Source organism: Saccopteryx bilineata, chromosome 2 (genome assembly GCF_036850765.1).
Source record: "Saccopteryx bilineata isolate mSacBil1 chromosome 2, mSacBil1_pri_phased_curated, whole genome shotgun sequence".
NCBI classification, from domain to species: Eukaryota; Metazoa; Chordata; class Mammalia; order Chiroptera; family Emballonuridae; genus Saccopteryx; species Saccopteryx bilineata.
In genome coordinates, this window is record NC_089491.1 from 339,657,467 (window position 1) to 339,801,645 (window position 144,179).

At 39.0% G+C, this 144,179-nt stretch overlaps 1 protein-coding gene across 3 annotated transcripts; it reads left to right on the top strand.

Moving 5' to 3' along the window:
- The first annotated feature begins 4,475 nt into the window (after nucleotides 1-4,475).
- Nucleotides 4,476-112,604, top strand: CHRM2 (cholinergic receptor muscarinic 2). 3 transcript variants are annotated; one of them, XM_066262371.1, is made up of 3 exons: nucleotides 4,476-4,707; nucleotides 4,969-5,131; nucleotides 105,504-112,604. In XM_066262371.1, exon 3 carries the CDS (start codon nucleotides 105,551-105,553, stop codon nucleotides 106,949-106,951), a length of 1,401 nt encoding a protein of 466 aa, XP_066118468.1. In that variant the 5' UTR covers nucleotides 4,476-4,707; nucleotides 4,969-5,131; nucleotides 105,504-105,550; the 3' UTR covers nucleotides 106,952-112,604. The 3 variants fall into 3 exon arrangements, with proteins under 3 accessions (XP_066118468.1, XP_066118469.1, XP_066118470.1); XM_066262372.1 differs by lacking the exon at nucleotides 4,476-4,707 and adding an exon at nucleotides 4,815-4,832; XM_066262373.1 differs by lacking the exons at nucleotides 4,476-4,707; nucleotides 4,969-5,131 and adding an exon at nucleotides 96,798-96,900.
- Nucleotides 112,605-144,179: the final 31,575 nt, after the last annotated feature.

A 144,179-nucleotide genomic window follows, 5' to 3' on the forward strand; every position in this document is an offset into this window, starting at 1 on the left:
TGCCACAATCTTATCTCCATCTGAGAGTCCAGCATCTAACTTAAGCTGTAGAAAGGGAAAGTTGAAGTTGTTCATCAGAATATACCCGGAGGTGGATGTGGTTGAAATGTTGTAGTTCTCCTGTCTTAGCGGTTCACCTCTTAAGAGGAACTCAGTGTTACCTTCAGGAGGAGGAATACGCACAGTCACAAAATGCTTGTAAGTAAATGCACATCCCAAGTGGCTTTTTTTTTTTTTTTACCTGCATCCTTAACACTGATTTATCACCATTGCAGTTACTTAACATTCTGCAGGGTGGTGTTTCATTTTATCCCTCTCTTTCATAGTCCCTGTTTTAAAAAAAGAATTCTGTATTTTAAATATTTTCAACTCAGCAGCCGTAAATGTTTTCAGGCTTTGGATTACAAAGGCACAGCTAAGCGAGGAAGACTTTAAAGGCAGCTGCGACGCTAAATTTCAAGAGTAAAGGCAAAGAAAAAAAGAGCAAATCATTGTTTATGAGGCTGTCACCAAACATCACTCAGAATGTGTCCCATTTGTACATGGAAACTCCTATATGCAGGGGCTGAGAAAGAAAGGCTTAAGATTTTCTGGGAGGAAAGAAGAGATAATCTTTTCTAGCTAAAGAATAGGAGCATTTACATGACTTTCTGAGAAGGTTTGTAGGAAAATAAATAACTCTAAGAAGAAGAGTGTGTCTATTATGGAGATGTTGTTAGGATTTCAAAATAGTGGGGGAGACTGAAGAACTCATTTCAGGCAGTGACTGTCATTTAGTGGACGGTCACCTTTAATCCAGTATTGTTATGTTTCAAACTGAGGTCAAGGAGGAGAAAGGCTCCTTTGGCATACTTTGGGGAGGAAATTTTTTCCTAAGCCACACAAAGGTTCTTTGGCTGGTCTATTAATCAAATAGACATGAGACAAATTAACAGGAGAAAATGTAATTTAATTTCATATGTACAAGAAACCCTCTCACACACCACACCACACACACACACACACACACACACGACTCCAACAGGTAAAATAAGGTACATATGCCACCTTGAGCCAAGGAATGGGATGGGACCCAGTGCTTCTGAGGGGAAGAGGACAATTCACAAGATGATCAGAAGAGCAGATGTTCAGTAATTAGGTGTTCGCCCTGCCCTCCAGATAGGACATAAAAATTTATTTCTGGTAATAACTCATCATGGGCAAAGCCCACAATTTAAATTTTTTAAGGGAGAGGTGAAAGCAGTTCTTAAGCCTGGAGAGTCCAGATTGCCTTTAGCTCAAAGTAATCCACATGCCAAAGTGGCACATTCTATGCTGAGCCCTTTCATGCACATCAGATAAATCAGCTTGTCTTTCCTGAACCTCCTGCCGACAAAGGATGCGCTTCCTTACTTCAACTCTGGAACAGTCTGTGTGCATGGGAAATGAAGAACAAGGGAAGATTTCTTGCTTTTGGCTCATTATCCTCAGATAGGCAAAGTACTCACCTTCATTTTCTTGGTTCTTGGAAAGCAGAAAATTAAGAAAACGTTAATGACCACCATACCTGATGGGAAATCAACGGAGTTGAACTTGTCATCTTATTAATCCACTTGTGAGGATAGAATGCTGATTTGTGCATCTCATTACCAAAACCTAATTATTGCTGCGCTGAGATCAAGGTGGCACAATGAAATAGGCACCGCCTTCCCAGGAAGGAGACCCATCCGCCATTCCCCTTCTCCTGACCTTAGTGGTGAGCCTCTTTCTGGTCTTACTCAAAAGTGAGCTTTGTTGAAGGTTCAAAGGCACCCCTTCCAGCCACCTGAGCTTTTCAGCGCGTGCCTGACCTAGCTTTGCGAGGCTGTAGGTAGTAAAGTTTGGCTTCACGAGTAGAAATTACTAATTTATTAGTGTTCTCTGAGGTGGAAAATAGGCATGTAGATAAAGGGAGGTCCCTAGATGCGCTCTACCAAGTCTTTAAAAAGCATTTTTTTAAAAATGTTCCACACTGTGGGTTACTAATAAATGTAAGAGCTGTATTCCTGGGATTGGAGTGGGGGGGGGGGGTCAAGTACTCTTTTATCTCTGAAAATGAACTGGCTTACAAGGTTTAAAACAATCCTCAGAATATATATGATCTTTGTTTGTAAGAAGAAAAAAACTAGAAATGGAAAAGAACTGGGTTTCTTGGGGTTAATATTATGATAGATCTTTTTACCACACTTACTGAACGATTCTGATGGTGTTCATTGCAAAGACCCACTCCTAAATGTTTGGATTCAGTGGGTAAGACACATGACCCAGGAACCTGTGCTTTAAACTCCTGATTGACAGACTTATAATTATGGCTAATTTGCCATATGCCATGTACTCTACTAAAAACTTGACATGAATTAGCCCTTTTATTCCTTATAACAACCCCTGGGGATATTACGAGATCCTTTTTACTTATTAAGAAACTGAGGCAAAGAACAGGAAAATGATTTCTCCAGCATCACATATTTAGTGACACAGCTCAAGTGTTTTTTTAAAAAAATGTCTTCATTGATGACCTAGAAGAAGACAGTGGGCATCACTGTCGATTGTTTGCTAAAAATGCTGCTACCATTTGCAGCATCTCTCCAAAAAGTTGTAAAACATAGTAGTTGGACATAGTAGTTCTATTGGACATAGTAGTTCCCTTCCTCACAGACTCAGTTTTATTCAAGTTTAAGAACGTATTTTTAGCTCTCATTGAGTCTCTGCTTTATTGCTCTTCCGGGAAGAGGAAGTCCTGTTGGTGAGAAGGCATCAATGAGATGAAAGAGCAAAATAACAACAGATTCTTGGGTTTTCCACTTCTCTATTGCCGGTCAGGAGTCCTTTGTCCTTTCTTTTTCTGCTGTGTGTGCACTCAGAAAGAGTCAAGCAATTCCACAGATTTATGGAGGTTTAATAGACAGAATTATTGCTGTAAGGAAGAAAAATGTGGATTCATTTTCAAAAGAGAACCTAAAAGAGAAGAAATGACAAAATCAGATATTTAATGCAATGGACCAAATGCTGGGGGAGGCTGAGATCTAGACGGAACAGAGCTGTCTCGATTTTCTAAAAAGTATCTTAACATCTCCCACTGATGCCAGGATGTGAGGGTGTGGAGGAGGAAGGTAGAGCCACAGCCCTGTAATGCATTATTTCACAATGACTTTAATAAAAAAAATTAAAAAATCAAGTCTGTGCCAAGTCCTGCTTGGTGTTAGCTCCGAGTTAACAGAAAGGACAGAAACTTTGAACTATGGGATTTCCATTAATTAACGAATTTATAGGCTGGATAATAAATGATCTTGATTGTCAACTGCTATATAGCTAGTGTTTCATACAAGAGTCTTTCCTTGGCAGTAAGATTATAAAGAACAATGACAGTGACCTTTGCTGTTCTCTGTGCTCTTTGACACTTAGTAAAGTCTTGGGTCTCGAGAATTGAACCGAATTTAATTAACTATATTAAACCAATGCATTTTTAACCTGCTCGTTGTCTGTGACGGAAAAGGGGGTGCATCTACTTTTGTGTTATTCAATTTCAGGTTGCAACTTCTTTTCTTTCATTGCCAGAGGTGTGAGAGAGAAAATGCAGCCTGTCTAACATGTCATACATGGATGTTATCTTCATAGACGCATACCTGTTCATAAAAGCAAGTCCTGTCCTCTCCTTTAACATTCTCATTGTGCCTTTATCAAATGGGTTAGCACCTAAAGATAATGAGTGCTCTTTGAGGGAATTGCTCATTAAAATGGGAGAAATAAAAACCTGAGGCTGATCTGAGCACAGGAAAAGTTTGCATTATAATTGTTTTACAGAGATCCCAAATTCCATGAAGCACCATAAATACTTTGCAATCGAATGCCTATTAGTTGAAAATATGGGCATTGACCCATGTTTAACACAGGAAAAAAAAAATTACCTCTTCCTCTGACACATTTTTCAATGCCCCAAGAAAATACACAATCCATGAACAGCTTAGCACGATTACGTGTTTACAAAGCATCTTGGATTTATTGTAACGTTTTCCCACCTGGAAAAACTGTGCTCAAGCATCTTCGGCAATCAAAAAGCAACATTGCATTCTTCCCAGTACGGCATGCTACTTTCCTGTACTTGCAGGAATGGGACTGGGTGGTGGTAACTGTAAAGGTTCTGATAGAGAAATTGCAGATGGGGAGCGGGGCTCTGGGGATGGAGGTGGAGAGAAGCGGAAAGGAGCCCGGAGGAGAAGCTGTCATATTTGCTCAGAAGAACCGCCAAATTGGAGAGCAGAGACAATTTCATTGGAGGAGCGCCTTCTACAGCAATTAATCCTGTCATATTGCAAGAAAATTGTAAATGTTCTCTCCAGAAATTGTCCGCGCGTTGCGGCTAATGGAACAGAGACGCACGAACGGAGACCCACTTTCTTGCTAATACCAAAGGCTCAGGGTGCAGAAACCCGTTCCAGCGAGCGCGCGCGCGCACACGCACACACACACAGACGCACACGCACACACAATCCAGCCTGCGGCTTGGCCAGAGTCTTGCAACCGCAGATCCCACTAGGAAACAGCCACAGGCACCGAAGTAGGTGTTGCCGCTACTCTAATCACTACTTTCCCAAGCACTCTGGCGAAGAGATGAATCCCGCCCAGCTCGCCAGTCGATCCCGGGCTCAGTTCTATCTTGTTCTCCAGATTCATCTGTTCCGGGAAAGCCAGGTTTGAAAGTCCCTTTGGCTTCCCCTTGGGTGGTTTGGTGTGGACAGTGAGGGCGCGTCAGTTTCACTTCAGTCTGAACCGCCAAGGGGTTGTTGACTCGCCAAGTGACTGGGGACCCGTGTAAGGTGCGCGACTCTGGTCGCACGCGCCGGCACCCCACCGCTCTCGCCGGAGCCCTTGGGTCGGCTCTCTCCCCGCCTCCCCCGCCCCACCCCTTTGGGTGTCGCGGCACCAACTAATCTTTCCTTTTTCTTTCGCAAGATCAAGGGAGCGAGCGAGCCTGCGGCTGGTTTAGGACTCTGAGCCCTGCGCAGCTCGCGCCCTGGCGGGTCAGCCCCGAACCCGCGAAGGGCTCGTCGCTCCTGCCAGCCTGCACCGGGGAAACCACAGCCCGTGGCGGCAGCTGGAGCCAACCCAGCAGCAGGTAAGAGCTCCGAACTGCCCTGCTCTCGGCTTGCCCGCGCCGGGGGCCCTGGCACAGCGGGCGCAGCGGGGTCCCTCCGGGAGCCGAGGGGTCGGGAAACAAGACGATGGTCCTCTGCAAGCGCAGATTCGCAGACGGAAACTTTGGCTGCCGGGGCGTGGAGGGCTGACGGCAGCGATGGCGGGTCTGGCAGGCAGGAGGAAACGAGGCACCGTGCGGGGCAGGGGTGTGATTCCGCGGGTCCCTGAATCCCGCGCAAGGCGGAGGGCAGCCCGGAGCTGCGCCCGCCTGGTATCGCTCCCTCTTCCAGCCCACCACCTTCCGTTGTCACTCGACCACCTCCCCTCCTGCGACGCCGTCACGGAGAAGGCAAGGAGAGCTTCGCCCTCTCCTGCCCCTACGCTCCTTCCTGCCTGGAGTCTGGCCACGTCTTCCAGACATTGTTGGCGGAGGCCTGGGTCACCCCGGCTCCACACTGCACCCCAGCTCCAGGACCAAGGGGCAGGGTGTAGCGGAATGAGTTCGTGGTCCCAGGACAGAGGAGGGGAAGCCTTCTGCAACCCCATCCCGTTTCAGCTCCGCACACGAGATCAGCTCCCCGCCTAGGCTTGGGGACCAGGTCTCAGCCGGGAGCCCGCGAGGTCCCAGACCAGACCTGGACTTCGCCAACGACCCCTCTGGGTGGGCCTTGGGCCACCCAGGTGGGGCTCAGGTCGTAGGCAGGGGTCCCTGCACTCCCAGCGTCTCTGGCAGTCCGCACCTGCGGACCTGGACAATCGCAAATAACTTAGAGCTCGTGGAAGCCGTGAGGTGCGTCTGAGCCCGCACACCGGTGGACCCCGTGCCGGTGGACCCCGCAGAAATTCCCGCTGTGAACCCTGCCGGGGCCCCTGGGGCGCCCCCAGTGGGATGGGAGGAGGCTCGCCCCGGGAGCTCTCAGAGGTGAAGACACCCCTCCACCCGCCCTGGAATTACTGACACGGAGAGCCGCACACAGCCCTGCCTCCGTCCCCCCTCCAGTGTCCCCAGCTCTTTCTCTGCCCTTCTGACATTGCTGTCCTCGAGGCTACCTTGAGCCACCAAATCGCTGTCGGGAGTACGAGCCCAGGGCCGCTGTCTGTATGCGAACACCACCTGGGTGCGGAGACCCGGGAGGAGAGCAGGGCACGGAGACAGGCGCCTAGGACAAGCAGAGCTGCCCGCAGACGCTCACCTGAGCCGCCCTCGGGTGTCCTTATGTCAGTGCAGGGCCCCCGGCGGGTCTGTGACTGAGGCCACCAAGTGTTACAGGTCTGCCTGCTCAGGCGTGACCAGCCCCGCCAAAGCACAAGCCTGCAAGTCCTCAAGCTCCGAGTCCCCCACGTTGACTTTCCAGTGCATGTACATGTTCTCTTTATTCGGTTTGTGTTGCTTTCCTTGCTCTTTTTCTCAGCGCTGGGTGGCAGTGGGTACCTGGCAGCCAGCCGTGTGTCCCCCAGGACACGCAGCCAGCAAGACAGGCACATGTCCCTGCGCTCCGCCACGCAGCCCTGGCTGGACAGCGTCGAGGCTGCGGCAGGGCCACAGTCAGGGTTATGGCTATGGTCTGGGCACCACAGAGGCCCGGGCTGAAGAGAACCAAGTCTACCCAGACTCCAGAGAAACCCTGGGGCGACAGGAAGGCTTGAGAAAAACTAGAATTTGGATTGGGGGTGGGATGGGGGAAGCTTTGGAGGAGGTGGGGAGATGCTATCAGTTCCACCAGGCCTAGGCTAGAGCCCACCCTCAGGGGGCAGCCTGTCGTCTCCAGCCACTCAGGGATGTCCAGATGGCTGGCTCCTGGGGTGGATGTCACCCACTTCTCTCCCAGCCGTTCTGCTTTACCAGAATGGAGAGGGCTCTGGAAGTGAGGTAGCTCTTCATCTCCTGATCCTCAACCCTGCAGAGGCCCTGCGCTGTTATTCTGTTGGCCATCTGTATGAATGTATACATTGTATTGATTGTATTGAAAAGCATGTGGCAGGAGATGTGTACATACCTAGTGCATTTTCATTGCTAAGCAAATAAGGACGATGTTTCACTTTAAACACTACAAACAGGTGTGTGTGTAAGAGAGAGAGAGAGAGAGAGAAAGAGAGAGAGAGAGAGATATCTTTGGGGCTATAACCACAAGGGCACTGATAATCATAGAAGTAAGTAAACTGGCTATTTTGGCCAAGAGGCAGTTTCACACTGGGAGCTGTTATTAGGCTGCATTTCGGAAAGTGGACTTTGGAGACTTTTGTCAAATGAACGGAAGAATTTTGTGCTGACAGTGTTGCAGTTTTGCAGGACTTGGCAGCTAAGATCTCAAGAAGCACAAGTTAATGCCAGATGAACTTTTACTGTCATCACTATTATTAGTAACGTGCTCCGGTGCCGGCTGAGATAAGGACATTCTTTTGACTCTGTATGCTTGACTGGGTTAAACAGTTAAGCCAGAGAAAACTGGAAAATAAAACTTGAGCCCAAAAAGGTGTAGAAATCCCAGCCAAGTCTGCTTACTCTTTTAAAATCAGAATGAAGGTGGGAGGGAGGAGAGTCCCAGGAACCAAAATTCAGGGTGGGCTTCCTGACAGATGTTTGGTTTTCTTTACAAAGATATAGGTGTGTTTATGTAAGTGTGACTGCTGGTGTCTGGAGTTGGATTTGAACATCTTTATCGTGGTTCAAGTTCAAGAGAACCCAAAGAGTGTGTTTGCAGTTCTCAACTGATTGCAGGGATAGAGGTGGCAGGGACTAGTCGTCAAACAATAGGTAAAAATCCCTTTCGAATGGTCCCCACAGTCTCTCAACTTTGGGCATTTAATGTGCTGTCTTCACATTAAAAAAACTACGTTGCTCCAAATGGGAAGCTATGCCTGCCTTTCTTTGCCCAGATAACCCCAAACTGCAGGCAGGTGGCTGTACATTCAGTGGGAATTTTCCAAGTCCAGTTCCAGGGCAGCCAGCCCCCAGGTTCCAGGGCACAGAAGGGAGAGGGGCAGGTGTCAGAGGTGGGAAAAAACCCAGCAGTTTGCACCCACTTCAGGGGACGAAGATAGGTGAGCAGATTAGAAGGCATGTGCCTCTCTGATCCTCAGCAGCCAACAAAGTTGAAGCAAGTGCAATAGGTGGAAAGGGGCAGTAGAATAAAGGAAAATGGAGAGGAAATGGGAGAAAGAGAGGAAAAAGGGTGGGAACCTGCGAGTGTACCATTAACAGCCACAAGTGCTGGGATCGGCCTCCATCACTGGCCTCATTCCTGGTCTGGGGTACACCCGGGGGGAAATACCTATCGTAGTTGTCTGCACCTGACCCCTGAAACCCTTCTCTTAGTCTTTCTTCCCTTTACTCAGTAGGATCAAGAGCTTGAGAGAAATATTTTGTTAGCGGGTTCCTCTGAAGGACTCGCTTTCTTCATTTAAACTTATGTTTGAAGTGATCAGGCATTTGGTGATGTGGATTCTGTGTGTGAGTTTCCTCAGTGGATGCTTATATAGCAAACATTGTCAATGTTCTTTTTGTGGCTTTCAGTCCCTGTCACCTGCCCGCCCTCTTTGTCTACCTTTGGTTCATGGAGCAGGTGTTGGGACCGCTTTGATTAAAGGGGATCAGAGCAAGGGTGGTGACTGCACACCCACAAGCTCAGCCGGGACACATGGTGGTGATGGTGGTGGTAATTTTAGTCGTGTGTATTTTGTGGGGTGCAAAGGAAACAGGTCATTTCCCCTTAGAAATGCATTTTCAAGGAGTGTGTCCCAAGTCCGCGGCCCTGTCCCAAGCACCTTTCCATGTATTACATTATCTGTTCTGTGGGCACACTGTTCCTACTGCTTAAGACAGGGCCTGGCTCATCCCAGGAGGCTAGGAAGTATTCATCAAATGTGTGAATGGGTGAATCAGTTTCCTCATTTTTTCACTGCAACAATTCTATGAAGTGGATGCCATCTTCCCCAATTTTACAAATGAGAAAACCAGAGTTCAGAAGGCCAAATAGTGACCCCAAGTAACACAGCTAGTCAGTGGCAGCCTCTGGGATTCAGACACAAGCCTGTTGGACTTGGACTTTAGTCCGTCTGCTGTTGTGCTGATTGGTTCTATGAGTTGTTGTAGCCCTGTTTATGTTTGGGAAATCCAAACAGTGGTGTTCAGAGTTCCACAATGTCCTCCCACTCCTTGTAATTCAATTCTGCCTCTCTGGTTGGATCGCAAGGCCTTAAGTAAGGAGCATTCAGAGCCAGCTAGATTCTTAGTTGGCACAACTTGCTTGTCTGGATTAATCAGCGATTGTCTCTGGCGGAGGAAAATGAGGGCACCAAAACTGCCTGATGTTTTGGCAGATGCTATTTGTACCTATAGCTCTACTGAGATTTTCTTTGGTGCAAAAGGATGAAAGAGAATTTTGATGTCTTCTAGTTTAACTCATTATACGTGTTATTGGGGTGGCGGGTGGGGCTTTTCCAACGTGATGCTTAACCAGGAACTGCAAACCTGCCAATTGCCAGTCCAGCCATCTCTTCATTTTGCCATTCTGAATGAGTTCCTCTTCCTTTATTAAGATTACTGGTGCTTAAGGGTCTGAATTTCAAGGGCAGTTTTTAATTTTAGTGAGAATTTATTATCTGCCTTTGCTTTGAAAGGCATAATGTGACTCTAGAAAACTATTATTAGCGAAGAGTAAGGTAAGTTCTGGCTGGTTCGCCTCCTTCCACAGTTTCTATATTCTTGTATTATTTCATTTCATTTCCCTTTTCTCTCCTCCACATGTTCAAGATCCTTCTTTTATACTGTGACCTAAATATATGATCATCTTAACTGGTGCTGTTACCATGGTAATGTTTCATGGTGTATAAGGGTACCCACTAAAGAATCAGTTTCTTTCATTAGCAATGGAATTCCTTCTCTGTCTCCCTCTCTCCCAAATCCAGGCTTCCACTGAATGATGCCCTCTGGTGTTCAGCAACAGGAAGCACATTACTTTGAATAGGGCAAGAACATCATTTTTGAAGCTCTGAATTTGTTATAATGTGAAATGGATAAATGCAAGAAGACTTTTAATTAGTATATTTTTAAGAAAAGAGCCTCGTAGAAGACATTCATTTCCTGAGCATATTAAGTGTTGTTTGTGGTGTAGAATTCTAGAAATTATGAGAAAGTGGGGGTATTTATACCCTTAGTTATTTAACATTTTTGTGAAAATATTTCTATAGCAGACAAAGAGATTCTATTGAGATATTTCTGGAAGAAGACTCTAATGGAAGTTTCTATATGTTCAAATCTTTAAAACTTCAAGTGAAGGTTTTTTGTCTTTAGAATGGAAATGTTCTATCTCCTATATTTTATGTAAAATATAATTTTACGTTATATTACATATGTTGTTGTTTTCTTATGGGAGAAATTTAGATGTTTATATTATGGTGTGAGCAGTAATATCAATCAGCTCATTATTATCAATCACAAATTACATGACAAATTGGAAGTGAAGTTGATATACTTTAAATATGTCTTCTTTCTTCCTCACTACAAATTCTGCTCTCAACATCTAATGATATTATCAAGTCAGACCTGCCTCTGAGGCCTGTCTAGAATTCATCCCCCCCCACACACACATTTTTTTCAGACCTGTAGCATTGCTCACATGAACAAGCACCAGAGCCTTTGGTTTGAGACTGGTCCCCCACCTCCCGTCTCTACCTAGTGCAGTCTCTGCCTCCCCCTGCCAGAATGACCTTTCAGAAATGCAAAGCTGAATGTGCATTCTCTTATTAAAAGTTCTTCACTGTTTCTCAACTAAAATAAACTCTAACATCAGGCCTGTGTCGGATCTTCCATAACTGATCAAAGCCTTTTTGCCATGCTGGATCTCCATCAACCATTTCTTCATTTCCCTTACTGCACAATAATAACAATACATATAAACGGCTTAGGGTAATGACTGGTGCAGAGCACTTACAAAATAAATATTATCCAATACATTTTATTTTCTCTTTATCTTCCTGTTCTTCCTCACTGCCCTCTTCATCTGATTTATTATTAGTATGATACTAATACCCACTGATAAACACCATGCTTATACTAGTCATGACCCTGAGATATTTCTGGGAAGCTGTGTACACAATTCCAAAGTTCTTCTGTATTCTTTCCTATCTAGTGTCCTGTCTAGATTTTCATTAGTCATCTAGCTGGACCAAGCACGTGGCCTGATTCCTCTTCCTCTCTCCCAGCCCTGGTGGAGGGGGTGCATGAGAATGAAGGAATTAGGAATTGTCTGAAATGTGGACAGGGATACATTTTGCTGCTACTGTTGCAAAATATTTATGCACTATGATGATCCCCAGTCACTGATACAACACAATATCTCCTCCAGGAATAGGAAAGTGATAACAATGTTTCCTGACGTTATTGCCCGCCCTTGGTCATGAAGATAATTCTTCCCCTTTAATAAAGCAAAGAAGCTTTTGCTTACCTCCCCAGCTCTGCCAAGCCAATAAACAAGATGGAGTAATATGTGAAGATGAGCCCATTATTTCTTGATTATTTAATTAACTACTAAGGGGCTCTTCAGGAGGAGTGAGATGGGGAGCTTAAAAATTACCTGAAGGCTAATTTTCCCCACTCTGCATAAAAACCAAGCATGAAGTAATTTGATGGGTGGAAGGAAGAACATGTATTTCACACACCATTTCATATTGCTGATCGCGATGATGATTTTCTAATACTTTGTGCCTTCCTTGGCACTGCTCCAGAGAGAAGAGGCTTCTACCATAGAACCAGCTCGAGAATAGAAAACAATAGGTAAATTCTACTCAATTATGTTCTTTGGAGGGTTTCAGGGCATTTGGTTTCATTTTAGGCATATGATCAAGAACTGCCCCAAAGCTAGAGTGTTCCCTGCCTGCTGCTTTCTTGTTTCATCCTCAAAATTGCTTTTCTATCAGATTTTATCAGTGGAGTGGGCATCTATGTCTTCACAAGTAAACCTAATATTACAGATCTTTTTGCACCCTTTGATTTGTGTTCTGGGAGTATTGAAGGCCAGGGAGTGGTGGGTGATGTAGGTTTAATTTCTCTTGTCTCTGGATAAGGGGTGTCACTCAAAGGTAAACAAGGAGTCACGATTTTGCTTTTATTTTAAAGTGAGCATGACTGGATATTTTCCATGACTGCGTATGTTCACATTAGAGAAAACTTCAGAATTTTGGATGACATGCTCTTCTGTGACAATGATGACAAGAAAAACAACAAAGCAGCCACAGCCCTTTTTTGAGGGTCTACCTAAGTTTAGGACCCGTGTCGTTTCTTTATATATATTATTTCTCTACCCCAAGTCAACACTATATGGTAGATATTTGTTATCTTTTCTCATAAGTATAGAAATCGGTGCTCGGTGACACTAAACCGCTTATTCCGAGACCAAGAGTGTGTTATGTTGCTTTGGCCATCAGTCTGAAGTCTAACCGCAAAGTTATGTTTTAAAATGTGTTGGGTTTTGTTAGTTTTGTTTTATTCTTCCATAAGCAGTTTCTGTACAAGAATAGCCCATTGTATTATTAGATATTGAATTCCAAGAAAGCCAAGAAAAAAGAGAGAGGAAAGAGAGAAAAAGAGAAGCATGTCACACTTTGAGTCAGTGCTCAGAAAACAGAACCATGAAACAGTTTATGTTAGCGGATTCAGTTTCAGGTAAGACTGAGAGTCTGTCTTGACTGCTCACCTGGCTTAGTCTAATTACAGCCTTTGCATTGGAAGATGCTTGCTCCTTCGGAGTCCCTGGGAGCTCTTTCTAGGCCCAGCGGGCAGGAGTCTCAGTACAGCTTCCAGCTACGGAAATTCTGAAGCATAGAATAAGGTTTTGTGAATATTTCTAAAACATATCTATGTTGGAACATTTCTGCTGACTATAAAAATACTATGCGTTAGTAAATATATTATCTGATCGCCTCTATTTTATATCATTCTATTTCCTTTCTCTGCAAAAACAGTTGCCATTACTTAACACTAACTCCTGCATTGCAGACAGAAAACAAAAGGCCAAAGGAGCTAATTATTCTGAGGGATGAACCACCAGGAGGTCAATTTCACTCCTGTTTAAATGTCCACTGTCATTTCTATTTGTTTGTGTCCCATGTCACCCAAGAATCATTAGTGTCTATTGATAAGTGCTTATACCAGCTAATTTTTTTTTACATTTAATTGAAATTTCATCCTTTTACATTTCAATATCAGTCAATAGTTTTATATGCTGACACTTTTAATCAAGGACGATCTTTCACAAGGGAGCCACAATGGGGCCCTAATTAATTAAAGTGGTAATGACACCTCACCCTCGCAGTTTGTTAGTTACATAACACGTCCTTCAGGCAGTTCACGTCCTCAGCATTCCTCTTTAAATCTCCCCCCACTTGTAACAAGATTCTTTGGCTTCTCTCTCCATAAGAATTGACCAAAAATTCAAATTATTTTTATTGTCAAGCAGGGGTAGAGAAAAGAGGTCAGATTATTTTCCCAGCAAGTTTCCCTAGTCAGACAAAATAAAATGCCATCATTCTATCATTGAAATGTTCAGATAGAATCCCCGGGGTCGTCTTCATGGAAGAGAGGTTGTCAAATGTCTCCTCTTTGATGTTCACGGGCTTATTTTAGCTTCTTTATCTCAATGAGAGTTCCCATGGTCCATTCCTCTTCTGTTTCTCAATCCTCAGCTCCTTAATTGCTCCTGCCTCTGCAGCTCTTTTTATGTCTAAGGTTTGTTATATTGTCCTTCTGGTTTAGTCCCATTATTTTATAGACATGGAATCTAGAGATTTGGCTATAATTGGCAGCCTCAGCTCTCTTCTCCTTTAATAGATAACGCTCTAATTCCTGTATTTCAGCAACTCTTGGTGTGAGATACATTTTCAGAAGTAATTGATGGTGACTAACCCCGTGAGCTGATTTCCCTAAGACAGAAATGTCAGATCACTGAAATCGCTACACCATACATTGGTCAGATTTTCTAAAGGCCATGCTCCTTGTTTGCTGTGTGTCTTGTTTGTTCCACTGGCAGCAAATAATAAAGTATTTATTTTCATCCAAACTACCCCTGTGCTCTTATTTTTCTTTTCCAATATAATTGAAAATAAAGATATAGCAATAGCTTAGTTATCTAAAACTCAAATTTTTTCTCTCTATAACTATGTTTAATTATTAAATGATAAGTTCTTTGCTGCATTAGTTTTTTTTTTTTAATAGACTATTTTTTGGAGTAGTTTTAGGTTCACAGAAAATGGCACAGAAAGTTCCCAGGTACCCCTTCCCTCCATACACAAACAGCCTCCCCACACTATCAACTTCCTGCACCAGAGCGCTACCTGTGTTGCAATGAATGAACCTACACGTACACATCATGGGCACCTCTAGTTCATAGTTTACGTTAGTGTTCCCTCTTTGTGTTGTATGCCCTATGGGTTTGGATAAATGTGTAGACATGTGTCCACCATTATAGCATCACAAAGAGTAGTTCTATTGCTCTAAAAAAATCTCCTGTGTTACCCTATTTATTCCTCCCACCCTTCCCCCTAACCTTTGGCAACAACTCACCATTTTTCTCTCTTAACAATTTAGCCTTTTCCAGAACGTCAGATAGTTGGAATCATACAGTATGTAGCCTTTTCAAATTGGCTTCTTCCACTTAGTAATATGCATTTAGCTTTCCTCCATGTCTTTTCATAGCTTGGGAGCTCATTTCTTTTTAGTGCTGAATAATATTTCTTTGTGTTAGTTTTTTGTTTTGTTTTTGTCTTTGTTTCTGTTTTTGTTTTTGTTTTGGGGGGGTCTTTTGGTAGTTTTTTGAAGTGAGAAGCAGGGATGCAGAGAGACAGATTGCCACATGTGCCCGATCAGGATCCACCCGGCATGCCCACTAGGGGGCGATGCTCTACCCATCTGGGCTGTTGCTCTATTACAACTGGAACCATTCTAGTGCCTGAGGTGGAGGTCATGGAGCCATCTTCAGCACTCAGGCTGACTTTGGAGCCCTGGCTGTGGGAGGGGAAGAGAGAGACAGAAAGGAAGGAAAGGGGGAAGGGTAGAGAAGCAGATGGGCGCTTCTCCTGTGTTCCCTGACCGGGAATTGAACCCGGGACTTCCACATGCTGGGCTGATGCTCTACCACTGAGCAAACCAACCAGGGCTCATTGCATTAGTTTTTGATGTGGTTTTTTTGTTTTTGGTATTTTCATTACATTGGTAAATGTTTTCCCTTACTTTTTGACAGTAAATTCTAGCTATTTATTAAAGAAATTTTTTTCATTTCATCATATATACTCTATTATTTTATTCTTGTCCAGTATTTAATTTTTTCTAACCCTACATGTCTGTTTTCTTAAAATCTGAAACTTTTCCATCATAGCCACATAATTCGTTATGTTCTGAATATTTGAGTTCTATCTCTCTTTTTCCTTTAAACCACTTTGCTATACATCTGAAACAAAATACAGAATACTATTGAATGTAAAGTGTAATTGAAAAATTTAAAAATAAAGAACATTTCTTTGGAGACAATTGTGCCATTATCAATTTACCTTTAGTTCCTTCAATGTCATAGATTCAAGAATTTAGTGAAGTGTTCAACATCATGTCATTTGACACTTAAATTTGGCAGCAAAGACTATGACCAAGAAATAGTAGTGAGTTGTCCTGTAAGTGACAGTAACTTGAGGTGATAGAGCCAGGATTTGTGGTTAAATATTCTGATGTACAACCTATTGTCAATTTTGTGTTCCATACAATTATTTTTAATCCTGAAGCTTAATACCTTCTCAGAAAGATCTGAGCTAAGCAAAACAAAACAAAGGATATGTTATTATTTCTCATTGGGGTGGGACATCTGTTTCTGTCTCCTTCTCCCCTCTTTCGTGTTCCTGATGTTTTACTGAGGGGTCCTGTGGTTTAGTGGTGAGATTTTGTTGGAAAGGCTGAGATTTGAACAAATCACACAATGTATTTTTCTCTGAAGATGTATGACAATTTTTAAAAAGCTGAGGGAAGTATGATGGGTGGTCTTTTAAAAAATAAAATTAAAGTCCCCTTTCTTCTCCTTCATCATTTCATGAGGTCATTTAGAAATTCTGTTGTACCATCTCCTGCCAAATGGGCAAAAATTGTCCATGCAGCCTCTTTAGATTAAGGAAAAGGGACAAGCCGGGAAGCTGTAATTTGATGTCACCTCTCCCAGTCCTGTAACTGTTTGTTTTTTTTTTTCTCCCAAAGAGCAAATGACTTCATCTTGAAGTCCCGGTCACCATAAGTGTAATCAGCTTGGCCACCAAGATCTTCCAAATGAAATGTTCATTTTTCTTTTAGTTGTCTTTTTGCTTTGTGTTATATCATAAGAAAGTGAAAAGGAGAAGCAATTGGTAGTGAGCTGAGGAATTGGTGTCGTCTGGGACACTGGGCATTTCATGGTCCAGAGAAAGTCACAGGGGGGTGACAGAATGCTCTTTTAGACCACTGTCACTCACACAGGAACTTGATGTGCTCCTGGGGAATGTTGGAAAGGCATTTGCAAAGCTATTTTAAGAGGTGTTGGGAACTGTGGGAGGACAAAGAAATATAGGGGAACTTGCCAGATGCCTTGTTTGTAAATACTGTATTCTCTTTAGGGACTTTTTAGTGACAAACATCAAAGGATGTTTTGCCAGGAAATAAAGCTGCTTATCTTGCCTCACTAGAGGGCAATTTTACACTCAATGAAAACCTAAAATTAAAATGGGAATGTGTCAACCAGAGTAGGCAGGAAGTTGTTTTGTTTGTTTGTTTGTTTTGTTCTTTGTATGTTTTGTGTTTCTCTGATGTGAGCTCCCCAAGCTGACCAATGACCTGGCACCATGAGTTGGTACCCGTAAGCAATTCATCACAAGACAAACGGGACTTGGTTGTTAGATAGAAACTGTATCTAAGGAGACTGAAGGCTAAGTTACCTCCACCTGTTTAGACAATGACTCACTCATCTTCATAGAGGTTCAAATAAAAAGATTTGGGCAAGAATGACAATCCTTCATTGGCAGATTGTATCACATTCATGATGGAGAAAAGGGACAAGGAAATCAGATCCCAGTGTTTCCCACAGTTTTTGTCTATGGAACCCCTATAGATTCCCTGGGGAGATGAGACAGAGCTTGCTTGCACACTGAGCAGGACTGGGGAACACCCTTCAATATCACCCCCATCAAAAAAGAGCTGAAATTCCAGAGGGACCATCTACATGCATATGAAGGGGACAATATTCATATTTAAAACTGAGAAAAAAAGAATCCATCCCTCACATCAGGATCATCCTCACTTCATTCTGTTTCCCTGCAGCATGTGGTCAGTTTTTAGATCGACAGCACACGTAAGTGTTTTACAAGGGACAGACACTGTTACACCGGAAGTATTTGTTTATTCATTTATCCTTCAACAGTTATTGCTGAAAAATTAGGTGCAGCCGGGTCTCTGCTGGACACCTCGGATACAGGGTGATGATGTTCATTAATCATAATGCCAGTCCTTACAGTGTGTCCTGAGAGATAAGGAGAGGGGTAAACAATGACACACGATGTCCAGCGGTGGTGATAGAGGTGTTAGGACTCCTGCAATCACAGAGGAGAAGGGGGACTCACCCAGCTGAAGCTTGGTTTCACAGAACATTTAAAGAGAGAGGCGGGGTTTTGCTGGGTGAATGGAGATGCCTTCATCAGCTTGGGGTCCTGTAGCAAGTATGCCATAGACCAGATGGCTTCATCAACAAACATCATAATTGAATACTTACTATATGCATGTTATTTTGTTGATACAAACATATACAAAACCATTCTAACTATAGGTGTGCATGAGATACGAAGAGAATAACTGTACTATACCTTATCAAGGAATGACTATCACGGCAGAGTAAAAAAAAGTATCAAAATGTGTAAAGTACACATGGAGAGGCACCATAAATAGAATAGCATGGGTCTGAACAAAAAAATGACCTCATATTTGTGTGTGACTTTCGTGTTCTCAAAGCTCATCATTGCATTGTTTTAGAGCAGGGATCGGGGCCAAGGACATACAGCCTTCGACCTGTTTCTACGTGGTCTTTAGCCAAGAATGTTTTTTGCATTATTAAAAGGTTGTTAAAACAAAAACAAAAAAACCCATAGTGATATGCAGGTAGAACATACTAGAAATTTCTATCTGCTAATTGTAATATGTTCCTGCTCTTGTTTTGCATTCCTCTGGTGCCCTCAATTTATGTATTTTTCATCTTTTTTATTACACATCTTAGAAACTATCTCAATCTCTTGAGACCCAGGTGTATAAATACTGGAAATGAAAAAAAAAATTAGAAAAAAGAAAAAGCACACACAGTAGAGACCAAATGTGTCCTTCTGCATCTATCATATTTACTCTTTGGTGCTTTAAAAAGGGTTTCCTGGCCCCTTTTCTTGGAAGGAGCTTCACAGGTGCATGTAGTACTTCTCCAAGGATAACTAGTTCTATGTTATAAAATGGAGGCCAGAGGGGGGGGAGCGCTGTGTTCTGCTTGCGTGGGGTTCGGGTTAAGGAAACCTGACTTGCTGTGTTGGCTCTGACAGGCTCTATATTCCATTGTCCATAAATGTACCTCATAGATCAGGTGTCCTAGTTTGGGTTTCATAACACACATCCGTCTCTTCATCTTGGTGCTCAAGTCCTACTTTGTTGAAGTCATATTCATCAGTTAGTTAATAATGACTTCAAACAAACAATACTTTTTTAAAAAAATTTACAATTTATCAGGTATATCAGAGCCATCACCTCATTTTCTTTTTGCAAACACTCCAAAAGGTTGATAATAACAAATTAAGGAAGTTCGGAATCGGCAGTCTCCGGTGGCTTGTCCAGGGTGATCCAGCTTGGAGGAAGATTCAGAACACCCAACTCCTGCCCGGTGGCATTTTCCATCCTTCCTCATGGAAGATCTACTGTGTCCTTGCCAGGAATGCCTTTGAGGATGTAACAAAAGTCAACTGAAAACTCGTCTCTGATAAATCCTCTAAGTGGGTTATAGAGAGGTTAATTAAGAATGATGGGTCCCCATTTTTTCTCTTGAATCAACTCACCCTCAATGAACAGGGAATTCATTGTAGAACTCAAAACCTCACTGACCCTGCCTCGTAAGAAGGAGTCTGTCTGCCTCCCAAGGAAACCAAGTCTCCACTCTGGGGAGGCAAGGAAGTCTCTGATGTTTGATCTTGATCTCTGTGAAGCAGTTCCCCTCTATGGGGCACTTAGTATATATATTAAATAATATATATATTTAAATATATATATGTATTAAATTTTACTTGGAAATAGATCTGACTGTGGCCCTATTTCACATTAAAGAAAAAAGTATGGGAAGGAAAATTTCCATGTTTGGGAGGTGCTCTGCTGACCATCATTGATTCGCTGATATAACCCCAGCTTGGGAATTTGGGGGGAAGAAGATTTGGAAGACAGCAACCTATAGGATTTGAAAATCTTCTGGTTGGAGCCTAAGGCATCCCTAGGGAACCTTGAGGAGAGTCTCTAGGACTCCCTGATAGATGCAGTCTCTCAGGGCTGAATTAGGCTGAACAATCTCCATTTCCTGTCCCTTCCTTGTCATGGCTCTGCTGGCCATGTTGCTTTGTTCTGTTGCCTTTCAATAATTGACTTACCTCTGTGCTGCCATCTCCCATGGAGGACTAGAACATCCGGTTGTAGCTTTGTCCCTGGGTCCCCAATATGAAACCTAAGAAAGGCTTTACTTAGAATAAATAGGAGTCGGATCTCCCCTTTCCCTGTGATGTACACATCTACACTGTCATGCCCATGCCTGCCCCCAGAACAGGAGCGGTGTGACACCTCTGAGAACCCTCCTGGTTTAATCCTTGCTTCAGCCTTAAGTGAAATGTTAACCTGTGGTGTTGAAAGGTATGGGAATTCAGTGAGAAATATTTTAATAGGTTTTCAGAAAGAAATTACATATAGGAATAAGAATAATGTTTTTCAAGTCACACCAATCATCCATCCTGGGTTTCCAGGGCAAAAGGTCTCTCTGCTAGGGAATAAATTTTGAGATATAAGGAACCAGCCTTTCCTCCTCTGGCTGTTTGTTTATTGATGAGCCCCATGCCTCCCAGTTTCTCTTAATTTAAAATTGGGACTACGATCTGTTTTATTTCCTCCAATGGGAAAATCATAAGTATAGTTATTCTTGTTAATAAAGTGACTTGGGAGCTTCAAAGAAATGTTGATGTGATTATTCCAATTAAATCTGATCACCTATTCAAGAAAAGAGCACTTCTGTCTCATAGCCCAATTTGCGCTGTCCTCATTTCCTTCCTTCAGAACGGTTGCTCTGGAATATCTTTACAATATTCAATACTGACAGGTAGAGGTGTTCTAGGAGAACCATTGGCGGTGTGAGGTTGTGCATTTAGTTGTCACTGAATTCCAGCCCTGGGCAGGCAGCTATGCATGTTCTAGGCAGCACTTTTTTTTTACACAAAGGTGACTTGACCTTGAAGCATGCCTCACTTTTCTCGAACTAAGGAAGGCAATAAGCACTTTATACCTGATGAATATATCCTGTTTTCATGTTTATTTTTGCATCTCTTGCCCCCTGTACAATCCTGAGGTTGGTGTTATTACTGATTTCCAGTTGAGGACTGTGTGTATTGAAGGGTTGGTCCAATCTCAACTTTAGGTATACGACAGAATCAGAAAACAAAGCAATTTTCCCAAATCAACATGCAACACAGCCTTTTCCATAACGGTGGCCCGTAGGATATCATATAACCCTGCAGCCTCTTCATTTCTATGATGGATTATACCAATACATGTGCTTCTGACTTCATACGCTTATTCAAGAGGCAGGAAAAATACATGTGGAAATGTTTTGCAAACGCTTAAAGTGCTATGCAGATGGGTGTATTAAAATGATTATTACCATTTACAATAACTTAGATTGAGATGAAGCCTCCAACATTTTTTTTATTTGGTTTGTTTAGCTATGGAGTACGGCTAGACAGATGTTATTTTTTTTAATAGGGTGACCATATCTTTAAATTATGTTTCTTGTCTTGTTAGACTGACTGAGCTGTAACTGTTGGACCCAGTGATAGTTCACAAACAGAAAGCAGGTATGACCCCTGGGCCACCTTCTCAGCTGACGAGGATTGGCCAGTGAGGAATGAGAAATTCTCCCTGCTCTGCTATACCTTATATCCAGATATTCCTGATTGTTTTCTATCAAAGCCCGCCATGCACTGTAGAATTAGTTGGTAGGTATCTTTTTTTTTTCCTAACCTGGGGTCATAGGTTAAAATTATGGTCAAATTTTCAAGGAAATTCCTTTAAAACTGAGACAATATATTCCCAGTCTTGAGGGGAGTTAAGAAATGTTTTGTTTACACTTAAATATAATTTCTGGATGTTCTGATGTATATCTTGCTGAGATGTATGGGGAAGACGAAGATAACAGAAGTGTAATCTGAGGGCAGATGTGGGCACAGAGAATCAGAACCCTGAGGTCACCACAGGGCCATTTCATGTCACTGCCTCTAACACAAGGCAATGTATCGCTGTATGTGCACAGCTAAGAACAACTGTTGCTGTTGATCAGAAGATTCTGAGAAAATAAAAAGAAGCTTCTGAAGAGTATATTTTGTGACCATTAGCTACCTTTCAAATTAAGTAGTTTTCCTCTGTAGAATCCCCAAAGGAAGTCCAGTCTCAAAAAAGAAAATTATCATGTTCTGCAGTAGTGAGAACTTGTGAGTCAGAAGCAGAAAGAAACACTCTGTCTATCAGGGTGTTCTAGGGGAAAGCCCAGAGGACCTCCTTCATTCTGACAGCCAGAAACCATGGGTTTGGCTCTATTGAGTAATAGAACCTTCCAACCTGGCTCCGCACGCCTGAAAGACTATGACAGATGTTTCTATTCAAAGACACCGTTTATAGTAACTAAGGCTGCCCCTCATTGAGTATATCTTAAGGTCCAATTGCTTCATATATATATATAATATATATAATATACATATTAAGGTAACATATACATATATTATATTATCTATTACCTTAGTCTTCACCAAAACCTGCAGGATAAATTCCACCTCTGTTTTACAGATTAAAAAAATGAAATCACAGAGCCAGTCAGAGCTGGAGCTAGGATTCAAATGCAAGTCAGTGTCTTTGTCTCTACATCACCTTATCATCCTCAGGAGTGGTCACAGACAGGGCCAGGAGCATTTAAGGAAAAGAGATTCTGGGAAGGACACAGAAAATGTCAAGCTGCTGGAAGTCACTACAGGGACACAGTTGCTTGACTTTCCCTCTAGACTTGTTGTCCTCCTCAACCCTCACCGTTCTTTTCAGCACTCCCCACTTTTCTGTGTGGACTTGGCTGTTCTTTGATACTACATTTATAACACTGAAAGGGGTACTAAGAAATTAGTATTTGTGTTCCTGCTACCCAGAGCCATTTACTCTTTCTACTGAAGTGAAAGATACAGAACATAAAACTTACCATTTGAAAACGTACAGTTCAGTGGCATTAAATACATCCACATCACTGTGCGACCATTACCATCATTCATTTCCAAAACTTCCCTCATCTTGAACTGACACTCTGTACCCATTAAACAATGACACCCCCTTTTCTTCTTCCGCAGCTCCTGCAGACACCATTCTGCATTTCTTATTTCTTTTTCCATAGGCTCCTGACACTGTGACAGTTCCCCAAACTTTCCTGGTTTCTGATGACTTGAACATCTTTGAGGAGTCCTGGTCAGATACTTTGTAGAATATCCATTTTGGTTTGTCTGATGTCTCATGATTAGATTAAGGCTATGGTTTTCTGGGAAGAAAGACCACAGAAGCTTAAGGGTCCAGGCTATTGCTGGAGAGAGGGACATTCACCCCTCTACACTTCCTGAGTTCTTACTGTTGGGCTAATAATAAAATTGACACAAGACCAAATTAGTAGGAGAGAAGCCAGTATAAGACATGCACATGGGAGATCATAAATGATGCTGAGAGAAAAGACCAGAGCAGGCATCTATTACAACTTTAGTCAAACGAGAGATTCGTGAAGAACTGACGGAACTGAGAAACTCTCGTTGGGGTGCTGATTAGAAAGGAATCCAAACAAAATGAATTGGGGGTAGGAAGTTAGGAAGAAGTAACAAGGTTTGTTTATATAGCCTTTTGGCTGTGAATTCCTTAACTCTGGTGATAGCCAATGTCTCAGTCAGTGCTCTTGTAGCCAGAAAGGCACCTGTCACAGGGGAAATTTACTTCCTGCTTCAAGGAGACAATGGAAGGACAATGTGCCCTTCCTTCACTGGCTGCTTTTCAAGTAACTTTCATGCAAAATAATCAATATACCAGTTGTGGGATCTGTGGGGGCAGCCTCCCTTGGGTTCCAACACTATCAGCATGACTTCTTGGTGATGTTAATTTAAGAAGGATTTCCTGACTGTGATGATTCATGTTTTATACTCTCCTCCCTTTCCTCTGCCTCCTCCTTATCATGGTCTTCCGTGCCTGATCTAGAATTTTCCATCTCTCCAGTCTTGTCTTGAGCTACCTCAATAAGGTTTTAGACCACACTTCTTTGTTTTTCAGTTGTTATTGGTTTTTTTTAACATGATATACCTTTTCCTGCCTTGAGGTTTCTGCTTAGAGGATATGCTGTATACTATTCTCTGCATATAGAAGCTTCTCAAATTTAGCATGGAAGGCACCTTGGCATTGTTCAGTCTGGTTTGTGCCTTTCCCTGTGAATCCACTCTAAAATAATGGCTTGGCTTCTAAGCCATCTTAGCCTTTGCCTATTGCCTTCCTAGAATTGAATACAGTCATTTATGTAACTTTTACTTTATGTCTTTAATATCCCACTAGGAGGCAGGGACAAGAGCTCCCTGATTTACCACTTAATCACCAGGACCTAGAATGGTACTTGGTACACAGTTGAGTTTATCGCTGGGTGAATGAATGAATGAATCATGTTGTCTTGTATAAATGTCAAGCTTGACTTGGAAAGATGAGGGGAAAGGCCCATGCATTGGATCGTTCTTTTTCTATTGAGAGAATTCCTTTTTTTTTTTTTCTTAAATGATTGATAGTTGGTAAATTGTGCTTCATTTAATTTAGTTAATGTCAGTTCTCTTCCTTGCTTGGATATATAAATCAAGAATATTCTTTAAGAAGATACAATGAACAAGATTTTTTCTAGGATAAATGAAGGAAAACTGTCATCTAACTCTTTAGTGACATGACATTGGTTTTACGAGACCCTAGTGGGGTGATTGTATGTGATGGTCCCTGAATGTCAAGATGGTGCAAACCAATAAGTAAATTTCAAGGGAAACAAACAAACAAACAGAAATGACCCACAGCATGAGCGGAATGAAAAATTCGGGCCAGACTCAAAAGCAAAGCGAGCAAGTCAACGAACAGGTTCAAAGTTAATCTGGGCCCCCAAATGGTAAAGTCTATAGCCCCCAAATGGAGAAAAGTCATAAATATTTGAAGATGTCTAAGGTGATGCCAAGGAAGAGAACATTATAAGGTATTCTTACTGATGTTCTTTTACAGTGAAGTTAAATAAAGGGGTCATGTCTCTTCTGTCCTCTGGCCTATGAGACAAAGACAAGCCCCTTTATCCTGCTCTTCTCTGTGTTTAACGCTGCTACTTCACTGACCTTGAAATTGTCATCAGATAATTGAGAAAAACATAGTCAATTTTTACTTTGCATATCTCAGAGTTCTGTTTTAATTTTTACAATGTGTATGCATTTACTTCTCAATCAGAAAAATAGTCTTCATATTTCAAACTATAAACAACATGCAAGCTCTTATATTTTATAAGCATCCAAAACTTCACTCTGGCAATCCGTTAGTCCCCAGGAATTCTTTAGAAAGGACCATATTTCTTCACCCAGGCCTGATTGTCCTTGTCATCAGGTATAGATAGATGTAAGGAAACGGACAAATTGAAGTCTATTATTGAATGGGGCTTTATGTTTGCACTGGAGCTTGCTTACGTTATTTCTCCTGATTCAGTATCAACTTCCAGTGCTTTGGAATATCTAGGCATCACTTTGCATCTTAGAGTTGGAAACCTTCTCTAGACTCAGCAAAGGAAATTAGAAAAGAATATTTTATCTGCATGGATTCGAGTATTTCTAGAAATAATAGTATATTCTCACCATGTAATATAAACATACAAATTTTTTTTCCACAATATTATTCTTTCTTTGATCTTCAGTTTGGGCCTGTGGGTAGAAACAAAAAACTGTGAGCTTTCAATTGGTCTCATTTCCAGTTTGATATGATGTACATGTCCTACACTGAATAAGAACATTTTGAACACATACAATGAGACTCTACATCCTAACAACATTGTAGAAGCCTCTTAAAATATAATTTGTAATCCTCTAGGTCAGGGGTCCCCAAACTTTTTACACAGGGGGCCAGTTCACTGTCCCTCAGACTGTTGGAGGGCCGGACTATAAAAAAACTATGAACAAATCCCTATGCACACTGCACATATCTTATTTTAAAGTAAAAAAACAAAATGGGAACAAATACAATATTTAAAATAAAAAACTAGTAAATTTAAATCAACAAACTGACCAGTATTTCAATGGGAACTATGCTCCTTTCACTGACCACCAATGAAAGAGGTGCCCCTTCCAGAAGTGCGACGGGGGCCGGATAAATGGCCTCAGGGGGCCGCATGCGGCCCGCAGGCCGTAGTTTGGGGACCCCTGCTCTAGGTGTTAGCAGTTTAATCCTCAAATTTGTCTTCCTGATATGAGCTGGGAACTACCTCTTTCCTTTCCTTCCTTCTAGCCCCATCTCTCCATTCGTGCAGGAGCTATATTGAAAATGCAGACTTGATCAGCAGGTTCTGTGAGCCCTTTCTGAAGTTTCTGTTCTTCTGGCCATGCTGTTTCTGTCTATGACTCAGTTTACTCTTAGGTGGATTCTCTGAAATTAAATTTAAAGATGCCATTAGTAAACTATTGGTAGTTTTGGTTTTAATTTGCCCATTGCCCTCTATCTCTCTTGGTTGCATTAGCAACATTCACCCAGTTGAAACTTCTTTGCTACTACATGGTCCTCCTCCTGCCCCAAACCCTTAAAGTGATATCCCTTTGGTAAATAACTTTCCTTTTTATGGCATAAGGCTCAAATGCCAAATTGTGTTTGATAGATTAATATCATTTTGCTGATGCATACTATTATTGATGAGACTGTTTTGTTGTAGCTTTGCTCTATTTCATGAAACACACATGTAAAAAAATTTTTTCATCTTTAAAAAGTAAAGAATCCAGTGGAATGCTCAAGCACCTATAAACAACATTTTCAATCAGTTTGATGTGCAATTAAAGAATTAAGTAAACAAAGGTATAGCCAACTACTATTTAAAACATAGATTGGATTCCAGTAATTTTAGAAGTATAAAGCTTTCCTTCTGGCCATGCAAATATTAAAGCTGTAGACCATCATTGAGATCAGTTAATTTGATATACCTCTCTGGTGTCTGACGGAATGTGTGGTTTGTGTTGGATTGAGGGAACCTCTTGGGTGGACTGTTTCCTTAATCACAAAATTTCTGTTACCTGTCCGTACTTCATATAGTCCAGGGCTTCAAAAGCTAAGGACTTCTCTATCTCTTCACAGATAATGCATGAGGAAAACGAAAACATTTGAGCTATGAGGAAATTTCATCCAAGAAAATAAAATAAAAACAATAATAGTAGACCTGTTCAGAGGGCGTGTCACATTCATCTGGGCTTCAGTCTTCTCATATTACAGTGAGAGTGTTGCACCAGATGACCTCTAAAGATCTATGAGATGATATTCAGCAGAGGCAATGGCAAAGTCAGTCTCAGTTTTCTATTGCAAAGAAGAGTGCTGTCCCACAGCTCTCTCAGAGATGAAACACGGTTTCTCAATGATTATGAACAGTTAAAGTAAATGCTGCTTTTACGAATTCCCTAGTCTAAACTAGGCATAGGAAAACATTACAATAAAATCTCCTAGTACATCATCTAAAGGCAACATTAATTTTATCACCAGGATGGGTTATTTTTCTAGGTAGAATGTAGTACTCTCCAGGTTAGAAGATTATTCAATAAATTGTAAGCCCATATAACCCAGAGAGATATAAGGCTGAGTGCTTTTAAAGTTAGTAATTCTGTATGTAGGTGGGTGGAGGGGGCAGGTATCTGCATTCATACCTTCATCTTCAAAGTGGTTCTAGCTACAAATAAAAAGTACACAAGAATATCTTTAGGGTAATAGAATCTGGCATGGGGTTGAAGAATCTCCAGAGGGGAGAACACAATGTGTTTGCTCAATGAAAGTAGTTCAGAACAACTCGACTAAATTGATGGGGGTGTGATTGATGGAGATGTAGCTTCGGAAGTCAGCAAAGACTGGTTTTCAAGACTCGTATTGCCTGGACAAGGTTGAGTTAGGGAAGTGAGGCATCATCAAAGGGTTAATCAGGGGTAGAAATGACTGATTTTTGTTTAAGAGAAATGACTGTGATCAAAGAATGCAAAATGATTTAGCAAGAAGACTGAAAAGAGGGAGGTCAGAGGAGTACATGAATAAGAAAGGAAGATGGTCTCTGAGCTATGTCAATGTTGATACCGGTGGCAAGGAGGGGATGGACTGAACAACTATTAAAGAGACAGGGTAACCAAGTCAAACCATATCAATACCAAAATACATCAAACACACACACACACTCACACACACACACACACACACACACACACACACACACACACACATACCAGGATAAGAAATAAAGAACAAGGAATCTATAAAACAACCAGAAAAAATTTAACAAAATGGCAATGGTAACTTATTACCTATCAGTGGTTACTTTTGATGAAAATGGAGTCAACTCTTCAATTAAAAATATAAGACACAGGAAAGACTGGCCCTAGTGATCGGGCATTGAGGTAGGTTAGCCCCCCACCCCACCCTCCAATGAAACCAGAAGAGCAGTTAGTTTCTAGGATAGGCAACTGGGCAATGGAGATGGGGCTAGTCTCCTAAGAAGAGTGATTAGTCGAGTTTTGAACACTTGCATTTGAGAAACACTGCGCATGCTTAGAGGAGCATTAGGATATGCTATTGGATGGGCAAGTCTTAGTAGACAGATCAGGACTGATGAGACACATTGAGCATTTATCAGCATATTCATGGCAGATTGCAATTGCATTTGCATAGTCATATATGAACTATTCATTTTCAACTTACATTTGTCCCCAACTCAATAGTTCTCATGCTGTATCCCTTTAGAAAGTAAAATTGCCAAGAGGTGACCAAAGGAAAAAAAAAGACGATTTGTAATAAATAAGCTCTCGAGCTGGAAAGCCTCGCTAGGTCATTTTTCTTAACTGAAAACAATTTATCTTTTATTCATTTCCTTGCTTTCGTTTTCTGTGTTTGCCTTCTGAATACCTAGGTGTAACTAGGAGTCTAATGAAGGGGTCGGGGTGGCACTGTGGTTGGAGCCGTTTTTTTAGCAACCATTAATAACAGTCATGAAAAGTGAAAACAGGCCTGGTTTCTGTGGTATTTTACAAGGGAGAGCTCTATTTGCATATCTGCCTGTCCTCATTTTTACTTTTGTGTAAACCTTATCACAATTTCTCCCCACTCTCTGATATTCATTTATATCTTCCCTCGGTGTTTTTTGTTTTTGTTTTTTTTAGATAAGAATTCTGATCAGTAGAAAACAAAATTCTAAATGTCATCTCTTATCTAAAATCAACATCCTATCTAATTGAGTGCTCCCTTCTGCAGTGGAAACACAAAGGCCGGATTATGCCGGGATATATGCTCTTTCCTTAAAGAATTTGGGATTGTTACTGATATCAGCAACAGCCACATTGAGATGGAAATAAATGCATTCCAGGGGATCTTATTTCTGGTCATTAGATAATTCACGGGAAGAGTTGAAAACGAATTTACCAGAAGAACCGAATGTTAGAATTAACATTGAAGAATAGGAAATGTTTTTCTCAAGGTTTATGTACTTCTCATAGTCCATACAAATGTGTCTTTTTGTTCTTTCTTTTTGGAATGCTTGTTTGAGAAGCTCCTATTAGCTTCATATGCTTGTAGAGTTAGAAAACAAAAGTTTCTCAGTTGCTAAATGTGCTAAGTGTAGTGTTAAACCTAGAAAATACTGTTAACTTGATGACAAGTTATCTCCCTTGACCAACACTAACTGCTGCTAACAGAAGAGATTGTTTAGTTCTTATCAATTACCAAATTTTTAGCACATTGATTTTATCATTCATGAAGCTAATGTTATCACTCTGTTAAATCTCTAAGACTATATGGTGTGTGTGTGTGTGTGTGTGCATTAATTAATAGATTATATGGAAGCCTTCCTATGATTCTGATAAAGACAGGATCAGTTCCAGTGACTGATTCACTTTCAAGGTTAGAGAACACAGTAACTGACCAGAAAGGACAAGACATATCTTGACACATACTAAATAGAAAGTAAGATAAAGGCTTTATTCAGTATATTTTGAGTACAGTAGATTCTGAAGGTAGACAATTTAATGGTAAGAGATGACTTAATTAATTTGTTTTTATTTGTGGTAAATTGTGGTAAAAAAATTAATTTGTTTTTATTTGTTAAAGAAACCCAACACTGTTTCACTGTAATAACAGATTTCAAAGAGCTTTAAATCTAGTTGCTAACATAAGAACAGACATAAAAGAATTACAGAAGAATAGAACATTATAAAAAGTTACTTTACGTAAAGAGCAAATTTTATGTGATCAAGTTGTATTGGCTGATCTATGGCTTATGGTGAATTTGTCAAACTCTACAAATATTTATATAGCACTGGCTGAAGTAATCATTATTTGAAGGCTGTTTCTAGGGGCTATGCATTCCTGGGGGCATTTCCAGCTTCTTCAAGAAATGGGCAGAGCAGACATCCTACGATCCTGAAATAGCTCTCAGACACAGCGAAGCAGATCTAGGCAAATGAAAGTCATCAGGAGTACACAGACATGAGTAATACGGGTGGGTACTGAGAATGTCAGCTACACACCTCTAATCATAACATTATTTTGAGCCCCGATCAGTAAATGGATATTTATTTATAAATTAGATAGATAGATGGGATATCATTTGATTATGTCTATTATAGTCTATATGCACATTTTCTTAAAGAATGAGATAAAAAATAAATTTTTCCTGCAAGCTAATGGATTATCTTGGAGTGTAGGCACCTCTATGTGGAGACCACTGCACTAGGAAAGTAAAAATGTCCTTCCAAGACCCAAACAATTCTGAATGGCACAAAATTAAGGACATAGAGCAGTGACCTCTGGTTCTTGGAAAAGAAGAAAGATACAGTGGGTTTGCATCTGTATTCAGGTGAAATGGATTGAGGCAAATCAGACACAGGTGCTTGAATGGCAAGTGTCCAATGTTTTTGTGGTTTTGCTGTCTAAGCAGATATGAAAACAGACACACTGAGTACTGACCAACGGGGAAGAATAACATGTATTTCTTCATCCCCAGATATTTATGTAGCATCTATCATGTGCTGTGCTCAAGTGAACCAAGCAGACCAGCAGCTGCTCACATGAGCCCATAGTGCACTGATGCAAATACCAATGATCTTTGGATGTTAATGAACTCACCTTGGCCTTTCCCATCTTTCCTCCTCCTTCTTTCCATTATTATTGTGAGAAATGTTCAGATGCTGTTTGATCCCATAATGTGGTAAGGACACAACCCTTTAGCTTCTTGATCAGTTGCATTTATTAAAACAACAAAATTGACAATTTCTTAAATGTGCAAGCTTTACAACATACAGAGAACTTGCACACATATATTATCTTATTCATAAGACTAAGATTCCTCTTATTATTTTCAAATAATACATGGAGAAGCATGAACTCAGGGGTTAAGTGACTTGCCAAGGTGCTGCTGGTTATAAATCGTTAGAGCCCCAAGATGAGAGTAAAATTCAGGTTTTCTAACACAAGAGTGTGTGCGTGTCTCTGAATATGCTAATCTACTGAATGGCCAGAGAGGAAGACCTGTCAGTAGATTGGATGGCTTGTTCTTTCCTCCTATACATATGGAATGGTATTCTTTTTTTTTTTCTTTTTTTTTTTTTTGGTATTTTTCTGAAGTGAGAAGTGGGGAGGCAGAGAGACAGGCTCTCACATGCACCTGACCATGATCCGCCCAGCATGCCCACTAGGGGGCGATGCTCTGCCCATCTGGGGCATTGCTCCACTGCAACCAGAGCCATTCTAGAGCCTGAGGTGAAGGCCACGGAGCCATCCTCAGCACCGGGGCCAACTTTACTCCCATGGAGCCTTGGCTGTGGGAGGGGAAGAGAAAACAGAGAGAAAGAAGGGGAAGAGTAGAGAAGCGGATAGGCACTTCTCTTGTGTGCCCTAGATGGAAATTGAACCCAGGACTGCCACACGCCATGCCAGTGCTCTATCACTGAACCAGCCGGCCAAGGCTGGAATGGTATTCTTTTTTTTTTTTTTTTTTTCATTTTTCTGAAGCTGGAAACGGGGAGAGACAGTCAGACAGACTCCCGCATGCGCCCGACCGGGATCCACCCGGCACGCCCACCAGGGGCGACGCTCTGTCCACCAGGGGGCGATGCTCTGCCCATCCTGGGCGTCGCCATGTTGCGACCAGAGCCACTCTAGCGCCTGAGGTAGAGGCCACAGAGCCATCCCCAGCGCCCGGGCCATCTTTGCTCCAATGGAGCCTTGGCTGCGGGAGGGGAAGAGAGAGACAGAGAGGAAAGCGCGGCGGAAGGGTGGAGAAGCAAATGGGCGCTTCTCCTGTGTGCCCTGGCCGGGAATCGAACCCGGGTCCTCCGCACGCTAGGCCGACGCTCTACCGCTGAGCCAACCGGCCAGGGCTGGAATGGTATTCTTAAATCAAACTACATTGGATAAATGGAGAACCGTCTTTGACACTTCAACCTCTTCTTATGAGATCATTGTTTTTCCTTCTTGCAACAGTCTCCCAGTTTCTTATTGCACATCAAAGCCTACTCTCAGATCAGAAGATGAAAATAAGCATTTACTACTAACATTCATACTATGATCTTCTTTTTAAACTCAACTCTCTGTCTATTCATCTATTTATTTTTGCAGTCAGCTGCTAGTATTTAAGATAATTAGAATTACATTCAGAATTAATAAGTGGTATAAATTTCAGGAGAGTTTGGATTTAGATAATAACTTCATAAGCAGTGAGAAGTTAACCTATTGTGTCTTACAAGGTTGTGTATAATTTAATTTTTATCCTTCTCTCTCTTTTTTTGTGACAGAGACAGAGAGAGACAGAGAAGACAAAGAGAGGGACAGATAGGGACAGACAGACTGGAAGGGAGAGAGATGAGAAGCATCAATTCTTTGTTGCGGCACCTTAGTTGTTCATTGATTGCTTTCTCATATGTGCCTTGACTAGGGGGCTACAGTAGACTGAGTGACCCCTTGCTTGAGCCAGCAACCTTGGGCTCAAGTTGGTGAGCCTTGCTCAAACCAGATGAGCCTGTGCTCAAGCCTGCGATCTCGGGATTTTGAACCTGGGTCCTCCGCGTCTCAATCCAATGCTCTATCCACTGCGCTACTGCCTGGTCAGGCCTTCTCTTTCTAATTAAAAAAGAAATGATTAGGGCCAGGAGCTTAAGAGTAGGTCATAAATGGAAAATGAATGGAGGAACTTCTGACAGAGAAGACGAAGGACAGAAATTAATTAGGGGCTAGTGCAGACATAGGTTGTGTGTTCTCCAACCAACGATGGTGAAGAGGAGCTCCCCTCACTTTATGGCGACCTTGCTGGTTTGGAAAGTTCATTGTTCGACACCATGGATCTCCAGGTGGGTCACGTTTTGAGATACACCAACCTGGAGGACTCCATGCTGTTGAGCTGTTCATAAGCAGCGGACACTTCTGAACCCATCTTCTCAGGAATTAAACTGGTGTCTTCCATAATATATATGCATATCTTCTTCAAAAAGAAATCTTTCTCTTCTTTCTTTCAAAAATGAGGACAAACTTCCGATTCCTGCATGAAAATGTTATTTTTGTTTATATTTCATGGTGGTGTCACAATGTACTCTATTAGGATGAAAATACTATAAAAATTTATATAAACGCTGACTAAAAATGACAGGAGTGTAAGTAGAATATTTATTTTTGGACTTTAGTTATGAATAACAGGAGTTTTAGTAATAGGTGAACCTATTATATAAAAACAATGCATTTTTTTCTAAAATTTTAGTTTATTTGGCTTAGTTGGTATGATATAAAAGTATATAATTCATAATTAATGAAATAATATTCCTTGATTTGCAAAAAAATATATTCCTTGCTTTTATTTAACATCTTCCTGAATTGGGTAGAAGTTTTATATTGCTATAAAACTGATAATATAGCAAGATTATTGTTATAAGACAATAATAATATTGAAGCAATCATTCTTGTTATATTTTAATAAAAATTCTATTAGGATTTTACCAGTAATATAGAACTAGGGGTTGGTTTCAGGTAGGTGTTATATATGATATTAAGCAATTGACTTTTATCAAATATCTTATTTTTAATGCATTGTGATTTATATATATGTACTTTCATTGGAACTGTTATGTGATGTATCAAATTTCAGTTTCCTAATTAACACATTTCCAAATTCGATGGCTTTAATTGTCATGATATGTTACTCTATTAAATGTGCTGTTGAATTCAATTTGCTAGTGTTTTACTAAAGCTTCATGCATTTACATTGATAACTGGGATTGACTTCAAGTTTAAAAAATATTTTGAGTTATATTTGGCTCATATTTATATCAGTAACACTGGTTATATAAAATTAATTGGTGGTTCTCCCTTTTTCATGTGTTGTTGGAGAGTTTATAAAATATGAGGATTATCAGTTTTTTAAATGTTTAAACGATCTACCACTTTTGGTAAAAAGCTCAAATTTTTTTTTACTAAAGTTTAAAAATAAATCATAATGTTTTTCTAAGCAGTTTGCTTATTCACATTTTATATATCTTCAGTCATTAATTTTGGTAAATTACAAATTCCCTATTATCTATTTAATAAAAGTGCATATAATTTTTATTACATTATGTACATATGATTCTGTTAAATTTGATTATTCTCTAAATCTGTTACTAATTTTCCTTTTGCTAATTTTAGTTGTATTTTTTTGGGGGGGTAAACGTTGCCAGAATTATATGAATTTTAATTTTATTAATTCTATTGTTTTTGATTTTGTAATTCATTACTTTTTTTGTAGTTATGTCTTCCCAATTTCATGAGGATTTTTGTTTCCCTTCTTTTTGGAAATTCCTGAGTTAAATGCTTAGCTCCTTTTTTGAAAGAAGTCCTTCTTGTTCAGTACTGAGAGCATTTGTAACTATAAATTTGTTTTTAACAATTTCTTTGGTCTCATTTAAAGATTTAAAATATAGTCTGGTTAATAAGAACATAGACCTAGAATGAGGCAAGGTTAAGTTTGATTTCTGCACATATTGCGAAAGGAACTTGAACTCATTTTCTACACTTTTAATTTATAGTAAAAATTTTTACATAGGATGCTTTGCAAGATTAAATGAGCTAATGTATTTGTGAGAATATAGTACAATGACAGAGAAATTGAAAGTCTAAGACAAATAGTAGTATTTGTTGAAAATTATAGTTTGGTTTTTCTTTTAACTAGATAATTAATTTTTAATACTTAAAGTGTTGAATATTTATTGCTTTTGTTGTTTAAAGTTTTTTAATAAATTTAAATTTTTATTGCATTTTGGACAGAAATGTTGCCTATATTGTCTATTCTTTGAAATTCTTTTCTATGTTTACAAACTTGACACATGTCTAATATTAGCATTTTACTCATTTATACACTAAGAAAATAAAGTCTGTGAAGACATCAACAATATCTTTAAGAGGTCATTATAACTTATAGCACTTGGCAAATAAGTCTTTTGTTTTTGAATTACTTGGATACTGAGAAGATGGTCCTATTCGTTATGGAAGAGGGCCAATTATACATACATATACGCATATGCACATTTTATTTACATTTTTCTCATATTTATTATTCATTTCCTTTGTTCTTATTTTTTTAAAACTACCTGATCTGTAGTTGTATTTGCATTTCTTTCACTTATTGTGTTTTGGTCAAATTCCAATAGATTTTTTAAATATGTTTTGAATTTTATACATAATTAATTATTACTATATTCTCTGTTCTGTTCAAAATGTTTTGCTTGTAATTCTAATTTATATGAAACTAATGTTGCTCCCTGCTATTTCTTCTCTTTTACTTTGTCTTAGGAACATTTGGTATACTTTTATTTTTAATTTCTTTGTGCCATATATTCAAGTCTGTTTTCTTTTAGTGTATAATTGGACTTTTTTTAATTTAAAGACTATTTGTTATTAGATTGCTAGTATGGCCATAACAAAATACCATGGACTGGGGGCCTTAAACAACAGAAATTTATTTTCTCACAGCCTACAGGACAAAAGTTCAAGATCTATTTATTTTTGATCCTTGAGTATTTGCTTTTATGTTCGTAGCTTGATCCTCTCACATTTTCTTTTCTTCTGTTTATCTACTTTGTGTTTTATTTCTTCTTCATCTTTTCTTTTCTGAATTCTCTCTCTCTCAAATGATGATTTGAAGAATATGTATCAGTTTTCAAATTTTAATTAGCTTTTAGTTTGACTTTAAGAAACTATATTTTATCATTATTTTATAGTAGTGATCAAGGCCAAGAATACAATGCACTACTTTTGTGAATCAGCATTTGCTTATTTCACACTCATTTCAGATCTTTTGTGATGTAACACAAAGATTTAAAGTGAAATTGCTATTAAGATTTGTGTTTTTGTTATATATGCATATACATCTGTACATGTTTCTTTCAATTCGATATTTTCCATCGCCTGGTACTATATAACCATTACTTTACTACCTCTGGTTTTACTGGTTCCTGGTATTTCAAGTCCTTGCATAGTAGGATCTCTCTATTTCTTAATTCTTTGTTCTGATTTATCTCTTGCCAATGGTTTAAATACCTTGTTTTGTTTTAATGAACTCAATGTTTGTTTCTTGAGCCAATACACAGGTATGCTTCTGGTTATTTTTTTACTTTGTTCTAATAATAGAGAAGGTGCCAATGTGTACGGGGGAAGAGGATATCTATCATATGTGCATAGTAGACATGGGCAGGGTTGTTCTCTGAGCGTGTAGCCTTTCTTAGGGTGGAAGTAGTAATAAACAACAATGTTTACTGATTACTGTGTACCAGGACTAAGCCTTTTAGAAGATGTCTTTCTTTACTCTCTATTACAACTCCACAGGGCAGGTAAAATCTTATAACCACTTTATAAATGAGGAAACTAAGGCAAAGAGAGTTCAGATAACTTACTGAAAATCACACCGTTTATAAATGTGGGTCCTAGGATTCGAATACAAAAATATGAGCTGTGGAGTTCAGGTTCAGAATTATACTAAAGTGCATCTTAAGAAGGTCTCTTTATCTGCATCTATGCATGCACACATGCACATACATAGATACACATGCAGAAAGAAACACACTCTTGAAGCCCATGTTCTTCAAGCGTGTCTCTAGCCTCAGACACTAACGTACCCGAGTGTACAGCATTAGGTACACTTTCTTCAGTTTGCATAGACATACACTCGTTTATCACATAGCTATCCTAAATCTACACCACTACGCATAGACAAACCACTAGTTTTGTCAGAGAAGCGCTGACTTTAAAATAGTGAAATCACCTTTTACTAGCTCATTTGTAGAGTATAACCAACAATGGGTGAAATCTGTGTTATTGGTTGAATAAAATTTCCCTCCCAAGATAAAATTATACACACACGCACACATACGTTCACTCACTCCAAGAGCCATTGATATAGTTGGGTGAGCAATCATAAGTGTGATTTTTAGCCAAGTAAGGATTTGGGTTGGGGCTAGGGGAGCAGATAAGTAAGAAAGAGCAAAGGCAACATTGCATTCAGATAATTTATGTGATTCAAGCAGACAGAGATCTGCCTTTCTAATCATTTTGTTCTTACTATTTAAAGTATTGCCCAGCTCTGTATATGGTGTCATAACTTTATAAATACTCGGCAGATATTAGTTAGCTATGATTTGGATTAGCATGGCAAACATATACATACTGATTTCTTTAGTAACATTCTATGTCACCATGACCCCAATGCCGTCTTATTTTCTGGGAGTTTGAATTGAAGCCAAGTAACTATTGTTGCAATAAGAGCCCCCAACAGGATTATGAATTCTCTTTTAGAACTTTAAGTTCCTTATATGAAAGCACCAAGTGTTCTATTAGCTTTGTTCCACCACCTGTCGCCTTTGTGAGATGTGAAGTCTGCGAATCTCTTTTCATCCCTAAGATATCCAGAATAAAGCCTTCCATGTTTACAAACGGAGAACATAAAAGGGACTACGATTGGAGGTGTGCTGATACTTCTGCACAGCTAAACCTGCCTCCTCCCTCTCCTCTCTCACCTTTCAGCTGCAAGTGGCCATTGTTGCAAACTTGTGTCTGTTTTTTTATTATTGTTGCTCTTTTTTCCATGTTACTGATGTTTTGTTAGTGATAAGGAATCCCTAACTCCTGAGCATATCATTCTTGGGTTTTGTTCATTAAGTGGATGATAGAAGGCAAAGAGATTAAACAAATATATATAAACAAACATATTTATGTATATATATTATATATATTACACACACACATGCACACACACACACGCAGATACAAACACCAATGTAGTGAGAGACAGAGGGAAAAGAGGTGGGGGTAGGTGGAGGTGGGCAAAAAGGGGGAAATGGTGACAAAAGAGACTTTGCTTGGGGTGATGGGCACACAATGTAGTGAGCAGATGATGTTTTATTGAGTTGCACAGCTGAACCTGTACCTCAAAAAATGTGATTAAAAATAAATTTAAAAATATAAAATTAAGTGGTGAGTGTGTGAGAGAGAGTGAGAGAGAAAGAGAATGCCCAATTAAATCATTCAAATTACAGTCTCTCAGTTGTCATTCCAAATAATGTGCTTTTCATTTAGTTTTTACTTAATAATTTAATTGTTCCAATAAAAAGATTCTATTCCTCATTAGCAGAACTGACATTTCATAGTTTCTGTAACTTCCAGAGAAAACAAGCTATTTCTGGTCAATCCCATTCAAATAGTCTTAGTTAAGACTATTTTATTCTTATTTCATTAAGAATAAAAGAACCAGCAAATCTTAATGTAAAACGATGCTAAAGTACTCATTCCAGAAGTAAATGGGTTTTATTCAGCAAACAAAATGTTGGGTTCCAGCAATGATATGGATTAAAAATAACATTGTGTCACTCTATATAATTAACACAATAGTTAAACATGCAATACCTAATAATATATCCAATATATAACTTAGGTTGGTCGCTTCCTAAACATAACACCAAGATAAACAACAAACAAGCAAAGGTGGCATTCTTTTTTTTTTTTTTTTTTGTAAATATTTTTCTGAAGCTGGAAATGGGGAGAGACAGACAGACTCCCGCACGCGCCCGGGGGATCCACCCGGCACACCCACCAGGGGGCAACGCTCTGCCCCTCCGGGGCGTCGCTCTGCCGCGACCAGAGCCACTCTAGCGCCTGGGGCAGAGGCCAAGGAGCCATCCCCAGCGCCCGGGCCATCTTTGCTCCAATGGAGCCTTGGCTGCGGGAGGGGAAGAGAGAGACAGAGAGGAAGGAGAGGGGGAGGGGTGGAGAGGCAGATGGGCGCCTCTCCTGTGTGCCCTGGCCAGGAATCGAACCTGGGACCTCTGCACGCCAGGCCGACGCTCTACCACTGAGCCAACCGGCCAGGGCAGTGACATTGATTTAGTGCTTCTGGTACATTCAGTACATCAGTACATGCCTAAGTATTCTACATGTACAACCTCTATGAATTAGATGCCGTTATATTTTCCCAATTTACGTTTGGGGAAGCTAAGGATCAGAATACTTATTGAGTAACTTACCCAGAGACATAGGACTAGTTTCTGGGGGGGCTGGGACCCTAAGCCCATTGTCCTCCCCACCATCCTGTGCAGATACTAATTTATTTGGATCCCCAGGCTATATCTTGATGTAAACACTGGTTTGGAGGAAGGAGGAGGGAGTGGAATAATTGTATTTGGTTGCAAATAACACAGCAAGTAATTACAACGTAGCCATAAAATGTCTCAGTTCAATCAATTTCTCTTTTTCAAAGCAATTTATGTACTGAATTCCTTGTACTTTATATGCAGTATTTATAATTCTGGTGTACCTGATATATATATTTGCATTGTTTTTCTCCTATATACTTATTATAATAGTCTTATAACTGGATTACAATAACTTTTAAGCAGCTTTTTAGTTATTTTGTGGACAAGAGAGGTCCTTTTTTTCAATATAGTCCACTAAGTTCTCAAATGGCCACCTATAAAATTCTCCCATTTCTTTTTTACATATTACAACCATATTAAATATCTATCATTGTAGACAATGCTTTCAAAAAATAAGTGGAAAGTAATAGACTAACAGTGATTTCCCATCTTCTTTGTATTAATTACTTTGTTACAATTTTGTCCTTGCAATAAAAATGTGATTAAAACATAGATCTTCATGTTTATATCTTCTTATGAGAGGCTCTTTATAGGAGAATAGATTCTTTAATATCAAGAAAAAGATAATTAAATGTTTCTGACCCCTCCTCCCTCAATAGCATTATGGTTTCCTTTAGGCTTAAATATTTACTTCTTTAATATTGGATACTGTCAAAGAATAAAATAGTTGTTGTTTGACTTCTTTCCTCTTTTACATATATTCAATTGAATAAATGTTTATTGAGTATATACCCTATGAGTAAGCTTGGTGTGATCCCCCATCAATTTTTTATATGTTTTACAAACAACTTATTGGCAACAATATTTAAGGGGCAAAGTGTGTGTGTGTGTGGTTTCATTTCTTAATATATTAGAGCAAATCATTAGCAATTGAGTGTATTCAATTGGGTGAGAAAGGAAAAAAATAGAATTATATTTATTGCTTGTAAATTTCTGAATGTGCGTAAGGGGGTGTTGCCTCATGAACCCATGTGTATCACAGCAAGGAGAAAAATATTGCACTGAGAGACACAAAGATAATAAATCCTGATGGAAGTCATAACCCATGTTCTCTTCTCAGCCTTCCAATCAATGCACTCTCTTAATCACATCACCCTATGTGGGTGGAAACAACTCTTAAGAACATGTGGGAGGTCTCCTCTTTCTCACTGATGAAAAACAAAGTTGAGTCTTCTTGGCATAGCTTATTAGGTGACAAAGAGTTTACAACTAAAGTATTGGTATCCTATAGAAATACCATATTACTTCTACAAATAAGTATTTGTCTTTGCTACCAAGAAGATGTTGATTGACTTTAGATACACTTAATACCAACATACAAAGCATTAGTTTAACTAGGCCTTAGTTTCACCCTCTTTGAAATGGGATAATAAGGATATTTATCTCATAGGATTGCTATGCAGAGTAAATGAGATAATCCACCAAACAGCTTGCTGGGATGCTCAGCATATGAGAAGCATCGATAAGCACTATAATATTATTGCTATGCCAGTTTTTTTTGTTTGTTTGTTTTTTTGTTTGTTTTTTGTATTTTTCTGAAGCTAGAAACGGGGAGAGACAGACAGACTCCCGCATGTGCCCAACCAGGATCCACCTGACACTCCCACCAGGGGGCGACGCTCTGCCCACCAGGGGGCGATGCTCTGCCCCTCCGGGGCGTCGCTCTGTTGTGACCAGAGCCACTCTAGTGCCTGGGGTAGAGGCCAAGGAGCCATCCCCAGTGCCCAGGCCATCTTTGCTCCAATGGAGCCTCAGTTATGCCAGTTTTATTTAGCTTATTACTATTATGTACAAAAGAAAAAAGGTAGGAATCTAGAATGCAAGTGGAAAATTGACTTAATACATTGATTTATAATAAATATTGTAAATATGCCACTAATACATTTTAATACAGTGAGCTCATGACAAAATACCTAATTTCATGAGGATTCAGTATCCACTATCCAAACACTCCCATAAAATAAAACAGACTATCTGTGAATTTATCATGATGAATGCTTTTGAACACTTTCTTCATGACTGGCAGTTTTCTGATTGAGAGATTGTAAGTAAAAATAAAATAAATCATAGGTTAGTTTCTTTATTATTCAAAATGGAAGAAGATGTTTTCTGTTTCTACCAGCAGTTGTATAAAGGTATTCTTTCTCAGAAGCAAAGGGAATCTTTAGGAAGCTTGCTGAAGTCGTCACTCAGTTTCTGAAGGTCTCTTGAGCACATTCATCTATTTTGGGGAGAGTTATTTCTTCTCTGCTTCTGCCCATAGCAAACAGGGCTGAACTGTCTCTGCCCTCGAAGCCTGGACCTAATAACCAATTATCATTTCTGATGTGTATTAAGTGCCTATCACTTTAGTGACATTAAATTTTCAAGACAACACTATGAAGTGGGTATTATTATTTTTTTAAAGATAAAGAAGCTGAAACCAAGAGAAATGGCAAGACATGCAGAGAGCAGATCTGGGATTTTCATGCTAAAGCCTTTCTTTCCCTATTGTGGTTAACTTCCCACTTCAGACTTATTTGCTAAAACCCATTTTCGAATGCAGGAACTATATCTATCTGGCTGGGTAACACACTGCACCAAGAACAATGCCATTACCATCTGGTCCCTTGTTAAATGCCATGCTAATATGTTGAGTGACAAGGCTGGGTCTCATTGCTGGGTAATGCCAGTCAAACCTGAATGAACTCCTTTTCTCACATGACTAAGTCAATCTACTATCTTGCATCAGGACTCCAAAAATACACACGCAATTACTTACCTCTGCTTCCTTTTATTCCATTTCATTATTGTTCCAATTGTTCATCTCTTTTTCCGGCTCAGGCAATTTTTCTCAATTGATTATGCAATCATTGGGGTAGCAACCTCACACTCACCTAACCCTCCAGTTGATTGCAAAGGATTCGTACCACAGCATCTAAAACAAGGGTATATTTGGAAGAAAAGAAAATTATAGCTTTTGTTTGTTATTGCCTATTACAGTGGTTGGTAATAATCAGGTGCAGCCTGATTATTTTAGAAAGACAGAGCAAGGCTCTTTGGAAGGTGACAGAGGGCTTTCACATTGGGTCCCCACCGCAAATTAATTCATCTCTCTCATTTCCTCAAGTAGGATCATGTAGGAGCTTCAAGACTGGCACTTGGAGCAGCCCATGAGAGAAATAAGAACAAGCCCCTTTAAGACACATAAGCAGAACAAAGCGGAATTATACAGAAGGGACATGCTGTTGGCTGCTTCAAGTGCTACCCTGATGGTACATTGGGTAGCTCTAATCAGCAGTGGGATTTTGAGCCTCCATTTCCTCATCTGTAAAACACAAATATTAATTAAACCTATCTTATCTGTCAGATAGAACTATTGCAGGGGAACAAGTGAGATCATGCAAACAACAACTTTTGGGAAATTGTAAGTTACATCCAAATGTTTGTTAGTATAATGAAGTCGTCTCTGCTGAGTGAAGGGCTAATGAAGACATTGGGTACTCTGAGATCTTTTAGATGATCATTGGTTTTTTTTTGGAACAAAGAATTGAGATCTTATATGATACCCTAGTGGACTAGAGGGTTGGATTAATGCACCCACCAAAGCGTCTACGCTAACTCCAGAGTAAGACTTATAGACCTTTTAAGAGTAAGCATCATTAACTTACAGATGTCTACCACCATGCTCAAATCATCCGTGTGAGAAATGTACACGGGGAGAAAAGAAATATATTTAGGAAGAGAGATGTATATCTACTTCGAGGCTTACTTTGATAGTGTAGAGAAAACAGAGTATAGGGAGAAATGCCTCTTGTAGTTATATTACTTCCCTAAAGTCACAAAGTACATTCATGCATCATCGATCTCAGGTTCAACAGGATTAATTAATTAAGGTTGTGCATGTACACTCTAAGATTAATTTACTGAATAATTCACTAAGAAAAGTCTGTTCAATTTTAAAATCTAGGGACTATAATGAATCATTGAGATGACTAATTTCCCTTCCCCGAATTGACTGATTGGTTTTAAATTGAAGTGATCAGTAATTTGGGCATATTGATTCCACCCCATTGATCCTACCTATATTATTAAGAAATCCCAAGACTTTTGAGGGACAAGAACATGTTTTTCTTTACTGGGAGATTGAGGAATCTCATAACTTCCAACTGGAATTTCTTCTTCAGACCCACATACATTAACGAGTTCCAACTCCTGGTCAAAATTGATAAATTAAGAGAGAGGATTATGTTGGTAGTGATCTGCAAAGTTTTCAGAAACTCAGGGAGGAAGGCTGACAGAGAAATGCCTACTATTATTCTTTGTGACAGAATTCTCGTCCACACTGCCAATGACTAGCTTCAGTGAACTCCATACAGCATGACTCCAAACAGTAGAAAATGTGGCAAGCACAGTTATATTTTCCAACTTGGGAAACATTTGAAAAGAAGAAACTCTCTATTTTATTTATATATTTATTTATGTATTTTTATTTATTTATTTATTTATTTATTTATTTATTTATTTTGGTGTTTAGTTTAAAATGTGTATTGTAAACTCACGCTGTTTTTTTACTTAGAAATAAAAGCCAGGAGGAATTATGTATATCTTAATGACTGTGCCATATTCTTCTTTATATAAGTTCTGTCTTTTTCTAAGCCTGGTCCATTGTTGGTGCTTATATATTATTGTTGAATTAATAGATTAATCTAATCATTTTTAAAAAATAGAGTAGTGATGATCTAACTCATGATCTGACATAGGGAAATACCATGTGAATAGTAAACTTTGGATCTGTTCTCCTCATGTCGGTTCATAATGTGAGAACATATTACTGCCTGCCCTTTTGAAAGGAAAGATGGGTTGCTAGCTGTCCACAGGCTCAGAATCTGAAGAGGTCCTGAGAGATTAGTTGGTTGTGTCTCCATGGTTCCACTCTGCATTCCTAAATCCTCAGAGCTGTTCTACCCACACTTTCTGCCTTTTGCAAGGACAAAATGAGGCAAAAAGGCATGGGTAGTGGACTGCTGATAGCTGTCGCCAGGGCTAATGTACAGTCGTAAGCATAAACCCTGATCTATGAATCAATGTCACAATTTTCCTGGAAGTACAGGACCAGTTTGGGAAATGCTCTCATTACAGCCCATCTTCTCATTTAGAACCTTTCTCCCTTCATCATAACTAAATTAGCCAATAAGATCAGGGTTGTTAGCCTTAGGGAGCAGTAGTAGGTAGATCCAGCCTACTAAAAAGTAGGTGGAGTCATATTTGATATGGCTCTTTTGGGTGGTTTTCCTGGGGCCCTAAGCATGTGCATAATCTACCTAATGGATAATCCATCATGTAGTAGAGGTAATCAACTTCAAAATTCACAAACAGTAGATATGCAACATATCATGTCTTTGTTTTAAAATAACTGATTTCTGCTGAGAAACAAGGAAGCAAGCTTTTTAGAAGTGGGGGAAATGAATGAAGGGTAGAGAACAAAGAATCAACAGGTGCATGGGAAACAAAATGTCTTGTCTTTCCAACCAGGTTATAAACCACTGAAGCTGTTCAGCTGCGAGCTTTATGTCTTCCCACACATTGGAAAGGATTTATTGGGCAAATTAATTAGAAAGTAATTACTAACACCCCAGGAGAGACAGAAGGTTGAAATTTACTACGTTTCTTCATGCATCATGCTCTCTACTTAACATATAGATATTAGATAAAATGCTTACCTACAAATTATTAGCTACTAACAATTAGGCTTTCATTTTATTCCTTTTAGATGTTAAAACAGAAAAAAAAAACTTAGATTATTGAATGTTAAGTTGATACTGAAATTCTAGATCCATACCCCTGTGTTCATCCATCATCACTGCTGTCATTCTCAAACTTTCATGCCCATAAAGTGGGACTCAGAACTACTTGAGGAAAATGTTTCCCTCAAGTGACTCTTTTGACATTGTCAGAAAGGCTATTGATGCTCCAGGCTGGTATCATAGAGAAATTTCCAGCAGCTCAGTGGTATATCTTTCTGTGGGACCTTTGTGACCCTGGGTTTCATTCCTGGTCAGTGGGGAAACTCACAACTTAAAGTAAATACCATGGGAAAGGTATCCTAGGCAACGCTCACAGCCCATGTCATCGCTGCTTGCTCTCAGTGATGGATGGTTTATGTTGGTGGCCCCTCTTGGGGAGAAGCATATGCTGGAGTCCTCTAATGTCATTGCATAATGAGATATGAATATGGGGAAATTATGCTGAATGGCTCCTTAACAAAGTGGAACTCTAGGTGTATCAGGAGAAATAATAGCTATTACTAATGGTCCAAATACTTTTCCCAGACAATGAACATTTATAACTTTTGTGTAGCTCTTTCTAAAGTGCAATGTGGCAGAAAACATTTGGCCATTTCCTCTATATTGTGCTGAATGCTCAACCTATTGAAGACCCCTAGGACACGTCATAACAATTTATAGTGCCTGCTTTCAGTTCATATAGTGCTATGAAACCAATGACTTTTCCAGCATTACGGGGAGAAAAAGATGTTTCTGTAAGTGAATTTTGAACCAACGGTAGTACACTGCTCTCAATTTAAAATTTAAAAATCGGATTATATTAGGATCAAGATGCCATTGGATAGAAGTACTTCTTTAAATGTTACAGATTCCCACATAGTCAAAGACTCTAATGAATATGGTTTATCTTCATTAAAATCATTACTAGGAATATCAAGTAGTATTAAATCATCTCAAGTCTCATATTTATATTTTAAATAAAGTTAGTGTGCTCTTTCAGACTTGCAAATCCATCCAAGTCCTCCTCCTGTGAAGAACCCTTTGGTAATCTCCATTTCCTATAGAATTAGTCCATATTCTAATAAGGTCTTCAAAAACATGTCTCTTCTTACCTCTCCAGTTTGTTCTTTCTCCTCACCCTTAAATCTGTAATCTTATGAAACAAAAATGGTTCCCCCAATGGACCACAGCGTTGCACGGCCCTGTACCAGATGTAACACTGTTACAGAAAGCTCTTTCTAGCAGAACTGAGCGTTTCCTGACCCATTGCCCACCGCCATTCTTACTACTTTGGTCGTTTCAGCCCTCTTGTGTCCTACTTATACTTCAGGCACAGTTGGCATCAAAGTCTGGATTATATAGAGTTAACTCCTGAGTGTTCCTCAATAATTTCTTTTTCCCCTAACACTTCTTAGATTTTTATAGGTTTAGTGAATGGAATGCAGACAAGCATCCAGGGATCCTTTCCTGTAACTAAATGATCTCAGCTATTCTGATAGCTGTGTATTTTGTGACTGATTTTTATCTTTTTTTTCTTTCGCCATCCCACTGAATCAGGCCCTTGTCAGTTGCTTTTAGCTAAGTAACCAGGTACCCTTAGCAAAAATGTGGAAACCTCCTGCACCCCAGTTCCTTCCTATTACCATTATCAGTGAAAGAAATTGGGGGAGCATGACAAAGGGACCAAATGGATGTCCGCCAACGCTGCACGTGATTCAGATTTTGACTGAGACCTCGCATCAGTTTGCAGAGCTGAGGGATGCAGTGCACTCATAATCACAAGGATGAGTGGAGCTAGCAGCTCCACATTGTAAATTCACGCTGACTGCATCGGTGAGGCTCTAGGGCAGGGGTCCCCAAACTACGGCCACGGGCCGCATATGGCCCCCTGAGGCCATTTATCCGGCCCCTGCCACACTTCTGGAAGGGGAACCTCTTTCATTGGTGGTCAGTGAGAGGAGCACATTGACCATCTCATTAGCCAAAAGCAGGCCCATAGTTCCCTGGTCAGTTTGTTGATTTAAATTTACTTGTTTTTTATTTTATTTATTTATTTATTTATTTTTGTTCTTTATTTTAAATATTGTATTTGTTCCCATTTTGTTTTGTTTTTTTTTACTTTAAAATAAGAGATTTGTTCATAGTTTTTTTTATAGTCCGGCCCTCCAATGATCTGAGGGACAGTGAACTGGCCCCCTGTGTAAAAAGTTTGGGGACCCCTGCTCTAGGGCATTCCAAAACAATGCTGCTCCTCTAACTTGTCAGTTTTTTCTCTCTTTGCTTCTTTCTCCAACTGGTTTAAATTCTACAACCCATCACTTTACATACCCTTGTCACTAATTCAGATCAGTCACACTCATGCAGAAAATCCTCATTCCTAAAAGAAACCAAATCTATCTTTTCTGACTCCTTCCATGATGGTTGGGGCCACTACAAAGTAGTGCTTGCCAGCCTCAGCTGGGTCCAAGGAGATGCTAAGAGCCTTGTTTCCATAGTCAGCGTTGTTATCTGTTCTGTAAACATGTTGACATTCAGTTAGCAACTGAAACCTGGCCACTGGGGCTACACATGGGGTTCCAGACAGGATCCAGTCCTTACCAGAACTGCTGGGAATAAGTCCAAGTGTGCCCTGGCCACCTGGCTCAGTAGTAGAGCATCGATCCAGCGTGTGGAAGTCCCAGATTTGATTCCCGGCCAGGGCACAGAGGAGAAGCGTCCATCTGCTTCTCCACTCTTCCCCCTCTCCTTTCTTTCTATCTCTCTTCCCCTCCTGCAGCCAAGGCTCCATTGGAACAAAGTTGGCCTGGGCGCTGAGGATGGCTCCATGGCCTCTGCCTCAGGCGCTAGAATGGCTCTGGTTGCAACAAAGCAATGGCCCAGATGGGCAGAACATCGCCCCCTAGTGGGCATGCTGGATGGATCCTGGTTGGGCACATGCGGAAATCTGTCTGCCTCCCCACTTCTCACTTCAGAAAAATGCAAAGATAAATAAATAAATAAGTCCAAGTGTCTCACTTAGAGCCCTGTAAGTGCCTGCCATGATATCAAAGCTGGATACAATGTGATATTTGAAATTCTCTGCAGTCTCATATTTATCCACACATATCCAGCTAGCAGTTGATTATATCAGGTGTTTGCTTAGATCAGCGAAAAAGCAAACAAACAGTTGATTAGATTAGTCCTGGAGTTGACCAGTTGTTTGATTAGTGTGATTGATGATTTAAGTTAGTGCTGATTATATCACTGACCAATCAAATCATCAGTAGCTAAGATGAGTGGCCATTCAAATCAACATCTGATTATATCACACCAATCATTAAACAATTGATTAGATCAGACCAAATCAAATCAATGACTGATTATATCACACCAATATAATCAATAGAAAGATAATATCAGACCAGCTGATTAGATGAGACCAATCAAATCAAACAACTGATTAGATTAAGCAACTGATTAGATCAGGCAATCTGATTGGATTGGTCTAATCAATCAATGGCTGCTTAGGCCAGACTAGCCTTTTAGGTCAGCCAACCAATCAATGGGTGATTAGATCTGACCATTAGATTAGATCAGTCTAAAAACAAACATCTGATCAAATCAGACCATCTGATTGGATCAGTCCTAATCAATTGACAGGTGATTACATCATGCTGTTTGATTTGATCAGTCCAATCAATAAAAATGCTAATAAGATCAGACCTGCTGAATAGACCAGCCCAATCAATCAACAGCTCGTTAGATCAGACGATCTGATCATTTCAGTCCAATCAATCAATGGAATTAGATCGAGCCATTTGATTAGCTCAGTCCAACTGCTTGCCACATCCATTGGTGTTAAACACAACATCTGGTTGAGTCTAATTAGGTTTTCAAGTAAGTTGATGGAGAAATGAGCTATGCACTTATCTAAATGGAGAAGCATGGCAGGTCTTTTTTTTTTTTTCTGAAGCTGGAAACGGCGAGAGACAGTCAGACAGACTCCCACATGCGCCCCACCGGGATCCACCCGGCACGCCCACCAGGGGAGACGCTCTGCCCACCAGGGGGCGATGCTCTGCCCCTCCGGCGTGTCACTCTGCCTCGACCAGAGCCACTCTAGCGCCTGGGGCAGAGGCCAAGGAGCCATCCCCAGTGCCCGGCCATCTTTGCTCCAATGGAGCCTTGGCTGCGGGAGGGGAAGAGAGAGACAAAGAGGAAGGAGGGGGGGGTGGAGAAGCAAATGGGCGCTTCTCCTATGTGCCCTGGCCGGGAATCGAACTGGGGTCCCCTGCACGCCAGGCCGACGCTCTACCGCTGAGCCAACCGGCCAGGGCTAACATGGCAGGTCTTGAAATCACATTTCTCACATCAAACCCGGCCATTGCATACTACATAGCAAGGAGAAATAGAGCTCAAGTTGCCTTTCATCATCAAATACATGGTCAATAATGATAGCTCTTCTATGACTTGCAACGGGAAAGGGTCTTCTTGGTTGTTTTTAAATTAAGAGTTTGTTCCAGAAAGAATGAAGAATGGAGCCTGATGTTGTCAGGGTGGTGCATGCAGAAACATCAACACTGTCACGAGCAGGGCTATGAATGCACCTGGATCACTAGACTCCACTCTTGGTGAAAGGGGAATGGAAGGCATTGTTGGAGTTGAAATGCCCAGCTTGGTGGAATGGCGTTAAGTGACCTGGCCCTTCCTTCGTCTCCTTGTCAGGACCTGAACACTGTCTCCGCACACTACTCTGGAGCAGTCCTCATCTCGGAAGGTGCTTTCCCTTGAAAGTAGTCATGTGAGTTGACCAGTGCTAATGCCCCAGAAACTTTAAAACAAGAGCACTCCTACAGCAGTTTAATATTTAAATAATTCAAATTCTAAGGGGCGGAGCATGAAAAAAGATCACTAGTTTAGGGAAATTCCCTAAACTGAACTTCTTTGCTGGTCTCTTTTCACACTAATAATGTGGCGTCCGCCTAGCCATTGCCAACCTTTACCTACTTGCAGCAGCAGAAAAGAAATGTGACTTAACGTCCTCTTCAGGACAGTACAACTCTCAGGACTCTTTCCTTCTTAGAGATGTGCTTTTGTTTCCTTTTAGAGAATAAAAAAGACCATTTTAATCTTTCCTGTTTGTGCGCTTACACAGGTGTAAAGCCTGTTTAACTTGTATTTTCAATCAGAGCTCTACTGGTTTTTCTAACAATTGTGGGTACTCAAATTAAACAGACTTGAGCTCAAGTTGTACCTATTTCCAGGTCTGTAGATATGTGAAATGAACCTCTTAAACTTCAGGGTTTTTTTTAAATCTGCAGATTAAGAATATTTCTTCTGCCTGACCAGGCAGTGGCACAGTACATAGAGCATCAGATTGGGATGTGGAGGACCCAGGTTTGAGACCCCGAGGTCGCCAGCTTGAGCGCGGGCTCATTTGGTTTGAGCAAGGCTCAGCAGCTTGAGTCCAAGGTCACTGGCTCAAGTAAGGGGTCACTTGGTCTGTTGTAGCCCCCCGGTCAAGGCACATATGAGAAATCAATCAATGAACAACTAAGGAGCCGCAACAAAGAATTGATGTTTCTTATCTCTCTCCCTTCCTGTCTGTCTGTCCCTATCTGTCCCTGTCTCTGACTCTCTGTCTCTGCCACAAAAAAAAAAAAAAGATTATTTCTTCTACCTAAGTAAAAGGGTTGCTGTGAAAATTAAATGAGAAATAAATATGCAAAAGGACTTTTTATATGTCACTATTCTATGGGAATATAATTCTGTTTCCCTCTTTAAAGTAAGATTATGGAATTGAAATAGCAAGTAAATAATGTTGGTTGTTCTTTAATTTAATTCTAACAAAAATAATCAAAATAAGTACAGCAGGATTTACTATCTACATTTTTCAAGAGAGGGGACAGAACTTTATTTAAATTACATGAATTAAGGAAAGGTCGCATAGCTGGTACAGTGAAAAAAAATATAACTCACATTTTAGTGTATTTTAAATTGGCATTTGATGAAGTTTCACAGGAGAAACTGTACTTGCAAGGAAAATGAAGTATTGTGAAATGTAAGACGCTTTATGTAAATGAGTTCATAGCCAGTTAGAAAGTTATATCTGGTGAATGTTGGTTGAGTATCAGTGTTTGTCTAGGTCATTAGAGGTGTTGTGGTCTGTTCTTGGTTCTTACATTTTGTAAAATGTTTATTAATAGCTCAGATAAAGCCCATAGGGGAAAACTTAATAATTTATATATTGTAGATAATATAATAGCTGAAGAGCATAGTTTTACCATTTAGACTCAGAAATCTAAGTGACATTGCCTATAGATTCACATAATGAACCAAAACTAATTAGATGATATTTAAGATGAGAAGAACAATATTATACATTAAGATTTGAAAAACTAAACCAAACAGGAAGAAGACAGTAGTTTTTAAGAAAGAACAAGAAGCAGTTAGCAGCACCCCCTCTCTTTGAGACCACTCCTGAGAGTAACGCTTACATTGTGGCTAAGGGCATAGACTCTGGGCTTAGATTGCCTAGCTGAATTCTGGCTTTGCGACTGCCTTCTAGTTGTGTGACTTTGGGAAAGTGACTTAATCATCCTGGGTCTTGGTTTCTTCAACTGCAAAATGAAGTTAGCCATTGTACATGGCTATGAAGTGATTCTGAGGGTTAATAGCATAGCCCAGGTCCTCAAAATGGGACCTGGTGTAGAATCAGGTAACCGTTATCATTATTACTATTAATTCTCAATCACAACCTTAGAAAGGCACTTGCAATCTGGAATATTTCCAGAGGAAGCAAGTAGGATTTCATAAAGGTAATAATACATTGCTATTTCTAGAACATTTATTAAACTCCAAACCAAAAACTAAAATTTTTTTATGTAATCCTTTAAAAAATCCCAGGAGTTAGGTACTATTGTGTTCATATTGTATTTGGAAAAGCTATGAATTAGAAAGGTTATATGTCACAACCAATAAGTAATAAATGACTGATTGGCTTTGAAATACCTTTGCCCATTAAGTAATGATCATTTGAGGATCGGATGACACAGCTGAGGGAGTTTAATCAGGACAAGCAGGGACTAAATAGCATATAGTGTCCCCAACAGTTGAAGGACTGTCAAGTAGAACAGGGGTTTGACCTTGCTAAGCTAGTAATGTAGTCCTACATACAGATTCCAGGACAGGGCTCTAGTTCATTGGAGTATTCATTCCGGCCCGGTTGTTCTGCATTAATCTATTATCTGAACTTCATACCACTAAGCTTTTCTTAGTACAATTTATCTTGCATCCTATTAAGCGATTAAATCTTCCAAACATACTACCACTATTCTATCAGCCTCCAGCTTCAAGCCCTTCACCGTTTATTCCATTCTAGGCAGGGTAAAGTCCAGATGCCTTAACTTGGCCTTCAAAATCATTGAAGGGACCTGGTTGCAACCACTCTCTGGAATCATTTACTTTTAAGACCGAAAGGTGCCATAGACATAACGTAGTTCTATCCCACCATGATCATCAGAGTAAATGAAACTCTGAAAAGTCACATGATTTATCAAGACCCTAAACCTGATTAAGAGAAGAGGGCAGAGGAATAAAATATTCAAAGCAATGACAGGTGCCCTGCGCAATATGGTAGGTTTCCCACCTACGTTTCTTCCATGGGGAGAGGTTTATCTCCCCACCCCCAATTTTAAAAACAATTTTTGGAGCGGTTTTAGGTTCACAGAAAAATTGAGAGAAAAGATACAGAAATTTTCCACAATCCTCTTGCTTCTTATACACAGGGTTTCCCCCATTATCAACATCCCTCTAAAAAGGTGGTACATTTGTTACAATGAACCTACAGTGACTTATCTCAATCACCCAAAAACCCATAATTTATATTAGGGTTCACTCCTATATATTCTATGGGTTTTGGATGAACAAATATGGACATGTATCTACCATTGTGGTATCATCTAAAGTGTTTTTACTGTCCCCCAAATCCTCTCTACTCTGCCTATTCATCCATCTCTCCACCCCCACCCCTGGAAACTGTACATCTTCTGTCTCCACAGTTTTGCCTTTTCTAGAATGTTATGTAGTTGGAATCACATAGCATGTAGCCTTTCCAAGTTGGCTAGTTTTTGCTTAGTCACATGCATTCCTGTTTCCTCTATGATTTTTTTCATGGCTTGGAACATTCATCTTTTCTTACAACCTGTTATAAGTATCTTCCGATAGTTTTCTTTCAACCTATAAATATGTCTAGACTGACTGGCTGGAAACATAGAAGTGTAACTCCAAGCCTAGTCAAGCAAAATGTCGTGTGCTAGTCACTGAGATTCTCATGCTTTTTGTTTTTGTTTTAAGTTTTTGGCAATGTTAACTTTGAGCCCCGTGGAAGGATACAGAGGTATCCTGGTGGTTGAGAATGCTTTTGCATAGTTGCTAAAATACATTCCCAGCTTCCAGAAAAGAGTTCCAGTTCTGGAATCAAACAGTCCAGGTTTCGCATCTTGGCTCATGTCTAACTGTGTGACCTTGAGCTAATAAGCCACCTCTTTGAGCCTCAACTTCCTCATCCTAATTAGTAATGGACCTTTGTATCCTACTTTTTGATGCTTGTGAGGTTTTGTTGAAAGAATGAATTGGAAATGGCCGTTCAGCCTTTAGAGGTTGAACTGCATCTCTAGAGGAGGTGGGGATACAAGGAGTTCAGCTTTTCTTAGTCCTTCGTTTGAACACCTAGCATAGATCCTCACACATTAATGTAAGAGAATAATAAAATAAAACGTGCAGTACTTATGGTCTGTTATATTTCTCTCATTGGGTCCCACGGTCATCTTACCGACTTCTGATGGAGATAGAAACTTCCAGATGAAGACCCCCCCTCCAAGCCAACCACAGCAAGCGTTTCTTAACTCTGGATTCATGTAATGGGAAAAGCAGGCATGTGTGCCCTGGAAGCTTCCAGAAGCTCATTGCTGTCCATCCCTTAGGAAGAGCTCCTAGCTGGTGGTCCTAAAGGACCGGTGTCAGCCCCTGTTCCAAAACTCAGTAAAAAACAGGGCATCCTTTCAAGGTGCCTATTTTGAAAGGCACATTTTGTCAAGCAGCCCAAAGTCCTGCTGTCTCCTTCTTTCAGAACTCAGCACCCTTCCTCTGTGAGGTCTGGCATTTTCAGTCCTCTTGTCCCTCTCCCCTTTCCCTTACGTCACTCCTTGTCAGAGCCTCACCTTCTCTGGCAGGGAAGAATGCCCCTAGGGCAGCTCATTTGTTTGTCATCCTCAGTGGTGAAGAGGATGCAGATAGATAATTTTGTTCTTCCCCAAATCTCTTTAACCTCTATGATTTTTCTCATGCTTTACTCGTTTGGTGGTACTCACTGGGGTAGCCACAGACAATGCACTAAAGAATTATTTTTATTATTCAGTTATTCTTCTTCTCCTTTTTTATTCCGCCCTTCAAAATCTGTCTTTGTCCTTCTCATCATTGTCTAACCTCGTGCTGTCAGAGTTTTCATTCCATGCTAGGGGTGTGATGTATTCACACTACTGTTTTAATCATAGTAGCCTTTGAGGGTTGGAAGGGAACTTGGAGGTCACCAAACAGAGCTCACACAGAGGTCTGTTTTCAGCTCATGGAACAGACAGCCATTTGCCCTTTGTATATGGACACTTTCGTTGTCCAGAGCCTCCCTGGTCTGCAGTATTGTCTGTGCCATTACGGAAGCATACCCACCACCAGGGATCTTTCTTATTTTTAACTGTCATCTGTTCCCTGGTGATATCTCACCATTGCTGAGGTTGTCTCTGGAGCCTTGGTGAATAAATCTTTCACCTCTCAGACTTGTTATCTCTTCTCACATGCTCCTTTTATTCTATCTATGCCTCCAACCATTGCTGACATAGTGAGGCTGCCTGATTTGTTTCTTTAACTTCTGGTGGAAACAATTTAGCTTACCATGGCCCTTTTTCTCCCTGCAATCAAAAACAAAGAGCTCAATAGCAACATGACTTTCTGTTGCTGGAGTAGCATTTGTGTTTCTTTCACGAATGCAACCTAAGATGTTTTGCATTATAATATGAATTCTTCAAATTGGTTAGTGTCTGCATCTGTGATACATACTGTTCCTAGTTAGCTGGTAACAGATGCCAAACTAATATTTCATTGTCCAAAGATCTGTTCTTTCGGTGAGTCTTTAGTTTGGTGTTATCATCTGGGAACATTTTAGGGCAAGAAAGAAAGAGGTTTTTGCAAACACCAAGAAATGGAGATGATAACCAACAACCATTTGAGGGCAGGATGGTGTTTTAAATTGATACAGTGTCAGATGAGATCAGAAGAACGCAGCAGGGCAATGGTACAGAGATTAATACTCCATAAACTCACAGAGAACACGAAGTATCTCAAACTAAATGCCACAAAAGGAGGGAATGTGCTTACTCACAAAAACACTGACTAATAGACTTTTCTTAAAGAGTTTAGTACATTTAGACACCATCTTCCCGTATATATAAAAGAGGATATCGTGACACATTCAAACATGAACGCAGAACCAAATCAAAAATAATGCACAGTTCTGTGGCACTTAGAAGGGCTCTCAGATATGTGAATGTGCATTTCCCAGCATGGCTACAAAAATAAAACCAATATAACCTTTCATAAAAACAGGGAGCTTTGTCAGTAGGGAATGAAGGAAGTTAGTAGAGATAGATGTAGGTACATCTTCCAAGCCAGTAAGGGGCTATGCATTGAGAGTTACCTATACGGGGATATCAAGGTGCAGATAAGCACACAGAGAGAAGCCTTCAGAAAGATGAATTGCATAGAAAGTGCAAGAAATGGTATGTGAGTGATTATGGAGGGCCGGTGAGAGAGAGGTCAACTGGAACAAAAGGGAGAATTAAAGGAGGAAAAAAAAATCAAACATGTCATCAGTCACATGTGTAGTATGGAAAAAATCCTGGGAGACGTTTTCATTTCAATGTCTGAGAATGTGTTTCATTCTTTTAACTAACATTAACTATTATATTTCAGCAATCATTTACTGGACAATTTCTGTGTCTAGCTGAGATTTCTTACAATATCTCAGCTAATCCTCACAACTGGATAAGGTAGATATTGGTATCCTTCTTTTAGTGAAGAAGAAAACAAAGATCAGAAAGGTTAAATGACTGTCAAAGGTCACGCTTCCAGTAATTCAAGATTCAGCTAGCTATAAGATCAAAGGATTTAAGCACCATGACAGGATAGGGTACAGTTATTCTTCCATATTGATCCAAATGACCTTCAAGAGTCAGCTCAGTTCTTCTGATCTTGTCTAGATTGCATTATATGGGATGAAAAATAGCAGCAGTAGGTTGAAATGGAAAGAACCAGAGATTCCTGTCCCAGCTTTGCTCCTAGCTAAATCTACACCATGCAGATTAGAATCAGTTTAACTCTTAGAATCAGTTGCTTCAGCTGACAAATAGAAATAGCAACCTATCTCAAGGATTATTCTGTCAATCAAATTATATAATGCTTATAAAAATCTTCTGAAAATAAAAACAAATATAGGGATGCAAAGTGTTTAGAATCTAAATACAGGCATGGCCAACATACAGCCTGCGGGCCAGATGCAGCCCGCGTAATGAGTTTATGCAGCCCGCGATTAAATTTTTAATATTCTTCGCTTCTTTAAACTCTCAGCTACTCAGAAGTGGAAGCATCTTTGATTATTGGAAATTGAGATATTCAAGAAGATAGTAATATGTGAATAAGAATTCCACGTGTGATTAATCTAGGGTTAACTTCCAATAATTGGACAAATGGATTCACGATACTTATTTATTTTTTAAAAATATTCCATTATAAATATTTACAAGTTTTGTACTTGTCTGTACTTGATATGAACTGTGACGTTTAGCGGCCACGTGAAACCCACATTCTTTTAGGCGGAGTTTGCCAGTGCGCACCCAAGGTCAAACAATTCATTATTTTTGTGATCAAGTATGTTGAATCAAGTGGCACTATAGCATAGACAATAGCTGCAGTTGATAACTGAAAACATGTCCAGGCTGTTTGTAAAATGAAATAATTGTTTTATTTGCGATATAACCCCTTCAAGCTCATTCTATTAATTATTGTTTTGATTAATTGCAATACAGTTTGGATATTTATACGCTATGTAATTATATTTTTATTAAAATAATATTGTATATTAAAATTTTTTCACTCATTTACATTTATTCATAAACAAATTACATAATAAAATTTTGTTTACTTAAACGAATCATTTTTATATTTAACATTTTTTAATTTTAATATTTTGTCCGGCCTGTGAAAAAAGTTTTCTTTCTAATCTGGCCCAGGGGCAAAAACTGTTGGCCACACTTTGTTTAGATCCTGTAACCAGAAGACCTTCAAGGACTTTGATACAAACTTGTTAAATCGTTTATGTATTAATTTGCAAAATTCATAGAGCAGCTACAGGTCAGGCATTGTGCAGAGTAGTAGGATATGCAAGGATAGGTGAGACTTAGCTCCTCCCTTGAAAGGTTTAGAATCTAAAAGGTTTTTACTGGTTTTAGTTGCTATATTTCAGAAAATAAAATTTTACTTTCAGTATGTGTTTCTGTGACAATAAACTATACTGCTGCTTTTGAATTTATTATGACTTGATAGCACAGTGGACAAAACTGAGAGTTGGCTGCTGTTGTTGTTGTTGTTTTTCATTGAATTTATTGGGATGATTTTGGTTCACAAAACCATACAGGTTTCAAGCGCATAACTCAACAAACGCCATCTGCCCACCACGTCTTGCACCCTCTGGCCCTAGCAATGTCTCTCTCTGTTCCCATTTCTCACCCTTGCTCGCCTCCACCTAGCCCCCACCCCCTTTCCCTCAGTCAATTACCACACTGTTGACCGTGTCTGTGTGTTATGTACGTATGTTTTTTTTGGCTATTGTTTTCACTCGCTCCCAAATCAGAGTATATATTTCAGCCTGGTACCTGCATTTTCTGTGCTATATTATATTCAAACTTATTACAAGTAGAATTATGCCACTCGTTTATAAACATCTTTAGACATCACTTGAATCTGGAGAGGTACAGCAATTTGCAATATTCACATAATAATCTGTTTCCAAAGTAAAGGCAGAAAGGAATGAAGATATTTCTGGAGGGAGCATTTTTCTCCAAAAAGGAGGAAAAGGCCTCTAGGGCAACTTGTTGACTCTGCAGAACCCATGGGGTCCACTCCGCCAACTCCTGGCTTCTCAGTGACAGACACAGGGTTGGCAATTGATATAATCATTGCAGTTATCTTCCAATGTGGACTGTTTGCCCATGGTTGCTGCTTAAGTGCTAAATTCATCCAATTGAAATTTCTGCCCAAATAAAATTCTCTGTTTTATGTCGAAAGTAACCAATGAATGAACAAGGCAAACAAACAAACAAAAACTCATAGACATAGACAAGAGTATGGTGTTTAGCAGGGGAAAGGGGGGGGAGGGTGTAAAACAGGGGTCGGGAACCTATGGCTCAAAAGCCAGATGTGGCTCTTTTGATGGCTGCATCTGGCTCACAGACAAATCTTTAATAAAAAAAAATAATGTTAAAAATATAAAACATTCTCATGTATTATAATTCATTCATTTCCTACCCATGTTCATGGTTGCGGGTGGCTGGAGCCAATCACAGCTGTCCTCCGGGACAACACCAAATTTTTATTGGATAATACATAACATACACGGGTCGTTGTATGGCTCTCATGGAATTACATTTTAAAATATGTGGCGTTCATGGCTCTCTCAGCCAAAAAGTTTCCTGAACCCTGGTGTAAAAGGTAAAAGCGTTCAAATATATGGTGATGGAAGGACATTGTCTTTGGGTGGTGAGCACACAATGCACTAGATGATATATTAAAGAATTGCACACTTGAAACCTATGTAGTTTTATGAACCAATGTCACACCAATAAACTTAGTTTTTAAAATCCTTCATTATATGCTGTCCAAATTATTTTTGCTTCTTCTCCGCAATGATGAACTCAACCAAATCATTATTGTTTCTGCCATTTGAGGAAGAATTTGGCTGATTTTATGGCTAAGGCTAACAAGTATCTGGAACACCATGATATTATCAACTATAAAAGCAATTTAGAATGAGTTTTTCTTTTTTTTTTTTTTTTAAGATGCAGAGGTGATTGAGAAAGAAAACATAAAGAGAGACCTATAGTAAACCTACAAAAAAAAGCATGTGTTATTATTGAAGTTCTTCCATTTTCTTAAGATCTAGGGGTGGGGAGTTTTAGAACAGTTGTATCACAAATAGCTGGAATGTCAAATTGAGGAACAAACAACATAGTGTTTGAAGTACTTGGGTTATTTTTTCACTTGATTATGACAAAGTTTAGTGTAGCTATGCAGTAAAATGATTATTATGGATCTTTATTAACTTAAGTCACAACACAGTGTTCTCCATGGAAAATTTATTACAGTTCTTTCATTATCGCTGGTTTGGGCATCCTCCCAAAAGATGTCTTCAGTTATGTCATGTACTTGTAAACCTGATAAGGATTCTCCCGTTTTGAATTGCTGCTAAGAAGCTCTGCTTCTTTCAAGAAAACAATTTCCCCAAGTAATAGTATTATTATTTACAATTTATAGATAAAGAAACAGAGGTTAAGAAGCTCAAGGAGGCTGGAGTTGATGGGAGCTGGCAGTGAGAGTGAATGCAGCTCAAAGAGGTTGCATTCCGCAGAGTCAGGAGACAAGATTAGGTACCCCTGGATAAAAGTCAGCAGGTGGCCTTAGTTTCTATAATGTGGGAGACAAGAGACAATTTGGAGAGTTGGGGCAACTTGAGAAGAGTATAAAGGTTTAAAATAGCTGTGGAGAGAGTTCGGATAGAGAGATGACTAAGGAGGACCCTGGGGATATCCGAATCTTGTCCTCATCATAGTTCCAGTCCTCATGGCTGGGTGATTTTCTGCAGCAGCCCATAATTCACGTCACCTCCAAAGCTCTTAGAATGGTCCAGTTCACAAGAAGGATTTCACACAAGAGCAAGAAGTAAGTGAGCTAGCTCACCCAATGGGTAAAGCAATTGACTGTGGGGTATTGTCTCTTCTCCACGGAATGGAAAGGATAACAGGATGACAGGACAAAAATTATTAACTAAGAGGAAAAGAGAGTGCCCAGTAAGGGGTCTTTTGGCGGTTAAGAAGATAGTATACTGGAAGTAAGAAAAGTAGCAAGTAAGGATACAAAGTTGGAGTCAGAGAAGAGAATTTTGAAGTTTAAGGTTTCAAAGATGGAATAATTCTGAGTTGTAACAAGGTCAACCTTGCACCAATGGGAGAGGATCACCGAAGTGGAATGGAAGTGGGGGCCAATGGCTTGAAGAGGTCAAGAAAATGTTAATTTAGGACATTCAATGGGTTCACTGTGTGGACATTGGAATCACCCAAGCAGTTTGTCAGTGGGATCAGAAGTCCAGAAAAATAGTATGAGTCAAGAGCCAAATTCTTCTAGCAAAGTAGTTGGGTGAGCACGGATTTGGCTAAGTGGCAGATGAGATAGTACTCAATGGCAAGAATGTCAAGAGGAGACAATCTGAACCATAAAAAGAGGTAGAAGTGAGAAGAGTCTCTCTCCATAGGCCTTGTGGTGCACAGACAGAAAACGAGCATTCTGTAATGAATAACCCAGGGAGGCAGCATTCCTGAGATGGGAGGTAGACAAGTCAGTTCTCAGTGGATTCACAGTGATTGTAGAGCAGGGAAGGGGGGGGCAGCCGTGGATGGCAGCCCAGGTGGGATGAAAGAGGGCAGTGGCCCGAGGGGCTATGATAATGAAGGATGTCAAGAGCAAGTGGCAAGGTAGAGTTGGCCAACTGCAACAATGATTGACAGATGTGTCTGTGTTTAGTCACACAGAGAATCTGGGTGATGGTCCAGCAGGATGGCCTTTATTATGACCCATTGCAAAATAGCCCATAGTAAATAAGTCAGAAATATATATTTATTGCACTCGAGATAAATTATCAGATTTAATCTTCATAAAACCTCCAGAATGTAGACATAATCATCCTTTTTTTTTAAGGGATGAAGACACAGAGACTCAGAGAGGTGAAATAATTCTTCCGAGGTTATTAATGCCAGCATGTGCTTAATACAAAATTACAAATTCAAATTTGTCAGAATGTTTTTTATCTTGTACCAGTTTAGAAGAATCAGTGTCCAGCCCTGGGTCCACACTTGCTCTACCTAAATCAATTTCTGATTCTTTTTCTCAAAAAACAACAAAAATAGCAACTTTTTCTAACACTAGTTGACTTTTTTAAGTGATCAAGTGAGATGTTTGTCAAACTAGTTTTTAATAAACATATAAAAATATGCATGCATGTATTAACTTCTTCATTGATGATTTTTTTTGTTTTGTACTCTTAAATCCCTATAACTATATTACTCTGTTCACTAACTTTCAATGTAATCATATTTCTATACCTATACTGTGAAGAATGAATAGATGCAGAAAATAGAAATATGCACCTTTATAAGGGAAAACAAAATTGTTTACTATAAGGGAAAATTTCTTCAGTGATGTGGGAGGGAGCTTGCTTATCATATTCTTTTCATCACTTGTTGTTATAACACTTTTTTTTAAGTGAGAGGAGGGGAGGCAGAGACAGACTTCTGCATGCACCCCAACCAGGATCCACCTGGCAACCCTGTCTGGTACCAACATTAAAGTACTGAGCTATTTTTAGCACCTGAGGTTGACACACTGTGACAGAGCTATCTTCAGCACCCAAGGCCACACTTGAACCAATCAAGCCCCTGGCTGTAGAAGGAGAATACGAAGAGAAGGCGGAGAGGGTGGGGAGAAGCAGATGGTTGCTTCTCCTATGTGCCCTGACCAGGAATTGAACCTGGGATGTCCATATGACAGGGAAATGCTCTAGCCACTGAGCCACTGGCCAGGGCCATTATAATACTTCTTTGTTGTTGACAATCTAGTGTGAGTAAAATGGTATCTCATGGTGGTCATTATTTCTTTGTTGCCTGAACTTCTCTGGTGACTAATAAGGCTGAAGATCTTATTTGTTTATTGATTATTCATCTTTCCTCTTCTGTGAAATGCCTGTTAATATATTTTTGTTCTCTGTCTTATTGGAGTTATTACCTTTTTCTGCTGGGACCCTTCCATTTTATAGAAATGTTGGGTTTGCATCAAGAAGATGAAGTCAGGTGCACAAAGTCACGCAGGAAATTGGCAGAAGAGCCTGGACTTGGATCAAATTAGTCCAGCACTTCTACACTGTGTCATGGCTTCCTTTGCGCCAATACGCCTCCTCTTCCAATGGAGGGGGCCCCTGAGGGAGGCCACTGGCAGAGAACCATGTGGAATCTCCAGCCAGGATGGTTCTTGTTACTCCAGCTTTATTCTTCCAGCAGAAGTGGAACAAACTGTGCCAGACACATCAGTTGCGAGGGAGCCCTGTCAATTTCGATGACTGGTCGAATTTATAACATGCAGCCACTAGCACAGAATTCTCCATCTGGAGGAAGGTGGGGGTCCTTGTCGATACGGTTTGAAACCTTGGGTAAGATATATGATAGACATTAGAGGAATGACAGTTTGAGCAGAAAACAATAAAATGGGGCTTGCTCATGAGGCTGGCTGACTGGTTGTATTTAGGAGGTTTTATTACTGCAGCTTACATCTGCTTTGTTTGATGGTATTTATAACGCACTTAATAGTTCAACATTCTACCCCCCTCTCTGATTGCATATGAGAAAACTGAGAGTTTGGACTGGCATATAAGAATGGAGAGGAAAGTGCTTTTAGGTCATTTCCTAATGAGGTCCACACATAATGGCTTGAGGTCTGAGATGGAGGAATGCTGTACAAGGGCAGTGATTCGGTGAATTTACTCATGTACTGATTCATTCATTCTCTCCATCCTTCTCTCCCCGGAATCACTTTAAACAGTGAGTCAATTTTATTAAACAATATGCTGAGTCAAACTAGAGGAAAACCATATATATTTTTTCTACTGATATGCCATCCTATAAGTAGATGGGAGGGTTTGTGAGGACTCAAAAAGTATGGACAACCCACGGGGACATCCAGCAATCTCCAGTATTTGGAATAGGACAAATAGTTCTTTGTTTCTAATATGACACTATAAAATATAATATTTGTAACTACACCATGTCCTAGCACTACAAAGTGTAAAATATTTTGAAGAGCAATATGTTTATTGGATTTTCCTCTTAGGTTAGTTGTGAATATCAATACCACTGATGTTGTGGAATTCACAAGTGGACCTCGTGGAGACCTGCAAATAGTCATTATCCTCTGTGATCCTATCTTACCAAAATGCTGTGCAATCCCGGGGTAGTTTTTCTGGTGCTCATGTGTGCAGGGGTTGTCCAGGTCACAAATATCTTGAGTGACTTGTTTTACTTATCCTTAGGAACCCCTATTTGGTAAAATCTCACATCAAATGGGACATTTAATTATGCCACAGGAACGGTAATTCATTCAGCGACCATCGATGAATACCTGTTGCACGCATTCAAATTGACAGACAGTGTTAATATAGAGAAAAGATATGATTCGTGCCCTCAGAGAGCTCACAGGCAGTGGCAGAAACAGACATACAAACCAAAAATGTTAATTCTATGACAGCACAGGCATTGCATGCCTTAGAGAATGAGCCTTTTCTTTTTTTTCAGGTGGACTAAGTCAGCCAGGGGAAGGCACGAAGCATCAGAGAGGCAGTACCTGTTGGCTCAGGGGTGTACCCCTATTATTCCCTCAACTTGGGTCCATCAACACTGCCCACTAATGGTGGCACGTGCATTGTGTCATCTTCCTATCCAGTATCACTTCCATCCTGACCCACATCATGATGAGAGAGGAATTTGGGCCAAAGCTGAACGAGTCAACTATGCAACAAGAAATGAATCTTGGTCACATAATGGCCTTTTGAATGTGGGGATAGACTCTAGAGTTCAGCTGCTTATATCAGCCAAAACTCAGTGTTCCTCCTTGGTGGACTGTGAGTGGCATATTGGTAAGCCACCAGAATAAAGGAGGAAATGATCAAAGTGCTCACAGGGACCCCTCCTCTTTTCCTTACCCATGAGCATTTCCTCTATTCAAGAATATATAATGGCTAAGTTACAGCCATGCAAGAAATGGGTAAAATCATAAGTAAAAATCTCTTGAAAAACTCTAATATGTAACAAGAAGTCATGGCATAGTTGACTCTATATAGTAAGTTTTATTAAAAATTATTTAACATGTGCTATGTATTGTATTTGTAGAAAGAGGCACGGTAGCTAGACTCCCTTCTCACTAATAACATTTCTCACCAGGTTTCTATGGTTTTGCCCTCTTTACAGCACGTTAATTTAAATGGAGTAGGTCTCGATCTCTATTATAATTTTCATCTAGTTGGGTGTTAATTATCTCACCGGTAGTGGAATGCCAGGATCAACCATTTCTTCAGTTTCCCTCATTGCTCCCGTAGTCCCAATTTTCGTTTCCCCTTGAAAGAGTTTTAAACATTTGTGTTTTCTTTAACATGGGGCAACTCCTTTTTGAGAAAAGCATTCGCCTTTCCTCTCAATTTCTCGTGACTGAATTGTAAGATGTGTCCTGACTGCTCCCTTCGCTAGCCGAGATATTTGACACTCATCATATTAATGCATTAATTAATTCCGTTTTTATAAATGATGTGGCTATCCAATAATAGTAGGAGTGAAAATGACACTTGTGGTAACTATTCCTTTGATGATTCAGTTCGATACATGTTCACTTTCTTGGCAAATTCCTACCTATCCTCAGACCCTTAGCTCCTTGATTCCTTAGTATTCCCCAATGGCAAAGTATCAATTTCAATAGCAGAATAAAATAGGATACATTATACTGCATGGATCATCAGTATTTTAGTCATCAGATTGTGCTATGAGTTCTACACTCACAGCCACAATGAAACACGGTTTGGTTTTACCCTGTCATCCCATGAGGAGTGTCCTGGCCTTTTTCTTTCTATGTTTTTAGAGGCACATTTGATCCAGTCAAGCAGTTGGAGTCTTTGGCAGTATGGTCTTTGGTCTGAGCAGTTAGATTTGCACAATTTTGAAGAAACTACTCTTAAAACCGTGATATTTGGGAAATTGTCTCTGCCCTTTGGTGCTAGCTTTCTTTCGCTTTCTTTTCTTTCTTTCTTCTTCTTCTTTTTTTTTTTTTTACTATCCTAAAACTAAGTCATAACAATTAACAAAGACCTCTTCTCTTGATTTCTGAATTTCAACTCAGCATATTCAACATATGTTATCCATACCACGTGTTATAAGTCACCATCTGAACACTCAGGACACTTGTCTGCATAGCTAATGAGTTTTTATTTCAGTTTCTTTGTTACGTATTTTCTTTTACTGGCATAGACCAGGGTAATGCATCAACTGATACTTATTTGAGCACCATCTCTCCTCTTTATTCCACTCTTGGTGTTAGAAGCAACTCCAAAGAAAAAATGTTTAGATTCTCCAATGCCCAGGGTGTCGATTTTGGGTGGGACACCAAGAGATGCCATCACTGTTATTGCAGCGAGTGGATTTTTAAAAGAATTTGGAAACAGGGAGGGTGAGCTCGCAGAAGGATGGCATCTATTTCAGGAGTCTGGATGGGCATAGACTGTTGCACGTGGCCTTTACGAGAGAACGAGGAGAAAGTGTTGTTATTAGTCAGTGGCCTTTTTGTTTTGATTCTGCCTTTGTTTTTATGTGATATATGTATATGCTATTTATTTTTTGTTTGAACTATTTTTTAGTTGATCCTTAATATACATATGTTATTTAGGGGTAATGCCAACTCTTAAGCATCCAGAAGAGCAGCTAAGATGAACGGGTATAAACAGTAACAGGAAACCTAGACCGGAAAGAGATAGGGTTTCTGAACCCTCCATTAGAGAACACAATACTATGTAAAATGATATACGTGGAGTTTATCAATTGCAAAAGAAGACTGGAAGCTTCTACCCACATTCCCACTTCCCCTGTGCCCAGAGGGTTTGAAAATGACTAGTATACATCGTTCTTTTCCATTACTGGAGCCTCTTTACATTATCTTTCATTATTAAATAAATACACATGAGCCTCAACGCTTATCCCTTTGCCTGTGGCTATGTAGTCAGTTGCCAAGAGGGTTGTTTAATGTGAACTGAAGTAACAAATCAATGCAGGCAGGGAACAGAGAGAGAGAGGGAATGGGGCCACGGGAAGTTTCATTTTCTTTTGCTTTTGTTATTATTACGCCCATTTTACCAGAGGATGTGTGTGAGCAGTGGAATGATAACCTATTTTTCCACTGACCCCTCAGCAAAGATGGGGCATGCATTACTTGGAGGTTACCCTTCGGGAGATGTGAGGTTAGTCCTGGGACCCAGTGCCTGGGAAAGCCGGAAAACTCTCCCTCCACCAAGTCTCCTCAGTAGCACCTAGCGGAAGAACTAGGTAACTTGACCTGGTTGGCAACCATCTTGGCAAACCAAGTGCCAAAGTTTCACATGAGTTTGTCAGGTGTGTCCTGACCCACACCATGGGTCAGTAACTCAACTGAGATGTGAAGCCAGGACTTTGAATGACCATTTCTTTTCATTTTTAAAATATCTGACTGGGGGTTGAACTGATAACCTTTGACTATCAGGATACTCTAACCAACTGAGCTCTCAGGCCAAGGCATGAAGGGTCATTTCTGTGCCTTGTCCAGCACATCCTTGAAGGGGAACAGAAGTGAGAAGTGGGGAGAGACAGTGACTCTTAAGGAAAAACATTATTCCCAGTTCAAGAGAAATAAAACAAAAGATAAACAGAAGGGAAGACAATAGGAAGTTTAGAACAAAAGAGAAAAAAAAAGATAAATAAGAAAAGCCAGAATAATGCAGATGCTATCTATGGTCTGACTGCTTATCCATTCCTTTATATTTTCCATTCATTAATATATTTATCGAGCAAGCATTTATTTCATAAGCACCAGGCAAGATGACAACCGATGAAGGAACAGTGAAAGAGTCCATGATGCCTACCCTGGAAGGGGATTTCAGGGGGAGCAGAGTGGTAAAGCTTCGGTTACCTGGCAGGGGGTGAGAGACACTGCGCCAGAGAAAGGTGTTCATGGGAACACAGGAGGAAGTAAACTTACCTACAAGATACGCTTGCTCCAGGGTCTCAGATGCTTTGTTTTCAATGATAAAAATGGAAGGAAGTAGAATGCTAAAGGAATGTGTGACACTGGTTTTTCTTTGTTCAAGAAACATCTCTCCACGAATCTGGTTTAGACAGATAAGCTGTGCTTCATCTGTGCCTACGTGGATCACCTGGGAGGAAACTGGGCAAAGGCATTAACTTGAAAACCTCCCCAGAGGGTTCTGACGTGCTTCTGGGGGCACCTGCCTATCAGGAGACTCAGACAGACTCCCGCACCAGCAGAGGGTCACCCGTTCTGGCTTGGTTCCAGATGTTACAACAAGAATGAAGAATGACTTCTTTTGGTTGTGCTTATGTCCTCTGATTGTTCTTCCCCTTTACACACTGCACCATTTAGTTGAGTCCATATGACATTTGATCTCAATGCAATAGATTTCATTTGCAGAACCTTTTTTTTATTTTTTCTAATTCAGTGAGAGGAGGGAAGGCAGAGACAGACTCCCCTATGCGCCCGAACTGGGATCCACCCAACAAGCCCACTAGGGGGCGATGCTTTTGCCCATTTGGGCTGTTGCTCCACTGCTCAGCAACTGAGCTCTCCTTAGCACCTGAGGTGAAGCCCATGGAGCCATCCTTAGTACCCAGGGCCAACTCGCTCCAATTTAGCTATGGCTGCAGGAGGGAAGAGAGAGAGAAAAGTGAGAGAGGGAGGTTTGGGGAAGTAGATTGTCACTTCTCCTGTGTGCCCTGACCAGGAATCGAACCTGGACATCCACATGCCAGGCTGATGCTCTACCAGTGAGTCAACTGGCCAGGGCCTCTTCTTTTATTTTTATTTATTTATTTTTTTGGAGAACTAACATATTTTAATTTTTTAGTAAAGGCATGATATAAATAACATCCATCCTCATATAATAAATATTAGACAAACCTATCTCTCAATGTGCTTATTTCTGTTGTCATAATTATCCAGTTTATGATTTATCAGGAACCAATTCTGGGTTACAAAGTGCACTTCATCAAACATGCATTTCATCTGCCATTCACCTATTATCTTTTGGTGATAACATAGTTTCTACCTATAGTAATTGCATGCTGGTAATTCATTTTTAATGCCTTTCAGCTGTTTTGGCTAGACTATTAAAAAAGATAATAACAGTATTGAGTCTTACAACAATGTGATTTTTTTCCCTTTATTAAATACAAAATGACTACCTTTTGTGAAATAAGAAAAGGGAAGAAAGAATTTTCTAAGAAAAAGGCATTTAAAAATTAGATTTTGAGCACTAAATCTGTCTAATTGTTTCATGAATGCCTCTTATTATTTCATCTTTCTAGGTAGAGTATCATTGTAGTGTATTTTTTTTCAAGTAAATGAAACATTAAATGACATTAATTTCCTTGAAAACTAAAATCAACCAATTTTAACTCTTACATCTTTTATTTTAACCATTAGGTTGTCTTTCTAATATGTACTGGCTAGTGCTAATCAGAAGGAATCTGACCATAGGGCCTGTAAGATAGCAATATACCTAATCTCTCTTCTCCCTCTGACATCTGTTCAGTTTTCTTACTCCCTCCTCTTCCTGAGAAATGAGCCAAGACTAACAGCAACTCTCTACTTATCTTAAAAGGAATCAGGGAAATGCAAATTAAAACCACGATGAGATTTCACCTCTCACCTGTCAGAATGGCAATTATCAATAAATCAACAAACAACAAGGATGTAGAGGAAAGGGAACCCTCATGCACTGTAGGTAGGAATGCAGACTGGTGCAGCCACTGTGGAAAAAGTATGGAGGTTCCTCAGAAAATTAGAACTGAAACTGCCTTATGACTCAGCAATTTCCCTTGCGGGAATATATCTGAAGAAATCTGAAACACTAATTGGAAAGACTATATAGACCCCTCTGCTCATTGCAGCATGATTTACAATAGCCAAGATTTGGAAGCAGCCCCAATGCCCATCAGAAGATGAGTGGATAAAACGCTGTGGTGCATTTACACAATGGAATGCTACTCCGTGGTAGCATTTTGAGACAACATGAATGGACCTGGAGATTATTATGCTCAGTGAAATAAGCCAGTCAGAGAAAGACAAGTACCATATGATTTCACTCATATGTGGAACCTAATGAACAAAATAAACTAACAAGCAAATAAAAACAGACTCATAGATACAAATAACAAACAGACTGCTGTCAGATGGGAGGCAGGTTGGATAACTGTGTGAAAACAGTGAAGAGATTAAAGAATAATGATTTTTAGAAAAACAGAACTCATAGACACAGACAACAGTATGGTGATTATCAGAGGGAAAGGGTGTGGGCAGGGTTAGGAGATTATAGGAGGGATAAATGTGGTTATGGAGATTTGACTTGGGGTGGTAAACACACAATACAATATTCCAATTGATGTAACGTAGAATTGTACATTTGAAACTTATATAATTTTATTAATTAATATCCCCCAAATAAATTCAATTAAAAATAAACAAAAAAATAAAAAAGAAAGGAAGGGAAAAGTGTTGATTCAATATTTCACAAAGCAGAATAAGAGTAACATAAGAACATACATACTGGTGAACTTAATATTAGGCAAGAGCAAACTATGTTTAGACTGCTGGCTCAGGCACATATTGAACATTGGGGTGATAACTGGGAACAATCATGAATTCAAGAAACTGTATAAAATCAAAACTTCATCAAGGTTTCTGATATGAGCATTAGTGGAAATACTGTTTTGGGGAAAGATCAGTCATAATTTCACTCATCACATCCTATTGGAATATTATATTCAGGTCTACATATAATAATATAAAAACTAAGTTATACTAGGAATGTTTGAAGGAAGTTATTTTGCTTAGAAAGGGGCAGGGATAGACATCTTCAGTTATTTGTGGAAGACATGGTGTAGAAGTTAAACATATTTTAAGTATCTCTGGAACAGAGACCTAAGATCAATTATGTTTAAAAGATGAGGTGGTGGACTACATTTAAGAATAAATACAAAATACAAACTTATTTTTATTGCCTTTTTTTTTGCAAAATATCCTGTTTATTTTGCAATCAGGGTTCAGAAGTGTGGGGACACAGCTGTGGGTCGAGGAATCTTCATAGTTATGTGGGTACAAAGGTAGAATGAGTGGTTTTCTTAGTTGCGGGTTTCTCAGCACTAGAAATGTTCAAAGACTGAGGTATAACTTCATGAATATTTAAAAGAATAAAACACATATTTACCTCATAGTTTCCCTTACATTTCCAATCCAAATTATCTGTTTCCTTGGGTCCCATATATTCCATCTAGTCCTAGATTACAGTCTGTTTTCCTTATCTGGGTCCATCGGACTCCTAATTATCTGCCTGCTTACTATCTCGCCTTCATCTTGAAGGTCATAGTGCCTCCAAAGTCTTGACCCACTGCTTAACCAATTCGGACCCTGTGCATTGTTCACCTCTAGACCCAGAAAGCATCTTGCCTCAGATTTCTCAGTTGATTCTAAAACTTTGTCCCCAAACCACCTACCAGGTTTGATGTATTCTTTTGGCCAAGCCTTGACCTCATGCTTATCCTCTGCTCAGAGCTTCCTTTCGAGTCCTGGTACCCATGAATATCACATCATGACACTCCTTTATTCCAAGAGCCTTTATCTGGGAATTGAGACTGTTGTCTTCCTTCTGCTCTGGACTTCCTTGTTTCCCATGACTTAGCATACATCCTTCCAGCACATTAATTTTTCAAAATGCTATCTTAATTATTGCTTATTTTCCCTAAACCAGTGTCTCAAAATTAAGGTTTCCCACTAGATAAAGAATGAAGAGTACATTAGTCAGCTTGCACTACCTTAACAAAATACCATAGATGGAGGGGTTTAAACAATATACATTTATTTCTTCTCACATTCCTGGAGGCTGGGAAATCCAAGATCAAGGTGCCTGCTGACTGGGTTACTGATTAGCATTCTCTCCCCAGCTTGCAGACCACTGCCTTCTCATGTTCTCACCACCTCTTCACATGACTGGGAGAGCAAGACAGCTATTGCCTCTTCTTATAAGGACACTAATTTCATCAAGAAGGCCCACCCTCATGACCTCATCTGACCCTAAATACATCCACAGGTTAAATATCATCACTTGTGGGCTAAGGCTTCAACATGAATTTGGGGGTAGGGGTACAAACATTTAGTCATAACAAAGTGTGTCTTTTTTTTTTTTTTTTTTTTTTTTGACAGACAGAGGGAGAGAGAGTCAGATAGAGGGATAAATAGAAACAGAGAGAAATGCGAAGCATCAATCATTAGTTTTTTGTAGCGACACCTTAGTTGTTCATTGATCGCTTTCTCGTATGTGCCTTGACTGTGGGACTACAGCAGACCAAGTAACCCCTTGCTCGAGTCAGCAACCTTGGGTCCAAGCTGGTGAGCTTTGCTCACACCAGATGAGCCCACGCTCAAGCTGGCAACCTCGGGGTCTCGAACCTGGGTCCTCCTCATCCCAGTGTGACGCTCTATCCACTGCACCACCGCCTGGTCAGGCAACAAAGTGTGTCTTTACAGTCTGGTTCTAAATCATATTTCTAGCTTTATTTATTTGTTTTTTATTCCTTTACATATAACTCTAACTAAATATGTTGATTGACTCTTCATGTTGCTATTTCTGCTCTCATGACTCCCTTATAGGATATGCACCCCCTAGTTTTTAAATCCTACCCATCTTTAGATGCTTATATGTCTTTTATTATTATTCTACAACATATTATTCCACAATGACATTGTAATTTTGGGGGAATACAGAAACCATGTCTTAGATGTCTTTGTACTGAGCACACAGGTCTCAAAAAAAAAATGGCGTATTTGACTCACCTTGAGTCCTTCCTTTATTCAACAGCATTTAATAACTACTTGCTTTGCACTAGCAGGGCAGATATAATTCTCTACCAAGTGATCTGATTCTCAAAATGCTCTACCCTTCCTAAAACTTCCATGTCAATATCTTCGAGGAAAAAAAAAACCATTTCTCTTTTCACCATTTTTTTATAATATTACACAAGTAGACTGCCTCACTTACCAGCCTCACCGGGTTTTTTTAAAGATTTTGCATATGCCATAAACTCAAAATCACCATTTTTCCTTTGGGTCTCATTACAAAACAGAGAGAAAAGGGGAAGACAATGTCCTTTTAACTACCTCAAATTTTGAAACATCTCAGGAAAATGATTGGAAAAATTAGGGAAAGAAATGAATTCTTCTTCCTCTTCATCCCCTTGGTTAGTGCTAATTTACTCCAGTGACTGGCAATCTTAAGCACTAAAAAAATAGATTGAATGTTGAATGTAATAATTCTCAGGACAATTACTGAAATCTGCCCGCATAGAAACTGGAAACATAATTAGGACCGGATATCTGAGATCATCTAGAATCTAGATCCACTTGTTCATTTTTCTGGATGATGGAATAGAAGTCCACAGAAGCTAAATGTTTTCCCCAAAGTGACAAAGAGTATCCAAGCTAGAGGAGAACTCAGACTGACCTTTACTCCATTCCAGAACTCCTTTAATGTCATATAGACTACCTTAACTGCAGTGATTTTGGTGGAAAACTCAAACATATGCTGGTGGACTTTGGGGAAAGTATTACCAAAAAAGTACAATTATGAGAAGACCCAGAAAGTAAAACACATAAAAGGAAAGAGGACAGATATATTTATTTATTTTTAATAGGTGATTCCTGTTTTTTGTTCATGACTTTGGTAAAGTTCTTCATTCGAACCAAACAAAGGACACTAGAAGAGTTTGGTGTTCCTTACAAACTATGGGATAGTTTTTTCTTTTTCCTTTGCATTCACTACTCACATTTGTATCTTTGATGTTAACTTCTTTTAGGCAAATAAGTTTGTAAAATATGATTTTTGTGTTTGCTCACTTTTATTGCTAAAAATGGCCACTGCCCAGGTATATGATCTGTGATACTGCTAATTACCTTCCTGCTTGGGAAGGGTCATTGTTATGCTAATGTGTGCTGAAGGAGGGGTTTTCACACCAAGAAAAGTTTGTAGAAGAAGCCAAGATGTAAGGGAAAGGGAGAGAAGTCAGTTTTGCAGTGTAAGAAGCCATGTTGGCAGATGGGGAACCAGAGGTGACTTAGACTGATGGGGGCCTTTGATTCTAGGAAAAAACTGGAAAAGATTCTCCCAGTTGTGAAACCAGAGAATGTGTGAGTGGGTTTTGATGCCGTGTGTGTGTGTGTGTGTGTGTGTGTGTGTGTGTTTACTCACAGCCGGTTGTGAGGCTAGAATAAAGAAATGGCCCACCATTTTTTGGCTTTGCTGTTTCTTTACCATCTGCCCAAATCAAATAGGAACTTGCACTTGCACACCTGCATGGCAGCGATGGCCGTGACTACTGGCCTTACAACTTCCAAAAGGAGGAAATGGTAGTAAAGTCTCTGAAATTTCTGTTTAACTATTTGAATGCTGCTGCTTTTGCTTACATTATTCTAAAAAGGGCAAAGGGGTTTGGCTGTCTTGTTTTTGATTGATCTGGAAGTTGGACATTATGTACACGGAGTCAGAGTCATAGAGGAATGGGAATGCAGGAACCCTAAGGAGTTGTCAGCATGACTCTTGTCTTTACCCTGGCTCTCTCTGAAAGTTCAGTAAAGGCCATCTTTCAGAAGCACAGAGATCTCCTCACAGATAAAACAAAACCCAATGATTTATTTTCATTCTGTGAACATAAGATCTTTATTTATTTCTTAAACTCCTCTTCTACCTTCCTCCTTGGGGGAAGTTGTCTGTGTCCATTTTCAGCCCAGCTCATCTGTCCTCCATCTTTGAGTTTCTGTCTTGTTTTGTCCAATGTGGAGAATAACAGTGTCTATGACTTTATATATCTTGTTTCCAGAAACAATAGCCCATGGGGCTTCCATTAGTTATACTCTCTCCTTCTGTCAGTGACATAACAGTCTGCTGCCTGGCAAGAGCTCTTCTTTTTACAGGCCAGTGATTCCGTTCCCTCAAGCTCCAATCTTTTCTTGTGAGAGAAAAACATAATTACGGCTGATAGTTCTGCTGAATGGAAACTCAGCTTTGAATGAATTAGGCTGGGCTTTAACATATACTCATGACCAGCGTTTGAACTGTTAACGAAGGGTTAGTGGTCAATGTGATGGTAATACGAAATAATGGTTGTGATGGTGATGGAGGTGACAATGGTGGTGGTGATGGTGACAGTGGTGGTGGTGGTGATGGTGACAATGGTGGTGGTGATGGTGGTGGTAGTGGTAATCGTGATGATAGGGTTTGTGGTATTGGTAATGTTAGTGATGATGGTGGTGCCTATTTGGCGGTCTGCCTTTTTTCTACAAAACCAAGTGCTTTTGGGGGGTGGTTTGGTCCTGCCGCAGAATGATAGAGAAAAAAATATAGCAATAATTTCATAGTCTGACATGACAGTACATAATTGATAATCAGTAGTATATACTCTTTGTCTGAGTCTCAGGATGGAAAGTAGTTAAATTGCTTTTCTTGTTGTAGGGTTAGGTTACTCTTACTGTCTCTGGTTGCAGTCTCACATTTTCATTCATTTTTTTTATATGGGAGATCCCATGATAAATATAAGAAATTACATGAAATTCATAATTGCTAACTGCTTATTTTGTATTATGCTTATGTCACTTGAATAAATCAGTCTAATTATCAAAATATACTTAATAAGCTTCTCCCAACCACTCAATGCTGATTTTGGCAATGAGAGGGTGATCAGTGTTTCTGTTTTCAGATCAATAATTTTTAAGTCAGACAATATGATATTAATTTTTTTCTATAAAACGTTATGGAATCACACCTTAATGCTCCAGACCTTATGCTAAGAAGAGAAAGTACAGCGCTTGATCCCATGCTCCAATTGAGAACATAGAACAGCAAACACTGTTGCATAGCAAGAATTTTGTTAGAATGGCGATAAATAATGTGTACTGGAAATCAGAGGAAAGAAAGGTCTGAGTTTCATGGAAAGGTCACGGAAGGCTTAATTTTGAGGAGGAAATATTTTATCCAAAAGTTGGAGGGAAAATGTAAACAGTAAGGCATCAATAGAAAGAACAGGTGCATAAAAAGCCACTGGGTTGAGTGAGTCTGTCTTTATTACGATAACTGCAGTGAATTTGGGGTTCTGTAGCATGTTACTCAGGTAACAGTGCAGTGCGTGTGGGAGACCAGGGTACCACCTTGAGATGAGGCTTGTCAATCAGGCAGAAGCCATTGCACGAAAGGTCTTATATTATAGGCTATTCCACGTCAGGATTTTATTCCCCATTGAGTACTTTTTAACAGCAGATGGGCATATTTAAGTTTGTGAGTTAGACCACTGAGAAGTTAGAGTAGAGAATATATTTGAATAAATAAGGCTGAAGTCAGGAAGGCCAGTTGGGTGGCCTTTAAGGGTGAGAACTGATGAGACTCTCAACTAATACTGTGATGGTAAAAATGCAAAGGTAATGAATAATACATAGGATATAGAAGAAAGAGTACTTTAGGCAGTTAATTTTTTTTTTTTTTTTTTTTAGATATGGGAAGATTTAAAGATGGTCTCCAGGTATAGGGATTACAGCATGAGACTGAACAATGCAAGACATTGTATACATAGTTGCTAAACTATGTAGTTTCAAAAATAAGTACTTGAAAGCTCATAGGAGTGAGCAACAATTGAAGATCCCTCTGCAGAAAGTATCAGGATATAAATTGAGATATCAGAGAAGTGCTACATAATATACTCTATAAGAAAGAATTTCCCTAAATGACTGGGAAGTTTCTTGTTCCTTTCTTTTTTTTCTTTTTTTACTTTTTTTTTTTTTTTAATTTTCTTTCTGAAGCTGGAAATGGGGAGAGACAGTCAGACAAGACTCCCGCATGCGCCCGACCGGGATCCACCCGGCACGCCCACCAGGGGCTACGCTCTGCCCACCAGGGGGCGATGCCCTGCCCCTCCAGGGCGTCGCTCTGCCCCGACCAGAGCCACTCTAGCGCCTGGGGCAGAGGCCAAGGAGCCATCCCCAGCGCCCGGGCCATCTTTTGCTCCAATGGAGCCCCTGCTGCGGGAGGGGAAGAGAGAGACAGAGAGGAAAGGGGGTGGGGGGTGGGGTGGAGAAGCAAATGGGCGCTTCTCCTATGTGCCCTGGCCGGGAATCAAACCCGGGTCCCCCGCACGCCGGGCCGACGCTCTACCGCTGAGCCAACCGGCCAGGGCCCTTGTTCCTTTCTTGTGCTCTGAAAAGTCACTTGACTCCCACAGAAGAAACTCTCCCCTACCTTTTATTCTGAAAATGAAGGTAAATGTATTTAGACATGGTCCACAGCCCATTCCCTAACAAAATTGTATTTCTAAGTGGAGAAATGCATAGATTCTTTATCCTAGATCTCAGTAGAAAAGGACAGAGCAGGGAGAAAGAAAAAAGAAAGGACCTAATTAGTAATTGTTTGCACAAAAGATGGGTAAGGAACAGAGAGTAAGATTTTATTTCTTAGATTGGGAAAAACTAATCTGCAGTGCCCCAGTAAAACAAAATAAAATTCAACAATAAAATAATCACATTGAGTTTCCCCAATATTAAAAATGTCGCTTTTCACAGTCATCAAACAAGGTCTCTAACATCAAAGGGTATAGATTTGATACTTTATCAAGAGTGCAATAATATTTCCACTGATTTAATCTCTTTCTACTGGCTTCATTGTTGCAAGTTGGTACAATGTTGGAGGGAAAAGCCTGTAAGATTAGTGTCCCTAATTCAAAAGCCAGCTGATGGAAATAAGACAAGAAAATAGAGTAGAAAGGTTTATCATCATCTCCAACCACGCTATTTGTAGATCAGGAAATTCCAGCACTCTAAAAAATAATGATGTTCCTGTTCATATTTTTAAGATGAATGAGATATTTCTATGTGAAATAAACATCAGTACTTGTGTGTGACATGATGTCGTTTTGTTTGCTTCAGAAAATAAAGTATTATGTTTATAGAGATGGGAGAATGATCTTTCCAATGAAGTTCCTTTGGAACAAGACCCTGAAGAATGGTTAGAAATTGACTCCCTAGAAAGAAGAAAAAATATATTATGGGAAGAGAACCATATATACAGAACATCAAGATGGAGCTAAGGGCTAAGCATGTTGTGGATATACTTAGGAAATCTCCAAGCTGAACTTTAGACTAAGTATTAAAGAATAGTTGGATATAAAGTATTATATGACAGAATGTTCTCAAAGTTAGCAGTTGATATTTGGAACTATCTTAGAAGATTTTAAATAGGTGAGGGAGTGACTGACATTATTGCTTTATGAATGATAAAATTATAATGCTATGAATGCTAATGATATTAACAATAGCTAACACTCGCTGAGTGCTTATTATTATTAGCGCCAGGCACATAGTAACTAATTTAATCCTGATCATACTCGATGATGTAGATGATATTATTATCATTTCTCTTTTTCAGATTTGTAGACTGAGAAAATAGCCAGGCACTTTGCACAGGAAATGCAGAGCACACTAGCAAGCAGGTTTATGAACTGGGCGCAGTATGGCATCTTAATCTCTGCATCGAGTTTGCTATTTTTAAGACAAAGCAAATGGGAAAAGAAAAGTTGAGTAACTACTGAGGGCTCTATAGTCACATATAGGTCTGAGACTTCGAGGTACTGACCATGAGTGTCAATGGGAGGTCCATATGTCAACCATTGTTTTTACTTTGACTCAGAGCATGATGCTGATTCAGGTGCAGCCTAAGCTCGTGTAAATAGAGAAACTGTTATTCCTGTTTCAGAGATGGACCTCACAACATGGCCTGAATCAACTTGGTCCCTGGCACAATCCCCCCCCCCCCCAGTTCTCCAACTGCAGTCACCCACCATAGTTTCTTTCCCTCAATGACAGTCATTTTCTTAATCCCATTCATTGAGTTTTGTTTCTGGAAACATTGCAGTCTATTGACTATGTAAATGGTGCAGTTACTTTTCCGTGAAAACGCTTACAATTCTTATTGTACTATGTGTACGACTATTGGCTCTTAAGTAAAAAAAAAAGAAAGAAAGAAAGAAAAAAGAAATGTAAATCGCTCAGCGTCATTGTGGGAGACAAAACATCTGTTTGCTTTGGAATCCAAGTGAAGACTCTCCACATGGCTTCCCTCAGAGGCAGATTAGTAAGCAATTTATGAAGAAATTATCCCAAGGGCTTTCTTGTTCACATGGCTAAGAGTTTAATGTCCCCTAGAACCAATTAAATGATTTTAATGGTTACATGATATCCATTCTTTCTGGGACACATTTCCATTGGTAAAGGGGAGCTGCGGTTTCCTCTGATTCTATAAATCTCTCTCATTAGAGTCTTATTATATAAGTCTCTTTCTCATCAGCCAAAACTTTCAGGGGATGTGCTTCTCTGAACCTTTTTTTGTTTGTTTGTTTGTTTGTTTGTTTATTTGATTGTTTTGTCCACTCATTCATTTAGCAAAGTTTATTTACCATTTCCCATATACAGGCTCTTATACGAGGCCCTAGGTTACGACAGGGAATAAAGCACGGCCAATTCCAAGATGTAAACTAGTTGTGAGGGCTAATATAGCGCTATTTCACAACATTGAGAAAGATCAGATTAGGAACACCTCATGCCATCTTAAGGTACCAGGAAAGGCTTCTACCGGAAATTACTTCTAAGCTGGGACATAAAAGGTCTCATCCAGCATGAGGACAGAGCAGAGCACTGGGTAGGTTGCTAATGCCCGCAGAACAGTACGTGCCCAGGCAAGGAGGTAAAATAATTAATGGGACTGCATAGGACTTCAGTTATTTCAACTCAAATGCCCATCCATTTATTGATTCAGGTAGCACAGCATTCCCAAAGTGTGTTTCATGGTATATTTTTACAGGATAGTGAGTTCCATTTATTGATTCAGGTAGCACAGCATTCCCAAAGTGTGTTTCATGGTATATTTTTACAGGATAGTGAGTGATACATGTTCTGCAAGAAGAAATGACTTCTGCTCCACTAGTTCTGAGAAATGTTGAAGTAATCTATGTTCATGGCTTCTTACTGCAACGGTTTTACATACCAGTGTCAACAGTGACTCAGCAAAAAAAGAACAGAGGGTTCAACTTTTCCCAAACTTAATTGACAATGAAATGCTTTATTCCACAGAACATCTTTTAACAACTCATGGAGCTGGCGTTCTGCCGAACAAACTTTGTAGATGCCGGTCTAGCTTCATGGTCAAGTGTGGGAAACAACAGCAGCATTGGGTTAGGAAGGAATTTGCAAGTGTTACAACGTGTGCATTTCAGCCATATTATTTTTGACCAGCTGGAAGGATTTTACAGATTGCTGGAATTAAGTTTAAAAGCCACTTCTAATGTCTGCAATATCCTGCATCATGACATTGAAGAAACCAATGGAGTGTGTACCATCCTAAGTCAAGATTACATTTCCTTCTTCTGAGACTGTTTCTAAAAAAGGACCTAGCTCAGCATCTTAGAGGGGGTTCCAGTATAGCATAATTTTGTTTCTCTCATATTTAGGACATATTAAAAATGCAAGTATTTCCTTAAGTTGCCTAGGTATTAATGTAAATTTGCTGAGGTCTATGGAGCTCGATTTCTTCACCTTAGGGAGCTGCCCTGAGGTGTACTCATTGTGTCCATTTGCACATTCTGAAATTGGAAACGTCCTTTTGTTCAGGATTAGAGGACAGAAGATGAATCTGGAGTAAATTTCCCTCAAAACTATGCTTCATACCCTTTATTGCACACCCAAAGTTTACCTAGCATGGTCCTAACCGTTGGAGATATAAACCCCCTAAGCCTCTCAAGTGACATTTGCCATGGCACTGCACAGTGATCACAGCTGTGCCAGTGGACTGGGGTGGTCAGGTGAATAAGCTGCAGAAGGCAAGGACCATCAATTAGCATGTAATGGTTACTTCCAGATGGGTCTCTTCAATTTGCATCCCTTCTTTTTTAGTCATAACCAAATGCCCTCTTGGGCCCACTTAAGTATTATCTGAAACACTTCAGGCTTCAATTAAGTCCTTCTCGCTTAAAAAGTATATAACATTTTGTTGATAAGAGTTTGAATATTTTTATTTCATTACTTTTTTTCCCCATGTATATAGGTAGGGAACAAAACAAGAGCACATAGGTTAGTATTGAATTAGTGTTTTTTCCTTCTAGAATGAGAAGGAATATTATATATGTAAATTATACTTACAAAAATCAATACACAGGTACCTCCCCCCATGCTAAAAATATGAATACAACAATGTGTTATCTTCCAGGAAGGGTTCTCTGATAAACAGATATATCCAAAAAAAAAAAAAAAAAATCAGATGTAATCAAATCAAAGTGGTTTCTTATTAAAAAGGAAAGGAAATTGATGGGAAGGGGGCAAAGGGAAGGAGACAGAAGAGAAGGAAGTGGAGGGAAGGGAAAGTAAGGAAGTAAGTCGCATAATAACGTAAAATGTGATCATCTGTAGGAAATGGAATTAAAGTGAATAATTAACAATCTGTGTACTGATAACTAACATTATTTGAGTGCTCATCATCAGCTAGGCTATCGGCTATGTATTCTACATACATTATCTCATTTAAAGTATAACACTATTAGAGTTTCTTTATTTTGTAAACGAGGTGACTGAAATTTAGAGAGGTTAAGTAACTTTTCCAAGATTACATAGGTCTGAGTTAGAACCCAATGGTATTGTCTGCTTCAAGTCAACTATCCTGAAGTCATTGCTTGCCTGAGAAGACCAGCTAAAGAAAGATAGTAAAATAACTAAATAAGTATACATTTGTATATTAGGTCAAATATTATTATTGAATACTATATATATATATATATGATTGAACTATATGTCATTGCCATTTTGTCTCTCAAAATGGTTAAATATTGGCAATTTTGTATGGTTCCACCAAATATATGTCTATATACATACATGTTTTATACATATGGAGAGAGACACAAATTTATGTATTTATAATAATAAGTAACACTTATTTAGTGCACATTAAGTTTAAGGGGCTTAAACCTAAGAAATTGGTATCATTTTCTCCACTTTATAAAAAAGACAATTAAGACATGGTGAGGTAATGTATTTTTATTTTATATTTAAAGAGATAGAGGTTAAAGTAGTTACTTTGCTTATTCAACATCACACAACGGTAAGTGAGGGAAGTGGAATTCAAACTTAGGTCATCAGGACCTAAGGGCTCTTTCTGTCTCAGTGTTAGACGTGGTAAAAGCAAACCTAGCCAAAGCCAGATGCCTAATTAAGAAGCAGTTGACTTAGTGAGACTAAAATCTATCTTGTCCTGCAAGCTCCTAGCTAAAGATATGCATTGCTGATATTCACCATGGTCTCATTAGCCTTTCAGTAAGGAGTGTGTGTGTCTGCATTTAGAGTTTACACTAAAAATAGAAAGTTATCTTTGACTCCTTCTCCCCCACATTTAATCACACATTTTCAAACCCAGAAGCTCTTTCCCATCCCTCTCATTTCTGCCCTAGGTCTGTTATTTGCTGTGGGTCGTTGTTGTGACTGAGGTACTACTACTGGTCTCCACACTCCCAGTTAGTCCCTTCTAATCCATCTGCCCTGCACAACAGTTTCAGAGATCTACTTTAGATACATATTCATTCATTGTAATTTCTTTATCAGAAACTTTATTGGATCTCCATCCATTATAACCGGAACCTGACATTATATGTCAACTAGGAACAGTGGTTTAGGATTCACTAATTTAGTGTTCATGTGGACTTTATAGAATATACCTACTACAAATAACAAGGGTTGACAGTATGCATATTTATCTGTCTGTGTATCTATCTTTATATTATCCATCCATTCATTCATCTAAAGAGATGTCCTTGGTTTTTTTATGTTTGAGCACCAACAGTAGCTGGCATTGGACCACTTATTAACCTTAATGTGCCTTAGTTTTCTCATCTCTAAAAGGGAGGATGACAACAGTACCACCCATGACAGTGGCTCTAATATATATGTGTGTGTGTGTGTATACATATATGTTTAGTTTAAAGCTGGCTTGCTTCTGTGTGACTGTTGTGATGCCACATAAATGCAGAAGACTCAAGAATGAAAGGTGAAATCAGGACTTGGCCATACCAAATGTGCACCTTCTCTCTCCCTGAGTATACCTACTGCGGGCACCAGCCCCTTCCCTGACCTCCCCATCACAAAGTGACAGACCTTGCAGAGAATAAGGGCTTTCTAGAACAAAAATAAACCTGTCATTTTTGTAGTCAAAAGTGTCAGAGCTCAAACATCAATGGTGATTCAGAAGAGTCAGTAATGCGTTTTGTGCCTGCGCTTACTGACCTTCCGTGGTTATTTTATACAGCAAAGTTAGTTTCAAGTTGTTATTGCATTCTAACCTTATCAATAGTATAACTTTGGCTTAAAAATAAACATTATACAACCTTTGCTGGGCCACACTAGAAAAGCCACATCAATTCCTTATTTAATACAAAGGTATTTACTTGGTTATAAAATTTTCACCCAAGTGCCTTCAACTCCATTCCAAAAAAAGAACACATTTAGTTTTAGTGTCTTTATTCAAATTATTGTCATAATTTTTAGGTTACTTTACAAGTTATATGTGATTAAAGAAATAAATACTTTGGATATGAATTTCTTTATTGATAAGTATCTTAAATTATGTCATATAAACCAATTAATGAAAGGGACTAGATCCTGTATCCTCTCAGCTAACTCATAGAGTGAGATAGTTGTATTATTTGGGAAGAGGGGCTTTGCAGATTTATGTATTCCCTTTATTATTTTGCAAAACTCTTAGTTCTACACAGGATAATTGAAGCATAATTTAGAGTAAATTAATTAGCAAGATTTTTAAGAAATATGTCAATTATTTGTAGAGGAAAAGTGGGAAGTTAAATAATAGCTTTCATATATGAGTATGTCCTATATATTTTACATAGAGGTAGCCAAATGCAAATTAATGATTTTATTATTATTAACATATCCTCTATAGCAGTGGTCCTCAACCTTTTTTGGGCTACGGACCGGTTTAATGTAAGAAAATATTTTCACGGACCGACCTTTAGGGTGGAACGGATAAATGTATCCCGTGACCGAGACAAGCGTCAAGAGTCTTAGACAGATGTAACAGAGGGAATCTGGTCATTTTTTAAAAATAAAACATCGTTCAGACTTAAATATAAATAAAATGGAAATAATGTAAGTTATTTATTCTTTCTCTGCGGACCGGTACCAAATGGCCCATGGACTAGTACTGGTCCGTGACCCAGCGGTTGGGGACCACTGCTCTATAGTCTATATGAGTTATGGACATATACTTCCATCACAATTAGAAATACAGTGACAGATTCTATTCATTGTGCAACTAGAAATAAGTAAGGTCCATCTTAGCCAGATATATAGAAATTATATTAAACACAAGTCTCTAAAAAATTTATGATAGATATACCTGAAGAAAACTATAAGACATCTTACAGAGACAATAGGGAAAACTTGAACAATTGGCAACATTTCTATTTATAAGAAGACTTGCTACTAGACAGTTGTCAATTCTTCCCAATTTAATTTATAACAGTCCAAGAAAAATTCTATAAGGATAAAAGGGTTCACAAAGTATTTTGAAGTTTATATTAAAATAGGATAATAGGATGAAAATCAAAATAATGAAAAACAGTACACTAATAAATGAGATGTATAATTGGAGTCTCAGAATAGGTTATAAAATTACAATAAGTGAAAATGACATTATCACTTCAAGGATAAAACAGATAAAACCATGAAATAGAATGGGAAGCCTCAAAATCAACCTATGTTTATAAAAATATTTAGTAGACAAGAGAATTAGATTTTAAAATTTGTGGAGAAAGTGTAAGTTGTTCAATAAATATTACTGGGGTCATTTTTAAACTAGTTGAAAAAAATAAGTATTAAATTTTATTATACATTATTCTAATACCGTCTATATAAATTAGTTTCATATATAAAAGGGTCATTGTCTGTTAGACTGAAATAAACAATGCATCATTGTTTGTTAGACTGAAAAATTGGAAATGACCTGTGTCACAAATAAAAGATTGTTGAATTAAATTATAGTATGGCCACAAAACAAAATCTAAAGTACTCATTAAAATGATGCATTAGAAGATTATCTAATGTCAAAGAAAAATGTCTATGTTTATCTTTATTTGAAAATGTTTTAAGACAGTAAATGCCATAGGTCATAAAAGTGGGGGCCTCGTGGCCAGATCTGTCCACACACAGAAGTGTTTTGCTTCCTTGTCAGTATTTTATGATGCTGAGCCAAGGTTTTACAATTAGGAGAACACACATAAAAATTCGGATTTCCAGTGTATTGCTACAATTCTGAATATCTGACAACGCTGTCCACGTTCCAACATCAGCTGGAGCTGAACAGGGGAGTAGATGCCAGCTACTCCATTTCTCTGCTTGTCCAAGGCTGACCAGCGGTGAAGCTTTCACAGATGTTCACTCACACACGACCTGCTTCTCTCACACTTTCAGCCCCCTGTCTGGCCCCAGGGAGACAATGAATTGATATATACCGGGTGATTGAAAATATTTAAAGTTTGTATGCATAGATAGGTGAGTGTATTTAGCACATGCTCATATATGCATACAGGAAGATATACAAGATTTCAACAGTAGTAAAAGTTCGCATGTGCGTCCAACTACAGTGTAAGGTCTCTGACAACAGGAAACAAGTCAGTATTGTTCACTACTTTATCCCCTGAAGGTAACTAAAACAAAATGATCTGTTGAATGCTCAAGTAAATAGGGTAGTAGTAGTTTTTGTTGGCCAAGTATGAATGATTCATTATCTTTTTTTTTTTTTTTTGGTTTACTTTGTCTTATGTTCTCATTTGAAATAGGAAAGAAAATTCCTAGAAAAAGTAAATTTTGCCATTTGAACCTCCAAAGGCAGAGGAAATGTTGTAAGCAGAACGAAATATATCATAAATGAATCTCACATGGTTTTTTTAAATAAAAAAGAAAAAGACACCGTGCATAATTGAAACTTCACACAGAAATTCCTGGCAACGAATTCTGCTCTGTAACACGGGACCTAATAATACAAGAGTGGATTTATTCTTGTCGGATTTTGTCATTTTGTTCAGATTCTGGGCCTCCAGTGGAAATCTTCAAAATACTCTTCCTTCTTCTTTGAAAATCATTATCCATCTCAAACACATTCTGTCCCCAAAATCCCTCTTTGCAGAAACACTTAGGCAGCATGAAAGTGATGCTATGCGACCAGCGTGTAAGTCACCGGACGACTATTTCTAGCCTGTCCACTCAATCAGCCCGGATGAAGTCACCAGCACCGAGGTTTCAGTTAATTGAAGAATCAGACAGCCGGAGAGAACAGACCAGGGGAGCCAGCAGCCTCATCCCAAGGACAGACCTTTGCTCTGACATTGGAGAGAACACTCCAGTGAACTTGCCGAGTTAAATTGCTTTCTTTCTCTAACGTATAAGCCCTTGCTTCGGGGCCAGAGCCACTTTTTAATGAGTTGGTAGGTAAATAGGGAGCTAGAATGAGGGACAAAGTTTATGCATGTACTTTTTCAATGTTGCAAATGAAATTAAAACATGCATAGCATTTGGAATCGAATACTCAAGCTTGCATTGGATGAAGGGTCACGGAGGAAAGCTGAGACGAGCCAGGATATTGGAGGTGGGAGGCATAGCGATCATAATAAAGAAAACCAGCTGCCACAGGGCAGAAGCCTTTTCGGTAAAACCAGCAAAGCCCAATTAGTATAAATTCAAAAGAGACAGAGCAGTTAGGAAAATAGAGATCTCAGACAGAAGTCAATGAGGCCATCTCTGACCTCCCAATCAGCATTACATGGATCCTAAGAGAATTAAAATTAGAATCCTAGAACGCGTTTAGAGCTAACAGAGACATTTGAGTTGCACGTTCTCACTGCCAGAGGACAATAATCAAAGTCAGGGAAGTTAAACACCATCTCCCGTATTTAACATCGCGGACCCCACTCTTTGAATGACTTTGGACAGGCACTGCTGTTTCAGAACAAACAGATCTGCTTGGGAAACAGAGTGGGTGGCGTGGTTACGTGTCTGGTGTTCAGACAGCTCGAAATCCTGAGGAGGACACTATCTTACATAATTAAACATTTTGTTTGGGGGATGAAACTGAGTCAAAATAAACCCCCTCTGGATAGTAACCCCCAAGTTTCTAAATTAAAATAAGAAAACACCAATACAGGGGCTTGGCAGGGAAAAACTATGGGGCCAGCTACTAGTTCTTAAAAGAGATTAAAATCGGTGGTTTGCATGATCCATTCAGCTGTGAGGTCACACAGTATCAAATCCTAATATTGGAGGGAAACCCTCACTTTGAGAAATTGATAGTTTGGGAGCTGATGCTTATTTCACATGGTACGTTTGTTGAATGTAGTCATTGAACTGTCCCGTGAACATGATTTTATGTTCATCAACCCCCTTTCTTTTCTGTTTATTTGCTTTTCATCCTATAGCCTAGAAATGCAAAGCATTTGAATCATCATTCATAATGCCATTTACTATTTCTCATCCTTTGAAAATGTGTGAGTAGTTAAACAGAAGTCATACTTGGGCCATTTTTGCCTCTGGATATTTATAGTCTGAGGCTGTCTGTTCTATGTAACAGGCTATGTAAGGAGAACACATAACCCATAGCATGTGCGTCCCTTCCAGTACTTATGCTGCTACTGCCTGGCAACATGGGGTTCATTTTTGTTTAATGTTACTGAACAGGAAACACTTGTTAGCAAATGTATTGTATTATAAACCTGTACAGAGTCCAGTAATAGATGGTGAGGATTTGAATGTAACAGGTTTCAATTTCATGAAAATTATTGTATGCCGTAAGTAGAGGAAATCACTGTGATTCTAGTGAGCCTCAGAAGTTCAAGCGTTATCCTTTCCAAATAACAAAGGAGTCAAACAACAGTTCAAACAGAGCTATTGTACCTTCAACAATATGACAAACTGTGAAAGTAATTCTCTTCCCATGTCTGATCCCACCCTAGTCAGAGACAAGTTTACATTTTGACCTAGGTTCGTAAATAAACACTGAGGAGTGGGATTGAAATCCATTTGTACTATCTCATTTCATTCTTGAAGTGGATCTGCTGAGCAGGTGTTATCATTACAAAGAGAAGACATATTCTTGGAGAATTTATAAACTTGCTAAACATTTGAAATGGACTTGTGTACCTAGACTGGAGTTTGGGGTCGTCAAAGGGAAGATGCTCAAACAACTTGGAGTTGGGTCAAGCCAGGACTGAATCCAGAGAGAGAAAGTGACTCAGGCAATAGGATGATTGATTTGCAATTAAAACCTAGTTAAAGATCCTGGTCTATGAGTTGACTTTTGATGCCAGCTTGGCTGATGATATTGATAGGTTATTACAGTTTCTGACATTGAGTAGTCTTCATTGCCATGGAGTTCTCAAACTCCATTACTCCTTAAGTCCTTTGCCATACCCTGCCTTCCTCGTAACTCAATAGATAACCTTTAGGAAGTTTCCTAAACACCCAGTTCCTTGATATCTCCAAAACTAATTGAATCTACCCTTACCCTTAACCCCTTCCTTCTGTTTGCAAGGTTAACTCTGGAGCCATTTACAGCCCCATAATGATATCCTTCGGATAGCATTTTTTTTCCTGCTTCTTTAAGCTCTTGCCTCACCAATGATGTGAATTGCTCTTAAATATTTAGGTCACTCACCAGGGTTTTCTTTTCTATAGCTTAAATGGTCCTTATTATTTTTTTAAAGTAATTAAGCCACATAATTTTAAAGGTTTTCCTTAACCTACTTTTCCTTCCAATTATCTTTTTACTTCCACTTTGCTTTACCCTCAAGTCACAAAACAGGGGACTGTCTTCCTTGTTGCTCAGTTGCCCATCCCACCCCTGGATGTGTACAAAACCACATTTCACGATTCCTTATTCGCTAGATTTTACATTAGAAAATTTCCATTTTAATGAAAGTAATTCATAAATTTCTAATTCATTTAACCCCAACATGTGAACATTTTTTTTTTGGATTCTGGAACGCCACTGAGTCTTTTGAGCCATTTAAAGGTTTGTTTTTGTTTGAGGAGGAACATGCAAATCGTGCTAAGGATACAGGTGCTAGCTATAGGCCGGGTGTTAAAAACTTAGTTATAATACTTGGAATTATGTCTAAACAGAAATTAAACTGAATTCAAGTGGCTCCCACTCTTGATTTTTAAAACACAATTTGGCAATTTGAGGATGTCCTGGGCATTGTGCCAAACGTAATAAAAAAATTCACTGCCCCCCACATCACCGTCCCTGCCCCCATTGTGCCTGGTTTGGGTGTTTCTGTAGTCTAGACACTTTCTCCTTAGGCGGGCTGCAACACCATGACTTACGTCTCTGCGCACATCCGCATGTCATCATTTGTTATTTTAATAACAGTACCAAAGAGAAAAATAAAATAAAACATGGAGCAAAGCAAGTCAAGCTGTCACCTTCCAGCTTTACAGGAGGCTCTGAAAGCAACCAAACAAGGGAAGAGCCAGAAGCAGGCGGCTCACAAGTCAACATTCCTGAAAGCAGACACAGAGCTGAGGATGTTTTATCAAGAAGGGCAGAGACTGCGAGACCGCCTCCAAAGGAATCTGTCCTCGGGACACTTGGGCTAAGTGTTCCCATCTCCACAGCCATGCATAAGCCAGAGCGGAGAGTGATTGAGAAGTGCATAGACCTCATCATCTCCAGGCGTAGGGTCAGAACTGAGCCATAGCACATTGGAGGCCTGCTCAGCAGGCTGTGGTGGGCCATCTGGTCCCCAAAGGACTATCCATGCACTAGGTGGAAATCCCTTGTCTTGCTGTTGGAGGTCAGCTTGAAATTGGTCGTGACCCTGAGGTTCTCGGATAAAGAGGCTATGCCTGCTGTCTGTCAGATAGTATCTATTTGCAGATAAATGTTTTGTACTCACCATATCATAGGGTTCAGTTTCTTACTTCTAGCAAGTCATGGCAGACGAGAAACATGACATTGGAGATTGAGAAATTGGCCTCTTATGGTGGTCCCTCCGACAACGTATGTCACCTCCTACATGCTACATCTACTGAAAACACGATGAGTGAGGGAGAGGTGAATAAATTTGGAGAAGATAAGGATCTACATACAGAGATTGGAAAAGCCATGAGAAATAAGCATGAGTAAGCAAGAAAAAGCCCACAACAACTAGAGCACAGCATAATAAATACTTCATATTTTCTGTTGTTGTAGTTAAAAGGTATTTTTTTTTTCTTTTGTGACAAGACAGAGAGACAGAGAGAGGGACAGATAGGAACAGACAGACAGGAAGGAAGAGATGAGAAGCATCAATTCTTTGTTGCGGCACCTTATTTTTTCATTGATTGATTTCTCATATGTGCCTTGACGGGGCTACAGCAGAATGAGTGACCCCTTGCTCAAGCCAGTGAGCTTGGGCTCAAGCTGGTGAGCCTTGCTTAAACCAGATGAGCCCGTGCTCAAGCTGGTGACCTTGGGGTTCAAACCTGGGTCCTCTGTGTCCCAGTCCGACACTCTATCCACTGCGCCACTGCCTGGTCAGGCAAAAAGTATTTACTTTCAATTAGCAGAACTGCAAAGATGAAATTTTAAAAATAATAATTTCTTTGAAAACTTCACTTTGAGTGATATGGTAAAATGTAAATCACATTATTTTTATGCATATTCATAGATGATGTGACCACATTGCTCTGAGCATTCACAATTTGACCATAGAATGGAATTTTGTTACTTCTGAATTTGATAACAATAAGTTTCTCAGTTTTGTTATTAGTTCTAAATATATGTAAGCCATACATTTTTCTTAGTCTCTCTAAAAGATTATCTACTTCTCTGAAATAAACTGATCTTTCAGTGAAATATCAATATAGAATCGCTAAATAATCTTTATTGGTTGTACAGTAAGATTTTTTTTTTAATAAATTTTTATTAATGGTAATGGGATGACATTAATAAATCAGGGTACATATATTCAAAGAAAACATGTCTAGGTTATTTTGTCATCAAATTATGTTGCAAACCCCTCGCCCAAAGTCAGATTGTCCTCCATCACCCTCTATCTAGTTCTCTGTGCCCCTCCCCCTCCCCCTAACTCTCTCCCTCCCTCCCTCCCATGTCCTCCCTCCCCCCCCCGACCCTTGGTAACCACCACACTCTTGTCCATGTCTCTTAGTCTCATTTTTATGTTCCACCAATGTATGGAATCATGTAGTTCTTGTTTTTTTCTGATTTACTTATTTCACTCCTTATAATGTTATCAAGATCCCACCATTTTGCTGTAAATGATCTGATGTCATCATTTCTTATGGCTGAGTAGTATTCCATAGTGTATATGTGCCACATCTTCTTTATCCAGTCTTCTATTGAAGGGCTTTTTGGTTGTTTCCATGTCTTGGCCACTGTGAACAGTGCTGCAATGAACATGGGGCTACATGTGTCTTCACGTATCAATGTTTCTGAGGTTTTGGGGTATATACCCAGGAGAGGGATTGCTGGGTCATAAGGTAGTTCTATTTGCAGTTTTTTGAGGAACCACCATACTTTCCTCCATAATGGTTGTACTACTTTACAGTCCCACCAACAGTGAATGAGGGTTCCTTTTTCTCCACAGCCTCTCCAACATTTGCTATTACCCGTCTTGTTGATAATAGCTAATCTAACAGGAGTGAGGTGGTATCTCATTGTAGTTTTGATTTGCATTTCTCTAATAACTAATGAAGCTGAGCATCTTTTCATATATCTGTTGGCCATTTGTATCTCTTCCTGGGAGAAGTGTCTGTTCATGTCCTCTTCCCATTTTTTTATTGGATTGCTTGTTTGTTTGTTGTTGAGTTTTATGAGTTCTTTGTAAATTTTGGATATTAGGCCCTTATCTGAGCTGTCGTTTGAAAATATCAGTTCCCATATAGTTGGCTGTCTGTTTATTTTGATATCAGTTTCTCTTGCTGAGCAAAAACTTTTAATTCTGATGTAGTCCCATTCATTTATCTTTGCCTTTACTTCTCTTGCCATTGGAGTCAAGTTCATAAAATGTTCTTTAAAACCCAGGTCCATGATTTTAGTACCTATGTCTTCTTCTATGTACTTTATTGTTTCAGGTCTTATATTTAGGTCTTTGATCCATTTTGAATTAATTTTAGTACACGGGGACAGGCTGTAGTCGAGTTTCATTCTTTTGCATGTGGCTTTCCAGTTTTCCCAACACCATTTGTTGAAGAGGCTTTCTTTTCTCCATTGTGTGTTGTTGGCCCTTTATCAAAGATTATTTGACTATATATATGTGGTCAAATATATGGTCGAAGATTTTTTTTTTTATTTTTCTTTTTTCTTTTTATTTATTTTTCTTCTGAAGCTGGAAACGGGGAGAGACAGTCAGACAGACTCCCACATGCGCCCTACCGGGATCCACCCGGCACGCCCACCAGGGGCAACGCTCTACCCACCGGGGGGCAATGCTCTGCCAAGACCAGAGCCACTCTAGCGCCTGGGACAGAGGCCAAGGAGCCATCCCCAGTGCCCGGGCCATCTTTGCTCCAATGGAGCCTTGGCTGTGGGAGGGGAAGAGAGAGACAGAGAGGAAGGAGGGGGGGTGGAGAAGCAAATGGGCGCTTCTCCTATGTGCCCTGGCCAGGAATCGAACCCGGGTCCCCCGCACACCAGGCCGACGCTCTACCGCTGAGCCAACCGGCCAGGGCCACAGTAAGAATTTTTAAAATTGTTTTGTATTGATTGTTTTTCTTAGAGAGACAAAGAGAGAGAGGGAGGGAGGGAGGGAGGGAGGGAGGGAGAGAGAGAAGTATTCATTTGTTCCACTTATTTGTGTGCTCATTGGTCGCTTTCTGTATGTGTCCTGACTGGAGGTAGAACCTGCAACCTTGGTGTTTGGGAGGATGCTCTACTTGACTGAGCTAACTGGCCAGGGCCTGTACAGTAGGAATTTCAAATGGAAGTTTACTTGTCTGTAACCTTCTGAACTTTTGGTTAGGAAGAAAATCAGTTACAAATTTTTATAATGAAGTTCTTTGAAGTTTAGATTGAAGATTGTTACCTTAAGAATCAGAATAGCATAGAATGATCATGGGATTTTCCAAGTCCTTAAGAAGAATGGAAACAAATAATAAAAGTGTTATAGACTAAAAAACAGAAAGAAAGATAAAAAAGATGCATAGACTAGACCCATACAAAATAAAAACTGCTTCAAATTACTTCCTTATTTTCCTAGGAGGCATACAGAATGCATGCTTCATTCCCTTTCTTTTTTTATGTTAATGTTCTACTTGTTGGTTAGAACCATTTGCTAAAAGATAATAAAGTTAATAATAGTGACTACCTAATGAACACCTGCTAGGAGCCTTGTGTATTTTGTATATTTAAAAAAAAATCTGAATGGTAAATTTTATTTTCTACATTTTTTTTTAGATGTAGAAAGTGGGTCAACAGATTTAAATTCACACAATTAGAAACTAGCAGAGATAGGTTTCACTCCAAAGCTTTATCTATCACATTCAGAGATGCAAGAGTTATCTGTGCGTAAAGGTTACAGAAAGTAGAGATGGACCATCCTTACAGAGCGAAGAGGCCAGTCCTGTTGGTATGTCTCACAGAAGGATGCCAAGCCCAATCTACCTTTGCTGCTCTCTCTCTCTCTCTCAAGAGGAAGTGATAGACTATTTTCCTTAGACTGCTATCTTTGTAAGATCAGAGTCATTCCTTCTTTCTTCTCCTCCTCATTGTATTCCATCCCTTCTTCCTCAGCTCCCACGTGTGGCACATATTTGCACACATAAATGGTTAGGTGACAAAATCCAGGGCATTTTCGCTTTGCTTCCTTTTTTTTTTTTTTTCACTTTTCATTGTTTCGGAGATGACTCAATTACTTATAGAATCTCGCCTCAAGGAGTTCTCTTAGAGGTGAGGTTGTGTACATTCCTGTCCCAGCTGAGTAGACAACACAAACTAAAACTGCTTCACTGATGATGGTACACCTGTGCTTGAAGGAAAAAATAATCCTGCCTTGCAGATTTGGGCTCAAGTTCCTATCCTTTTGCAGTCTGTTTGAAGATCTTCCCTTATCACACGGTATTTAAGTAAAGACATTGTATTTATTTACTTTTTATTGGTGGAACTTTAATTTGTTGAGGTGACATTGGCTAGTCAAATTTACAGGTTTCAGGTGTATAATTCTATGATACCTCACCTGTACGTGGCACTGTGGGTTCACCACCTAGGTCAAGTTTCCTTCCATTAATATTTATCCCCCCTTGAACCTCTTCTGCCTTAGAGACATTCAATTTCAATACGTCTATAATGTGAACTGCTCAAAGTTTCGGGTCTTTTTATTAGATGGTATGGTGGAACAAAGAAACTGTGCTGGGGATATTTACTAGCCAACATGCATAATTCAAGAAGGGAAATGTCATAGTTGTCATAGCTTTCACATTGGGCTCAGTCAATGTGGAACCTACCTACTGGGGAAAGATAAAGACTAGGGGTTGGGATTCTAGCTCAGTGTGAATGAGAAATCTGGTATTTTCCAAACGTTTGGAAAGTCTGAAGGTGAGGAGGAGGTGGCGTATTTAAATATTTCTATAGATTTGAACTAATGGTATTGGGACAGGAAAGGGGAGGGGGTGGAGGAAAAGAGGGTTGGGGCGGCATACGATGGCATATATTACATGTGTTAAATTGCATTGTGATTCCCCTGTGGTTATCACTAAGAATGTTGTTATATCTCAGGCAGGTAGAAGAAATGACTTTCCAAATTTACCAAGTGAAGCTCATCATTCTCTCCAACCAATTTGCTTCATTTTAACTCTCAATTAGTGCTTCCGATAACAAAAATCTTTGCTGAGTTGATGCAGCTTTTTATGGTCCCTCATCTCAATTGCCATTAGATCATTTAGTAAAGACTTTAATCTTCTCCCTGCTCTCATTTTTCAAGTTTTAGTGGGATAACACTGTGGTCATTTTGCTCAGTGCTAGAAATAGGCTGCAATCAGACGCTAAGGAAACAATCATTTTGTCTTTCGATTGGAAACAATAAAAATAGTTGCTGCCTATTACTCTCTCCACTTCATTACTATTTTATTTTTATAGCCTCATTGAATCTGGTATGAATCATAAGTATATGAGGCCTGTGTCGTTTCTGTCATTGAAAAGTCAAAGGACCCAAGACTTAGCCTGATCGATGTGAATTCCTTTCTTGGGACTTTATACTAACATTCTAGGAATTGTTACCAGAAGAACAGTGGTCTTGCTAAGCTTATACTTATGGGTGCATTTGTTTTAAGAAATGATAACTAAGAATATTATGTCTATAAAACACTATCCACTTCCCTTTACTTTTCATATGTGTATTTTTATGAAAAGTGTAACATGTGCATTAATTTTTCCTTTCTCTCCATAAGACATGCAACTTTAAGTAGAGACACGCTTAAAATAGATTCTTAAGTACAACTAAATGTTTTTTACTTACAGTTATAAACGTGTCATCTAAATTTGTATTTTTTATACTTAGAAGAAGAAAATCCACTTCTATGTCCACCTCCAAATCTTTTCACAACCTCTGATGCCATATAGTCTTTTTAAATTCAATTTAGTGCGGTGACATTGGGTAATAAATACATAGGTTTCAGGTGTACAATTCTACAATTCATCATCGGTATATTTGCACTGTGCCCACCACTCCAAGTCAAGTCTTTTCATCTCCGTTTATCTTCCCTTACCCTCTCTGACCTCCTCCATTTCCCTCCTCCCTCCCTCTTGTAATCACATTACTGTTGTTTGTGTCCATGAAGGTTTTTTTCTTAATCCCTTCATCTTTTTACCCAGTTTTCAACCCTCTTCCCCTCCAACAGCTGTTAGTCTGTTCTCTATCTATGAGTCTTTTTCTATTTTGTTTGTTAATTTATTTTGTTGATTAGATACCACATATATGTGAAATCACCTGGTATTTATCTTTTTCTAACTGGTTTATTTCACTTAGCATAATTCTTAACTATTCTAGTCAACTCTTCAGAGGAAAAATACTAACTTGCTCTTTTTAGCTCATCTCTGGGCCTAAAATTATTTCCATTCCTCTCTTCAAAACTGTCCTGGATCTACTATCCAAAGTTCCATGTGGCCTCGTGCTCTGTCTCTGCTCCCAATGAAGTCACGAGCACCATTGAAAAGAAAAGGACTGCATTGTTTGGGACTGCTCAGCTTGTCTAGAACAACAGCTTTTATTCTAGAGTTTTCTATAAGAATCACAACAAGCCTCCATTCCTCTGCAAATCTGATTCACACGTTTAATTCAAAGCAATGAATTAACTAATTTAGGAGTTATTAAACCAGCAACCTAAAAAAAACAAAAAATAACAAAAAACCCAGCAACCTGCCAACTTGAGGAAGGAAAAAAAAAGCCAACTGTACAAATTTCCAACTTCTCAAGAAGGTAAGAAAGACACAGACATTCGACTCAAAGACAGCTGCTTAATCCTAGACAACTTCCAGCAGCTCTCCGAGGATGGCTTCCATCTCCTTTCCATGCCTTGTCCCTGTGAGAACGTAGCAACCTTTAGACAGAGGGCTGGCTCTACTGTTGCTCTGTTTGGTCAGCACATCCTACTTAGTCAGCCCCATTGACTAGACTGTGTTCATCATCCATGTTGGAGTTTCGTCAGGTCCCAGGCACAGAAAAGGAAAGGTCCTGTAATGCTTACTCAAATGAATTTCATTTCTAAACATCAAAAGATTTATTCCAAATTCAGCCTTGTTTATCATTGTCCAGACCTCTTTTCCTTTGGGGCAGGAGATGGATTGTGTGGGAAAGTAACTGAAATGTGCTACAAACATGGAGGCAGGGGCAAGTGTACCAGTTCCCTCATTTCGGTGTCTCTTTCCCTCTTAGTCATGCATTGTTTTCTGAAGTTGGCACTGTTCAGAATGTGTTTCGAAGAAGACACATCTTTAAAGGGAATAGTTTGGTGAACGTGGAGTGGAAGTTTGTCAGGTATCATGAAGAACAGTCTTATGTTTGACAGGATGCCATATTTACATGTGCGAACATGTTTACGTCATCATAAGGGCTTGGAAATTTGTTAAGGTGTTCACATTGGAAAAATGCATGACTTCTTTTGAATATGCCCTAACATGGGGAACAAATTGCTGTTTCAGCTACTTTCACTCTTATTTACCATTTGCTTTACTTTTTTTTTCCTTTTTTACAAAAAGTGCAACTTGCATATAGCGAGATGCATAAACCTAGAGGAAACAGCTTGATAAGTGCACTATGTTTTTATCACGGCTTTTTTTCTCTCAAATATTTTACATAATGCACATCGGGTAAAGACCGCTGTACTGTGCTGCAGTTTCCTAAATGAGAAGAACTACCCATTGCTTCCAGAATACCGTCACCACATCTTTTCCGGTATAATTAAAGACTCAGTGGACGTGAGTCAGTGGCTAAGGTCATTCTGTGTTTCTTTTTTTTTTTTTTTTTTTGTATTTTTCTGAAGCTGGAAACGGGAGAGACAGTCAGACTCCCGCATACGCCCGACCGGGATCCACCCGGCACACCCACCAGGGGCGATGCTCTGCCCACCAGGGGGCAATGCTCTGCCCCTCCGGGGCGTTGCTCTGCCGCGACCAGAGCCACTCTAGCGCCTGGGGCAGAGGCCAAGGAGCCATCCCCAGCGCCCGGGCCATCTTTGCTCCAATGGAGCCTTGGCTGCGGAGGGGAAGAGAGAGACAGAGAGGAAGGGGGGGGGGTGGAGAAGCAAATGGGCGCTTCTCCTATGTGCCCTGGCTGGGAATCAAACCCGGGTTCCCCGCACGCCAGGCCGACGCTCTACCGCTGAGCCAACCGGCTAGGGCCCATTCTGTGTTTCTGAACCCAGAAGTCATCAGGCTTAATGCGCTTGAGTAGACACCCTCCATCAGTATATGACACCCTTGTGAGAACAAACAATAATATAGAACCTTGAAAACAAAATAAAAAGAAATATATACACACAAAATGTCACACACAAGTGAATGTTGAGGGGAAGGACAAAAAGAGAAAGAAAAGAGAGATAAATTTAGGAAGCCTTCTATATTTATTTCACCCCAATATGACCAGCCTCCCTTCATGGATTCTCATCCTTGGCATTTGTCACCATATTGGCCCAGGGTTGTTTTGTGTAGCTGGAAATTTCATCAGCAATGTGTGTCTCCCTTAGATTATAAACTCCCTGTGGAAAAGAATGTGCTCCACTTTCTTTGGTCATTCATTTCTCCTTTATTTCATCCTCCACAACCCTTGGAGGCATATAAAGATCTGATCACAACAGAAGTTCAAAAGGATGTCTTAAAATGAAGAAAGTAACAGAAAAAGCCCTGATTTCCCACACCCCCACTCACACTAGCTGTTCTTGGAGTGAGATTCAGGAGCTCATGAAAAAGCTCCCGATATATATGATGGCTCCTAATGTGTTGCTTGGCTCAAAGGAAAACCTGATTTTTTTTAAAGTGGAAATTCACTGCATTTCTGCCTAATGTTATCGAAATATCAGAGTAGAATACCACTAATGGCAGCTATCAAAACCACACTGTCTTCTGAGTCTCAGGCCAGAACTCTCTCTTATTTGTAGTGAAATTGAAAGTTACTTATATGGGTCATTATATATAAGCAAACTGTGTTATCTCTGCATCAATATCAAAATTGCCAATTTAAAATACACTAAAATGTGAGTTATATTTTTTTTACTGTACCAGCTATGTGACCTTTCCTTAACTCATGTAATTTAAATAAAGCTCTGTCCCCTCTCTTGAAAATGTAGATAGTAAGTCCTGCTGTACTTATTTTGATTATTTTTGTTAGAGTTAAATTAAAGAACAACCAACATTTTTTACTTGCTATTTTAATTCCATAATCTTACTTTAAAGAGGGAAACAGAATTACATTCCCATAGAATAATGACCTATAAAAAGTCCTTTTGCATATTTATTTCTCATTTAATTTTCACAGCAACCCAGTTGTTAGGTAGAAGAAATGTTCTTAATCTGCAGATTTTTTTTAAAAACCCTGAAGCTTAAGAGGTTGATTTCGCAAATGTACAGAACTGGAAATGGGTACAACTTGAACTTGAGCTCAAGTCTATTTAACGTGAGTACCCACAGTTGTTAGGAAAACCAGTAGAGCCCTGACTGAAAATACAAGTTAAACAGGCTTTACACCTGTGTAAGTTCATAAATAGGAAAGATAAAATGGTCTTTTCTTTCTCTAAAAGGAAACAAAAGCACATCTCTTAGAAGGAAAGAGTCAATACAATTTGTATTGTCCCGAAGAGGATGTAAGTCACATTTCTTTTCTGCTGCTGCAAGTAGGTAGAGGTTGGCAATGGCTAGGCGGACGCCACATTATTAGTGTGAAAAGAGACCAGCAAAGAAGTTCAGTTTAGGGAATTTCCCTAAACTAGTGATCCTTTTTCATGCTCCGCCCCTTAGAATTTGAATTATTTAAATATTAAACTGCTGTAGGAGTGCTCTTATTTAAAGTTTCTGGGGCATTAGGACAGGTCAACTCACATGGCTACTTTCAAGGGAAAGCACCTTCCGAGATGCGGACTGCTCCAAGGGTAGTGTGCGGAGACAGTGTTCAGGTCCTGACAAGGAGACGAAGGAAGGGCCAGGTCACTTGACGCCATTCCACCAAGCTGGGCATTTCAACTCCAACAATGCCTTCCATTCCCCTTTCACCAAGAGTGGAGTCTAGTGATCCAGGTGCATTCATAGCCCTGCTCGTGTCAGTGTTGATGTTTCTGCATGCACCATCCTGACAACATCAGGCTCCATTCTTCATTCTTTCTGGAACAAACTCTATATTTAAAAACAACCAAGAAGACCCTTTACCGTTGCAAGTCATAGAAGAGCTATCATTATTGACCATGTATTTGATGATGAAAGGCAATTTGAGCTCTATTTCCCCTTCCTACATAGTATGCAATGGCCATGTTTGATGTGAGAAGTGTGATTTCAAGACCTACCATGCTTCTCCATTTAGATAAGTACATAAGCTCATTTCTCCATCAAGTTACTTGAAAACCTAATTAGACTCAACCAGATGTTGTGTTTAACACCAATGGATGGATGTGGCAAGCAGTTCGACTGAGCTAATCAGACAGCCCAATAGAATCCCGTTGATTGATTGGACTGATCTATTTATTATAGAAAGCCTGATCTACTCAGAGTTTGACTGATTGGACTGATACAAGCAGGTAGGTGTGATCTATTCAGTTTGTTCATTGATTGGACTGATCTAAGCAAACAATTGTGATCTAATTGGTCATTGGTTGATTGGGCGAATCCAATCAGACAACATAATCTAATCACTTGTCTTGCTTGATCAGACTGATCTAATCAACTTTGATTTGTTGGTTTTGATTTTATCAGATAGTGATTGGTTGGATTGATCTGATTAGCTGGTCTGATATGGCCAGCTGTTGATTAATTTGCTATGATCTGATCAAATGTTGATGAGAATAGCTGCCCATCTAATAAACTGATGGTTTGATTGGTCCATGATTTAATCAGCACTAATTTAAGTCATCAATCAAACAACTGGTCCAATATGGGACTAACCTAATCAACTGTTTACCTGATTTGTTGTTGATCTAAGCAAACACCTGATCTAATCAACTGCTAGTCTGGATATTTGTGGATAAATAGGAGACTGCAGAGAATTTCAAATGTCACACTGTATCCAGCTTGGACATCATGGCAGGCACTTAAAGGGCTCTAAGTGAGACACTTGGACTTATTCTCAGCAGTCCTGGTAAGGACTGGATCCTGTCTGGAACCCCATGTGTAGCCCCCATGGCCAGGTTTCAGTTTCTAACTGAATGTCAACATGTTTATAGAACAGATAACAGCACTGACTATGGAAACAAGGCCCTGAGCATCTCCCAGGACCCGGTTGAGCCTGGCAAGCATGACTTTGTAGTGGCCCCAACCATCATGGGTAACTTTTAATTATCTCAGGACAGAGCGTGGTGTTTAGCCCTTCCATATATAGTTTATAAAGCTAAGAAGGGGCCCTCACTGGTGGCACAATGGATAGAGCGTCATCCCAGAGAAGCAAGGTTGGTTGCTGCCTAGATCCTGGGATCGCCGGCTTGATCCTGAGATTGCTGGTTCAATGCCTGGTCAGGACACATATGAGAAGCAATTAATGAGTGCATAACTAAGTAAAACAACAAGTTGATGCCTCTCTCTCTCTCTCTTTCTCTCACTCTCTCTCTCTTTTTCTACCCTCCCCTCTCCTCTCAGTGAAATCAATAGGGGAAAAAATTAACATGGGCCTTAATTTTATCCCTACTGTTTGCTCAATGATTAGGCAGCTTTTTAGAGATCAGTGTCTGAAAAAGACAGAGAGCACCCAGAACATCCTGCCATTTTTGGTAATGTGTTCAAGTCACCGCAGAAATCAGAAAGCTATAAAAGGTCTATACACCAAAATTACATTTTAAAAACCAAAGTTTAATAAATATAAAGAATCATAAATTCAACTTTATGCCTCTTGATTTTTTATTCTGAAATTTTGTTGTAAAATTTGTACATACCTTCCCTCTCTAGATTCTAGTTGTTATCAATCAGAGATCCTTTTTATCCTGAATTTTCTTATTCTCCAAAATCCTTTTCTTTAAAAAAAATATATCAGGTTTTGTGTTATGGTTTGGTACAGTGGAAAGAATGTGGACCTAGGAATCAGACACTACCCAGTACTTGCCAATTTTTTTATTATTGTCATCTGTAAAACTGGAAAAGATACTTCTTTGCAGGGTTATTTTGAGAATTCAAAATTTTAATGTGCAAAAATTCTAGCACTTTGATTATTCACCTATTGATAAATTTTTTTGAGTTTATTACATTGCTGCTGCACCTGTGATCACTGAATATCAGGCACCCTGTGCGACTTGGGCAGAGTGTGGAGAAATTCCCATTTATTTTATTTACTTTCTACTGTGTATCTAAAGACCTCTTCAGATTTATTTTTTAAATCACTTTAATTAGGATTTCCTCTGTCACTTCATAAAAATGTCACTGTAAATGTTTAGAATTTTGATGTAATTGATATGAATGCTTTTGTGAGAGGTTATAGATCAATTCACAAGATGATATATTTTTAAGATGATTGTTGTTAGGAAAATGTTTATATTAGATATCCTATATTTTTCATATGCAGAATACCACTTACTAACACTGTATCTTAATATGACTATCCGCTGCCCAGAGTCACAATTTTAGCATTGATAAAGTGATCCTGTGTTGTCTAAACCAAGGACCCAACTTGAAATTGGGACCGAGGGATTAATTACATCAAGTCAGAGGGGTAAATATTTGTGGCACACATTTATTGCTAGATAAGACTGTCCCCTAGACAAATAGTAAATATTTATAGAAATATCTGGAGTGAAGCACATGGGGTTTGAATCTCACTTAACTTAATTCTTTGGTTTCTAGTTCAACACTTACAAAGTATGTAATAATAATACAGATCACTTCAGGAGTTGCTTTGAAGAGTAATCATGCTCAGTGTAAGTTAATTGTTATCAAAATTATTATCATCCACAATTCATTATTATTGATAACTTAATATCATTGGTAATAATTTAGTATTGCTTCTACAGCTATACCCCACACCTTCTCACTCTGAATTTATACTGCTCACAAAAATTAGAGGATATTTCAAAATGAATATGAAATACCCCCTAATTTTTGTGAGCAGTGTATTTCATACACACCCACAATTAACTTATATACATTTAAGAAATGTAAGTATTAATGACACTTACTTAATGCCTTTAAAGATTGTAATTCAGCGGCATTATCTCACTTTGATCCTGACCTCTTGAAGAAAAATAGTTATTGTTATTCCAGTTTGGGAAAAGAAGAAAATCAAGGTTTGTGGAAGTTAAGTGACATGATCAGATTCCCACAACTAATAATTAGGGACAGAGATTGCACCCACAACTTTGCGAAGATAATATTATACCAGGGTATGTTCCTTGCTGCTACATATAGGAATTCAAGTCATCTAAAGCTAAAGGCAGGGAATTTTTTTCTCATAAGTTTCCATAGTACTTAGTCATAAACTAACATTGTGAAATACCAAACCGATGATTATACACTTGCCTTAGAGAGATGTTGAGTCTTCTGAAGATCCTCTTCATTGTTTAGTCTGTTGTGACTGTTCTTTCATCAATGGTACAATTATTGTTTTATCAAGTCCCATGATGACACACTAGAAGTAAAAACTTTTACAGAAATGTAAACAGCAGAGGTGGCAAGGGGTTGACAAAAGGATTTTTTTTTCTTTTACTGGAAGAACTGACCTTCTATATAGCTTGTGCATCACGTGGGAAGAAAGGAATGCCATCCTTCCAACACTGTGCTGGCTTCTACGTGAAATGGTTTCCATTTTTACAGATAGCATTAATAGAGTCAAGCAAATATTATAACCAAAAATTTAGAGGATAAGATAGCAACTGAGTATGTTAACATTATAAACATTTACTATGTTCTACTGAAGGAAGAATTCCAGGGCCCTCAAAAGGAATCTGCCTCTGGGTATAATTCATCATTAGACAGATGCTTAACAGTGTCACACATTACTGGATAAAATGCAATTTTCGTATTGGGAAAGGAGGGTAAGGATGCTGGTTTTAGGTGCAGATATTTATCCCTAGCTTTGAAACCATAGACCGTTTGCTTAATCTCTCCATATAGCCTAAGCTCCCTCCTTCAGAAAAAAAGGGTGATAGGATCTGTTCAGTACATTTTAAAGAGTTGTTAACTTGAAGCGAGTTAACGTACAGTATGTTTGAGAGTCCTAAGATTGTGTTTTCATTTAAATGTGACTTTTCTTGTTGTTGAAAATGTGATGCATGCTCATGGTAAACAAGAAAAAGGAAGAGAGAAAACAAACTAATAAATAATATAAAGGGGGGTAGAGTGAGAATTATGTAGCTCTATGTTATTGTAAAGATTTAGAATAATATTATTATTAGTGCAAGCGATGGCAAGAATCAGATGGCCATGGGCAAATCATTTACTCATGCTTACAGTTTCTTAGTCTGTAAGATAAGAGCTTAAATTAGTTTTATTTCTTTTTTAACATAAATGCTATATTTATACATCATTCTTCAGAGGAAATGACCAAAAAGCTTTTTAAAACTAAAATATACTCTTATGTTTTATTAAAATGAATGTGAGGAATAAATTAAAGTGTCAAACAGAACCCTCAGAAAATAAATGTTTGGTATTCTTCAATCAAAAATTATTAAAATTAACATTTTGTGAAATACATACACATATAATTCAATTAAAAAAAATGTCCATTAGTTTACTAATGAAGAGACAGAAAAGGCAAGAATATAAGCAAGTCATAACTCTGATTTTACAGTTACCTTACCTAATGAGGAATCATTGGAATAAAGATTGAATTAGTGAAATTATTTTCTTCAAATCAATTACATGAATCAACAATTGTATGAATGACAACCAAAAATAGTACTGTTACAGAAAATTATTATTGAAACAATTCTAATAATTAGGTAAATAGGGGTTGAATTAATAATAGTAATTGTTGATCCTGTATTGACTCAACAAACATGTTCTGATCACCAGTGGGCTGGATGGTAGACCTATAAAGACTAAGATGTCAAAATTCACTGTTTTTCTAGTGAAGGAAGAAAACACACAGACAGGTATATCAACCAGTGTTTGATGGGTCAAGGTATGAATAGGGAAATCTCTAAAAATGGAAACCTAAAAGGTAACTCACTGTATGAAGAAAGTGCTCAGCCTCCTTAATAAGCAGGAAAATACAAATTAAAACCAAAAGAAATACTTCTCTCGGGTTTGCAAATATTAAGAAGATGCATAACAATTGTGCGAAGGTTAATGAGAAACAGGACTGACCTGGTCAGACCAGCATCTGCTGCCGCCATCCAGGAAATCAATATGGTGGCCGCCAGAAGAAGGCTTATACCCACACTATCATCCAGTGGTCTCACTCCTAAGCATATACATACAACAGGGAAATTCATATGCAAATCCATACGACAATGTAAAAATTTTTATTTCAGCACCATTTCAAACAGGTAAGGTCATCTACATGCCCATTGCTAGAGAAATGTATAAGAAAAAAAATGTCATGACTTGCTGATTATGGAATTAGAAGAAATATGTTTGAAACAGCTGGAACAACATAAAAACATGGTACTGAGTGAAAAATAGAAACCAACAAAAGAGAGAACACAGTATTGTTTAATAAATTAAGATCATAAAGGAGACTTGACTTATAGTGGGTAACACACAATATAATATATAGATGATACATTATAGAATTGTGTACCTGAAACCTGTATAATTTTATTAACCAATGTCTCCCTAATAAATTCAATAATTATTTTTTAAAATTTTAAGAAAAAACCTGTATTTTCCAAGGTTTCATAGCTAGCCAAAGAAAACAGTCCAAGGCAATTCAAGCAAGCTCTAAAAGAGAGGAGGGATAATGGGATATGAGAATTAAAAATGAAAGAAAGGAATATAAAACATGAGAAAGACCTTGCAGAAATTATTGGTTATAGTCTGAGGAGCATGATTAACTTGGCTTTACACTTGATGTTCAAATGACCGTAACCCAAACAAACAAGTGAATTAGAACAACAGAACAGCATAAAATAATGGAAGCAGAGATGGGAAAGAAAAACAGGCTGGCCAAGAGCAAACAAAAGGGTTCCATAGAGCTGATGATGTGTGGGAATGTTTATGTGATGAATGATAATTTTGTCTTCCCATTGGGTTAGTCAGTTTTTAGGTCAGGCTTTAAGTATATTGCCAGCCCAAAACAATCTTTTGAATCCCCTTTTAACTGGGGCAGGTAGGTTACAATAAACATGGAGCAGAAGGAAGGAAGAATTATGATCAGTGTGGTTCAAAAGGAAGAAATCTGATATATTTTAAAGCAATGCTTATATTACATCTGTTCATTTTATTCTATTTCCCTGCAGGTTTACATGTTTATTTGGCTACTTGGCTACTGATTAGAGGACACAAAATGAATAACTCAACAAATTCCTCTAACAATGGCCTGGCTCTGGCCAGTCCTTATAAGACATTTGAAGTAGTGTTTATTGTCCTTGTGGCTGGATCCCTCAGTTTGGTGACCATTATTGGGAACATCCTGGTTATGGTCTCCATCAAAGTCAACCGCCACCTCCAGACCGTCAACAATTACTTTTTGTTCAGCTTGGCCTGCGCTGACCTCATCATTGGTGTTTTCTCCATGAACTTGTATACCCTCTACACTGTGATTGGCTACTGGCCTTTGGGACCTGTGGTGTGTGACCTTTGGCTAGCCCTGGACTATGTAGTCAGCAATGCCTCGGTGATGAATCTGCTCATTATCAGCTTTGACAGGTACTTCTGTGTCACAAAACCACTCACCTACCCTGTCAAGCGGACCACAAAAATGGCAGGTATGATGATAGCCGCTGCCTGGGTCCTCTCCTTCATCCTCTGGGCCCCAGCCATCCTTTTCTGGCAGTTCATTGTAGGGGTGAGGACTGTGAAGGATGGAGAATGCTACATCCAGTTTTTTTCCAATGCTGCCGTCACCTTTGGTACCGCCATTGCAGCCTTCTACTTGCCAGTGATCATCATGACCGTGTTATACTGGCACATATCCCGGGCCAGCAAGAGCAGGATCAAGAAGGACAAGAAGGAGCCTGCGGCCAACCAAGATCCTGTGTCTCCAAGTCTGGTCCAAGGACGCATAGTGAAGCCAAACAACAACAACACGCCCGGCAGTGACGATGGCCTGGAGCACAACAAAATCCAGAATGGCAAAGCCCTCAGAGAGGCTGTGACTGAGAACTGCGTCCCAGGGGAGGAGAAAGAAAGTTCCAATGATTCCACCTCAGTCAGTGCTGTGGCCTCGAATATGAGAGATGATGAAATAACCCAGGATGAAAACACAGTTTCCACTTCCCTGGGCCATTCCAAAGATGAGAACTCTAAGCAAATGTGCATCCGAGGTGTCACTAAGACCCAGAGAGGTGACTCATGTACCCCGACTAATACCACTGTAGAGCTCATTGGTTCTCCAGGTCAGAATGGAGATGAAAAACAGAACATTGTAGCTCGCAAGATTGTGAAGATGACAAAGCAACCTGCCAAAAAGAAGCCTCCTCCTTCCAGGGAAAAGAAAGTGACCAGGACAATCTTGGCTATTCTGTTGGCTTTCATCATCACGTGGGCCCCATACAATGTCATGGTGCTTATTAACACCTTCTGTGCACCCTGCATCCCCAACACAGTGTGGACCATTGGTTACTGGCTTTGTTACATCAACAGCACTATCAACCCTGCCTGCTATGCACTGTGCAATGCCACCTTCAAGAAGACCTTTAAACACCTTCTTATGTGTCATTATAAGAACATAGGCGCGACAAGGTAAAATATCTTTGGGACGAAGGAAGGTGGTCAATGGGAGCTTGGGAAGAAGAAGAGGGGTAAAAGAGCTAGCTTTGAAATCTCTGCCATTGCACTTTATAGTCTTATGTTGGACGTGCAATTAAGGAGCCCAATAGTGACACTCTTGTGCCTATGCTCCAGTCTGAGAAACTCGCACCTTATAAACCCTGTCAGTGTAGCAGCAATGAGACCATGAATGTGACATGATGGAACTATGGATTTAAGGAACGATCTGTGTTTTCTCAGGCTCTCGAAGAAGGGCTTCTGAATCTACAATTTTATCAGTCTCTGCACAAGAAGAATAATAACCTCACTCCTTTTCCATTGTTGTTGTTCCCATATGTGTCTATATAAGGATGAAAGGCCACCAGTTACAAGTTAACATTGAGACTTGAACATAATGAAATGGACATTATACAATGGGGAAGTAAAGAAAGAAAATCCAAAAAAAAAGTGTATAAAAGATCTTCAGAATGCTAAACAAATATGATTCTTTTGTTATGGTTTTACTTGGAGGATTACAATGTAATAAATGCTTTTTTTAACCTTTTCTTTTTCCCACCATCAAAAGAAAGCAAACAAACAAAAACAAAAACAAAAAAAAACTCAATTAGACCACATCATTATTTTTCTCATTATGGCATTCATTGTTTTACTCATCTACACTGTGTAAAGGCAAGGTATAGAGGACTTTCACTAAATCTAACCAGAGACAGCCATGAAAAGGGGCATTTCACCCCTGCCCACTGTGTCCTTTGCCTTCTGTGGGGGTATGAAAAGCCTGTAAGGATGTTGTTCACTTCTGATCCCTTATGGGAAATGCTTTCATCAATCTGGTTTTCTCCCAAACTTGCCTCTTATTTTAATAGCATAGCCTCCCCAGTATGTAAACATGCTTAAGAAGCCAAAGTGATTTTTTTTTAATTGAGGTTTCAGCGGGTTAAATACTGGTTGTTCCAGTTGGAGAAAGTTTACTGAGGCCAGACAACTTTGGAGATAAGAAAATAGAAGGTCCAAAGGGCATTCCGTTTCAACCTGAATCTGCCTGACCCACGTATGAAATGCTAACTTGTAAAGCATGAACTTCTGGCCTTTGTCAGCAGGAAGACGATGCTACTTTCTTCATTTAGAATTCTGAATAGGATTAACATACTCACGTGGCACCAGTGACTTCTGGGTCCGTCTGAAGAGATTATGACCTTCTCCTCAATGCATTCCGAAAGCCAATATTCAGTTCGTAGTCAAATGAGGCTGTTTATAACCATTCTATTACCCAATTGAGAAAAAAAAAGGATAATTCAAAAACATTTGCTGAAACCACACATTCCATCATTTGCAAATTGTCAGTTCTCCCTACATTTTTTTAACTCCAAATTTCTATCAATAGAACTATAGTCATCTCTGTGATGGATGTGTCATAGATAACATAAACAGAGGCCAGGTGAGCTCAGTAGCATCTGAAAGAATGTAGGTGGCTATCCCTGTGTCATTTCTCGTATTTCTTTAATTCTAGACCATAAAAAAGTCATGTCTGGAACTACTATCCAACATGAATGGACTTTCAAGAATCTTGTCCATGTAGAGACTTTTAATTTGACACCTCAAATAAATATAATTCTATCATTCATATTTAACTAGTTATTTTTATTCCTTGTGGGTTTTACTCTATTTGTTGTATGTAGTCCTCCAATCAGATTTTCTAAAGATGACCCCATCAATAGAAATAAAGGTTATACTAGCCTTTTCAAATTTCATATTTTTCCTTTTAGACTTACGGACTTTATCTTTATGTGGGTCACATGATGAACTTGTCAGTATTAGAACTTAGTGCTTTATTATTTTTTTAAATTTATTATTATTATTTTTATATTTTTCCAAAGTGAGAAGCAGGGGGAGTTAGTCCGACAGACTCCTGCATGCGACCGACCGGGATCCACCCGGCTTGCCTTCAGGGGGTGGTGCTCCACCTATGGGGCGTTGCTCCACTGCAATTGGAGCCATTCTAGCACCTGAGGAGGAGGCCATGGAGCCATCCTCAGCACGCCCAGGCTAACTTTGCTCCAATGGAGCCTTGGCTGTAAAAGAGGAAGAGAGAGATAGAGAGAAAGGAGAGGGGGAAGGGTGGAGAAGCAGATGGGTGCTTCTCCTGTGTATCCTGGCTGGGAATCAAACATGGGACTTCCACATGCCCCGGCCAATGTTCTACCGCTGAGCCAGCTGTAGACCTTAGCACTTTAATTAGTTATTTTGTGTGACTGGCCCCACTGATGGCATCTCAACAATTTTGAGAGTTAAACAAAAGCACAATGTAAACAACAAAAAGAACAGTCAGGAGGAAGTGAATTGCCAATAATATTTGTACTTAACTTACCCTTTATAAAAACAACTTTCTGCTTGAATAACTTCAGTCCTTTCTCCCCCCAAATCTTCCAGTGTGAACATACAGCACTAATTCAAACAGATTCCTTTACACTACAATTGCATCAATGTAAACTTTTGTATTTTAAATTCATATTTATTTTTATTTTATTTCTTCAAACCGACGAATAAATTGAGTGGAAGGGACATCAAGTCAATGGAGTGTTTGGTTCCCTGTAAACAACAGTTGGCTGGGTGAATATTTCACGTATTAACTTGTAGTATTATGATGTAGATTCAGCTTTAGTCAAGAGAACTGTTTGGATTCAAGGATTGTGGATTCCAGATGGATTCCGGATTTGGGTCTCTTGTACGTAACCATCCAACTCATTCTGAGTCAAACTGTCTGTTACTCTCCATCACCACTACATCCTTCCCTTTGTTCCTTTTATTTCTTATCTTCGCCATGGCCATCACAACCCTATTGAAAGAAAAGCCAGCAAGGATTAAAGAAAGGATTTGTGAAGAAAAATGGCTTTGTCAACTGGAATCAAGAAAATGGAAATAATACTGCAAATGGTAGATGATTAGAAAGATGTGGAGACTGTATTCAAAGTTTTGCATTAAGTACTGCTGGATTTTATTACTTCAGTGGCTCTCAACCAGGGATGATTTTGTTGCCTCAGGGAACATTTAACAATGTGTAGAGGCATTTCTGGTTGTCACAATTGAGGTGGGGAGGGAAGACTGTTGTTATCTAGTGGATAGAGGTTAGGGATGCTATTAAACAGCTCACAATGCCCAGGATAGCCCAGCCCTGACCCTGACTAAAATTTATTTGGCTCAAAATGTCAACAGTGCAGAAGTTGAGAAACCCTGGTCTATTTCAAGGCAGTCTAGAGCTTGCTTTTTATAAGTGGGAAACAAATCCTATATTACTACTAGAACACCAATGCAAATTACTCACCTGTTTGAAAAAGGTAACGCTCGCCAATCGAGAATCAGACGCACATCATCCATTGTGTCTGATGTATTTGTAATTCATAGATTGGGAACACAGGTCACATATACATATCCAGAACCAACAGCTCAGGCACGTAGTGTATTGTTTCCAACAACTCAATGTTCGATTATGATTGTCACAGAGTCCAGTCAATTGAGGTTTTAGTAGTTGGCCATTACAATGGTTGCATTGATGTAATCAGTTTCCATTGAAGCTGACCTTTGTCCTTTCAAAAACATGAAGAGCCTCTTTCAGAAATAGTATGTGTCATCTCCTTTGTTTTCACTGGAAAGGTGACTATCAAGAATTTCTTCTCTTCTCATAGCAATAATGTAAATATCACAGAGTGGTCTTATAAGAAGAGGCAATGAAATATGTGAAAAAGCATGGTCAGTTCTTGAAAAAATAAATGGTTGCCTTTTCACCAGTTCATCATGAATTTAATGACAGATCCCAAGTGTTAGGACAACATATAATAAGTCATTTTACATTTGTCCAGCCCCATAGAATGTACAACACCAAGAATGAACCTTAATGTCATCTATGGATGTTGGGTGAAAAAAAATAATGTGTCCATGTAGAGCTATTCATTATAACAAACGTACCACTCTGATGCAGGGTGTTGACAGGAGTGGGAGGCAGGCTATGCTGGTGTGGGGATTGGGGGATAAACTCTCTGTACCTTTTGCTCAATTTTGCTGTGAACCTAAAACTGCTCTAAACAATAAAGTCTTTAAAAAAAAAAGTAAAATTCAAAACCTAATAAGAATAAGTCATGTGAGATAAGCTTTCCAGTGAGGAGGTGGAAGCCAGAGGTCCCACATACTCCTACCGTTTGTTCAGTCACTGCTTGTTTGATCTTGAAGATTTGAGATGAGAGTTCAAACTGATGACCACATACACATAGAGATGCAATCTACTTTTCTTTCTCCCACTTCATTCATTGACAGTTGCCTTTTCCCCAGTTTGATGATACATACCCCTTTTAACAACCAGAGCCCTGGTGTTGCAAATAGATTAGGAAAGCATCCAAAGCTGGATGAATTGTGCAAAGTGTATTTTCAGCATGTATATACAATCCCATGCCTCCCCAGTATGCTTCTCTCCAAAGGGTGCACGCTGCAGCATGAACTGTGTGCGTATTTAATGTATCTTCCTGGACTATGCTGTATGCTTAATATATATACATATTCTATAAATAAAGTAATGAAATGTATAATAGAAATACATATTTCTGTATGCAAATAAATATATTATACACAAAAGCTGAATATGCAATATGGTATATGTTGCTTCAGAGTAACAAGATTAGACTTTATATGCCCACTTTTCAAAGGAAGTAGTTTTGCTTTTAAAGGAAGAGGTGCAAGAACAACCCCAAATCTTACTCAAATAAAAGTTTAATGGTTTAAACTGTTTTATACGTTTGAAAGCATGGCGTTGATTTTAAATATCTCTTGAAAGAATATATTAATAAATCTTTGCTAGTGTCACCCCATGGGACAACAATGCTGTTTGCTTCTGCTCTTCTGCCCGGCCTCTGACTAGAACCTTCCAAGCTGTTACGGTTCCAACAGCTGTGTTGATCTCACATCTGATTGCCTGATGAAACTGCAACTGATTCATTGACAAGTGGCTTCGCTCATCTCCAAATTAACTGATTTTTTTGTCAAATAAAAAATAATCATCCTTGGAGGAAAGGATGACCTTCAGAATGTTTTTCATTCTGAAAACCAAGGTAAAAATTTTGGAAGCACTTTATTAACTGCCTTTTTTTTTTTCTAGCTTGGGTCCAATACAGCATCCTGTGCATTGAATATTGATAATGTTTAGTGTAGTACATTGTTGCAAGTTGTTCCAAGAAATTACCAAAGAGGTGGTTTATTTCTGAGTGTCCTATATTTTCTCTACAGCAATCATCTTCCTATCTTTGCTGCCCACTCAACTATCTACATTCCCCAGAACATTTTCTTTGGCCCGTTATTAGCATGAGTTTTCAGTAAGCAAATATTGTTATATTAGTTGATACTGGGTGTGCAATCCTAAGAGATGCTTTCATTTTAATAGAAAAATTGTAAACATTGAATATTTGAAAGATTTCTATTAGTATTTAGACACCAACACAGGCAGTGTGGGAGAGACTTTTTTTCTCAATGAATTCTAGTTTCTTTCAAACATTGTGACATATTTCAATGACTAGTCACTTCCTATAATTTCTCCTTTCATGCCACAATCTATCCTTGTGAATTGCTGTCCTTTATCTAAACTAAAGTCATTTCTGGGGAAAAAAATAAAGGGAAAAATTGAGTTTTCTATCAATTCTCATTAGTTTCTTATTGTTCCAGTGAACTGTTCTCATTTCATTTTTTAGAATTTGAATTGAATTCTGTACTGATGAATTGTCAACTGCTATTTCTGACTAGGTGGTTGCAAGTCCCTTACTAAGATAGAAAAAACATCTGCCCATCATAAAGGAAGAATTTTCCACTATGTAACATATATCAGTCTTTCTCAAAAAAACAAACAAACAAAAACACACACATAAAAAAAAACCAGAAGAAGCAGAATGTCATAAGTTGTGAAACATAGGTGACAGTCTAGAAAATCAGTTCTTTGGCTTCCTAAACATACACTCACACAATAACTCATGGAAGACTGCAAAAATAACTAAAAAGGCACCCATCTTCTGTATTTGAACAGTATATCCAGCCATTCATTGGAAATCTTTAAACTGTATCTTTACTGGACATGTAGATATCCTTGGAGGATCTGTCAAATAAAAAATGAGTATCCTATTTTAAATGTTATGAGGAGCCTTCATAGAGTTTTCCATCATGGCTGTACCAATTTGCATTCCCACCTCACTGCACAGGGTTTCCCTTTATTCCACACCCTTGCCAACTCACGTTGTTTGTTGATTTGTTGATGATAGCCATTCTGACAGGTGTGAGGTGATATCTCATTGTGGTCTTATTTCCATTTTCATGGTTAGTGATACTGAGCGTCTTTTCATATGTCACTGGCCATCTCTATGTTCTCTTTGGAGAAATGTCTGTTGAGATCCTCTGCCCATTTTTTAATCATATTGTTTGTTTTTACTCTTAAATTGTATACATTCCTTACATATTTTGGATATTTAACCCCTTATCAGATGTATCATTGGCGAATATCTTCTCCCATTCAATTCCAATGCTGTGTAGAACCTTTCTATTACTTCCAGCATTTGGAGCTGTGCTAGAGAAGACATTGAACTCTTGGATCAGCTAAGTGATATTGAATTTAAAAATTCTACTGCATGACAATGATTATATGGAATCATGGTACAAAAACATGCCTAGATTGGAGAAGTCCATCATAAAACCTAGAAAACACATCTACAAATACGTACCTTCATTGCTGGCCCCAAACACTATACAACTATAATATGGTTCTTTTTATATCAACAACACTATCTAGAATGCTGAGAAATATGTGATGATTTCTCAGCACATCCCTTTGACATCCCTCTCAGACATTCTTTTTAGGTTCATAGCTCTTTATGCCTATAGATAATATAGAAATGTAGAGTGATATTTACTCTAGATATACAACAGATTATCAAACAGTCAAAATGTCTGGGATTCTGATTAATAAACAAAAAGTCAAGCGTTCATGTCTAATTTTTCAGAACAAGGAAGATTACCAAGCAGATTATTTTTGCTTTTTTTGGAATTCTCACTATTTTAGCTTATTATTAAAAAAGTACAAGGGTTCATTTAATGACTAGTTATTAAATGGCTGAATAAGACTATTTTATGTTTTCTCAACCTTATTGGATAACTTAGCCTACATAAAAATATATAATCTGAACAATATTGCATTTAAGCAGAAAAATAACTATAAAGCATAAAGTTAAGAATAAAACAGAAGTGATAAAAATATGACATCTTGGTGAGAGAAAATAACAAACAACTTATCTCTAAGCTCTCTCAAAGGAACAACAATAAATATTTAATAGAAGTTCTTTTATCCGAGTTCTTTGTATTTTGGGTATGTTTACTTCATCTCTTTTAGTACTTTTGCTAAAGTCTTTACTAATTCTGTTTTAAAAGCAATTTGTACAAATGTTTGGAGAGGCAAACTTAAAAATTGCTATTTTGATAGAGCTTGTTTTTATTTTAGTTCATGCTGCTACTCCAGGAAGCAAAAAAATAATAATATAAAATTTAACTGCTTATAATGTCACATGTGCTTTAAATACCAAGACAAAATACCACAGCAAAGATACAGACAAAGGACAGAATTACAGCTTTATATGAAAAAATAATTCTGTGTCATGATGGTTTCCATATGTAATCATTTCTGAACAACATGGTGTTGATTTCCTCTGTAGTCATACAGCTGTCCACAGGGTGATGGATCCTGGCCCTCGGTCATGCTGGAAAGAGCTCTGAACATATCAACATACTGTTTTAAACAAACCCTGTGGAGACATGAATGGGCATGATTACCCACTTATCATGACTAACTTTCAGATCCATACCAGGAAGATAAAGCCTGCCAAGCCTTTTATTGAACATGGAGTGTGTGAGAGGCTCAACATTATCATAAGATTGGCAGAACTGAAGAAAAATAAAATTATTGGAAGTTTCAGATACGATAAAAAAAGAGAGCCAAAGTTTATGCTCAGTGTACACCTATTTGGAAGCAAATACAATAGTATTCCTTGGACTTGTACAGGTTAAATATTTTATGTAACTGATGAGTTAGAATTATAAGGTTACATTAGCTGTAATTCCTACAAATTTGGCATGCCAAAAAACCTGGCATTTTTCTGGTTTTCATTGGTTTTCTTTTTATGTAAGAGTAAGAACTGGCAAGGTAACTCAGTTGGTTAGAGCATTGTTTCCTACCCACCAAGGTTGTAGGGTCAATTCCCAGTGAGGACACGTACAAGTATCAACCAATGAATGCATAAATAAGTGAAAAATTGAGGTCTCTCTCTCTCTCTCTCTCTCTCTTTCTCTTTCTTCCTCTGTTTCTAAAATCAATAAGTAAAAACATTTTTAAAAAGAAATAGGACGTGCATTAGAAACACATAGTATAGAGTACTAGTCTTTTTAAAATCCTATATTAAAAGACGGTTACTTAAGTGTATTTGAATTTCAGAACACATAGTGAGACTATTTAATACAAGAAATGCACACACTAGAGTAATAATCAGAGATTGTATACTTTTAAACAAAACATTTTATAGTCCATAAATTGTATAAGTATACTTTTTGATAGTGTCTTTAAAGATAGCCCAATTTATATATAAACTGGATTATATATAAATGTATTATTGCTATAAATTACATATATTTATACAGGTCTGTATAAGTTATACAGATTTTATTTATAAAAGGAATTTCATGGCAAGTGATTCACAAATACAAGGAATGAGGTATGTACCAATGGAAAGTAGTCCACATACCTAAAAGGAGTGCTGGCTTAAGTGTTGATGATGCATGTATGCAAAGACATTCCAACTTCCCAGTTCAGCAGGAGGAAACAGTGCCAAAGCCCAGAAATAGTTGGAAGACGATAGCAATTGCCTGCCGTGTCCTTGGATGTCTTTCTGCCAAGTTATATCCCTAAATGTAGCATTAGACCAGTCAGAAAGGTCAAGAATAAAATGCTTTTGTGATAAGACTCTTCATGTTTAGAACACATTTGTAAACATCTTGGAAGTCAGACTCTAGGGACTCTTGAGTCCTTTTTAAGAAAGGATACCATCTAGTTATAAGGTACTAATTTCAGTGCACAGTATTGGGATCTCTGGCTCTACCCATCTCTCTTTCTCTAATTACCAGGTGAAAACTTCTCCAGAGGACCCTCTTTATCTCTCCATTTTACAAATACCTAAGTATTTCACATAGAGATTCCAGATTTGATCAGGTTTCTAGAAGTACTTGGTGGGTGACAGGTGTAGAAAACCTTTCTTCTTTTGGGTGTGCCTTTACCAAATAATTGACTTTGAGATATTGATCTGAAATTCATTTCCATTTTTCAAACAAGGAGAAGAAAATCAAAACCCATACCAACAAATACCAAATGTTGTCAAGTATACACGGGCCGAGATGTACCATGGGGAGTAGGCTTAGACATGACTGTCTTCTTGCTGATGGGGTAACATCAACCCCAGTTCTTGGAAAGCACTCATTCAGACATATTCATTCACTCCAGTTTAGGGCAAACTTAAGTCCTTTGAATCTTGGGATTAATCAAAATATTATTTGCCAACTAGTCTCATCTTTGCCTGGGAAGCTCTCCTCACCCTCAATTACCTAGTTAATTCCTAATAGTTCTTGAAATCTCAAATTAAGGATGTCAATTTTGAGAATGTCTCCCCTTGACTTTCCTAACTACATCAGATCCTACACTAAGTCCCAAAAGCATTGTTCACAGTGATGATTTTATGTATGTTTGTAAGACTATTTTATACATTTTTTTTCTCTGCCTGGAGACTGTATGCTTTGTTAGTACAAAGATAATGTCTGCATCTGACTGCCTGAGACAGTGTCCAATACATGGGCACTGTTGTTTCTCTCTAACAATTTTTCTTCCACTTACTAGTTATTTGGCCTTGAGAAAGTCATTTAATTTCTTCTTATGTAAAGATAACCCACATTTATATTTATATATATATTATTGCTATAACTTATATATATTTACATGAGCCATATATAGAGGTTTAGAAGTACCCATGGAGTTTGAAAAGTTCCTAGCAGAGAGCCTAAACAAGAGAGTATTCAATAAAAGCTGTGTGTTTATAACGTTATAGTGGGAAGTTATAATAGAGAATAACAGCTACTTTGTAGAACCCTAACCACCCTGTCAACCCAGCCAGTGCTTTACTGAAACAAATGAGGCTCTGGACACTCAGGACCACACCCGCAGAACAGTGAATTAATTTTGAAACGCCCAAAATGAACCATCCCTCCTTTAATGATATGGCTCATATTCTCTCATTTATTTTTTCTGCTTAAATCACACATATCGCAGTAATGAGATTATTGGCATTGTTTACAGATCTAAGTCATGTCTTATGCCAGGCATTTAATTACTTAGACAAAGCCACAATCATACGAAAAGTTATTATTATACCCATTAAATGATGAGGAATTGGAGCCTCTGTGAGACCAAGGCATTGCCCAAGGTCACAGCTGGTCTGTATGTGTACAGCTGGAATGCAAACCCTAAAAGTCATTTATCACAAGCAGGAAGGACATAGAAGCAGCTTGACCTGGTTTCCTGGGTCCAGGCTTGACTTACACTGGCTGACGTGATATAATATTTTGTGTCTTATATTACCCTCCCAAAATACATATAGTAGTGCTGCTCTTAGGAGTTTGAACCTTTGGATAACGTAACATAACATAACATAACATAACATAACATAACATAACATAACATATATAACATAACAGCTTTACTTTTTCCTTAATCTTCCTAAGTTTCTTAGTTACTGAAATGTTTGGAACTTCTATTAAGATTATCAGATACTCTGACATTAGTCTTCAAACAAAACAGTTTCTACTAACCTCCAACAAAATAGTGAAATCATTAATGGAACAAAATGCTTCTTCGTAAAATGCCTACTGACTATTTCATGAACTCGACGCATTTGCCCAAGCTAATTTCTCTACCTACTCTTAGAAGTAGCCCCCATTATTCCCTTTTACAAATGAAGACTGTGTGACTTTCAAAGTTAAATGATTTAGACTTCAAAGTTAAATGATTTGGTATGGCCTGTAAATCGGAAAATAAATTGCTCTTTTACATTTAAAAAGAGCATATTCAGGCTGTAGAAAATAAATAGATGATAGATCATATATGTGTTTATGGTAGAGAATTTTGTATATTCCTTTCCTAATAAATCCAAGTTTGTAAGGAAACTCTTAGGGCTACTATAGGTCAGGACTTTAGGATACTGTCATAGGTAAGCAGACACTACTTGAGGTCATGTCACTATAGACCAGTTGGCTATGTCATCTCCAAATTGTGCTTGGTGGAGTCAGCTATAGCAGGGGTCGGGAACCTATAGCTCGCGAGCCAGATGTGGCTCTTTTGATGGCTACATCTGGCTCACAGACAAATCTTTAATAAAAAAATAATAGTCAGCTAGCTAATTGCAGGAACCCTTTTGATGAAGAAGATGGCTAAAAGAAAAAAAAGATGAGGAGTATTGTACTTTTCAGCAGGAATGGACAGAGGAATTCGCCTTTGTGGAGAGAGCAGTGTGTCTGATATGCAATGATAAAATTGCATTGATGAAACGGTCAAATATAAAGCGGCACTTTGACACACGCCATACTACATTTGCATTGAAATATCCAGCAGGGGACAGCAGGAAGAAAGCATGTCAAGAGCTACTGTGCAGAGTGCAAGCTAGTCAGCAGCAACTCCGTGTTTGGACCCAACATGGTGACTGGAATTCGGCTAGCTTTGCTGGTGCTTGAGCAACTGTGAGAAACAGAAAGCCATTCACGATGGGGAGTATGCCAAAACATTCATGCTTGATGTTGGATAAAGACAAGATAATCAAACAAATAAAAGACATGCCTCTGTTGGCAAGAACTGTTTACAATCTTACCATCATGATGGCAAATCAAATTGAGGCAACACAAGTGAAGGACATAAATGCAGCACCATTCTTTTCTCTCGCTTTGGATGAGTCAACAGACGTAAGCCATTTATCCCAGTTCACCGTGATTGCAAGGTATGCTGTCGGTGACACACTACGAGGGGAAAGTCTTGCTGTTTTGCCTATGAAAGAGACAACAAGAGAGGAGGAGGATTTATTCAAGTCTTTCACTGAGTTCGCTAAAGAAAAAAAATCTACCGATGGATAAACTTATTTCGGTGTGAACTGATTGAGGCTCCGTGCATGGTGGGGAAAAACAGAGGATTCGTAGCGCTTCTTCATGAACATGAAAAGAGACCCATCCTAAGTTTTTACTGCATCCTACATCAGGAGGTGCTTTGTGCTTAGATGTGTGGTGAGCAGCTTGGTGAGGTGATGTCGCTGGTCATTCGGGTGGTCAACTTTATTGTTGCCCGAGCTTTAAATGATAACCAATTTAAAACACTGCTGGATGAAGTTGGGAATAATGATCCTGGTCTGCTTCTGCACAGCAGTGTGTGTTGGTTGTCAAGAGGGAAGGTGCTCAGCCATTTTGCAGCTTCTCTGAGCAAAATCCAGACTTTTCTTGAAATGAACAATGTCGAGCATCCTGAGTTAACTAACACTGAGTGGCTCCTGAAGTTCTACTATCTCGTGGACATGACTGAACATCTGAACCAGCTCAATGTGAAAATGCAAGGTGTTGGAAATACAGTCTTTGTTACATCCTGGGAGACAGGCCACAGCAGACACAAAGTGAATTTTATAAGTTTTATTGCAGACCTGCACAGGGACTGCAGGCAACCCATGCAAGGGAGCACTGCAGCCCCCCAAACCTGTGCAGGGACTGCAGGTAACCTACACAGGGGAACACTGCAGCCCCCTAAACCTGCACAGGGATGCAGGTAACCCACACAGGGGAACACTGCAGCCCCCCCAAACCTGCGCAGGGACTGCAGGCAACCCATGCCTCCGAAGAGACTGGAGCACTGCAGCCCCCCAAACCTGCGCAGGGACTGCAGGCAACCCGCGCCTCCGAAGAGACTGGAGCACTGCAGCCCCCCAAACCTGCGCAGGGACTGCAGGCAACCCACGCCTCCGAAGAGACTGGAGCACTGCAGCCCCCCAAACCTGCGCAGGGACTGCAGGCAACCCGCGCCTCCGAAGAGACTGGAGCACTGCAGCCCCCCAAACCTGCACAGGGACTGCAGGCAACCCGCGCCTCCGAAGAGACTGGAGCACTGCAGCCACAAGCTTCTAAAATGGCTCCTTTTTATAGGGTGGCTATCTAGGGTGAGCAAGCATTACACAGAAGCTGATGTGGCTGTTAGTCATTGGCTAGGGAGGTCGTGTGCAGTTACAGGGGGGGGTATTACTCAGTGGAGAATTTTAAACATAAACTTCTGATAAGGGTCTCTTAACCAATAGAATGCAAACATTTGTCTCTTTTTCCTTTTTTCTTTCTCTTTCTTTCAGCCTTCCAGAGTCCCTATCTGTCTCTGCTTCTTGAACGACCTTGGGCATGTTATTCCTAACAGAACAGGAGCAGGACCTGCCTGTAACCCTTAAGTTCCCTGTTCTATTAGTGCCCTGCTTATTTTCTGATTTTCTCTTGGTCCTTACAGTCTTATCCCTTCAATAAGCAGTGTTTGCATTTGAAAACAAGCTGGAACTCTTCATCACTGACACTGAAACAGGTCATTTACTACACTTTGAAAAACTGGGAGAGTTTAAAGATGCATGCACAGCAAGTGACCCTGCTCAACATCTTGATCTCCAGCAGCTAGCGGGCTTCACATCTAATCTCCTGCAGTCATTCAAAGCGTGCTTTGGAGAATTTTGTGAGCGTGCTCGTCTTTTTAAGTTCATCACCCATCCACACAAGTGTGCTGTGGACAGCACCGACCTGAGTTACATCCCCGGTGTCTCCATCAGAGATTTTGAGCTAAAAGCTACTGACCTGAAGGCGTCAGACATGTGGGCGAATAAGTTCAAATCACTGAATCAAGATTTGGAAAGACTTGCACCACAGCAAGCAGAGTTGGTGAGCAAACACAAGTGGAGGAAAATGAAAAAACTTCAACCCTCGGACCAGCTGATTGTCAAAAGTTGGAATGCACTTCTCATCACATACCACACACTGCAGCATGTGAGTATTGCTGTACTGACAATGTTTGGCTCTATGTATGCATGTGAGCAGTCTTTCTCACATCTAAAGAACATTAAGACCAACCTACAATCACGTTTAACGGATGGAAGTCTCAACGCCTGCATGAAGCTAAATCTCACCACGTATCAACCAGACTACAAAGCCATCAGCAAAACCATGCAGCACCAGAAGTCACATTAATGGTAAGAAGTACTTTATTCATCATTGGTTAGCAACAGCATAACAACATATTAAAAAGAATTCAGAGACTTATTGTACTTTAAAAGTGTTGGTCTTACATAAAATGCACACATTTACTTGTATTTAGCGTTAAACATATTATATGGCTCTCACGGAATTACATTTTAAAATATGTGGCGTTCATGGCTCTCTCAGCCAAAAAGCTTCCCGACCCCTGAGCTAGAGGATCCAATGATTTAATTTTTAAAATTTATTTCAAAATAGTGTACTCATTCAAATGACTACTAGCTTTGCCTTTCAAACTACTATAGTTCATATATAAACTTGCTAAAATTAAAATGTTTTCTTCTTCTTTTTGGTAAGAGGAATGTCAAAAAATCATAGTCATCTTTAGAAATAGTCTAGGATAAACTCAAATTAAACTATTGACCATTAAAGCTGAGATGATTTTAAAATTAAATTATTAAATATGAAAGCTGAGACCGTAGTTTTATTTTCCCTTATTCATGCCCAAGAGCTCTTACACTAACTCCCTCAGAAGTCAGAAACAATTTTTCAATTCAAAGTGAAGTCAGACCTGCAAGGAAAAGTCAGATGGAAGAGACAGATTAGCGCTAAGGACTACTGCAAAGCATCCAGAGGATTCTCATGAATGAATAACATAGAGCTAAAAGCCGAAAACTGAAGGGAACAATAGATGGAGATAGAAGCACTATAGAACGGAATTTTATCGCTGCTCCTTAGGCCACGGTCTAACATCTGGACACCAGACAGCATGTAACAAGTTATGCTGGGTGTTTTCCTTTAGCCCTCCCAATCCACTCCCCGCAGTCCTGATCTGTGTATTCTGGCAAGCCAATCTGTAAGCATTGCTTTAACCTGCTTTTTTGCCCTCTAGTTTCTAGTTGGAGTCAGCCAGTAGATTTGCAGGATGTCAAAGGATAGGAGGAGAATGAGATCATCATATTTATTTTCCTGGACTAACTTCCTTTAGGCCCTCCATACCTTGACTGTGTCCTTCTACAAGAGACCTGTGAAGGTGGTCTGTCTAGATTCAGTAACTTACCTCTTTCTTAGGTGGTGAGTCTTAAGGGGTGGCAAAGGTTGGTGGTAGTGACCCTTCACCATTAATAGCCCCATGGTCTTAGGATTTCATAAGTGCTGCCTTTGTTTTTGTACCTATTAACTATCTTTGTTTAACTTTCCTCAGAGAACCTATTTTTAACAGACTATTACCAACTGTGTCTCTAAATGATAAGCAAGGGATGTTCATTAAAGTAGAAGCAGAGTGAAAGTCTCTAATTTCCATGTAATGTTTTAAAAAATAATTTAAGACCCTGGCCAGGTAGCTCAGTTGATTAGAGCATCGTCCCAATACACCAAGATTGCTGGTTTGATCCTGGTCAGGGCATATACAAGAATCAACCAATGAGTGCATAAATAAGTGGAACAACAAGTTGATGTTTTTCTCCCTTTCTCTTTTTCTAAAATATCAATTAATAAATTTTTAAAAATTTTATATTAATTAAATAATTGAGAACTCTGGTTCTTTTATTTATTTATTTTGTTTTTGTGGCAGAGACAGAGAGAGTCAGAGAGAGGGACAGATAGGGACAGACAGGAAGGGAGAGAGATGAGAAGCATCAATTCTTCGTTGTGGTTCCTTAGTTGTTCATTGATTGCTTTCTCATATGTGCCTTGACCGGGGGCTACAGCAGAATGAGTGACCCCTTGCTCAAGCCAGTGACCTTGGGCTCAAGCTGGTGAGCCTTGTTCAAGCCAGATGAGCCCACGCTCAAGCTGGTGACCTCGGGGTCTCGAACCTGAGTCCTCCACATCCCAGTCCGATGCTCTATCCACTGTGCCACTGCCTGGTCAGGCCAGGACTCTGGTTCTTAAACAATGAATTTAAAAGGCAGAAATATCAGGACAAAGACTAAAGAATGGGAAAGCTATTAAGCACCCACTGTTTCTTAAAACTATGATCTAACTTAATGGTTGATGAAACGAGTCCAGAGACAGTTATTATTCATGCTTTTATTTGTTCAGCTAGTGTGCGTTGAGTGGAACTACTCTGCCTGGCTTTGCTGTAGGTACTGAGTCCTGCCCACAGAAGAGGCACAAGCGTCTCTCCATCATGGGGTCTGTGTGGCTGAAGAAAAATGAGAGAATGGAAGTCCGGGGGACGGTTTATGGAGGGCCCTGTCTGTGGAGACCTTGGTGAGGCCATATTATAGATTTTCAAGACTATGCCTAGCTATTAACAGGTTTTGAAGAGGATGGCATTTGATCAGATTTGAGATTTTTAAATACCACTCTTGTAGTGTGTTCCCGGTGGACAGAGAAATTTCAGTGAGGGGATTATGACAGTTGTCAACATTTCTGCCTTGAATAAGGGAGTGACTGGACCTGTGGTGGCGCAATGGATAAAGCGTCGACCTGGAAATGCTGAGGTCACCGGTTCGAAACCCTGGGCTTGCCTGGTCAAGGCACATATGGGAGTTGATGCTTCCAGCTCCTCCCCTCCTTCTCTCTCTCTGTCTCTCCTCTCTCTCTCTCCCTCTGTCTCTCCCTCTCCTCTCTAAAATGAATTAAAAAAAAAAGAATAAGGGAGTGACTGAATATGTTACTGACATAGTTCATGTTCTTCTTTTTGAATGTTTGATTTTCAGAAACATTTAAAATGTAATCACTTAACCATGGTGGCTTCAAGTCTCTGGTGTATACCAGAGATATATTGCTTAAAAGAAGTGAAATATTGTTTTCTGTGAACAAACTTTAAAAATATATGTAGAAAAACTTAAACAAGGTGTCAGTAGTCATTTATGTGACTATTTTGAAATGTTTATTCACCATTACAGCTGAGATCATATAAGATTAACATATTTTCCCTAAAAAAGGAGCTAAAGAAGCTCTACATGCATCATAAATAACAAGGAGTAAAATGAAAGAACACATAAACCATCAATCACATCTTCCTAAAATATTTACTAGTGATCTAAAAATTGTATCAGTTGTTTTGAAATATTGAGTAGAACAATGAAAACCGTTAGAAGAAATCACTAGGAAGTTTATATGTATTTTGAGACTTCAGAGTTACTGTAATTTATAGGCAACAGAACAAATTCTCATAAATACACAAGGGTGAATTTATTCTTTATCTGAAGGAAGGGAAAATAATCTTGATATTTTAGAATATTTGGAAATATTTATCTAAGTTTGGGGAAGTCTCTTGCATTATGTAAATGACAAATCCTGTGTGAGAAAATTTCAATATTGTAATATTTCTGCATTTTCCTCACCTCCTGCTTCTGCTATTTCTGACCACTTTCAGCAAAAATAAAGTGTCAACTTTAATATGTCCCTTTCTGAATTAAACATAATAATGTGTCCAGTTTATTTTTTGTCTTATTCTATTTGGTTATAAATGATCAAAGGGTAGAGGTTAAAAACACATTACAATGTCCATTTAATCTCAAGGAAAGCTAAAGTTCTTTACAAACACTGACAATTACAGAATATTATGTGGAATGGCTGGCTATTATTATCCGATCCTTGTTTTCATCTCACACATCAAAGAAGGATGCTTTAGAAACTTAAGGCTTTGCCACCCAAAGCACAAATCACAAAGGAAAAGATTTTCATGTCTGTCTCTGAAAGTCATTTGAAAATCTATGTTACACAAAACTTCTTAAACAAATCTAAAAATCAAATAGGAAATTGTTTGCAATATATATAATAAAGAAAACAATTAATATTCTTAACATATAAATAATGCTTGAAAATTAATAGCAATAAGTTAAGCCTTACAAAAGACTGGCAAAGACATAAAAAGGCAGCACTCCAAAAATGTAACTATAGATCAAAGACTATTAAACTTAAAAAAATTTATTCTAACTCTTAATTTAAAAGAAGCAAATTAAAATAATAGAGGTTCCATTTTTATACAAAAATTACCAACATTTAAAATTAAATACTATCTAGTGTCAACAAAAGGATTAATTATTTCCAGGCTAATGGTGAGCTTGTTAGTAAATTTTTGTTTTCATGAGAAATTGACAATTTATAATAAAGCCCCACAAATGAGCATCCCCCCCTCCCACATACAGCAAACCCTTGAAACAAACACATTGTGTGAAAACATTGATAAAGTGGATAAATCTTTAGGAAGATGTACAAAATAAAAAAAAAGACACAAATTACTAATATCAGAAATTAAACATGATGTATCACCAGAGATCTTGAAGACATCTAAAGAATAACTAGGGAAGGCTGTAAACAACACTACATCTACAAGTTCTATAACTTAGATAAAATAGTCACCTCCTCATAACACAAATAAGCACAACCTACCCCAGGGGTCCCCAAACTATGGCCCGCGGGCCACATGCGGCCCCCTGAGGCCATTTATCTGGCCCCCCGCCGCACTTCCGGAAGGGGCACCTCTTTCACTGGTGGTCAGTGAGAGGAGCACAGTTTGTGGTGGCGCTGCAAAGCGCAGCGTCACTCACATACAGTACTACTTCTGGTGACGCGGGATGCATGCGTCAGGGCTTCGGAAGTGTGTCCTATCACTTGTTACGGCTAGCAGTGACAAATATGGAACCAGACACTGACCATCTCATTAGCCAAAAGCAGGCCCATAGTTCCCATTGAAATACTGGTCAGTTTGTTGATTTAAATTTACTTGTTCTTTATTTTAAATATTATATTTGTTCCCGTTTTATTTTTTTACTTTAAAATAAGATAGGTGCAGTGAGCATAGGGATTTGTTCATAGGTTTTTTTTATAGTCTGGCCCTCCAACGGTTTGAGGGACAGTGAACTGGCCCCCTGTGTAAAAAGTTTGGGGACCCCTGACCTACCCTATATGAAAGAGATAATGTTAATATCTCCAGATAATTAAGGAAACCAATGTCATAATTTAAAGATATCCAGAAGGAAAAAAGAAATATCCAGGCCCAGACAGTTTCACTGGAAAATTCTACCTAATATTTAAATAAGAATTAACACCAATTATATGTAATTTCTACCAGAAATAAGAAGAGATGGGAGCACTTTTCAGCACGTTCTCTGAAGTGTTATTTCTAAAACCAGACAAAGCATAAAGGAAGAAGACTGCAGACCAATATCTGTAATGAACATAGATGCAGAAATTCTTGGCAAAATATGAGTTAATAAAATCCATCATATATAAAAAGATATATAAAAAGAAGTGTTCACTGTAATTCATTGTGCTTTATTTTAGGGATACAGGACTGATTCGATATTTGAAAATCACTCAGTAAAATCTACCATATTAACAAGCTGAAAAAGAAGAAAAACATCACATGACAATATAATACAGGAAATAAACATTTGATATATATATATTTTTTTTATTTATTTTTATTTATTTATTTTTTTTTACAGAGACAGAGAGAGAGATAGACAGGAACCAGGAACGGAGAGATGAGAAGCATCAATCATTAGCTTTTTGTTGCACATTGCGACACCTTAGTTGTTCATTGATTGCTTTCTCTTACGTGCCTTGACTGCTGGCCTTCAGCAGACCGAGTAACCAGTGACCTTGAGGTCCAAGCTGGTGAGCTTTTGCTCAAACCAGATGAGCCTTGCTTGGTCTTGAACCTTGGTCCTTGGCATCCCAGTCCGACACTCTATCCACTGCACCACTGCCTGGTCAGGCACATTTTTTTTTTTTTATTCATTTTAGATAGGAGAGACAGAGAGGAGAGAGAGACAGGGTGGAGGAGCTGGAAGCATCAACTCCCATATGTGCCTTGACCAGGCAAGCCCAGGGTTTCGAACCGGTGACCTCAGCATTTCCAGGTCAACACTCTATCCACTGCGCCAGCACAGGCCAGGCCTGCTCAGGCACATTTGATAAAATTTAACTATATAACACCATATAACCATTTGAGATTAGATATTTTTAGTCTCAGGATTCACGGGTTTCTGTGTGTTTGAATCATTCATTCCATTTATTGCTGGTATATTATATGGTATACTATACCATAATATGGATATACGAGTTTAACCACTTACCTCTTAAACAACATCTGGGATATTTCCCTTTTGGAGTGTCTACAAACAAAACTACTATAAACACTCATGTAGTACAGGATTTTGTGTGAACCTACGTCTTCATTTCTCTGGGCATAAACGCTAAGGAGTGCAATTGCTGTGTTGGATGGCAAATAAACGTTTGGTTTTTAAGAATTTTCCAATCTGTTTTCCAGCATGGCTGTACCATTTTCCCACTTCCATCAGTAAGGCATGAATAATCCAATTTTTTTCTTTATCCTGACTGGTATTTAGTGTTGTCAAAATATATCTATAGCCTATGATATTTCCCTAAAAAAGTATTCACTGTATGAACTCCTTCACAGACAGGGCATCTTAGTGTTTAAATTCTGGATCAAGGAATGGCAGACAGTTAGAAAGGCATGAACAGAGTAGGAATGGACCAGCTACAGAGGCTCACCTAGGAGAGACCTGGGTGCCTAGCAACAGGTAAAACTACAAGCCTTTTAACTACCACTCCCTTAATCATTAACCCCTGGAGATAACATCAAGGCCTCAACTGCTTTTCAGCTTGATGCCCAAAGAAGCAGCAAATCACATGGAGCCACCATACCTGAAGGTCAGGATCAGCTGCGATGATGAATAATGACCTCCTGCCCTGGAGCTGACCAGTCAGTGGAGACCAGGAGGGGTAGCCCTGAAAAGCTGATGAATATTCTATTGAGATCCTCTCCTGCAACCTCCAGATAAAAACTCAAGACTGCTCCTATGAGTGCTCTCCTTCTCCCTTTCTCTTTCTTCCCCTCTCTCTCCCTCCCTCCATTCCTTCCCCTCCCCTCCTTCCTTTTTTCCTTCCTTTCTTCCTCCCTCCCTCCCTTCCTCCCTTCCTTACCTTCCTTTTTTCCTCTCTTCCTCCCTTTCTCCCTTCCTTCCTTCCTTCCTTCCTTCCTTCCTCCCTTCCTTCCTTCCTTCCTCCCTTCCTTCCTTCTTTCCTTCCTTCTTTCCTTCCTTCCTTCCTCTTCTGAAACACGCCCTCAACTTTCTTCCCTCTGTCATCTCTCAAGACATCTCTCTCTCTCTCTCTCTCTCTCTCTCTCTCTCTCTCCTAAGCTCTGAGGGCCCTTCTTTTGCCTCAGTAACTGGCTCCTTGAGTCCATTTCTTTATGGCTCACTTTTTCTATCTCTGTGACTTTCTAAATAAACTTTCTCTTATAGTTTGAGTCTTGTACCGAGGTTGCTGAACTGAGTTCTAACACCTGGTGCTGTTTCACTGCTAATAAAGAGACTGTACCTAGTTGCCTTCTTAAAATTCTTTCTTTTCTGGCTAAACCTGAGGGTAGTCAAGTGTACCAGACCAAAGACATTTAGAAGCCACTGTCTGGATACAATGTCTCACTGAGCAGAGCTACTCAATTGCATGTCCAGGTGCTATCATGTGTATTACCGCTCCCTGACTCTTGAGCTCCTTGATTTGTGAGTTCATATTGTGACTTTGGCTAATCAGCTAGTCTGTTTGCCATTTTCAGTCATGTTGCAGAGTTTGGAATACCATTCATCTCAGAATCTTCTCTATCAATTTTATAAGGAATATGACATATAATTTCACCCCCAAAACCTCAAACACCTAGTCTTCACCACTAATGCAGAAGTATAATCCCCTAGAAAAAAAAGTACGTAATTAAACACAAAAATTTTGTTTGGATTTAATGACAAATAAATCTCACCACCTTTTGGAGATTTGTTCCCCAAAGGCACTACGATGTCCATCTGAAAACATTTACTTCAAACAGAAAAGCAGAAAGCACTGTTAAATGCCTCTCAAAAGGTTACTATAAAGTATGGACACGATAAGAAATATCAGAGGGGAGGGGAGTAAAGAGGGACAAATATAGTGACAGAAAGTGATTTGACTTTGGGTGATGGGCACATAATGCAATCAACAAACAGTTCAAACGCTATGGAGATGTTCACCTGAAACCTATGTACTCTTCTTGATCAATGTCACCCCGTTAAATTTAACTTAAAAATAACAATAAAAATAAATAAATAAATAAATGAAATATAAACTCTTAAAAAAAAGAAAAAGAAATATCTAACTCCCCCTTTCCTCCACACTCTAAAAAGGTAGATTCAAGTCTGTCCAGTCTGTAAGAATAGCTCCTCTTCCTACAGATCTTACGGTTAACCAGATGAAAATACTTCTCAGGTTTTTCAAATAAAGGCCATCAGCTATAGTAGGATAACCTTTCATTTGAAGCATTTTATTTGGTCTGATAGTAAACTTATCAGCTATAATTAAAAATTAATAGTAAAAAATTAATTCCTGTACTGTCTCAGGAACAAAACCAGGGCACTGATACTGTAATTTGAAATGATGCTAAATGCGTGCTTTCCTTTTCACTTCCCATCAAAGGCCAAAGACATTATTCCCTATCTTCAAGTTCTGGGCCAGTCATTAAAATGGTAACCTCTCATAGCACAGGGTGTTTCGTATTTTATTTCTGAGCATACATGTAAGAAATATTAATTTCAACCCAGATGAAAGATGAATTTTCATTAAAATCTTAGAAAAATAATAATAAACAAATCAAAACACATCATAACATATTATTAGACCCATCATATAAAACTATAAATAGTTTATTGGTTATATGCCCAGTAAAACAATTTCAATATGAGAAAGGAGGGGCAGACCCCCTCTTCCCTGAGACGGAAGAAATGAAAAGAATACAAGGGAAAGGAGCCAGCAGGGGTAACCAAATCAGCCAGTAATAAATTAACTACATAGTTACAATACAAAGGAAGAATAGCAGGATCTGTATGTAACTGTGACCAGTGATCTGGAAGCCCCTTCTCCCTTGCTGACCCCACCAAAGCTCCCCTCCCCCACCCCCCGCTTGAGTCCTGGGAAAACTTAAACAAAGAAATCACATGCCCATTGCTTACATACTATAAAGGTATATAACCTGTAAGAATATCAACTTCGGGGAGCCTGTGTTTTGGAGCTACAAACTCCACATGCTACGCGAGCTTTAATAAATCCTACTTCCTTCATCAGGTTGTCTGGGTGTTTTTGTCTTCCTTTGATTCCTGCAATAAACACTTTTTATCATTCACTGGGTTGGAGAAAATTCCTTGGAAGGGTGTCTAGGAGATTACTGCAGAAAAAAGTAATAAAATTGGGCCCTGGCTGGTTGGTTCAGTAGTGGAGCGTCGGCCTGGTGTGCGGGGGTCCCGGGTTTGATTCGCAGACAGGGCACACAGGAGAAGCGCCCATTTGCTTTTCCACCCCTCCCCCTCTCCTTCCTCTCTCTCTCTTCCTCTCCCGCAGCAGGGTTGGCCCGGGCGCTGAGGATGGCTCCATGACCTCTGCCTCAGGTGCTAGAATGGCTCTGGTTGCAACAGAGCAAGGCCCCAGATGGGTGGAGCATCACCCCCTGGTGGGCGTGCCAGGTGGATCCCGGTCGGGCGCATGCGGGAGTCTGTCTGACTGCCTCTCTGTTTCCAACTTCAGAAAAATACAAAAAAAAAAAAAAAAATTGAAGGGAAATACGACTATCCATGGAGGAAATGAGACAAAATAAAACAAACATGAGAAACAAAACAACCAAAAATAATTAGCTAAGACAAGAAACCCAAATACCTAATGGAGACTGGGACCCTGCCTTCAAATTTGTTAATCCAGCATTCATCAAATATTTAATCTGTTGATGAAAGAACATCCAACCTTCTAGAAAAGATTTTTAAGTTTATTTAAGTCAAATTTTTGAGGACATGTACAGAATCAGGATCTCAACGGACTGAGAAAATGCTCCAGGATATGATAATTTTGTAAGTTTGGTTTCTTTTTTAACGCATTTAAAATCAAAGGAGAAAATGTAAGGAAGGTTCCTAAAATCCATTGGTGGGAGATTAAGGAGGCAGGCAAGAGAAAGTAAATCAGAAAAGTCTCTAGGATAAAAAGCACAATGGAGAAGCACATACTTCTTTTACACAGGTAGGTGCAGGGTAGTTAATAATGAACAGTCACAGCACAGAGGTGGTATGCAGGGAGCAAGATAACAGTGAGGGCTCTGTGGTCTGGTGTCTGTGGTTATGACTTCAAGAGGTCTAGAGAAAATTACTCGGACATTTCAAAGGTATGTTATCCCAGATGCTTGAGAATAGTGTACAGAGCTCACTTAAGGTTAAGATTGACCTATCATCAATAAATCAACAAACAGCAAGTGCTGGCAAGGACATAGAGAAAAGGGGAACCTTCATGCACTGTTGGTGGGAGTGCAGACTGGTGCAGCCACTGTGGAAAATGGTGTGGAGTTTCCTCAGAAAATTAAAAATGGAACTGCCTTTCCAACCAGCGATCCCACTTCTGGGAATATATCCTGAAATACTAATTCGAAAGAATAAATGCACTCTGTGTTCTATGCAGTGTTATTTACAATAGCCATGCTCTGGAAGCAGCCCAAGTGCCCCTCAGTGGATGAGTGGATAAAAAGCTGTGGTACATTTACACAATGGAGTACTGAGGAAATCTTGCCTTTTGCGACAGCATGGATGGACCTGGAGAGTATTATGCTCAGTGAAATAAGCCAGTCAGAGAAAGACAAGTATCATGTGATCTCACTTATATGTGGACTCTAATGAATAAAATAACCTGACAAACAAAATTGAAACACAGGGATGAAAACATGGAACAGACTGACAGCTGTCAGAAGGGAGGGGTTTGAGAGGCTGGAGGAAAGAAGGTGAAGGCTCTTGCCCTTGGAGTTCAGAGTTGCCCCAATGTCAGCTGGAAATAGCCAGAACTCAAGTGCAAATTCTTTCTGACATTAACACTTTTCCATCATCCTGAATTAGTATTCATGGCGGCTGATATGCTATGAAAGTCACTTACCAATAACAATGCAATCTTGGAATACTAATTGAAAGGACAACAGCCATAAGGAGAGACTGCTGCTTTGATTGGATGAGGCTAATAAGGCAGCCTTGAGCAAAATAAGTGACAGATTCTTATTTCCCTGCATCTCCGGCACCCTGTTTAGGAAGACAATTTTGTATCCCTACCCTGCAATTGTGATATGTGAATAATTTGTTTATTAGAAGGACAATTGTCTTTGGCTTTTTTTTTTTCCTCCTGGAAATTAACAAATGGCTTAAGGAAATTAAGGTATCATTTATCTTTTTTTATTCATTCATCTTTTGGGAAACCTAATTGCTACATGCCTCAATAGATTAGATGCTTTGGGTCTTAAGCCTGACTATGTAATAAAATCTTCTATGAAGGTCTTCAAATAATACTGACAACTCGATTTCACTTTAGAGCAATGGAATCTGAACCACTGAGGAAGTGGCCCCAGTCTCTATTTTTTTTTTTTAAGCATCCCGGGTGCTTGATGAACAGGGAGAACTGAGAACCAATAGCTGTGGGTATTGGGCCAGCCCTTGTAGACCTAATTACATGCGTGATCTTTATTAAGACTGTAAACATCAGTTTTGTCCTTAGAGTACATGTCTCCCAGCACGTGGGAAAAGTAGCAAGATAAAGTGACTGCATGAAGCAAATGTTTTCCCACTTTATACAGAAACCAAAATGTAATCTGTATAAGGATATCATCTTTAGATTTAAAAATAAACTTTCTATTTTGAAATCACTTTAGACTAACAGAAAGTTACAAAGATACTTCAGAGAATTCTGTTATATCATTTACCCAGCTTATCTTATTTGTAACAGCAGTCAAAACTCAAATCTTAACAGCATTCCAATACTATTAAACAGCAGAATTAATTTGGGTTCTCCAGCTTTTCCACCAGTGTCCCTTAATGTTACAGGATGGAATCCAGAATACAACTTTATATTTACCCAACATGTCTCCTTAGTGTCTCCTCTGTGCAAATTTGTCTTTTCTTTTTTTAAAAAATGTTTATTTTATTGATTTTATGGAGAGAGAAAAGGAGAGAGACAGACAGACAGAGACAGGAACATTGACCTGTTCTTGGATGTACCCTGACCCGGGATCGAACCAACAACCTCTATGCTTCAGCACAATGCTCTAGCCAACCAAGCTATCCAACCACGGCTGTCTTTTTTTTTGTTTTTTTTGTATGACTTTAACACTTTTGAAGAGTCCTCATGGTGTTTGGGAGAATATCTTCCATTTTTATTTGCCTGATGGTCCTTCATAATTAGACTCGAGTTATGGATTTGAAGAAGAAAACCACACAGGTGAGATGTTCTCTCATTGTGTAAAATCGAAGAGTGAGGTATCAACAGGATTAATCACTGATTGTGTGAACTTGATTGCTTGGGGAAGGTAGTATCTGCCAGGTGTCTCCACTAGAAAATTACTATTTTTATTTTCTTTTCGTATATTCTTTGTTAGTTACTAAGTCCAATCCATACTGAAGAAGAGATAAATTAACTATTATTTAAAATTCTTCTGTAAGGATAATTAGTTCCTTCTCCACTATTTATTTCTTTAATTATTAATTTGTATCAGTATAATTCATGAATATTTATTTTATTCTTTGGGAGAAAATACAGTACTCATTATTTTGTTACTCAAATCGTTTCAGCTTGGGCATTTGGAAATACTGGCTCCTGTATCAATTGGATATGCCACATTTTTGTTGGTTTGCTTTGTTTAAGCATTTTTGTTTTTACTCTGTGGCATTACAAGAATCTGTAGGCTCATCTTGTATTTTCCATGCCCCAGTCTTAGAATCATCCATTTCTCTAAGGAACTCTGGCATCTTTTATTGGAATATTTTCCTTAGAAGCCAAAATCTGAGCATTAAGGGTGTCTATTATTACTGGAATGACACTAGTGAGTTTTTAAAAATTGTTTTCTTGCCTGACCAGGCAGTGGCGCAGTGGCTAGAGCATTGGACTGGGATGCGGAGGACCCAGGTTTAAGACCCGGAGGTTGCCAGCTTGAGTGTAGGCTCATCTGGCTTGAGCAAAGCTCACCAGTTTGGACCCAAGGTCACTGGCTCGAGCAAGGGGTTACTCAGTCTGCTGTAGCCCCATAGTCAAGGCGCATACAAGAAAGCAATCAATGAACAACTAAGGTGTTGCTACAAAAAACTAATGATTGATGCTTCTCATCTCTCTCCATTTCTGTCTGTCTGTCCCTATCTATCCCTCTCTCTGACTCTCTCTCTCTCTCTCTGTATAAAGAAAAAAAGTTGTTTTCTTTTTCACTCAATATTCATATCTAAATCCTGCCTTTTGAGAAACTATAGAAATTCTTAGATCTATACATTTAGGTTTAAAAAAAAAGATATGTCTCACTGTAATCGTGAGACATACATTCTGTTTCTTAACTTAATGCTAGGTCCCTGGACATTTTTATCATCTTGGCTTTCTTTTTCTAGATATTTTCATTATTGGTTTAATAAAGATATCAGGACTTCTGTGGGTTTTTGCCAGATACATTATGAAAGCTGCCTAATATCTCTGCTTGAAAGTGATACCCAATCATATAGCCCAAGAAAAGTATTGTATATGTGAATGATCTTTTTTGGTCCCTGTAGTGGTCCTCAAAGTTGAGCGACATTAAATTTCTGGCAGCTGAGTTACTTACCCTACCATTTACATCAACTCTTAAGAGCACCGTATTTTAATGATTAGGGTTTGTTTTTTAAAAATAATGTATCCATTTTTTGTTTCAAAAGCCTAAAGTAGCCAGCAATGAGCAGCTGTTTTTAGTTAAGGCTTTTATACAGGACTTGGCAGATGTGGCTATGGGTTAGTTTCAGTCACCAACAGTGAGTAGGACTCAACAGCAGAAATTGGTATTAAATCCTGCTTATTAAATTTCACCATATTAATAATAATAGAAGTACTTCTGAGAAAAGGGAAACAAGGGAGAAGCATTCAGGTCTAGGGTGATCTTGCTATCAGGGAACCTCATTCAATAGAGCAACTCAAAGGTAAGAATTATATTCAATACAAAGTAGGAGTGATTAGTCCTCTGGAGCCACGGTGCCCACTTTTCTTGGTCCCAATGATGAACATATAGATTTGGTAGGGATGTGATGTACACACTTTTAGAAAGACAAGATGTCCAAAGATAAAATTTCCTTTTTCTTGGTGTGTGATATACAGCAATTGTGATGAACAGTTTAGAAGTTATCCAATAATCTTGGTTTTAGTTGTTCAGAGAAAGCCAAATTAATACAGTACGATGTGAAATGTTGAAAACATTTATAGCCCCGGCCAGATAGCTCAGTTAGAGCATCATCCTGATAGACAAAGATTGTGGGTTCAATCCCCGGTCAGGGCACAGACAGGAACTGATCGATGTTTCTGTCTCTCTCTTCCTTTCCTCTCTCTCGAAAATGAATAAATAAAAAAATTAAAAATAAGCATTAACAGATCTATGTAACTGAAATGGAAGTATAGAAGTCTGCCTAGAAAATTCAAAAAAGAATATGAGTAACAAAGCTGAGTTTCAAGAGTGAATGGCCATGGGAAAAGTGCAAAGTGAATGTAAGAGAACTTAAATGTTTGATCATTTCCCATTAGAAGAGAACTTCAATCTTGAAAATATAAAACTCTGAAAAGAAGGAAGAATTTTTTTTAAATATCAGATTTTTAAAAAAAATTAAATGTATGGGATTAACATTGATTAATAACATTATGTAAGTTTCATATTTTTAATTCAACTTGATCTACAGTCTCTAGGTACTCTGGAAATTCTTGCCCTTGCAGGGCAAACATAGGCACTTTCTAATTATTTACTGGAATTGCTTTCAGAACGTTATTTGTGGTTTGAAAGTCTTTACTGTGACATGAGAATCAGGAACAATTTACCTCCACACACACAGACACACAAACACACTTATGAAAGCAATTCATCTTCTCATGCTGAGAAAACAATTAATGTCGTGGAGAATCTTTTAGTCTACTATCAAAGTGCTCTCATTTAAAACAAAACAAGAAGAAAATCACTAATCTCATTATGCTATTACCAGAAAGGACAATCCATTTTTATGGGTTTTGCTTTAATAAAACCCTAATAAACAAGAATTCAAAATAGCAAAACCAAAACAGAGTGGCTTGGTTACTTTTCACAAGCATTTTCTCCCGAGTTGAATTCCCTAGTGCTCTTGGAATCAAATTTGATGTTCCAAATTAATTGACAGGAACCTTTTCAGGAACATTCCATTTAAAAACAATTTCCTTACATCTGAAACCTTTCTAGTCCTGTAGTTCCCACTATGTGAGCTCCCTTCTGTTAATGGAACCACTTCAAATACTGGGTTCACTGCAGTGCAAGGTCAGTTAATCAGTAGGGCTGTTATTTTTTTCAATCTGTACTCTGAAAGACATAAAATAAAATAGAAAGTCTGTTTCCATATTCAAGAACACCTCACATCTAATGAGAATATTAAGCACTTCAGATGAATTAGCCTAAAGAAAAAAATGGAACCCATGAGTTGTAACAGGACAAAACAGAAAAAGAGGAGTGATTCAACTTTGCGCTAACAAACAGACTAGCAAAAGATGCTTTGAAAGGGAGACTAGAATCCTATGGTTCTCAGGGTAGCTATTTATTATCTTCCCTTTTTTTTTTTTCTTAGTGAGTCACAAATGTAAGTCATGATGACACTGTAAAGGCACAGAACAGTCCCCCTTGGAAATCTAGAAATCTGGCATTGAAAGGTAGGCTTCCTGGGCACTCTGCTAGAAGGGCAGTGGAACGTGCAACTTTCAAGTTAGGAGAAAGCCCTAAAAACACCTTAGAATTATATTATTAAAGGAGGTGGGTTTCTAAATACTGGAAGTGTTTGAACCAGAAGGGACTTCTGAATCAGATCAAGTTATGCTAACATGATATTAATATTTTTCTTCAGACACCTAGGGCCACTTCCCAAGAGATATAGAATTAAGGTGACCAATTGTTCTCCTTTAGGGAGAACAGTCCTTCTTTTGTAAGTTCCGTCCTCCCTCAAAAAGTGTCCTCCTACATGTCCTCCTTTTTGGTATTGGAAGACTAATCTGTAAATGTCCGTATTCGATCGATGCAGAGCCAATCCATTGTGTGTGATGTGAAGTGTTTGTATCTAAATGAGTACTTTTTTCTTACAATTATTATTCAAAATTAATAGGCATGTAAGCATAATTACAATATAAAATATTACAAGTGTTTTTATTATGCATTTATATTATAGTGTATTATTGTTGCAATGAATAAAATGTTTCTTTTATTTACAATATTGTTTTCTTCAATTTATTTTTTTCCTCCTTTACACTGTAAAAAAGTTGGTCACCTTAATAGAATTCTACATTTTTAATACGTTTCTCTACATCAGTGGTTTTCAACCTTTTTACACTTGGGGACCAGTGAAAATAGGAGAATTATTTTGGGGACCATTAAGGCAGAAATAATCCTGAGCATAAGCACGTTCAACTAAGATCATTGGGTCTGTAACTTTCATGCAGTATCAGGGTGGTTAACTCTTTTGTGGACCAGCACAAAATTTCTGGCAGACCAATCCATGGACCAGTGCTTGAAAAACACTGCTAATGATTCTAAATTCTGTTGAATCATTATGAAGGAGAAGCAGTAGTTGTTAAGAGCCAAGGAGTCTGGAGGGCACTTGTCTCCAAACAGTCTTGCACAACTTCAATCAATTTTAAATGGTAGAATTCTGGGTAATATTTCTCTTGAAAATAATAGTGCTGTTGCTTAAAAATAAGTGCAGACATGAACTAATATTTTGATTTTACTTTTATTTTCAACTCTAGAGACTGTCTTCCTATATCAAGACTAGAATTGCCTGGATTACTTAAACAAGATTTTTTTCCCAACTGTCTTGTTCAATACCGTATACCTCTCTAGAGCACTTAACTTTTTTTTTTCTTCATTGATATCACATTTTTAGACATGTTTATCCAGGCACATGTTTTATGATTTACAAAGCAGAAAAAAATTGTAGACAGATATTTTGACAACAAAATGTTTCTCTCCTAAAGAAATAAAGGTCCATTTGCTTATATATTTTGGCAAGAAATTGTTTTCTTCTGAGGATTTTTAAATATTACTTCAATAATAGTACCACCTTTTTTTTCTTTCTTTCTTTCTTTTTTTTTTTTTTCAATGATGGGAGTAAAGGCCTGAGTCATTAAGGGTCTGAGCACAAAAAACTTTTGGCTTAAGGCTTTGATAATCTTTCCCACATGACTTCTGCTGGCAAAAATGTACTATAATTCATAACTGTGCTTCCTTTCATGGTTCTGTAGATTTCTAGTTTACTAGGATAGAGCATGAATTTAGATCTGTGTTATCTAAAATATGTTTTATTCCATAGTAATGTCTTACAACATGCTCATGGGTTTTAATGTGAAATGATTATTATGGCAGATGGTAATGCAAGTTTGTTTACTGATGACTTCTTGGAATGTGTTAGTATGCACCATGAGTCCCAAGAGGAAAACAAAATAATTGCTTAGGGAACTCTTTCTTTCAAAGCTTATCTCCTGGGATTAGTATTCTGAAAAACAATTTTGGAGAATGACTTGACTAGATATTTCCTTCATTTCAAAAATGTAACTGTATTAAACACACAGGCATCTACTGAATAAAGTGTCAATGAGATATTTGGAAAAAATCTTTGGTTGATTTACTGGAAAATTAATTCCTTTTCAAAACTGATAAATTACAAATTGTCTAAATATCTTATGTTGTTTTAGTTTGGCCATTTAAAAATAACCTCTTTTTGCAGGAAAAATACAAAATATCTTTCAAAAGAGAACAGATACTTATTTTCTCAAATGATATAAGTATGGTGCCACCCAAAAGTTGTAGGATGAAAGAAAATTAATTCTGATAATACATTTTGGGTTCAAGAGTCCCTGGTCTTTAACACTTCAATTTCTCTATTATCTGAGTCTAGAAAAAAGAATTTCCAGCTCTGCTCATCATTTAACTATTACATGAATGTCTTAGGCCATTCAGGCTAAACAAAAAACCACAGATTGTGTGGTTTATAAACAACAGAAATTTATTTCTCTCAATTCATACTGTTACCTTATTTTAACCATTTTCCAGTGTCATTGCATATGTGTGCATACACACACACACACACACACACACACACATTGGTGTATGCTTTTTCTCTGCAGAAAAGAATTGCACAACTTTACGAAGGTTCCAGAAATAAGGTCACCAATATTTTTATTTTAAACATCCTATATTTGTATTGACCTTGTATCTTGTGACTTTATTAAATACATCTAGAGTTTTCTACATAGACAAATCAAATGAATAGCAAAGTGGCAGAAAAAAATAAAAATATTGCTATAATAATACTATAAATAATATTAAATGTAAATGACCTAAATATTCTAATCAAAAAGTGATTTTTCAACTAAATTTTTAAAAATCAAGTACCAACTATAGGCTGTCTATGAAAGATGTGCTTGAAATCAAAGACAGCATAGGTTGAAAATAAAAGGATGGGAAAAAATACTTTGAGAACACGTTGTGGGGAATAACTTATGTGGAAACTTAATCAAGTTGTGATTTCAAGGATCTGCGTGGAATGTTTCTATAGTAGGTTCAGCTTCTGGTCTACATCCCACTCCAAACTGAAGAGAAATCAGATACAGTCTATGAAGACCACCCTCTAAAGTCTGTGATTCAAAAACGTATGATCAAAAGAAATCCAAGTACAATAAGAATTATTCCAGATTATTTGCATGCAGGAAAAAGATGCTTGCTTTCTCTCTTCTGAGTTTATATATGAGGATTTACATGGAATGTACAAAAACAAAAAACTAGGACTTTGGACTTGATTAGAAAGTCACTTTTAGCAGTGGTTCAGTGAACAACATGGTTCTAGGATTATGTTCAGAGCAGGCAGCTACTAGAGGGTATAACAAGTAGATGGAACAGGTTTAAATCTTCAAGACTTGTGGAGTCTGGATTGGGAAGCACAGTAGGAGAATGGAAACTAAAAGATTAGCAACCTTCTTTAAGGCAAGAAGCAGTCAGGTGCTAGTTCAGAAGCTTCAGCAGAAATTTAAAGGCATCAATAGTGAAAATGGAAATCAATGCTAAACTAAATAGACTGTGAGTGAGAGTGTTCCTCCCTCATTCAAGATCAGATTGCCTGAAATGGAGATCCGGAGGTCCATCTGATCTTAACTTTGAAGGGCAGTAGGGTGAAAAGCAAGGTAGGTAGTTCATGACACAGGGCTATACAATTTATGTTCCCAACTACTTCAAAGTGCAATTTCTTGGCACCCTCTCCTCTCTTGGAATTTTGTATTTCACCAAGTGTCATATTTGTAAGGTATTTTTCCCCGCCGAGAAGGAAGAAACAGGCCAGAGCCGCAAAGTGTGGAATAATAAACGGCTTTATTGAGTACAGAGCACACACCCTGCCCGGCAAGGTTCCCTGGCCCCGAGGAAAGAAAGAGAAATGGAGTAAAAAATGGAGGCTAGGGAAGTTGCACAGATTAAACCGTGTGGGAGATATTTAAAGGGTCCCTCTAGGGAAGTGGAGCTACCATGACGTGGTGAAATTTCACTGGCTGACAGACATCGCTTCTTTCCAAATGGTTCCTGGGAAGCTTCCTTTGGCGGGCTTGATTGTGGGCGGTCCTAGCCAAAGTGGGCGGGTCTGGGTTCCCACGTGAACATCCCTCTATCCACCGACCTTACAATATTGTTCATTATCAGATTTTGATGTAGATTTTAAATAATGAAATACAGTAGTCAGTTCTTGAAACAGCGTGTTCTATCTGCCTGTCTGTGTTTGAGAGCGAGAGGGTAAACGAACATGACTTCCGCAGCCCCTGGGATTAGCCTCTTATTGGCAGACAATCAGAGAGCAGTGAGGAGCCACTGTGCCACCTCACCCGCAGGTGTTGTAAAGTACCAAAAGCTACAGAATCAATATTAATATTTTAAGAGGCTTAAAGAACATATTATTAATTTGGGTTAAGATGTGCAGAGAAATTTTGTGAATGATCTCTGTACTGTGTGATTGGCATAAAACCAGGATGGCCCTTAGCATGGTATTGTAAATGCAAAGGGAAGGAAAACATGGATTCCCTGACATTCCACCACACCTGTGGGGAAAGGGGTGAATGACTAGCCAGATGCAAAAAGAGACATCTTTCTATCATTGTATTGACTTGTAAATTTTGTTTTCTCCAAAATGATGTATGGCTTGCAAATTGAGCATGGTCGTATCGTGTTAAAGGGCATATGACTATAACCAATAGTGGTAAAGGGCACTTAACTGCAATTTTTGCTTCTGTACTTCCCGCTTGCAAAACTATAAAAACTAGGTAGAACAAAGGGCTGGCGTGCTCTCCCTCAGATTTCTGTTGGAGTTGCCACCGCTTGGCCAAGCTAGACAATAAAGCTTTAATGTGGAATCGACGGATTTTGTTCGTGTCTTCACTGTTTCAAGTCCCTCTGGATTAGGCTTAACAAGCAGAACTGGGTGTCATCAAGTCCTCTGAAAGCTTTTAAATAAAGATCTCATGATTTTCTGCCTCCTTCCAAGTCTGTTGTTGAATTCGTTGTGGATGGAGATATATTCAAAGTCAGATTCAGCTGGGCCTGATGGGCTTCATCTTGTTGACCTGGAGTTACAAAGCTCTGGTTTGTATAAGACAAAAAACTCATTGCCCACAAAGGGGCAGGCATAAGATTGCTTTTCTAGTAAGACTAGCCCTTTAAATTGTTGTCATGATGGGGGATAAGCATTCTTTCTCAGAGTGGAGTTGTGAAGGATTTGGGGTTCTCTACTGCAGACATAGCATACATCTCCTAGCAAGGAAGGGGCTTGTCATTTAAAAACAGCATATGAATAGTTAAAATTGGAAACACTACTTAAAATTATATAAAGTCCATTTTATACTCTTAGCAGTTTTTTTCTTAATTCTAGCATTCTGATCATCTACTTAAAAAAACAGTAAAAATGTGTGGGTTATTTGCTATTTTTTTATGATGCAGTTTTTATGTGTAGTTTGGATTTAAAAAATGAATATCTGTCACTATAAAAATGAGCAATAGGTATAAGCAAGAGAAGTAAAATAGAAATTCACTTGAAGTGCTACCCTAGTTATTTTTATCCTATAATTTTGATATAGGTCCTTTCAATATTTTTTGATGCATATATAAACTAACATTGTAAAACTGGGATGACTGCATACATGCTTTAAAAGAAAAGAGCTATATTGATTTTCTTAGCAACATCTCTTCAGTGCTTTTCTTTATCAATATATATTCTTGGGAAAGTTGGGCACAAGTAATAGGTTATACATGCAGATATACCTAGGCTTACCCACACAACTCCACTCAACTGAGAGCAAAGGGATTTAGAAAAAGAGCCATTATAAATCTACAAGAACAAAAATAGCTGGAAAAGAGGCAAATGCAGCAAACATTTGGAAGACAAAAGCAGATGGGTGGGTGGTAACTGATTTTGCAAATATGAGAAAGTAGAATCCTAGGTCGGCAGTGGGGAATCCCCCACGGGGCACAGGAATTGACAAAGCCAGCCACCTCGGAGCAGAAGTGAACAGGAACTAAAGCAAGAGGCTTGACCAAAGGCTGTTAGATCCCCTCAGTCCCCCCCACCCCGTTCTTAGCCAGATAACTGTTGCTTCCTTACTTGGGATTTGTATTCTAAAGGGGAAAATTGGAGGGTCTCTGCTCTAGAGGAATGGGGGACGGATAGTTGAGATACACGCTGTTGGTCAAATAAGTTTGTAAAATATGATTTTTATGTTTGCTCGCTTATAGTTTGCATTGGGGGCTGGGCGGCACCAGGTATATGTGATCTGTGAAATTGAAAATTATCTTCCTGCTTGGGAGGGGCCATTGTTTTACTAATGTTTACTAATGATTGCCCCCAGCCTGTTTCTCCAGGAAGAAGGAGAAGAGAGGAAGAAAGAAGCCATGTTTGCAGAGTGAGAGGAGAGGGGATGCAGAGTGCTGGAGGAGAGAGAAGCCATGTTGGCAGGGAGAGAGAAGGTGTGCAGATGGGAAACCAGAGCTGAGGGGCTTTGCAAGCTCTGCTGAGATTAGTGAGGCCTTTGATTCTAGGAGAAACTGAAGAAGATTCTTCTGGTTGTGGAACCAGAGAATACATCAGGGAGCCCTGAATGAGTGAGAGGGAAGTGTTTTCCCTGTGTGTTTGCTCGTCGGCCAGTGCAAGACTCTAATAAAGGAATCGCCCACCATTTTTTGGCTCCACTGTTTCTTTACCGTCTTCCCAAATCAAATGAAAACCTGCATGTGCATGGCCATGACGGTGGCAGCCCCTGGCCCTACACACGCCAAAGTGAAAATGGAGAAATAAGTGTAGGTTTATATAATGAATGTTGAGATTCCTGGCTTTTTTCTTTTTCTACCATCACCCAGTACCCAGACTTTATCACTATATATAAGAGATTGACAAATTATTTTTTAGAGAATCTGATCAACCCATGAAGAGATACATAACAATATTTATAGCAAGGTAAAAAAAAAAAACCCAGACATATAATATAACGATTAAACCACAGTAAACAAACTCCACCTACATTCATAGTACACGATTCACACCTTAATTTTTTGCTCTTAAATGTGAGTGAGCAGAAAACCAAGGATTACCTGCCATCAGAGGAAATCCTCCAAAGTAAAAGACAGAAAACAACCAGAACAAAAGGCATGACTTAGACAAACAGGCTCTGCAGGAAAATAACACCTTCCCTCAACCTTTATCTTAAAAATGTCAAACCGGAAGACCAGCTGAATGAATAGTGCAATGAATATTTTACCACATTTGTGCTTTCTCTCTCTCTCTCTTGCTGAATTATGA

Coding starts and splice junctions, on each gene's coding strand:
- CHRM2 (XM_066262371.1), top strand. CDS start 105,551: ATGAATAACTCAACAAATTCCTCTAACAATGGCCTGGCTCTGGCCAGT.